Consider the following 141,882-nt stretch of genomic DNA (forward strand, 5'->3'; position numbering starts at 1 on the left):
GCAAACGATATGACAATCAATGTCAATGTGCTTAGTGCATTCATAAAAAATTGAATTGTTACTGATATGATAGCTGCTAGGTTATCGCAATGGAGAGGGATGGTGTTTGAACAGGAATGTTAAAATCTTGAAGGAGGAATGAAATCCATTTCAATTCACAAGAGGTACTCGCCATACTCATGTACTCTGCTTCAGCAGAGGAGCGACTAGCTGTAGCTTGCCTTTTAGCCTTCCAAGAGATAAGAGAGGGGCCAAGAAATATGCAGAACCCAGTAATGGACCGTCGACTAGTTGGACAGTCAGCCCAATCAGCATCACAGTATGCTTGCAGCTGAAAGGAAGATGATGTTGGAAAAAAAATGCCTTTGGAGGAACAACCACGTAAGTATTTCATGAGGTGTATGAGAGCGTGCCAATGGCAGACACGAGGCTGTTGTAAGTGTTGATTGAGCTGTTGGACAACAAAGGTGATATCAGATCTGGTCATATTCAGATAAATTAACTTGCCTACTGCTCAATGATATTACCTAGGATTGGGAAGCAAGTCACTCATGTTGTCATCAAGGCAAGCACTCTTATTTGTAGGAACAGTGGTAGGTTTTGCGGCAGAGAGGCCCGTGTCATGAAGCATATCTAAAATATATTTGTGTTGTCTGAGGAATAATCCATATGAGGAGAGAGCAATTTCAATACCAAAGAAATAACGTTCCGCCTGGATGATATTTGATACGTTAAACCCACTTAGATGCAATGGGTTTTCTTCCTGGAGGGAGGGTCGTTAATTGCCAAGTGCCATTCTGTTCAAGTGCAGTTAATTCCTTGTTCATAGCCTAAACCATCTGTCATCTAATTACGCTTGGTGATATGAGGTTGGCTCTTTTGCAGTGTATACATTAGCAAAACAAGATAGATAGAGGGAATTAAAAATTAGAGTAAAAATAAAATGATTGTAAGGAAAAAGTATACCTGTGAACCGTAATTCAGAGGAGACTATAGCTGATGGCAAAATATCATTACATGTAACAATGGCAACAAAATCTTGTAACCAAGTGGGCAAGAAGTGGTACGAGTATGTAACAATGGCAGTGACAGAGAGAAGATTATACTTGAATGATGGTATGTAAAGCACACTTGTGAGTATGATTTTGGGATGCAATATGATAGAACCAATTTTGATAACATTTTGCTTACTGCCATTGGCTAAGTAAACAACAGAATGTGTGGCAAGTATAAAAGTAAATGAAAATAGAGATTCATTAGAACAAATATGACTAGATGCTCAAGTGTCGACTACCCAAGAGCCGATATCCGCATTACTTTTGCTAAAAAAGACCCAGTTGGATTCGATACCTGCGAAATTTGAGTAGTTTGAGGTGTTGGGGTCAACTACCATTTTGGCCTTCATGTATCGAGATATTGCCTGCTGAATGATGTTTGATAGTTTTTGCTTCATTATCTGTCTCATGGTTTGTGTCATCAGCCACTGTGGTAGCAAAAGGTGTATTAGGCAGTGTTGTGTGAGCATAGAAGACTTGATTTAGCTGTGTTAGTCTAGTTGAGATTGTAGTTGGAAACTAGTTAGAAATATTTTGTATTTTTGTTAAGTTTTATCCTTTGGTTATTCACTCTGGTTCTGTTAAACCTGCTTTATCAGAAACTCTGTTTCTGAAATCAGAATCCCAGATTTGATGGGATTATGTTTTTTAATGTTAGAAAGGTTAGATGCTAAGATGGACACTTTTGACTTGTAAAAGCTTTCTATAAAAGCTTCCTTTTGTAACTTCTCAAGTAAGAGAATACCAGATCAATAGAGAAGTCTTCTTCCTCAATTTTTCATTTTCTTCCCTTGCTCTCCATTGCTGCAATTGTTAACAGTGGTATCAGAGCTTTTTATGGTCTTTGTGTGACCTGTAAAAGAGAAAAAACTAGCAAGGAAATCTTCCTACTTATTTACATTAGAAACCTGAATCCAGGTTGCGGTCAAAATCAAATTCTTGTGAGTGAAAATATGGCTTCAAGTAGCTATTCAGCTCCTCCACCACCTGTTTTCTCAGGAGAAAACTATCCCATCTGGTCAGTGAAGATGAAGGCTTATTTGAAGGCCTATGATCTATGGGAAGTTTTGGAAACGGGTAGAGACCCACCTCCTTTGAGAGACAATGCTACGGTTGCTCAAATGAAGCAACATAGTGAAGAGTGTGCAAAGAAGTTCAAGGCACTCTCTTGTCTTCATTCTGCTGTTTCTGATGTTATTTTCACAAGAATCATGGCTTGTGAATCAGCAAAAGAAGCTTGGGATAAGCTGAAGGAAGAGTTCCAAGGAAGTGACAAAACTAGAAGCATGCAGATTCTAAATTTGAGAAGAGAGTTTGAAGTCCTTAAAATGAAGGATTCTGAATCTGTCAAGGAGTATTCTGATAGATTACTCTCTGTTGTCAACAAAATTAGACTTTTAGGAGAGGAGCTTAGTGATAAAAGAGTTGTGGAGAAAGTTCTTGTAAGCCTACCCGAGAGATTTGAGCCAAAGATCTCTTCTTTGGAAGATTCTAAAAACTTGAGCACCATTTCTCTTTCAGAGTTGGTTAATGCTCTACAAGCTCTTGAGCAAAGGAGGACATTCAGAATGGAGGAGTCCTCAGAGGAAGCTTTTCTTGTGAAGCAAAAGGGCAAGCTAGTTGAAGAAGTAAAGAAAGCTGCAAGTAATTCTTTTAACAAGGGCAAGCAACATGCAAATAGAAGGAAGGGAGGTAGAAGAGCAAATTTCCCACCTTGTCCTGCTTGCAACAAAACCAACCATCTTGAGAAAGATTGCTGGCAAAAGAGTGGAGTTAAGCCACCACAATGTGGTTATTGCAAGAAGCTGGGTCATGTTGATAAAAATTGCAGACTCAAGCAATATAGGCAAAACCAGAATCATAACCAGCAACCTGCACAACAACTTAATTACCATGATGATCAAGCTCAATGTGATGATCATATTTTTGCTGTTACACACTCCTCAAATACCGGTTGCAGACACACTTGGCTTGTGGATAGTGGTTGCACTTGTCACATGGCAAGAGATGAAAGCTTGTTCTCTTCTATTGATAAATCAGTGAGGGTCAAAGTAAAGCTTGGAAATGGAGAAATTGTGGAGTCTCAAGGCAAGGGTTCAGTATATATTCAGACTAAGCAAGGTATCAAACTAGTTCCTAATGTTCTTTTCATTCCTAGTTTAGATCAAAACTTGCTTAGTGTTGCTCAAATGATGAAGAAGGGTTATTCCTTGTCATTCAAAGACAATGTGTGCTCCATTTTTGACTCTCATGGTGCTGAAATTGTTAAAGTAAATATGGTGGGTAATAGCTTTCCTTTAAATTGGAATTCAGTTCAACAACACACCTCATATATTGCTAGAAATGCTGAATCTGATTTGTGGCATAAAAGATTTGGCCACTACAACTTGAATTCTCTCAAATACATGCAAAATAAAGAAATGGTTAGAGATATGCCTGAAATTTTTCTTGATGGTAGTGTATGTGGAAATTGCCAACTTGGCAAGTCTCATAGACAATTTTTTCCCTATAATGCAACATGGAGAGCCAAGGAAAAGCTGGAATTGGTTCATACTGATGTTTGTGGGCCAATGAGGACAGCTTCCATGAGTAACAACTTGTATTTCATCCTCTTTATTGATGATTTGACAAGGATGACTTGGGTTTATTTTCTCACCAACAAATCTCAAGTTTTTTCAGTATTTAAAAAATTTAAAGCTCTTGTTGAAAGGCAAAGTAGCTGCAAATTAAAAACTTTGAGATCAGATAACGGTACTGAGTATACTTCTGGTGAGTTTAACAAATTCTGTGAAGATTTGGGAATCAAGCATCAATTTTCAGTTAGTTATTCTCCTGAACAAAATGGTGTCTCAGAGAGGAAGAATAGAACAGTAATGGAGATGGCTAGATGCATGATGATTGAGAAGAAATTACCAAAGAATTTCTGGGCAGAAGCTGTACATACAGCTGTATATCTTCTCAACAGGCTTCCTACAAGGTCAGTGCAAGGAATGACACCTGTGGAGGCTTGGTTTGGTTCAAAACCATCAGCAAAACACGTGAAAGTGTTTGGTTCCGCTTGTTACATCCATGTTCCTGCAGTAAAGAGAGGCAAGCTTGATGATAAGGCAGAAATTGGTATCTTTTTGGGTTATGCAGCTCAATCGAAGGGTTATAGAGTGTACAAAGTTGAAGCCAAGAAGGTGGTTGTGTGTAGGGATGTGAAGATTGATGAAGATGCTTATTGGAATTGGAAAACAAATCAAGTTGAGTATTGTTGTTCAGATCAGCAGCAAACTAGAACCGTTCCTGCAGTTCCAGAATCAGATTCTAATTTCGATACAGATTCTGATTTTGATTCACCTCCACTAAGAACCAAATCTCTTGCTGAGATTTATGAGAGTTGTAACCTGGCTATTTCAGAACCTTCAAACTATGTTGAAGCCTCAACCAATGATGCATGGATAGCTGCAATGCAGGAGGAGATTGGGATGATTAACAAGAATGAAACTTGGATTCTTACCCCTAGACCTCAGAATAGGAGGGTCATTGGAGTTAAATGGGTATACAGAGTTAAATTAAATCCTGATGGAAGTGTGTTCAAGTACAAAGCAAGGCTAGTTGTTAAGGGATATGCTCAAGTCCCTGGTATTGACTATGGAGACACATTTGCTCCTGTTGCAAGGCATGATACTGTGAGATTGCTGATTGCACTTGCTGCTCAAAACAAATGGAAGATTTTTCACTTGGATATCAAGTCTGCATTCCTCAATGGCAACTTGGAGGAAGAAATCTTTGTTGAACAGCCTGAAGGATTTGAAATTGCTGGTTGTAAAGATCATGTCTACAAGCTTAATAAAGCCTTGTATGGGTTAAAACAAGCTCCAAGAGCTTGGTACAGCAGAATGGATTCTCATTTACTTGATCAAGGCTTTCAAAGAAGTCCTAATGAGCCCACTTTATATGTGAAGCACACCAAAGGCAAGAGTTTGCTTATTGTTTCTTTGTATGTTGATGATTTATTGGTAACAGGAGACAACTTAGAGGAAATTCAAAGATTCAAAGAAAGGGTTATGCATGAATTTGAAATGTCAGATCTTGGTTTGATGAAGTATTTTCTTGGCATTGAAGTCGACCAATCTAAAAGTGGAATATTCATCTCTCAGCACAAATATGCTCTTGATATGTTGAAGAAATTCAATATGGAGAATTGCAAATCAGTTGCAACTCCATTGGTACTGAATGAGAAGCTTCATAAAGATGATGGGGAACCAAAAGTAGAAGGTTCTACTTTCAGAAGTCTAATTGGCAGCTTGTTGTATTTGACTGCTACAAGGCCTGATTTGATGTTTTCAGCTAGTCTTTTATCTAGATTCATGCAATCTCCAAGTCAGAAGCATTTTGGTGTTGCTAAAAGGGTCCTCAGGTATTTGAAAGGTACTGCAAACTATGGTATTTATTATACCAATGTTGAGGATGCTACTTTGATTGGCTATTCAGATAGTGATTGGGCTGGTTGCTTGGATGATTATAAAAGCACCTCTGGTTATGTTTTTTCCTTTGGGTCTGGAGCCTTCACTTGGAATTCAAGGAAACAAGATATTGTTGCTCAATCCACAGCAGAAGCAGAGTATGTTGCAGCTGCATCTACTGCCAATCAAGCCATTTGGTTAAGAAAAATTTTATTTGATTTGCAACAACCTGAAGAGGAACCTACAACTATTTTTGTGGACAACAAATCAGCTATTTCCATAGCTGAAAATCCAGTTCAGCATGGTAGGACCAAGCACATTAATGTGAAGTTTCATGCTTTGAGAGAAGCTGAGAAGAATGGAGAAATCAAGCTGGTCCATTGCACTTCAAATTTGCAGCAGGCTGATATTTTTACAAAAGCATTACCAAGAGCAAAACTTGAGTTCATGAAATCCTTGCTTGGTGTTTCCAAAAACAATCTCAAGGAGGAGTGTTAGTCTAGTTGAGATTGTAGTTGGAAACTAGTTAGAAATATTTTGTATTTTTGTTAAGTTTTATCCTTTGGTTATTGCACTCTGGTTCTGTTAAACCTGCTTTATCAGAAACTCTGTTTCTGAAATCAGAATCCCAGATTTGATGGGATTATGTTTTTTAATGTTAGAAAGGTTAGATGCTAAGATGGACACTTTTGACTTGTAAAAGCTTTCTATAAAAGCTTCCTTTTGTAACTTCTCAAGTAAGAGAATACCAGATCAATAGAGAAGTCTTCTTCCTCAATTTTTCATTTTCTTCCCTTGCTCTCCATTGCTGCAATTGTTAACAAGCTGCCTAAATATTTCTGGCGAAGTTCTTTGTACTAGTCAGGAATGTCGTGTAACTTGAAGCAAGTGTCCATTGTATGCAATAACGATCCTCTTTCTTTCTAGAGTCACTTTTTTACCACCATTCTGATTACGTTGATTTGTGAAATCTTTGTTTCCATTCATCTTATGTTACTTCTTTTGCCATCAAAGCACCAGTACGATCAGTAGGTTTAGTTATAGAGAGTAGTTCATGTTGTTTCTCGACTCTGCAAGCCATGGAGTATGCATTGTTCACGTACGTTTGGTAAAGGGTCTTGTAAAAGGCTTTGATTACGTACACCATCTTAACTATCGTTCAAGCCTATCAGGAATTGAAGTAGCTTATCTTTGCTTTCTATGTCAGCTACACCTTTTGCAGTACCACAAGTACAAACAAGAAAGTTTATTAGACATGAGAGTTCATCCCATAACTTCTTTAGCTTTGTGAAATATACCATCAATGGCAGGTTGCCTTGACTAAAAGAGCAGATTTCACACTTAAACTGATATAAGAGAGGACTATTAATTTCTCTGAATCGTTGCTCCAACTCACTCTATAGCTCATGTGCAATGGTAGCATATAAAAATGCTTCCACCAGATCCTTGGAGATAGAATTGAGGATCCATGAAAGGACCATACTATCAACTCATTGCCATTTTTTTTATAAAATAAATCATACTAAATGAAAAATAAAAAAACAATCACCAAATCTAAAGGCTTCTAGCAACTTGTATGAAGCACCAGAAGCCAAATGAACCAAGGAAGCACAAGCAATGGCGTTGTCTGAGGTGTGGAAGGGATAGAGAAGATCTAGCCGACAATCTCAGTGTCTTGAGGGTTGACCATCCACGCCTAAGCGGAAACAAATAAAGAATCCTAAGAACCTTAGCATTAGAGCATAAAAATCAATGTCCTTTACATAGCCAAAATAAATCTACAACCACATTTTATTATTTAATTTTTATAATTTTAAAAAATTTATTAATTAAATTTTTAAATTTTAAAAAATTTATTAATTAATCTTTTTATATTAAAAATATTTTAAATTTTTTCACAATTAAATACGGGATCGGTCTCATTGACCGGCCGAGCAGGATTCCGGGCTTGTTGGCATTGTTGCCAATTCTCTTTCGCAAGGTCTATCAGTATCTTATTAAAAATAAAATTTAAAACAAAATATATTTTCTTTAAGATTAAAAAATAATTTTTTTGAAAAAAAAAATTATTCGATGAGGAAAATTTTATATTTATTTAACATAATTTTTATTGTGAAATTATCTTCTTAACAAAATGGGTCCAGATAAGTTTTTTTTCCAAATTCTATCAACCGACACAGTTGAATGCAACCTTTTTTTCACCATGGAATTTTTACATTTTATTAGAAGGAGAAGAGAAAAAAAAAAAAAAAAAAAAGCCATCGAGAATTTGATACAATCAACTAAATTGGTCATATCTATATCTTCCTCCAGTGTTCAAATCAAACATAATGATACTGACCAAACCCATTAATCTTTCTGTCAACTATTTTCAATTGAAAAGACCCCACTTTCTCCTCAACAACCCCATTAAAAAGCCCTGCTGCTCCTTGCTCCTCACTGCACACTCTCTCTTGTATCCTCTTTCTCTCTTTCTCTGTGTGTTTTTGCTTCTTTTGAAGAAATATGGCTGAGGGAAGAGGCAGTGCAGTGGTGGGCATGGTGGTCCTCTGGTTGTTGCTGCTCCATTTTGAGATGGGTAGTGCAGCAACTTATACTGTTGGAGGTTCTAGTGGTTGGACCTTTAACGTTTCTGGCTGGCCTAAAGGAAAACGCTTTAGAGCTGGTGATATAATTGGTAAGTCTATATTAACTCATTCTAAGATTTTCAAAACCCTAATTATTGAGAGTGTTATATACTTTGAATGATGATGCAGTGTTCAACTATAGTCCTTCAGCACACAACGTAGTGGCAGTGGGGAGGCCTGGATACAGTTCATGCAAAGCTCCAAAAGGTGCAAAAGTTTATACATCAGGCAAGGATAGGATCAAGCTTGTGAAGGGCCAAAACTTCTTTCTCTGCAGCTTTGCTGGTCACTGTCAGGCTGGAATGAAAATAGCCATAACTGCTGTCTGATAAATCTAGCTACCTTGTTAAAAATTTAGAAATATGAGAAATTTTAATTTCTCTTTCACTTTTCTGTATGTTTAATTTTAGGTTTTTGTGTTAAAAATTGTCGCTCATGTATGGGTCTGACACAGACTCAATCTGAGTGCTGGTGTGTCTTGCTTTTGTGGGTGGGTCGGTGGCTAGCCTGCCATGTACACAGGCTAGCCTACCTATAATTTTATCAAGTAGAAAGTGGAAAGAAATAAAAGGGTTGGTAATATTTTGACTTTGTCATCTTTTATATTTATTTATATGGAAAATTTTTAAATCAATCTGATTTATTATAAATTTAAAGTATATAATAAACGTAAATCAATGAAATTACTGTTACCATCGAATAAGAAAGGTTGTATTAACTACGATTTTATTGTGAAAGTTTATATCGTTATTTTTTTAATTTTTTAGAAAGTAATGATACGTTGATAATTATTAAAATTTTAATTTTTCGTTTGTTATTTGTGATGGATTTTTTATCTTTTAATCGCTGCATTTTCATGAACTATTTGCAAATGGTTTAAATTTTTCAGTTTTAATATTTAGATATTTCTGAATTTGATTTGATTTTGAATGATTATAAATTTTTGTTAAACGTTAAAAATGATATTTCTATTAAATAAATTTATCGTCACGTCATTCTAACTTTTTATATTTTGATTAGAAAATCTATTAAATATGATCATCTTTTTAATGATATCTCTTTTTATTTGATAAAATTTTATTAATACAGTTAATAGTTTTACTTTTTTAAATACGAAAGGTTGTATAAAATTTTTTAAAAAATAATAATAATAATAATAATAATAAAAAGAAAATGAGATTCCTTAGAATTTGAAAATTACAAGTGGTTCAAATGGATAATTGGATTGTTAAGGTTGAGATTATCAAACCCAGCAAGTTATATTTTGGGTTCAATGGCTTAACAACTATTTTAATTGCAGAACCTAAAGGTTTAAACGACCTACCGTTTTATATTGAAGACCACCGAAATTGATTATAATCGGAAGATGATAAGGAGATAAGTAGTTCAAATTATCAAAATTTCAATGCTTCCTAGATAATTCACCATCTTAATAATTAAAATATAAAAAAAAATCTAAATTTACTTTTAAATTATATGGAATTAAAAAATATTAAATTTTATATCTTTCAATTTAAATTTATTTTTAAACTATTATTAACAAATCAAATAAATTTAAATATTTCATAATTAATAAATTTTATATATTTTTATTTATCAAATAATATTGTCTTTCAAAATATATATATTACATTATTATTCTATGTGCAAATGTATTGATTCTCAAATTATTACCTTGATTTATAATTATAATTTAAATATATATACTAGTAATTTGAGTAATTGCTTTTTAAGCATTATAATTTAACTATGAGAATTCAATTAATCCTTATAAAAATTATACACATTTTTTTTTCTTTCATTCAAATTTAAAAAAATTATTTAAAAATTCTTAAAAAAAATCAAATGTACATGCATCAAAACACACACATATATGATTGTGGTTCCAAGCATAAAGCTTAAAGGAATCCAAAGCCTAGCAATAATAAAGTGAGAATGTTACCGAAAGAAAGTGAAAATGTAATTACGAACTTTCTAGTTGATAATTTTTTGCGAAATTATAATTACGATCTTTCGTCGATAAATAGTTAATAATTTTATTGTTGATATTTTAAATAGCCGACGAGCGATCGATAATTTACTATAATCGTCATTGTTTTGATAATTTATTTAATTTATGGGAAAATAGTTGTAGAATAAAATAGAATCATGATGAAGAGGTGTATAAAACTTTAAAGATGCCAAGCCACCATCACCCCCACCTTATCATTTCTCACACAAAAGTAATTGTTTAAAAGATGTGCAAAAAGTGATACAATATATTCATGCAATTTATTTGCTTCCCCTTCTTGTTGGTTGACTTGACTTCCTTTCATATTTAGAAATCCCTCATTGTCTTCTATCTCTGCCAATTCTTCTCTCTTCATGTAAACTAAACACTTAAAAAAAAAAAACAAAGATTTTGTTATATCATGCGCATAATTTTAGGTACACATCGCCCCGTGATCTCATATAAAAGTGAAAATCAAATTTACGCCATTGACAGTAAAATTTATATTTAATTTACGGACAATACAGAAATAAAAATTTTAAAATATACATATCGGAGAGATAAAAGAGGCTATGCAATTTTAGGATTAACCAAAAATTATTTCCTAATCTTGCATATATATTATGACTTGGAAAATATGATCATGCTAGGGAATTAAAAGCTGAGCATAAATATACCAGGAGAAGGCTATAAAGCTGAGCTTGATGAGCATTAAGTTGCCTGAAAAACTGGAGATATAGTGAAGTTTTCAGCTAGGGATTCAAGAAAAGGAAAGAGAGAGATGATTATATATGTATCATTGTATCAGAATAATTTACATTACAGCTTCAGCAATCATTTTCTGACAAAAGGGTTTGAAATTTTGTAGTCTTTAAAGGTTTCTCATGGAGAAATTTACAGAGCCAGTTTGGCATGCTGGCCACCTCCAAGAATTATTATTAAACTCTTATATATGGAGGTGGACAGAATGCCAAAATGGCTCTGCAACAAGGCCCCTGAGAAACCCTCACAGAGAAAGACAGAAAGAGAATAAAGCTGAAGCTTGAAGAAGAGATAGGGCAGCTAGCTAGACTTGTGCTTGTGAGTAAAGAGGAGAAAGGCTGGGGGATTATGGAGATTCTTTGAGTAGCTTTTATAATAGCCGGATCACAAATACTAAATAGCTTCAATAAATCACCGTAGATCAAAAAATTATACAGAACTAATAGGTCCGAAACTAATGATGAAACGAGGCAAAATTATTTAAAATATTAACTAACTATAATTTTTAAGAGTGACGAAAACATTATAAAATTAAGAAATTGTGAATTTTATAATAGTTAGTTCAGAACTATTAAATAATTTAATTAATTGTTTTAAATTAAATAAATAATAGATGAAAAATTATTAAAATCAATTTTAGCCGAATTCTTACAGCTTTTTGAAACAAAAGAGCAAATTATGTAGAAAGAAGGTGCATGAGCGTGCATGGTGTTGTACGAAACACAAGATTATATTATAAGTTGGTGGGTGGGTGTCTCTTTCAACTTTCATCTGTAACCCAATTATGAATCACTGCTTTAAGGCTTTGTACTTTAAGGACGAGATTACCCTTTCATGGTGGAACATGAAGTTGAAGTTTGACAAAGTATAACCATAGAAAGCAAAGATTTTTGAGGTTAAATTTGGAGTTGAGTGTAGAGAATTTGAGCTTTTGTTGACCAAATGAAAATAAAATGGGATTGAATTGAACTTTGAGATTGCTTTTTGACTTGTTGTGAAAGTGGAATGCAAAATGGGTCGTTTTTGTCTCCCACTCCAAGCTTTAATCACTTTGTCAACCCAATTCTTGCAACAACACTTTCAAATTTGGAGTTTGGACTTTGGACTTTTGAGTCATTTCTTTGGATTATATAGCCGTTATTGGAATATTAACATAGTATTTGAATGTGATACATGAAGTCAAATTTAATGTTTTCGTTTTATTATGAGAGAAATTTATTATTTAATTTTTAGGTATTCCTACATCTTTAAAAATCTATTAAAATGTTTTTTTTTCAACTAAATAATTCTTTCATTCTTTTTTTCGTTAAAAATAGAGGAGGGATAAAAGAGAAAATTTTTAAAATTTAATTTTGCCCTCAAATAAAACTCCTTATTTAATCCATGAATATTGTCATTATTAACAAATCAGACCTTATATTTTCAGAAATCTATTAAAACGTTCTTATCTTTTTTTAGATTTCTTAAAACATTTTTATCTTTTCTCAGATCTATTAAAATGTTCTTATCATTTCTTATTCTTATCATTTTTTCTGGTCAATGAAAAAGTCTTTCCTCTTCTTTTTTAAAAAGGAAGGAGAAAAAATAAAAAAAAAAGAAGAAGAAAAAGAAAAAAGAAGAAAACTAAAAGGAGAAAAAGATGATGATAATGAAGAAGAAGAAAAATAAGAAGAATCACCTTTTTCTTCTTCTCAAAAAAGAAAAAAAGAAAAAAGAAAAATCAAAGAAGAAGAGGAAGAATCGAAGAAGAAGAAGAATGAGAAGGAGAAGGAAAAGAGGGAGGATAATTTAGTCTTTTGTTATAATTTTAACTGCAGAAATAAATGAAAAAACTATTTCATTGACGAAAAAAAAAGATAAAGACGTTATAATAAATTTTTAAAAATATAAAAACTGACTTGTTAATAATGGTAATGTAATACCCGGCTAGATTCCGGCATCGGAATCTCTACCTTCCGGTGGAATCTCCGTTGGAATCTAGAATTCTGAATATGCCAGAGGTTTCTAAAGGGGTAAAATGTGTTTTCTAAAAGGTTTTTACTGATTTCATGGTTTTAAATGAAAAAAGAATTGAGTTTTGAAAAGAAAAGACCAAGGAGGCGTTTGCCAGGTTCGGCCGCCGAAAGTGAAGTTCGGCCGCCGAACATGGAAAGGCTTCGGGAGCGCCTTTGGCCTCCGAAAGTCTTGTTTGAACGAGCCAAGGTTCGGCCGCCGAAAGTCAAGTTCGGCCGCCGAACATGCATGAGTTTAGGGGGCACGTTAGGCTGCCGAAGGTCTTTGACCAGGCCACCTATAAAAGGCCCTCAGATCGGAAATGGGCGAGTTTTCTCCCCATTCTCGAGCTCAGGTGAGTTTTTGTCCTCCCTTGGCCGTTTTCATGTTTTTCTTCATCTCCTTCATGTTTTCATGAGTTTTATGGTTATTTTGAAGAGTTTTAAAGCTTGGATCAAGGTTTGGAGAGCTTGGAGCTTTTGGAGCTTGGATTCTCCACACCTCAAGCTTTGGGTCGCACCAGCCCTCGATCTTTAAGAGGTAAGTGCGGATCTATGCTTTCTTTTATGTTTCATGAAGTTTTAAGTAAGTTTTAAGAGGTTTTAATGGTTGAGTATGGGTAGATATGCATGTTAGGAGTTATGTGGGTTTTATGCCCAATGTATGTTTATGTGATGTTATGAAGAAGTTTTAAGCTAGTTTATACTTGTGGGAGTGAGTATGCATGATGGGGAGAGAGTATGTGAGATTATAGGTTGTTTTGATGGTTTTGGCCTATGTGGGTCATAAGCTATCTATGTATGTTTTGATGTTGTTTTTGGAGTTTAATCTAGTTGTTAAGCTCCTTTGTGCATGGTTAAGGGTTTATGCATGTTTTGGTAAGGTTGGGTGTTTGTTTTGGGGTGTTGGAAGGTTTAGGAGGCTTGAATGCATGAGAAGCTGAGTTCTGCCCTTCTGGGAAGAACTCAGGTTCGGCCGCCGAAGGTGGTTTCGGCCGCCGAACCTGCCTTTGGATGCATGGATTGGCCTCCTAACCTTGCCCCCGAAAGTTGAGTTTTGGCTTGAAAGCAGACTTTCGGCCGCCGAAAGTGCCTGACTTTCGTCTCTGGAGTGGGACTTTTGGCCGCCGAAGGTGCCGCCGAAAGTGCCCGAGTTTCGTCTTTGGAGGGAGGGTTCGGCCGCCGAAGGTGCCGCCGAAAGTGCCCTGTCCAGCCTTTTCAAGGTTGTTTTCTATGCATGTTTAAGTGATGTTCTAGGGGGTTTTTGGGGAGTTGTTTATGAGTTGTTTAGAGTGTGTTGGCACCTCATTCGAGTCCACCTGTGTAGGATCGGACCCGAGGGACCGAGGAGGCCATCAGTGGTAGCTATTGCCGAGTCAGTCAGCGTCGGCTACAGAGGTGAGTAGAACTAAACTTAACCTTTTATATACAAAATCAAATGCTTAAAGCATGTTCATGCATCATGTTTATATGTAATAGGGTTGATTGCACTAGTTTCACGAATATGGCGCATTGCATTATTTGATGTTGATTCAGGAGGTTTGGACCAAGGCGACTTCAATAGCCCACTTCTGTCATTGAGTCTTGGGTAAGTCCTTTGAGAGCCGGACAAGTACATATAGGAAAGTCCCTGTGCACTCTCTGTGGACTAGGTACCCTGTCATGTATGTGAAAGTCCTGTGTGAGCTCCTTTGGGGGAGCCGGGCACCGACAGAGGGAATTTTGAGGTCATGTCCGATTCTTGAGAGGAAAGGATGCTAGCAAAAAAGAACTCTCAGAAACAGGTCCGTGGGGATTAGATAATTGCATGAGCCCCGAGACGGACAAGATACGGTTATGTGATTCCTTTGTGTTATGACGCATTTCATGAGAGCATGTAATTAATGAATTGTTTTCTTTGTTTCTACTCACTGGGCTTTTAGCTCACCCCTCTCCCCTAACCCCAGTTTTGCAGGTCAGACGTAGGCCAGGATGACGTCAAGAGTTAAGGTCTTGCTTATGTAATAGTATTAGATTAGTGTTTTTGTAACAGCCCGGCCCCTTTCGACCGGCCCTGTTACCGCTCACAGCCCGTGACCTTCCTCTGGGCCCAGCCACTGTGAGCAGCTCTTAACATCCCTTCACCCTCACGGGTTCCAGGCAGGATTTGTCCCCTTGGTTCGCGGGACTTGAACCCGTTCTTCCCAAGTGGATTTGGCCCAATTCCTTCCTCTGGGAATTAGGTCGCCTCCCCCACTGCTCGAACCCTTGACCTCCCACTTTAAGGGAATAGTCTGGTGAGAGTGAGTACCAATTGTTCCAATTGGAACAATTGGTACTCACTCTCACCAGACTATTCCCTTAAAGTGGGAGGTCAAGGGTTCGAGCAGTGGGGGAGGCGACCTAATTCCCAGAGGAAGGAATTGGGCCAAATCCACTCGGGCTAGGACGGGCCGTAATGGCTCCCCCGAGGGACAAATCCTGCCTGGAACCCGTGAGGGTGAAGGGATGTTAAGAGCTGCTCACGACGCCAGTGGAAAGCCCGAGGTGGCAAGAGGCCAGGCGAGGGATAGCCCTGGGCCGTGAGTGGTAACAGTGCCGTGCGAAAAGGGCCGGGCTGTTACAGTTTTAGTGTGGACATGTAATGTATATTGATATAATGATTTGTAAGAGATGTAATGTAAGGTTAAGGGGAGTTATGCTTATGGATTAGTATTGTGCTTGGCCCTAAGACTTGGTTAGTCCCTGTTCAATACATGATGTATGTTATGCTAGATGTTGAGTGGAGTTTGAACTAATCTTGTGGCATGTGTTGTTTACCACGTTATGTTATGGATGAGGACCCTAGTGGAGGTCTTATGTTTGTGGTTTGATGCATGCACAGGTTAGGTTCTAGTTCTTTGGATGTATCCCAGCTTGATGTATGTTATGTTGACCCGGCTAGAGTTTTGAGGGCTCTAGAAAAGGGGGTTTCTTTATGTTTCCAGTTATGTTGCATACAGGACAAGTTCGGTTTATACATCATATGTTTCAGTTTTTATGTTAAAGTTTTGTTCATGTATGGGATTTGACCAGGTGATAGGAGGTATGTTTGGCTTGCTACGGGTCCCGGCGGCCTTAAACCGATCTGGATCCTAGCGCCGGTGGCGGTTCGGGCCGTTACAAAGGGGTATCGGTTTCCGGGTCGTTACAGGTAATATCTGGATACTAAATTATAAATCTATCTTATTATTATTAATGAAATCATTTCTATGGATATATCGTGAATAGGAATTATTTATATTTATTTTTTATTGAAGTAAAAGTAATGTTATTGTAAAATTATTTATCTTAATTTTAATATATATTGCAGTGGTTTATAGTTTAGATCAATAATGGCATACTCCTATTTAATTTTAAATTAATAAATTTCTATTGAAATCAGAAACTTTTAAGAATCTTAGAAATAGTGTTTGTGACTTTTTTTTTCATGGTAATGTGCATTAAAAGTCTGTTAGACACTGAAATTGAAACTTACTTTTGAGGAAAATACATACTAAATATTAAAAAAAAAAGTTTTTTAAATAAGCTGTTAATAATTAAATAATAAAAAATCGAAAGTCCAATCTTCCCTCTGAAAGATTTCCTAACTCCTTTGATTCAGGCATAGTTATTGCATTAATAATCAAAGCATGAAACGCACGCTACACATTATAAACAAAGTGCTTATTTTTCAAAACAATAAAATTCAAATTTTAGTATTTGGGAAATTTTAGAAAATCGAGTATTTGACAATTAATTGTGACAAATTCATTGAATTATCTAATTATTTGACCGTTAAATCAAATAATTTTAATCATGTTTTCCTCACATTATTTATTTAGTCGTTGATGGGTAAAACAGATCAAAATATATTTATAGAATATAAATATTTTTTATTTTTTACACTATAATAACATATAAATTAATTATTATAATTTTATTTTATTTTATTTTATTTTTAAAAAATTTTTTAAAATATTTTTAAATATTTAATATTTTTAAGATAGATATACTTGAAAAATTAATAAAAAAATTATAAAAAAATAAAGTGAAAAAAATTATACAATGAAGAGAGTAATTTTTATTTGAATTGAATTGAAATAAATTAATTTTATTTAAAATAAAAAAATTTATTAATAATTAATTATTAATTTCTTTAAACATGAAGATGTAAGTAATGTAAAAAAGGAAATTGGGATATGTAAAAAAGAATACCTTTTCTAAAATAAAATTAAAATTGAGTTATTTTATTAAAACAAATTAAAATTTAATATGAAAATGAAACAGATCTGAAATTTAATGACTATAATTGAACTCTCCGTATCTTAAGCCAGGTCTGAGATCCAGCCCAGCTTGATTTTGAGAGAATTTGGTCGGTTTGCTTCAAAACCGAACCGAACAAATAAACCAAAAACCAAAATTTTAGTATTTATGAATATCAAACCGAATCGATTTTGGTCAGAAACCGAATCGAACCAAACTGATCTGATTCGATTTGATTCAGTTCGATTTGATCAGTTTCGATTTTTAATAATTTTTTTATTTTTTACATTTTATTTTAATATAGATGGTTCAAAATCATCTATATTATTAAAAATAACATATAGATGGTTCAAAACCATCTATATTATTAAAAATAACATATTATTATCAGTTCAATTTTTTTCGATTTTTTTTTCAAAATAACCAAAATTTTTAAAATTAAAAATCAAATCGAACTAAATTGAATAAAAAATCAAACCGAATTTTAAAATTAATTTGATTCGATCAATTTTTTCAATTTGAACCGAATACTGTTCGGCCATAATTTTTACTAATAAAAAGATGGTTTTGAAGATTAATATACCACAATAATAATAATAATAATAATAATAATAATAATAATAATAATAATAATAATAATAATAATAATATTTTGAGATTATAAAATTTAGCAACAATACCATTTCTGAATTCAATACGATTAGTTTAATGCATATAATATACTCTATTCATTGTATAATTTTTATTTATTTAATTATATTCATTTTAAATATATTAAATTTATTAAATATTAAAATATATTTTTTAAAAAATTTAAAATAAAAAATTAAATAAAATTATAATAATAAATTTATAAAAAAAGAATAATTTTAAACCATATAAAAATAAATAAATAAAAATTATAAAACGAAAAAAATACAGTATACCAAGTTATCATACTAAAATCTTTGGCTTTTATCGTATAAAAAACCCCCCTAAACCATAGGGCTCTCTATTTTTTTTTAAATTTTTCTAGCTAATGATATCTTACATTGATTTAATAATCTTACTATACAACATACACTATAACTGAATATCTGCAATCTACACCCTTGATACTATTTTGATCAACGGTGAGAATTCTCCTCCCTGAACTGAGTCTATGAATTGAAGATGGTCAACAGTGAACCTATAATCTCATGCATCTTCAACATCAAACTAGGATAAATACATTATGATGAGCTTTTTGCAAAACCATTTTGGGCTGAAGGACCATCTTCTTCAACTATGTTGTCAACTTGATTCTCCTTGGCCCACACGGCTGCGTCCATGTATCCTAACTCGAAGAGCCTGTCAAGAATGCCTTCTTCTGCTGGCTCTAATGCCCAGTTGAAGAGCTGGAATGAATTACAAGGCATGTTCATCAGATTATCTTCAAAGAAGTAGACATCAATGGTGAACATAGCTTAGCTTAGCTTACCTCTCTTGGGCTGGCTCTATTTTCAGGATTGCAGTCTGGACTAATCCCGATTCCTTGCAACCCCAATCTACTCGCCGGAAAAGCACAAACACGAACCTGCAAAATGACATGTCAGTAGGCACAGATAACAACCAAATAATCTCATGTGTCTGATAATTACTCACAATATTCAGACAATCATAAAGCCACTATAGATATCAGAAAGGGTGAGAAAAGAGAGGAGGAAGAAGGAAAAGGAGGGAGAGGGGGAGGGGGTTCTCTGGGATGGGCATAGAGTCTCACTACTCAAAATTTAAAAAAAAAAAGATGCAAATGTGAGAAGGCACCAACAACCCCCACAACAATGGGGCACCATGGAGAAGATGAGGAAGAAGGGGAATCTCAGAGCCACCAGAACAATAAAATAAAAATCAAGAAGGGCATATTTCAAAGTTTCCCATTACTCCTATTTGTAAAGGGAAAACTCTGCATCTCTCTACAAAGGAACTTGTAAATTTATCCAGACTAGGTTGCATCAAAGTTAGCATCAGGAAGAATAGCTTCACTTCTTCCTATTCTTTGAGAAATCTAATCTTTCACACGGAAAAGCATGGCTCATCAAAAACCAACCAATGACCAGTTCTCAATAACAAGTTCAAAGAAACTAAGAATGGATTAAACGCGAGAAAGCAAAAAAAAAAAAAAAGAAAGGCTTCAAGTGGGTTTATCTCTAATAGAGAGCATCAAGATTCAAAAGATGGACAGAACAAATATCTCAAGCACTTACCGTCTCAGCAGCAGATGTTGGTGGCATAAACAACGTCAGCCCCCCATCAATGCAAAGTCGATTCCGGAACATTGTGGCAGGTCTTGGGGCAAGATATCTTCAAATTTGAACATATCCAACTATATCATACTCTTAACAATATTGTGAAAAAAACTAATAGGAAGTTTTCTGAAGTAAAAGGTATATTGACTATCACCCTGGAATAAAGGAAGAAGTGAAAACTGCATTTATGAGATCTTCCTTGGAGTCAAATTGATCCACTAATAAGCCCCTGGGTCTCCACAAAATCTGAGTTACAGCAACTGTGGCAGGAGAATAATAGAGTAACTGAGTAAATAGAGTGCATATAAATGAATAAATAAATAATTAGCATCCAAGTGCATATCCATTATGAGCTCCACAATTTACGATAGGCATAACCGGCACAAGTACAAGTAATGTGTTAAGATTTTTTCAAGAGCCGATTTGCAAAAGTACCATCTACTCATCCACACAAGAATCACACTACAATATGTTCCAAATCAAACAGATACTCGAGAAAAAAATAAAATAATTAAAGAAACTATTAAAAAACATTGTGAAAGCAGAACAAATACAATCATCAGAAGAAAATATATATATATATATATATATATATAAGCAACATCAAAACAAAATTACACATTTAGAATCACTACAGTAAAATACTAGAAGTTGCGCATTTTGGAGATAATTTCCCATTATCTTCAAATTCATCTCAGTTTTTCCAGCATTGAGCATATGCACTTGTGCCATCATCTCTAGCTGACTACATAGTTCACATAATCAACATTATACGCACAGATATACATACATTGATGTGTATAATATCACACGTACACATGTCAACAATGAAATCATCCTTACCACGAACCCTCCCATTGGACCTAATATGAACATCATCTGGGAGAAACTTTTCAAGAACATCTCGAAGAACAGCCTGTGGAAAAGGAAGATCAAACTACTACTAAAACCTCTGTTATTTAAAATTGCAAACTTATACCAAGCCATTTCTCAGACCAAAAATACCTAAATTTTTTATTTTTTGTTTCCTTGATTTTCTCTTTTTAGATTAGATTAAAAAAATCGTTTCAAAAATATAGAGATCAGATATGCCATCAACTAAACATCATGCTCTCATTAGGATCTTAGTTGTTGGGAAGATGATAAAGGGTGTTACTTGCCCATAGAAATGAACATAAAAATTTTCAATTTAAAAAGAAATTACAGCAATAAACTACATATTAAACCTCTAAATTTTGCAATAGAAATTTACCCCAAGTCTAAATGCAGTCCCTCTTAGCCGGCAATCTGCAGCCAGTAATTTGGTAGCTTGTAGGGCCTCCTGCATACTAGCTCCAGAAGCAATAACTGCACAGACTATGGCACCAGCGGAGGAACCGGCCAAAGGTGTGGTTTCCTGTGTCAAAGTAACCAAGTATATATAAGAAACCAATAACTTCAAAATCAAAATTGTGGGTGAGATTTTTTTTTTTTTTTCATTTTTTTCTCAACAGGTCAAAAAAAGGATTAATTACATTATAAAAATGAGTAGCAGCAGCTCTAAACCAGGAGGAACAGAGAAAATGGATCTATATAGTGACCCAACTAGGCAACTACTTGGATTGAGGCTTAGTTAAATTGAGTAGGGTTTACACAGATAAAACAAAAAAATAGATCAAATTCATTTCCACAACAAATCCCAATTCAAAAGCCCTGAACTTTACAAATATAAAATAGAAATTGCTACTCAAAATAAGAATTGAATTATGATAAACCAAGAAACTGACCTTAATGTAGCCCTTCTCAATAAGCAATTGAGCAACACCAAGATGATAAGGAAACAACAATCCAGCAGCAGAAAAACTAAACCCAGGACTCGTAATAACACGCCGTTCCTTCTCAGCCTCAATATCCTTAACCCTTTGCTCCCAAATAACCTCCGGCTCTATCTCGTCCTCCATCACCGCTCCAATCCTCTCATCATAATCCACACTCCCGTTACCATTCCCATTCCCATTCGATTTCTCAAACAACGAAACCCCAGAAGAAGATAAGCTCCCATTTTTATTCCCTTTACCACTTTTCAAAAGCCTCGACGCAATACCCAAGAAGAGTTCACCAGTAGCAACAGCGAACGACTTTTTCTCCGGCGGCGAGGGTTGCGGAGGAGGTGGGTAAGTGATTTTATTGTTATCAGACGAAGAGGAACATCCGACGGAGAGATTGAGAGATTGAGGGCGAAGAGGAAGGAGAGAATAGCGGTGGGCGAGATATGGGTTGGGATTAAAAGAAAAGGAAGAGGAAGAGGAGGCAGATTGAGGATGAGGAAGGAGAGAGGAGAGGGATGGAGCCATGGAAATGGAAGAAGAAGCAGATGCTCTGTTAGCCTTCTTGGTGAAAAACATTGTTGATTGATTGTTACTATATTATTGTCGTGAAAAATTAAGGAAAGATTTTCAATGTCGTTATCTAAGTGATTTTTTTTGACTTCGTCTCTTGTTTTCGGTTTTGAAAGAAGAAAGATACAAAGAAAATGCTTCTCCTGCAATTTCTTTCTTTCTTTTTTACCAATGTTTTTATTTTTTTATTTTTTTTTAAAAAAATTTAATTTCATTTAAAAGAAACTCATAAATTATTAGAGAATATTATTATTATAGAAAAATTATTTAATTTTAAAAAATTTACTAATTAATTTTTCTACCGTTAGATTTAATCTAATTATTGTGATTCAGTAGTTCAGCAAACACGAATGACACCTTCATAATGTGCGGAGGTGATTATAGTGTGAATAAGTAGACCAAAAGAAAATTGTGAATAAATTATTAAAAAATGACTTTTATGGTTAATTTATTCAAAATAAAATAATAATTATTTTTTCATGTAAACTAATCTTACTTTACGTAAATTTTAAACGTTTTTATCAAGTGAATTGATTTTTTATAATTAATCATATTATATAAAATATTTAATATTAGCGGATACATAAATAATTTAAAGAATATATATATATATATATATATATATATATATATATATATATAAATAAATATAATTTAAAAAAATAATAATATTATGTATAATTTTATTTTATTTTTTATTTTTTATTTACAAATGAATCATGTCTAAACAGAGAGTAAATGGCTTACAAGGTAAAAATAATAATAATAATAAGGAGCTTTTTGCACTTTTACAATTTTGTTTCAAGAGTTATGCTCAATATGGATGAGCTTAGAGGGGGACTCTGTAAGATGGATCCACCATTTTCAAAATGAACAAATTTCCTCTATTACCTCTTGAGATTCTGCAATAAGGAACCATAATCCAATAATTAGTGGGTTATTGATTTTCTGGGAAGAAAAATTGTAAAGAAATGAATAATTTTCTCCAAACAGAATTTTGACACAAAAAGTTTTCATGAAAAACATTCTTTTTACATTTTCTAACTTTTGGAGTATTTAACAAATTTCTTGACTTTTTAGGAATCTTATTAGCACTCTTTATTTTTCACATTGCAATCAAATAAGAAAAGAAAAAAGTGAACAGAAAGAAAAGCCTTTACATTACTCACCGTAACTCCTCATCCAAGTATGTGATTTCCAACTGACCACGGCCACTTCCAGGTGATGCAATGGGTATCTGTAGAATATTAGGAACCAGATAAATAAGCTCCAATGAGGAACAGCTTAGAGAAGAAGGAGATCAAGAAAAGAATGATAGAAAAAAAAGGCTCGCAATGTTCTATCAGCATTTTCTGACGACGTTTGGAACTTGAGGTTGTTTATTAATGGCGTAATACTATGAACTACTATTTTAATACAAATTAAACTATAGATTCTGAAGAGGGGAAAGGGAATGTCTATAACCCACCAGACCAGCAATTCTAAAGAAGTCAAATTTAACAGCAACCCTTCTTGCATTTAGAGGTACCAAATTAGCAGTGGCCTGTAGATAAATGCATAACTTTTAGTTTCTGCAACATTTACAAATAAATAATGATAAAGGAAGAAAGAAGCAAGGCTTAATACTTGAATTACAAGTTGAAATTTATGCTTAGTCAAAATCTGCACTGAGAAGATGGTGTATGAGAAGAAGCACCTGATTAAAGAATGGCCAAGTTTCAATATTTTGAGCCCTTAGAGTGTCCACATTAATTGCTTGGTAGATTTTCCCATTTGGTCTTAAGAACTTTGGCCTCTGTTACAAGAATAACATTATCATATCATTACAAGCTATGCATAATGAGAGCGAGGAGAAAAAAATTACATAAGGAACATGAGAAAATAGCTAGATCTAATTCTTCAATCTGGATCATAGGTCAGTCACTAATCATTGTCAAAAGAAGCAGAAGCATCAGAAATAATACTGCAATGGCAGAAAAAGGATTTTAATAGATTCTGATGAAAGCTAATTCTAGCATTTCAAGTCAAGAATATCAAGACTTTGTTCTGAAAAGTCCATGCAGGACATGGCTAGATTTCTACTCGCTGAATGAAGCTTGGCATGAAGATTTGTGTCGTATGTTTCTATGAAGTTTTGTGCACTTTTCTCATAATCAGCTATATGAAGCAATTCCAAGCTAATTTGAGGAAATCTCTTCCTAAATACTTTGGTTTTAGGCAAATTCATTTTGCTAAGTAGATCCCATTATCTATCTTTAACCTGCCTGATATTTCTGTAGAATCTTATCCTGCACCATCGCAGAGTCATCACAGGAAATGTAGTGTCTCAGACTCTGCCTGCAGAAAAGTTATGCAGGCCAGGCATACCTCTCAATAACAAGCTATTTAGATGGTAAGAATTGGCAAAACGATAAGGTTATTCCATTATAATACAGAGCTAGAGCTCACAGGTTCATATCTAAAGTTTAATTCTGAACGAACTTACTCTAAAAGCCGTATGGGCTGAATTATGAGTGGTTCGGCCTTGAATAAGATTGAGGTTCAATCAGATGGAGCAAATACTTCTTGTAAGCATTTTAACGAACAGGATATGGTCCTTAATCCAGTGGGTATGGGCTGAATATAAATTTCAGCTGTTAAACAGCTGTGAGCACATGTTGACAAATCAAAAGTTGGGATATTTCAAACCTTTGTTTGGAGAATTGATTGAGATGTTGTATATATAAGCTCCCATTTTCCATTCAGCAGCTTGGACTTCAAAGGTTCCTTCACTTTATTTGCTGCCTCCAGTTTACGAGAAATCTGATCCAATGACACACTCCAAAAATATAATTCATGGACAGATTAAATACATACAAGAAATGCAATTTCAAATTGGAAGATCAAGCTCTGACCTCATCAACCCGTTCTTGAACCTCTTGTGAAGCCTCAGCCCCACGATCAAGGGGAGCTATGGCCTCAAGAAGTTCCTCTTTAAGTTTCTTAACGTCTTTCTCTTTTACCAAGAAGCCTTGAAAGAAGGAAACTTTGGTTCTCCATTTCCAAGAATCAGCAATGGCATAAAGCTTATTCTTGTTGCTATAGCTTATATCGATTTGGGTATTGTGTATTGGAGTAAAGGAGAGGGATTTTGATGAGAGATATGCTTGTGAAGGATGGGAAGTGCAGAGTTCATCTGAGGAACGAGGTGTTTTCAGGTGAGCAGATGAGGCCGTGATGGCCATGCTGGTGGTGGTATCAAGGCTGCCTTTTTTTCACCTGTCGTTTGAAACGTTGGTATCTTCAGCTTGTGGATAAAGTGCTCACCAGTCCAATGTCTTTAAGACATCTGTCTTTTCAATATGAAGAGCTTCTTTTATATAATAATGTATAATTCCAAGTCACCTGTCTTTTTGTCATGGGTAAATATTTTAATTTTGGCGTTAGTGATATTTAATATTCTTCCCTTTTATTCTTCGTTTTTTAGTGAAGTCTGTCTGATTTTAGTGCCTCTCTCTAATCCGTACGTACAAATACGTTCGAATTTTTCCTCGTATTATATGATCGTTTAATTTTTATAGTTATTTAATTTTTTCGGCGCGCATACGAATAGAATTGCAAGACGGCTAGACCTACTCTTCTATTTCTTCTCATGTCATCGGATTAAATTTTTCTTGTAAGAACTAATTCGCGTGACTTATCTGACCTGCTTCATATTACCAATCGAACTGTCCTGTTTCATATTATTAGACCGAAAATGTGACCTATTTGACCTACTTCATATTACCGAACTGTCATGTTTCATATTATTAAACTGAAATAACCAGTGTGAGACTGATTTGCTTGAATAAAGCTTTATGGACCTTAGACCAGCCTTTTTTTTAAGATCTTTTTTAAAGTCTGACTTTACCAAGATATAGAAAATCCGGTGATTATCAATATTCAACAACAAAAGTTTAGTCGTGGGTAAATTGTCGTATAATTTATACATACAGAAAAAATATTTAGCGACAAAGAATTTTGTAACTTCATTATGGTCCATATATATACAGGAAAACAGTCTGCAAATGTCTGTGTAAAAACTTGCAGGCCTGAGAAAAAATAGCTAACAAGCAAAACTGTTTTCTTATCATATTTATACAACAAATGCAGGCCAAGGAATGTCTGAGCAAAATCTGCGGTAAGCTTTTCATTCTTATCATTGACTAGCCACAACCTGACGAACGCATCAGACAGGTACACGATAAGAGGGATCGATCATCTTCAAGATGAAAAGATTTCCTTTGTCACCCCTGGAAATTCTGTTGAAATAAAATGTAACATATTTCAGTTGAAGAATACAAGGGAGTCTCCCTATATGTCAGTAACAGCTAGGACTCGAATGCACGAGTTTTGCAGAGATTTTGGTCCTGTTAATAACTTCAAAATCATGCATTACATAGTTCAATTTCTTAGCAAGCTAAGAGGAAAGTTACCCTCTCAACACTAAGTTGGGAATCAGGTGCCTAATCATTCAACAGTTAGCACCACAGGAAATAGAAAGCATGTGAAGAAGTTTAAAATTGGTTAGTTTCAATTCAATGTGAATAGTAACATCACACTCACCGAAGTTCTTCATCCAAATATGTAATTTCCAACTCACCACGAGCTCTTCCAGGTGCCTTAACCGGTATCTGAAACCATGATAAAGTCGATTACTTATAAAAATTCAGGTATCACCAGACACTCGCAATCAATTTAAAACTCTGGCTGTATTCAGTTTAGTCACGTATCATCAGTTTATTACCACTTTCATTTTTACAGTTTCAAGTGCCCTTGCACATAAAGAAAATTCACCCCAGGAGTTGATTTTCCTGATGGCAAAACTGCCTTGAACGGCCTCGATGAAGTTATGCAACAATAAAATGAAGCAGATATGGTGATGCTAGTTTTATCTGTTGTTTTTATGCAGAAGGTCCATGCAATTCAGTTTGTGCCGGTTGCACAAGTTCAAAAAGAATAAAAATACGAAACTAATGTCGAACAACATCCAGTGAACTTTGCTGGAAGATTTCTAATGAATAACATTCACAATTCTTAAAAGCTTAAAACTTTTGGTGTTATTGCTGATTTTCAGGATATTAAAGCAAGAGAATCTGCATTTTAGATCCCACTCTCTACACCTCCAAAATAAGTTAAAAATCCCCTGTCTTGAATCCATTCATGAGAAGGGTTAACAAATTAAGTAACTCATTACAGTATCTTTAAGGTTTCAGAACCGATAGTTGCCTGTCAAACTTTGGATCTATGCAGTAAAAAGTAGAAAGCATATGCCATAAATGTAAGTAACAAGGAAAAAAAAAAACACTTACCAGACCTGCAATCTTGAAAAAATCAAATTTTACAGCAACTTTTTTCGCATTCAAAGGTGTTAAATCTGCTGTTACCTGCAAAACAAGAATGTCAAGTTAGCTGGCAACAGCATGAAGAAGGAAAAAAAATTCATAACCAAGTACAATTCTTCCATCAGAAATCATAATTCAAAAAAGACATTGAAATGATGATGTTAATTAGAATATTACCTGGTTGAAGAATGGCCAAGACTCCATATTCTGTGCCCTAAGTGTATCCGCATTGATTGCTTGGTAGTTTGTTATGGATCTTAAGAATTTCGGCCTCTACATAACATTATTTTATGATCTTAAGAATAATAAACAATCTCAAAACAATACAAGATAACTCAAATAAATTAATCTTAGGCTACATTTGTTTCACAGAAAATATTTTCCTACATTTTTTTATGTTTGAAGCACTCGGTAAAATTAACCAACGGTAAATATTTTCCTAGTCAAAGAGAAAATGAAGCACTATTATATATAAATTTATGGATAATTTATTACGTTTCCGAGCTATTAAAAAATTTATTACTCATTCTTTCGTTAATTTTAGGCATTTAGTGTTCTATTATTTAATCTATATAGTATGAAAAAATTCATTAGTTGATCCATTAATTTTATAAAATGCCAACTAATTAAGCATTCTAATTGAGGGCATTTTAGACTTTTCTCAGCACTTTATGATTAAAATTAACAGAGAAACTAATGAGTAGAATTTTTAAAATCTAAGGTATGTTTTAATATATTCTTCGAAACTAAGGGACTAACTAGTGAATTTTTCTATACTACATGGACTAAATAGTAATTTTTCCAAAATTTATTAACACCTATTTTTTAAAATATAATCAAGCAAAGAAAAATAAGTAAGGATATTAACAAATTTATATACAATAATGTTACTAAGATTTTCAAAGTACAAAAAATAATTTAATTTCCACTTTTGATCAGGATTTTGTTATTGATGATTTTTTCTGAGTACCCAAACATCATAGACTATAAAAATATTTCCATGAACAAATGAATCCTTATACAAATTAGTCTATGCATTTTTCTATTTCCACCAATTTAGGATTGACAAATACAAAGCAAATACTAAGAACAAATAAAGTTTTCTATCCATTCCTCAGAAAAAGGGACAAAATACCCATGAAAGTAAAACAAGCTTGCAGGATGTTTCAGCTTACCTGGGTTTGCAGAATTGATTGTGAAGTAGTGTAAATAAGCTCCCATTTCCCATTTAGCAAATTAGATTTGAGTGGCTGCTTTGTCGGATTAACTGCTTCAAGTTTGCGAGCAATCTATCAAGAAATACATGTAAATATCAAAAATTGGTAAATTTTTAATTAAAGTTTAAGCTCACTGTTACTGAGAAAAATTAAGAAGCTTAACCAATTTAAAAGGATTCCAAGAAATCTGCTCTTGTTTCCTCTCATAAATTACAATCCTAAACCCAAATCAAAGCTAAGGGCTCAGACCAAATCCTAACTGAGTTTGGCTCAATTGTTACGATGAAACTGGAGGAAATTTCAAATGGGTTCCATGGAATTTTAAGAAAGAAATGAGAAAATAGACGAACCTCATCAACTGCCTGCTGATCTTCTGGAGTAGCCTGAGCCCCACGATCAAGAGGAGCAATAGCTTCAAGAAGCTCTTCTTTGAGGACCTTAGCATCCTTGCCCTTTTTCAAGAAGGCAGGAAAGAAAGAAACTTTAGCTCTCCACTTATCAATGCTTGAGTTATCATTGCCTGAAAGGTTCAAGAAATTGGTGGGTTTGGAAAAGGAGTACAAGGTGGCGGTGGCGGTGGCGGTGGAGGTGGAGGTGAGCTTGGGGATCGGTAAGTTAATGGAGAATTGGGAAGCAGTGACGATTGCAGGAGAATTAAGAGAAGATAAGGCCATGACTATAGTGAGCTTTGTAGGAGCTCAAGCTTCAAGGTGAGGTTCTCTCTCCCTTCACTCATAAATGCTCTTTTTTTTTTCTTAAATTGAAAATGAGAAAACATTGATGGATTTAATATAAACTATGAGAAAAAAAAACCTTAATAATAAATATTTAATTTTATTTAAATTAATTAATATTAAAATTAATTAAAATACATATGGGACGCACAAATTTAATCATAAATTTGTGATCTAAGTTTGGGCTAAAAGCTATAATTGATGAATTATAGGAAAAAAAAGGCTAATAATATGTAATTTATTTTTGAGATAGCAAATCATTTAATTAAAGAGAAAACTTTGACAATATTTATTTGTATTTTTTAATTTTAAAAAATATATTAATTAATTTATATTATTTAAATTTGTCAATATATTAATTATTATAACTAATTTATTTTGTTAGTAAAACATAGCTATTTTATTTGCAAATGTATTCACCTAATGGAAAAATTCATTAGAAAAAAAAAAAAAAAGGAGAACACCATGTAGCAATTGAGCAAGGCCTATACGGCTAAGAAGGAGAATCAAAAAAAAAAAATACCACTAAGTTAAATAGGCTGAAATCAATAAAAATACGATATGATGTAGCAGTAAAATCAGACTGTACAACACATTTATTTCTTTTCTTTTAGATATATTATAAAGTAAGAGTAGTCAGAGTCAATAATAAAGGGCTCTCTATGTAAGTTTTCTACCATATTTCAAAACTAGGAAAGTCTAAAGAATCATATTTATAACTATAAGGACCAATGAGCCAAAATGCACAAGTATGTGGGGACCAAAGAAAACATTGCAAAACACCTCGGTGAACCAAATTAACAGAGATTGGTAGTGTATTATGAAAAAGTCACCAAAGAAAAAATTGTAGCTTTAGAGAGACTTAAAGAGACCATATGAGTTTCCACGTACCTAGGTGTATACAAGAGAAAGAGGAGAAAGAGGAGGGTAATAAATATTATTTATGGAGTAGATGAGCCACACATGAGCCAGATGAGTTACATATGAGCCGTTTATAACCAAATCTTATATTATATTGCCCATTATGCATATAGTGCCAAACAAGAGAATATAACATACCAATAAGAGTTACCGGAATATAGAAAATAGTTATTGCAAGGCTAAGTAATCTAAACTTATTTAACCGAGGAACCTTGGATCTGACCAAATAGAATTACTTTGACCATCCTCTATATTCATTCTAGTACCCATTTGAAGAACATTTCGACCATAGATTTTTACCCATAAGTGGGATGGATTATAGAAAAGTCTCCAATATTATTTTGCTAAACAAACTAGGTTGAAATTTTCAAAATGTTTAAATCCTAAACCACCCTAAAACTTTGGTTGGCAGAATTTCTGCTAACTAACCTAATGCATTTTCCTAACTTCATCATCCCCACCCCACAAAAAATTTAACAACAGGCTATTAAGTTTTGCTAAAATTACTTAGGATATTGAAAAATAGCCATCGAATAAGTAGGGACAGGAGATAACACAGATCTAACCATTGTAGCTCAAGTTATCTATAACAAAAATTTCTGTTTTCAAACTTGAGTTTTCGAACAGATTCTATCCTCCATGACTGTTAAAATTTGTTATCAAGAGCGTCCTAAAAGTACCGGTAATTCCAAATAATGATATGAGAGTAATAATTCATGTATACAAAACTTATCAAAAAGCTCATGATTTCATATGAAAAAATAATTTTTTAAATTTAAAAAACATATTAAAATATTTTTAATATTTTAAAAATGATAAATTACATTCTAATTTTTAAATTTTAGCATAATTAACAGATCGGTTCCTTCTATCCATTTTTCAATAAATTCAAAAGATGATGATGGGCAAACCTATCAAAAGAAATTTATCTTCCTAAAATATTCTTCCTATATCTTACAATCTATTTAAAGAAAAAAAATTAACACCTCAAAATATAACTCTTCATTATTTCTTTTTCATTCCATTCTTTAAAGGATAGAGAAATGTCTGCTTCAAGTGGTTACAGTACATTTTATGATGTGAGATTATGAAATTAATAAGGAAAAAATAAATTTATTCATATCTTTACTTAAGAGATAAATTTCTTAAAGTAAATTCATATATTTCTATAATTATTAATTAATTTTTTATTTTTTAAAATTAAAATAAATCAAAATTAGTCACAATAAATATAATACATATATTTAAACAAAAATTTATAATTTTTTATATACTTACCTGATGAATCATTATATAACTTTTTCAACGAGTTGATCAATGAAATAAAATTTTTTAATTTCTGCAAATAAAATAATTAATGTTGAATATTTATTTTTATTTATTAAAATTATTAAAAAATATAAAATTAATTTAAATTATATATAAAAATATATAAAATTTATTAACATTATTTTTAATTGCAGTCCAGTCGAAACAACGAAATACAAGTAATTTTCTTCTAAAATATTTCGTAAAATTTTTTTTCTCTTATAAAAATCTCTCCCACTCTAAAAATACATAAAAGTTTCAATTATTAAGAAATAAGTAATTTACAAAGAAAGAGAAATCAATTCTGTGCAGTTTACAAAGAAGGAAGCAAACAATTTATAAAGGAGAGGGAGCAATTATGTGTAATCTAACGGTAGATGTTGGAGCCAGTTTGACACTTACAGTGTTAGTATTATATTCATTGAATGTGTTTGACACTTATATTACTTTTAATCCCCTAACGTAATTATATATTATGATCGATATTATCGTTATAATAATTCTCACCTCCCGAGTGAAGGCACAACTCAAGATCTCCGTAGGCTTACGGTAGTCAACTGGGTCCAACCTCTGCTGGTGGCCAACTAATCACTCCCCTAAAGAGTCTTAGGAATAACTTGACTTGTGACAGAAGGAGATATCAATATGTCTCAGATGACACACCCCCTAAATAAATAATCTAAAGGAAATTTCAAGTATCTGACACGGCTCTTAGCTAACTAATATTTTACACTAATTTATCTCAATATTATTTCTCCAAAACTCTACTGTTGGAAAATTATAGTTTTGGTCCATAAAATTCTAGGACTCTAACACACCGGGCTCGGAATGGGCCTCACCGAGTCCACCACGTCCGAGAATTTTTTTCGATGTTGAATCGAGAGGTAGAAGTAGTGGAAAGGGGGCTAACAAGCTTATTTGTAGACTATATCGATGATCACGTGTGATCTAGTGCATGTCTGGCCCCCAAGGGGTGTAGATATCTACTCCGCTATAATAAGCAAACTAGCTAATTCCAACATTTGATTCCACACAGTGTGAGCCCACTGCATATGGCACCAAACCAAATCACTAATTAAAGTGAAGCATTGAATTTCTCATCATCATCAAAACACACTCATTCAAGTATCTCACTTTCTCACAGCTGCTATCTTTCTCTCTCCTGTTTGTCTTCTTCTCTTAGTTTTCATCAACACATGCTTCTAATACCATGCCTGTAAATTCTTGTGAAGTTTCATCAACCTTCTCGCTTTCCATTCACCTCTTTGCTTTCTTTTTCTTCTTTCTCTCTCCTGTTCGTCCTTTGTCTAGCTTTACTCGTGTAATAATAAAACGACAACAACAGACCTAACATTTAGGAATATTTGGAAAACTTACTACTCAACCTTTTTATACTTTTTCTACATTTTGATTTTTCACACATTTAAAAATAGAATAAAAAGTTTAAATTTTAGTGTAATTGATAGATTAATTTTTATATTTTTAAAATTAAATCATTAGATCTCTGTATAATTATTCCGTTCAAATTGAAAATCTTTCTATTTATTATAGACATTAGTTTAAATCTAGTGAATAGTCAAATTTTTTTGAAAGTATAATTTATTTCTAAAATACTCTTTATTATAAAAATTTACAATTTATTTAAAAAATGATTGATACCACTTAAAAATAAGTGAAATTATAAATATTTTTTGAAAATTTTAAAATTTTAAGTATTGAAGTATTTTAATAAATGAATAAGGAGGAATAAAAAGTATTAAAAATTAGTTAAATGAGATATTATAGAAAAAAGTTAATTGGGACTTAAGTGTTCATTCAAATAAAAAATGAAAAATGAAAATATTTAATTGGAAAAATTACTTTGTAGTCCCTGAGATTTAACGTAATTAACACTTCTGTCCCTTTATTTTGGCGACCCAACACTTAAGTCTCTCACTTTCTCTTCTGTCCAAATTCGTAGTTCTTTAATCCAAAATAGTCATTTGGGATACGTGAATTAATAAAATTGACCCTCACTAAAAGTTCCGCTATTTCAAAATCACGAAACCCAAACTCAATATCTCTTCACTGTAGATTCTTTTTCTTCTTCACCGTAACTCCTACCCTTTCTGCAACTCTCAAATAATGTTTCAGGGAGAAGAAAGATGGAAAAGAGAAAAAAAAAAAAAAAAAATCAACAATGTCAAAAGAAAGTAGAGAAGATATGAGAGAAAACAAAGATGAAAAAGAGAGAAAACAAAGATGAAAAAGAGAGAAAAAAAAAGAAAAATCAACAATGTCAAAAAGAAATAAATAGAGAAAATACAAGGGAGAAAAAAAATGAAAAAGAGAAAAAGAAAAAGAAAAATCAACAATGTCAAAAGGAAATAGAGAAAATATGAGGAAGAAGAAAGATGAAAAAGAGAGCGAGAGAAAAAGAAAAAGAAAAATCAACAATGTCAAAAGGAAATAGAGAAAATATGAGGGAGAAAAAAGATGAAAAAGAGAGTGAGAGAAAAAGAAAGAGGAGAATTAACGATGGATAAAAGGAAATGAAGAAAATATGAAAAAGAAGAAAGATATGGATTTCATGTTGAGAGGAGAGTATTTTTGGAAAAAATTATCATCTCTCACCTTTGACTCTTTGACCAAAAGGCTTAAATGGACGGAAGGACTATGAATTTGGACGGAAGAGAAAGTGATGGACTTAAGTGTTGGGTCGCCAAAATAGAGGGACAGAAGTATTAATTACGTTAAACCTCAGGGACTAAAAAGTAATTTTCCATATTTAATTTATAATAGATGAGGACGAACTGATAATAGAGAAATTTACGTACACGATATTAAAAATATAGAGACCTATTTATTAATTATGCTAAAACTCAAAAATTCAAGTGTAGTTTATCCATTTAAAAAGGTGGTAAAAATGGATAGAAAGACCTCTAATCTAAACAGATTAATTATAAAAAAATTTAAATATTTGATTTTAAAAATATAGGGATCTTTCTGTTAATTATACTAAAATTTAATCAAAGTGTGATTTATCCTAAAAATATTTTTTTTATTAATTTATAATTAAACTCATATCAAAAACATTAAATTTTATTAAATATTAATAGATATTTTCAAATTTTTTTAAAAATAAAATAAAATTAAATAAATTATAACAGATAATTTATATATTATTATAGTGTAAAAGAAAAAAATAGATAATAATTTTAGAATAACTAAAAAAAGATGAACAAAAATTAGGAGAAAATATTTCGCATGAAAAAATGATAAATTATATTTTAATTTTTAAATTTTAGTATAATTAACAAATCATTTTTTTATTTATTTTTCAGTGAATTTAAAAGATTATGATGAGTTAAATCTATCAAAAAAATTTATTTTCTTAAAATATTCTTCCTATACTCTAGGATCTATTTAAAGAAAAAATTTATTTCTCAAAATATAACTCGTTGTTAAGATATAAAAATAAAAGAATTTAAGTATTTAAAATTAATTGAATTTTAATACTAAAAAATTAAAAAAAACAGTAAATTGGAGAAAATTTTAGATTTTATTTTTAAGAATTGATTTGTTTTAAAATATAAAAATATAAAAATTTAAATGTAAAGTAGGGAAGAGTATTTTAGAAAGAACGGAAGAAAGGAATGGAAGAAATATACAGAAATGAAATTAAAGTGTTTTAAATGTTTAATTTTAAAAATATAAAAATTAATATATTAATTATAATAAAATTTAAAAATTAAATTATAATTTATTTTTTTATAAAATTTATTATTAATTTCTCAGTTAAGTGTTTTCCATTTTATTTTTTATTTTTTATTTTTATATTTAAAAATTTATTAATTAATTTATTTTATTTATAAAAAGTTTACTAATATTTTAAACTGGGTAAATTTTTTAAATCTAAAAAATAACTTTCCTTTTATTTAAAAAAATAATTTATATTTGAATGAAAAAATTTTTTTATGAAAATGATTTTTTAAGTAATATCATTTATTTTTTATTATTTAATTTTAATTTAAAAAATAAAATTTATATATAAAATATTTAATAAAATATTAAATTATGAAAAATAATTTTTTTCTTAAAAATGACTTATTAGAAAATTTTTTCGTTAATGTCAGAAAATATAAAAAAATATTTAAAAAAAAATAATTTCAGACTAAGTTTATTAATTCTATATGGACTAACTAGAAATTTGCCTAACTATGTGCTCTCGGCCCTCGTGTATCAAAGGAATCCAGCCGTAGAAACAAAGCTGGCGAGATAATTATAATCAGCACATGGCCCAATTCACTTCCATTTTCTCTCGTCTCGCTTGTCGCTACTCTAAGGATCCTACTCGTTCTTCCAACCTGAACCATCAAGCTTCTCTTGGAGTCATGAACTCGAAGCTTGAATCTTGAATCTGAATATCCCAAAACCAAAAAGAGGAATATACAAGGATGCATTCAAAATTCCCAGTTACCCACTTGAAAACATCAGTAGCAGTTGCACCCAGTTCTTTGATTTTGTTTAAAAGTGACTTCTGCAAGTTTATTTGCTGCCAATTCAATTCATCTGAGCGCAGGTTGAGGTTTAAGCTTGTGGGTCAGTCTCTTGGGGACAGATGGAAGCTCAAAGACATAGATGCTAGTAAGACTCTTACCCCTTTCTCTTTTGTTTACTTATGGAAGCTAGGATCTAGATGCAAATTTCTCTACAATTGTTTACTTGTGGAAGCTATAAAATAGATGCAAAAGATGAAAATTTAAGTGATAGTGTCTTCTGGGTCTTGCTGAGTCAGGGGCGAGGATAGTGAATATTCTTTGAGAAAAGAGATTGAATGGATATGAAATCTTCAATTGCATATAAAAAAATTCCTATTAGTTCCCCATGGTGAATACTGATAATTTCCGAAGTACATTTACTCTGCAATCTAGAACAAGGACTTCAAACTCACATAGCATTCTGGTCATGCTCTGGTGATTCAAGGACTTTTGATTGCTCATGTAAATAAAGACTTTGTAACTTCATAACATATAATTCAAGAACACTGAGCAGTGTAAAGAGCCTCGGCTTATTTGTTTATTCTATTATGTGGATATTAAAGCTGGTTACTTGTGTGCATCATGTAAGTTGTTTATTCTGAATATGCAAAGGAATTTGTAATATTTTCAAGAAAAATCGTGTCATTCTTCTGTTTGTTTGATCTTCCTGTTCAATTTAATCTCTTGACAGAGGCAGTCCAAGAAAGAGTTAATTCATGGCTATCTAAGACCCAAAATCTTTTAAATGAGGTGAGTTTGCCGCTGGTAAAATCTGGTCACAGTGGAAAGCCTGATCCTGGAAAGGCACTTGATGCGCCAGAGCTGGAGGAAATTTTTGTGACAGAACAGACAATTCATAGTAGCACACCAAATGGAATTCTCTCATTGGCTGCTATAGTATCTATAGAGCAATTTAGCAGGTGAAACTCTCTTCAATTTTGATTGTATTCATTTAAAGTTCCATTTATTGGTCTATTTTAAGCAATTAATTCTTATACAAATTGCAAAAATTTGGTCTGTAAGGATAACTGGGTGGCTTGAAGTCAAAATTATAATATGCTTATGAAAGACATAATTTGGTGAGAAAAGAAAAAGAAAATTTAGAACGGAGGAAAACATTTTGTCAGCCGAATGGATATAAGGATCCATCTTGACCCTTATCAGTCTGAGACTGGGTGAACTAACTTATGAATTTCCTTGGCTAATGCCAAAACTAAAATTATTTAATTGAAGGCAAGTAATCTTCTCCTAAGCTTGTACTATATTGGTTCCCCTCTTAGTCTCAACCAAATATCTCACCTCAATTTTGCCAAGTTGGCAAGCCACTTGGAGAAATTTAGCATATTGTACAAATGTTTAGGTTGTTGAAAATTTCTTTATGCCTTGTATTATTTCAGATAGCAGGATCAATATGGCTGTGCCATTAAATGTTTTTCTTTGAGTCTGCTGCTTAATTTTCTAGCTAAAAGGCTGATCAAAGAATTTTGATTGACTCTTGGGACAAGATTTGCAGGATGAATGGATTGACTGGCTATAAAATGCAGAAGATATTTAAAGCACTTGTTGCTGAATCTATTTATAATGATGCCCGTAATTTGGTGGAGTATTGCTGCTTTAGATTCTTGTCAAGGGATAACTCTGCCATCCATCCCTGTCTTAAGGTCTGTCAAATTAGCATTAGTTATTTTCTTTTGGATTGTAAAAGAATATCTTCTTAAAAATATTTTTTTTTTTCAGCCTTCTAATCTTTTTATCTGCCTAGTGTTTTTTATCTAGCAATTTATGTTTAGTTATGTCATTTGAAATGTTGTTGGTATTACAAAACTATGTTATATGTTTACAGGAACCAGCTTTCCAGCAACTAATTTTCATAACAATGCTTGCATGGGAGAATCCTTACCACAAAGAAGATTCTGAAAAGCCTTCTCTTCGGGTTCATCTTTTAAGCCTCAATTTTTTCTTTAATAACACTTGTAGCATCATAAATTTTAACTCCAATTTATATCATAGCACCTTTTTCTTTTTTCCCTAAAAATTTGATTAAAATTCAATAAAATAGTCCATTTGTAAAAGGATATGGCAAACATCATCTGAATGGCTTTAGAGGCATCAATATGGTTTTGTTGATGACCACTAAGAATTTTATTGCATTAATATTCTTTATGCATGACTAAATCTTGCTCTATGATAATACTGAGATCGCACAGGAGTTGCATAGTTATATCTTTACATTAAACTTAACTATATTGTGGCTCTTGTACCCTGAAATTGCATAATAAATTGTATTTGTTCACATTTACTCTTTGTTAGGAATTTTAAGGGTGTTGAAGTAACAACTGACAAGTAATTTGAAGAGCTAGGTGTCGTCACTGAATTTGGCAAAGAGACAGGAAATAAGCTTGCTTAGGCTTCAAGCATTAGTTGTTAACTTATCAAACCAGCTCACTGCTAAACAGTCTGATATGCAGTGGGTTACATTTGGATTACATATTTAGGCAATTCTTGAAATTTCTATAGATCTTATTCATGGACTTGTGATTAAGGACCAAAGCAAGGTGTGGTATAGTTAAGGTTATGCATGCTCAACCGTAGCTGGAAAATATAGCAGCCTAATAATTTCAAAAATGTTACTGTAAAATCCACTGGTGGAACTGCTCTAAATTAATGCTGGAAGGTTCACTATTCTCTAATTAGGTTTGACAATTCCTTATTTTCATTTAATTGGGTTCATCAGCTACCTGAAACCATCTTTGCATGAGAGAAAGAAAGCATGAATAATGAGCTGTGTATGCCAGTCTCTCTATCCTAATTGACTTTTTCATCATTTGTTTGGTTCTTGACAATCATTACAATTACAATGAATTATTAGAAATACTGGCAGGTTCACTATTCTCTTCCAATCTCTTCAAAAAGAGTTAGTGAAGGTGGTAAAAAACTAATGCATTTCTTCTGATGTTGAAGGGTAAGCTTGTAGGAGAAGAGGCTTTCGTACGCATTGCTCCTGCTATTTCAGGCATGGCCGATCACTCCACAGCACATAACCTTTTCAGGGCCCTTGCTGGGAATGAACAAGGCATCACTTTGGGCTTGTGGTTAACTTATGTTGATGAACTTCTCAAGTAAGCTTCATGATATTCTTCATAATGATATCTAATCCATGGTTTATGGTCTAAACATCATTTAGCTTTAGTGTTTCTCTTTGCTTAATGTAATATGATAGTTGAGTAAATAGGGATTAGTTTCAAAGGAGCATTCAGATCTATCTCACCTTTTCCTGCTCTTTTCCTTTTCCTTCCCTTTCCTGATATGATAGGCATATTTATTGAATGCGTGATTTACTTATTCTCATATATTCTTGAGATCTCAGTTCCCACTTGTTTTAGTGCAGAGTTCATGAAGGGCGGAAATCTTACCAGATTCGGGAATTTCCTAAGCTTTCAGAGGAGAAAATTTTATGTATTGGTTCCAGTAGGAAACGTCCTGTTCTAAAATGGGAGAATAACATGGCATGGCCAGGAAAAGTTATTTTAACTGATAAAGCACTTTATTTTGAGGTACTTATTCCTTCTGTTGTAGACACTAATTTTAGGTTGAGTTCATGCATTCTTTTGATAAGAATCCCCGATATAATTGGTGAATGACATAGTATAATCATTTTCTAAGGTGCATTCTTATGCATAACCTTTTTGTGAGTTATCATATTTGATTCATATCAACTCTCTCTAATGTTGAAGCTGTACATATGGCGCATTCTTATGCTTACCCTATTTGTGAGTTATCATATTGGATTCATATTAACTCTCTCTAATGCTGAAGCTTGGATCTGAGTTGGAATTTAATACTTGGACACAATTTTATTGTTGGCCCCTCTTGCTCCTTTCTTCAGTGAATCATTGTGCATATGAATGGAATGTGGGAATTTTTATTCTCTATGCTCTTGTAATTAATTTGATTCTGTACTCTAGGGAATATGATGCTATCTTCTCATTGCTAAAGCAACCTAACAACCTAAACCAAAACCTAACAACCTAAACCAAAATGCTAAAATTTTTAAGTTTTATATGATGCCTTTTATTTATTTCATTGCCTGTGCATTATCTCTCTCCATGTTTTCCTTTAATTCATGCATGTCCTACGTTGTTACTAAGAAATGTTGAAATATTTGAGACATTTTGGCATTTCAGTTTAGCATATAGCAACAAAGTTCTTTAAATGCTTAGCACTTGTTTGGCTACTGTGAACTTGGCAAGATAATTTTGAACCTGGAAAAAACAATTTCTTACCTGATTGTAGATTTTTGTACAAGTTGTTTTGGTTAGTGTAAAATTACTAATACGACTGATACAATAGCTTTAAGTATACAAACATGAATCATGTATACCTATTAGATTTTTTTTCTATACTTGTTTTCTTGGTGTTATTCTGCCCCTAATCATTTAACTATCTTGCAGGCTGTTGGTTTGGCTGGGCAGAAAGATCCTATAAGGTTTGATCTTACTAGAAAAGGAGTACGGGTGGAGAAAACAAAGGTTGGACCTTTGGGTTATGTGCTTTTTGATTCTGCAGTTTCTATTTCATCTGGTCCCAAGTGAGTAAGCTTCAATCTGCAGTAACCTCTCCTACTTATTAGGTCCATTTTGTATATCAATTATGAACTTTTTTGTTCAGATCAGAGACATGGGTGCTAGAATTTGTGGACTTGGGAGGGGATTCCAGGAGAGATGTTTGGCATGCATTTATAAATGAAGTTATTTCCTTGCACAAGTTCATCTGTGAGTTTGGACCAGAAGATAATGATCAGTCAACATTCCAAGTGTATGGTGCACAAAAAGGGAAGGAAAGGGCTATCATCAGTGCCATTAATAGCATTGCTAGACTTCAGGCCCTTCAATTCATGCGGAAGTTGCTGGATGATCCCATTAAACTTGTTCAGTTCTCATTTTTGCAAAAGGCACCCTATGGAGACATTGTTTACCAAACTCTAGCTGTAAATTACTGGGGTGGACCTTTAGTTAAAAAAGTTACCATGGCAGAGTATCAACCAGCACAAGGAGGAAGGCCATCTGATGAGTTATTGGAAAACAGAAATCATGTATTTGACATAGATGGAAGTGTTTACTTACAGAAGTGGATGAGGTCTCCATCTTGGATTTCCACTGCTTCCGTTAATTTCTGGAAGAACTCTTCAACCAAGCAAGGTGTTGTATTAAGTAAAGATCTTGTTGTTGCTGATATCACTCTTGTAGAGAGGGCAGCAATAACATGCAAAGAAAAATGCCAGGTGGTTGAAAAAACTCAAGCAACAATTGATGCTGCAATGCTTCAAGGGATACCAAGTAACATCGATCTCTTCAAGGTTTGAGTATTTCTTTTGCATTGTTTCTTCTTCTGGATGGTTTCCTCTTGCTTATGGAGCCAACATCTTTGGTTTAACTTGGTGAACCCTTGTTTTTGAGAAGGCATTGTTTCATATTCCCTGAATGGCTTCCTCTTATAGATTGCCAGTAGCTGTATGTGGAGTGAAAAGTTAAAATCCCATTCATTCAATAATTTTCTTCTAAAGTACCGCATATATGTATTAGAAGTTCGTATCTGTGAGTAAGAGTTGAAGCCTATGAAATTCTGAAGGGACTAATTCATGGATAGGACATTATCATTTTTGTTTCTGTTATTGCTCCTGTAAGCTTGGTAACTCTGCTTTGAGTTGATCTATTTCTCTTTTCCTCTGGATGAAAGAAAGCAGTGAATGCCAGTGAAATCAGGGCAGTATCAAGCAATTCAAGATGTAATTGGACAATCTTACAAACTTGAACTTTTGGTCAACTTTCTATTCTATTCTTTGTTGAGACATGTCAATCTTTTGAAAGAATTTATTTTGGACAACAGGAATTTTAGATTGCCAGTTCTCGCTGCTTCTCTTGCAGGAAGTTATTGTCTCAACCCACTAGCTATTGACTTGTTTTGATTGCGTTCTGTGTCTGTGCTTGTGTTGTAATGCACAAAAAAGAACGTTTAGAGATGACAAGCATTAGGAGATATACTTGTGTGTATAGTAAACTGCATAACCAATATTGCAAGAAGATATTATCCAGATTCTAAGGCAATTCATTGGACCTCAGCAGCAGCAACACTAGTAATTCTCATTAAGAATTATTAGTTTAGTTGGTTTTATTTCATTTTATCGTGGAAGTCCATGAAATATTAGTTTTTAACAAAATATGCCTTTATCTTGATGTAGGAACTGATACTTCCCCTGACCATGGCTGCCAAGAATTTTGGGAAACTGAGACGCTGGGAGGAACCACATCTGACCATCTCTTTTCTAGCATTTGCGTATTCAGTTATTTTCAGGTTCATTCACTGCTTGAGCAAATTTTTATGGGAACAACTTTTGGTTTTAAATCCATGCCAACAGCTCTCACATCAAGCAAGACCTGGTGCATAATATTGCTAAGATGATTTATAATTTTAATACGTGATTTAACTTGTAACACACATACTATGTCATTTCCGTGTCTCACAAAGTTTCATGTGTAGGTTGGATTTCTTAGCTTTTTGATTGTTCATCTGCTCATTTTTGGATTTTGCTGGAATAGTTGATCAAGTTATTGAACCTAATAATATGTAGAAGTTATTCTATATGATGTACTAGTTTATGTAATGGAACAATTTGCATTGCACACTAGGAATTCAGTTATATAAATGGTGGTGTCACTTCAAATTTGTAGTCGCATAGAATTTTCCTGTCTTCAGCCACTATTACATCTAATCTTTCTCGGGAAATTTTTTTTTAATTTAGGATTTTCTATTTATTCCTTTGCTGTGGTAGCTCTCTCTTAACTGCATCAATATTTAGTTTGCTTCTGCTTATTTGAATTTGTTGTGCCTGTGATAGATTCTTATTCAGAACCAAAGTTGATAAGGGTGCACTTTCATTTTTATTCTTTTTTATAATTTATTTTCCCATGATATCATTATGATCTAAGCTTGAACATTGACATTCTTTTTCAGAAATTTGCTGCCATATGTATTTCCGATGACGTTGATGGTTTTGGCAGCTGGGATGCTAACACTGAAGGGGCTTAAGGAGCAAGGTCGCCTGGGAAGATCATTTGGAAAAGTTACAATTCGTGATCAACCACCTTCAAATACCATTCAAAAGATTATAGCAGTAAAAGATGCCATGCGTGATGTAGAAAATTATCTCCAGAATCTGAATGTCACACTTCTAAAATTTCGTACAATTATTCTTTCAGGTCATCCTCAGGTATGTTGTCCTGTTACTTGAAAACTATTGAAATATAAATATGCAAATTCTATGCACCATTTACTTTCATGATGTTCTTTAGTTGAATACTGAAGAAGGATCAATGTTCTTTATGCAAAATATTGTCCCCTTTCCACAAAACGGATGTGCATTGATACCTGCAATATTATTTTTCCGATTAAGTGCTTAGAGATGATTGAGAATAGGTAGAATAGAAGTCTTCTAAATATATCATGGGATTGCCATATATTCATGAGTATTTTCTTTCTCCTTCAGATCAGGAACAGGTATTCTAATATGGTTATAATATTGTTTTATTTTTGGTTTTTAGGGGCTATTCAGAGAACTCGTTTTCATTTCTGCCCCTCAAAGTTGATTAGTTTACTTTCTTTTTTCTTTTTCTTTACTGTAACAATCTGATTTTAAAATTTGCACCTTTGTTAGATAACAACTGAGGTTGCACTGGTGTTGTTAGCTTCTGCTACCATTCTTCTCATTGTCCCTTTCAAGTATGTTGCTGCCTTTCTTCTTTTTGATCTTTTTACTCGGGAGCTTGAGTTCCGGAGGGAGATGGTTAAGAGGTTCATAACCTTTCTGAAGGATCGCTGGGACACGGTGCCTGCAGCCCCTGTGGTTGTGTTACCCTTTGAATACAATGAGTCAACACCAACAAATCAGAAGGAGAAAGATAATGATAAACAATCAAAAGAATAGTTATGGTAGATGCAAAAAGCCTTAGATACACACACATAGGGATCGTCATCGTGGGTAATTTTCTTTGGCCATTTTTATATATGAGCAGAAGCACATTAGGGGATTCTTGGATGTCTCGATGAGCGAGAAAAATAGAGGGAGGGGTTTGGGAAATTTTCATATTTACTGCTAATCAAGTGCAACAAAGTAATCCAATGGTTCTTCTTGAATGCCCTGAATGTCAACTGATCACAAGCTGTGTGATTAGGAATCAAGGTAAATCTTGTGAATTTTTTTTTTTTTAACTGCTGATTTCTTCTTGATGAACATGTAATTGACTTAATACTTCCTTTTAAAATTTTGCAGTTTGATGCTGTACATGTTATTTCCATCTGCTTGTACCACTTGTAAGCTGCTGCCACCCATAACTTGTTAAACATATTTAGAGACTTGGAAGGATGCATTTATTTTTAATAGGGGCAATTCACAACTCTTTGTACCTTCTAATAACATGATTCCTCCGAAAATTGGACTGAATAAGCAAGCCCTTCAAAATGATTATATATATATATATGGCAATTTCAGTGAATCTTCTGCGGAAACATGTTACCATAAGTCTTGAGGTGGTGTTTTCCTTTTTTTTTTTCAATTGAGTTTCTCTTACCATATTCAGCTGTGATGATCAAAGGAAATTTTCTTAGAAATTCTTATCTCTGATTCCTAGTTATGAAGTTATACAGGATATCACTTCACAGTTCCAAGCCATATGTGAGAGAACCAAGCAATAACCAAATACAAAATATGGGGAAATTCAAATCTTTCATTTCAAAAATGAATCACACTATACAGAATTGCAGATACTGCTAAATTTTGGTTTGCAAGATAAATGCCAAAGGCAATGTCACCATCAGATTCCACCATCCTTGAGGTAGCAGTGCTTTTGAGCCACTTCTTGTATCATTGCATATGACCTTATTGTCGTGGTAACTGCAGAAAGTTTGATTCCTGAAAAGTCCATCAACAAATTAGTAAATTACAAATCGGAAAAAGGAAAAAAGAGCCTGCAAAAGATTGCAGTGTATGAGCTGACCTTGATGCACAAAAAGTGACAATGTAGTCTGATGCAGAGCATGTTATGATACTTGTTGCATCCCCATCAAATGCATAGCTAGATGATGCAGGGCATATTTGCTTAAACCCCCTGGAATAATTAGAGGGTACACATGCTACAGGATCACTGTATGCTCCTCTACAGCAATACTCATCAGTGTCAAACACGTTGCATGCGCTCCGGCAAGCAATAACCTTCCCATCAGACCTAACGGAGAGCTCCGACGGGCAACTATTCCGAACATCTCCATCACAACCAGCAATGCTACAATTCCCTTTACCATTAAGAGGTTGAACTACTATGGGCAAGTTAAACCCATCAACAAGGCTAACATCGTAAAAATCGATATCTCCAAGGGTGAATTCGGCAATTGTGTTGGGTGGGCTACTTGGGCGTGAGCAATTCAGAGAGGTGCCACAGCTGCCTGTTTGACATGATCCAGTGCCATTTTTGTCAAAATTGCAGTTTGTTCGAGCCCATATCCGGCCGCTCCAGCCAGTTGGAGCAGTGTAGAATGCAGTTTGGCCTGGGTTTAAAGTGAAACCATTTCCACGGCCGCTGTCACCTTTTGTTATAATTCCAGGCCATATCGTTGCTTTGCAGTGGTTATACAACGTGAATGTTTTCGTAGTTGTGGAAGTATTTTGCATTGTGGAAGCATTTTGCCCTGTTAAGAACATTAAACATATTTGCTCATACTATATAAACACATCATGAAGCAGAAGATGGCAGAGTAGAGAATGTTACCTGAAGCAAAAGCAAAGAAGATGAAAAAGAAAGCTAGTGAGGAGCTGAGGTTTGGAGTCATCTCAAATACACTTCGAAAAGCTGTGTTTACATGGAGAACTGAGATATTACAGGTGAAGTTCTTATATGAGTGCATGGCGATAAAGGGAATGGAATGGAAGAATACGTGTGGAAGAGAGTGAATCTATAAACAGAGACGCCTATAGAAAGGCTTCCTTGCTTAATTACATGTCCAACCAATTGATTCCTTGCTCCTAATATTTTATTCTTAACATCTTACTTACTAACCTTTTCACTTTCCACTTCACTTGCTCTTTATTAGTAATGGCCACAATCCGGTTCTGAAACAGACCGGTCTAACTTAAAATCAAAACCAGTTAAATTCAGAGTGATAGAAACGGACTTGAGTGGATTATGAATATATGAAATCAATGGATTAAGCAGACCTTCTCAAATACCGCTGATTCTTACATTCCCTAATCTAAAAGTTCATCAGCCAGACAATGATAATGCCTTTTGAGTATAATGGATTCGATCTCGCTTTCCTTGCACTGGAAGGAAACTCGTATGAAGCATCCAGACTCTACTCTCCTTGAGAGTCCACTTCACATCCCTCTGGTAGGACAAGGCCTTCCACTCATGGGTTTTGCCCTAGGGCCCTGCACCAGTAAATGTGATTCGTATGTCAGCTAGGGGCCATGATTTGTTGGACTGCTTATGCTAATATGGTTTCCTAGAAGACAGCGAATTGGTCCTTTGTTGCAAAGAGACGACCACATATTGGATCTTTCTCATATTGGCATATGAAACATTGGTCTCATCTTTTGTGCCCTCCGGTTAGATTTCTTTTTAATTACATTTATTTTCCATGTGGAGGCTCAATGGACTGTAAAGCGATAAAAGCTACCAGTAAAAGCTAATCTTTGAGGTGGATTTTAACCCTCATTTTCAAACATTTGGCAAAGGAAGAATTTGATCACTTAACCATACCAAAACAGCATGTCTATTTAGACACATTCAACTACAGCACGTCTGTTCTGAGAATCACTTGCAAAGCTTCTAACTTCTAACTATGGCAGCGCATATATCCTAAGCTAATAAAATTAATGAAATTAAGGCTAAATCAGTATGGAAGGAAGCTAAAATTTCATTAATGAAAAGCACATGCAAGAAGCTGTAATGGATAACCTAAAATTAATCTTATTCCTATCTGAATTTCAGAAATCTAAGTAATGGAGAGGAGATGCAATAGGAAGTTGAAAGGACACCTACTTGCATTACTGCCCTTCCATTAGTTGCAATACTCCAATCACTACAATCTTCAAGACATAATATAATGAATTCTTTATGCTGCATTTTTGCTCGTAAAGGAGACTCCACAGCACGAGCTTGGCTCTGCAATGATGAATTTCAAGGCAACAACCATCACATATAACAAGATAACAAGAAAAAGAAAAGCTACAATTGGGTAATTTTTTCAAATTGTAATGCTTAAATCTTTCGACCTGGTGCAGGAGCAATAAGCCCATTGGGACAGTCCTAGCTGAAAATTGGCACAATTCTCCCTCCAGCCTCAAATTTTCAAATTCAGTGAATGCCTAAAAGAAAAACGAGAAATTAGATGAAAGAAATTAAAGCAATTATAAGAGAATTTCATGAAGGGACCTCACATTGATGATCATACTTTATCTGGAGGATAATCGGGCGACGGTCTTCCTACCGCGCCAATCCACTAAAGCGCTTTTCCCGTCCGTCTGATGGCCCACCGCTAGAACAGCCGGTTCTTCTAATGGGATCTCTAGCTCTAGGGCCAAGCCGTGGAGCTCGTTGTACGCTTCGTAGAGGCTCCAGTGCTCCTGCATTGCGTCTCTCGCCATTATCGCGCAGAAGTGAGAGGCTGCAGCCTACACAAGAAAGCTCTACGCGATTGTAGTTGAAACAATTGCCGGGAATTAATGGTATGAAACGGCACCGTTGCATGTTATTAATCTTTCAAATTCAAAACGTGGGCCATGTTTCATGGATGTGGCCTTGTCATCTGAGCTTGACAGCCCAACTGGCCTACGTTTCCCACTACGCCATCCACTCACCAATTTAAAAAGTAAAATTATGTATGATTTTATAAAAATTTGTATTAAATAAAAAATAAATTAATTTAAACTTTTAGGAGATATAATTTTTTAAATGAACATATTAATAATTTATTTAATTAAAAATTAACTTAGATAAAAAAAATTTTGTAATTAATAATTTTTTAAAATATAATATAAATAGAAAACTCAGTTATAAAAAAATAAAAACATTTTTTGAAATAAAAAAGTAACAACATTTGTTATTATTAAAAAAAACTATAAAGTTTAATTTAGAATATATTTCTATTTTGTATTTTTCATTTGTTATTATTAAAAAAATGTTAAATATTTTCCATTTTACATCTTTAATAAAAAAATTTTAAAAAAATAAAATAAAATAAGAAACTTGAAAACATGAGTTCCTCTTTTCATTTCTCATCTACCATTATATATTATCATTCATAGCATATTTCACGATCTCATCCTTCTAGGCTAATGGATCCGGGTCACCCGTTTTCTCTAATTTAGATTTTTTTATGGGCTCAAAGCCTGCTCCATATTAATTTTGATTCAAATTTAATATGATATCAGAATTTTTCGTTAATATTGAATCTCGCTTAAATATCTTACGGTCCTATACGTGAGGGTATATTAAATCTCATATCAATTTAGATAGAGATAACGTACTCTTATAAAGGCCTTAAACACTGTTATTCTTTAATTTTTAGAATGAATTAAGTCTCTTTTAAATTTAACAATTAAAAAATATATAATGTATAAAAAACTCAAAACATCACTATAATAATTTTTTGTATAAATATTTTTAAAAAGATATGGTAAAAGATATCAAAGTTTTAGTAACATTTTATAATAAAAAAGAAACTAAACTCCCATAATATAATTATTTTATATGTGATATGAAATAATTTTTTTAATTTTAATTATAATTATTTTTAATGTAGTTTTTTTAGGAGTATATGGACTCGAATCTGAATCTATTATATGAGTGATATGTAGGGGTGAGCAGCATTCAGTTCAAATCGAAAAAATCGATCGAATCGAATCGATTTGAAAATTTGATTAGGTTTTTTATACATTTCGGTTTGATTCGGTTCGGTTCAGTTTTTGATTTCAAAAATTTCAGTTATTTCGGTTCGGTTCGGTTTTGATCAGAAAAAACCGAAAAAATGAATCGAACCGATTAGTGATAATAATATATTTTTTTCAATAATAAATCATATTAAGATTAAAATATTTTAATTAAATTTTAAAATATTAAAAATAAAGTGTAAAAAATAAAAAAATTATTAAAAATTAAAACCGATCAAACCGAACCAAATCGAACCGAATCAGACCGGTTCGGTTCGATTCGATTTCTGACCAAAATCGATTCGGTTTTCATAAACACTAAAATTTTAATTTTTAGTTTATTCAATTCGATTCGATTTCTGACTAAAATCGTTTCGATTTTTATAAACACTAAAATTTTAATTTTTAGTTTATTCGATTCGATTCAATTTTGAACCGAACCGACCGAATGCTCATTCCTAATGATATGTTTTTATCCACTGAATTAAATTATATAAAAAAATTTAAAATTTAAAAAAAAAATAAAATATTAAATAGAGAAAGCTTTGGCAAAACCTTTTTATACGGTGAAAGAAATACATAGATATAGATACAGCAATTAATAATAACACGAATATGATAGATACAACTACTTTCTAAATTTGTACGATGTTCTCTTCATAATTCTATCCATTCAATTTTTTTTTTTTAATAATTTAATCACATGTATACACAGATCAAATATTCGCTGCAGATGAGTTAAAGCTTGATATTCTCTATTTAATTTAAATATAAATAAATAATTAAAAATTTTAATTAATAACGGTTGGTCAATATATAAATATCCTACTTCATTTCATGACTCAATTGATAAAATTTTTTATAACTCTCAATCTCCCTGGGCTCCATCTCCGATAGATCTGGTTCTCCATCGCCCCCTATTATATGGATCTGATTCCTTTTTGGGCTCTCTGATGGATCTGTCAAATGGGTCTCTCCATGTTTTCTTTGAGAAAAAAACCTGCAAAATAAGAAAAAACGATCAGGGGTCTATCGGGGATACCCCGGCGAAGACCCTCCGACGTTCAAGTCAGGTTTCCCGAATAAGAGTCGTGTCCCTAGACAAGAGTTACAGATAAAATAAAAATAGAGTCCAGGTAGGAGGAGAGAAAGAAGAAGATACCCCCTTGCAAGAGAAGACCTCCCAGTATATAGTGCTTCCTGTCCTTATCACTCAGGCCTGTACGTACGGGCGTGTCAGACACCTGCTCCATGCGTAACGGCCATTTAATGCTCTCCAGAGCGCATGCGGGTAGGACTGGTGAGTGATTGGGCCTACTCCCTTATGAAACTTGTGCTCATATCTGATCCGGATCATCCCGGGTTGCCGGTCCAGACTCGTGAAGTCGAGCCGCCTCTCAAGTATATGATTTGATGAGTTTTGGACTTATGACTTTCTTTTGGACCCGACCTTATTCCTGAGTTAGGAAAGATCTGGAGGTTATCAATTTCTATTTCAATTGAAAACATCTTTTGCATGCCATCTCAATTTAGACACATTTCTCCGATCCTTCAACTCCCAACAACTTCATGTATCATGGTAAATGAATTCTTTGTAATAAATGGGGCATTTATCATACAGTATTCAATCTTATAATTCAATTATTTTGATAGAGATTTGTTCTATTCAATTCGTTAATTAGTTAATAATTTTTAAAAAATTTATTTTTTCGATTATTATTTCAAATCAAATAATTTATTTTTTACTACTTGATATATTTGATTATAATTTTATTAATTATATTTTTATTGATATTGATCAATTGAATATTTTGGTTTCAATTAGCTTTGATTTTCTTTAATTTCAGTTTGTTTTAATTAATATTTTAAGAGTTAATAAAATTTTGGTATGGATCCTTATATTAACTCGTACGTGAAAACTTTTCTTTTTTTGAAAAAAAATAAATAAAAAAAAGAAGGAAGCAACACCCAACTGCACATAGAGCATTCACTGAACCATTACTTAATTTAAACCAAACTGCTGCTTAGAAAGAGACAAGAATCATCACATTAACGGATTTTAATTTATTAATATTCATATTCTGATATTCAGAATTTAAATTCATCGTCTGGATTTAGATGGCTTTTATTCTTATTTTTTTGTCGTTAATGATATTTAATCGCTTATCTGCTACCGTATTATCAATTTTTGTTAGGCGAATTTATCTGTACGGATGTATTAAAGTCACTTTTTATACTAGACAACCATATAATTTTCTCTGACGTGCATGTGAGTACGACTATAAAGTGACTGAGTCAACTATTCTCTATCACGTCACATCACTGATCTGAATTACTTCACATTTGAGTTTACGATGAACCAACCTACTCTGTGCGTTCAGATCAGGATTTGAAATACTGGATCAATTTACTTAAAGAGATATTGATGAATTTTGAGTCGGCCTTTCTCTCTTGGCCCGGACTCATTCCAAATCGAGAAAGTTGACACTCATCGAATATTAAAATCATTTTTAAAATATTTTAATTTTAACTTTAATTTTGAATTCTTAATTTTAATGGGTTGTATTTAATGATGAAATTGTAATGTTTATTATTAAAATTATAAATTTAATAAATTATTATTTATTAAATCAAATCAAACTAGATGATAATTAAGCAGAATAGAAGAGTAAGAAGTAGGAGAGTGGTCCCGCAGTGAACAATAAAATTAGCTATTACTGCTATTATTTATTCCTAGCAGCAAACTATATTGGTAGGTATACACCATTTAAGTCCTGCATGTATAATGCAAACACATCAACCATCTTTATCAAAATATTTTAATAATTTAATTATGTTCAAAAATTCAAACCCTACCGACAAATATTAGATGCAGTCTATTATTATTATTATTATTATAAAATTCAAATATTATTATTTAATCATGTGATTTGAAAATTTTTATTATTTAATTTTTTAATTTTATAAAAAGTCTAATAATAGTCTAGACATTTTAAATTTTTTTAAAATATTTAATAATTTAAATTAATAGAGAGATTTTTAAAATATTAAAAATATTTTAAATATATTTTGTAAATTAAAAATTAATTAATAAGTTTATTTATATTGGACTAAGTAGTAATTTTTTTATTTTTTTCTAACAAAATCAATCCTAAGCTTTCACTGTTTACATGCATGAATGAAATTGAATTCGAGTCAGAGCCAAATCAACTAATAAAAGCACTGTGCATACTTTTCTGATGATTGGTTGAGCCTAATTGAAGTCCTGAACTGTAAATATATATACTCATTTAATATTCTTTGCGATAATACGTACGAGATCTATTATTTTTAATACTCAACGTAGACATAATTTTTATTTTTTTATATATATTAAAAATAATTTTTTTATTAATTTTTTAATTATATTAATATTAAAAATATTAAATTTTATTAATATTAAAAAATATTTTAAATACTTAATTAAAAAATTAATAATTTTTATAAAATAAAATTAAATAGAATTATAATAATAAATTTATAATTAACTATATGTAAAAAAGGTAAAAAAATTTAGGATTTAGGATTTAGAGATAGCAGTAACTTTAAAATAATAAAAAAAATAAATAAAAATTATAGGAAAAAAATATAATTTTTTACATTTATTATTTTAATGTAATTTTTAAAGTGAATAATTTAATTAAATACTGTTTCTGTTTCATAAATTTTTTATATTTTTAGTTTTAAAATTATTATTCATTTTCAATTTTTTATACTATAATAATATATAAATTAACTATTATTTTTTTAATATAATAAAATAATTATTTTTTTAATTCACGTAAAAAAATTAAATAAAAATTATGGACGAAGAAAATATTTTATTTATTTAAATTAAGCTTTGATAATTTTTAAGTCAATTAATTATATTTTTTTTAGATTCATGGACTATTTTGTGGGCAGACTAACTAATTGTTTTTGCATTAAACTTTGATGTACAAATATATAATAACTAAAAAAATCCAATTAATATAATATATTGGAGAAAAAATATTTAGGAAAAAATTATGATTTATGAACAATTTTAGTTTGAATTAATTATAATTAAAAATATATTCAGAGACTATACTATGATTAGCCTAGCTGAAACTATTTTGAGTATAATTAAAAAGTAAAAAATTTACCTAAATTCGGTTTATATTATATTTAATTTCTATAATATGAAAAAATTTGATATTTTGATTTTGAAAAATATATTAAAATATTTTTAAAATTTTAGAAAATTTATTTATTTTGCATTGTATATTAATTCTTAAAAAAATCTATTAATTATGATATTTAAAAATTTTACTAATTTTTAAAAAATCTATTTAAATGTTCTTGACGTATTAAAATATTTTTCAATTTTAAAAAGTATATTAAAATATGTTTATATTTTGAAAAATATATTAAAATATTATTAGCCATTAAATATTTTACTGTTTAATTTTTATAATTTTAAAAAATTTATTAATTATTTTCTTAAAATTTTAAAATATCTATTAATTAATTTCTCCGTATAAAGGTATTTAAAATTTTTTTATAATATTTGACGGTTAAAATTATAAAATAATTAATTAGTAAATTTTAAAAATATTAAAAATATTTTAATATATTTTTTAAAATATAAAAGTCAATTAATAAATTTTATCATATTTAAAGGCTAAATAATTAATTTTTATTTTTTAATTTGACTGCCCCACTAAAAATTCCTTAAATTTAATTTCGGTTCAGTTTTGATTTTAACTTTTTAATTTAACTGCGCCACCAAAAATTTCTTGAATTTAATTTCGGTTCAGTTTTGATTTTAATGACTGAAAATTTATTTTTGAATCAAAACAAAAATAAAATTGTTTGGTATGAATTTCATTCGGTTAATTTTGATCAATGTTATGATACAAGTTAATTTTTTGAAGGGATAATTATTATGAGATTCTTAAATTTTTTGAAAATTACTAATTTATCTCTATTTTAAAATCACTTAATTAAACTATTTTTATAATTTATAAAATCGGATTATTTAATTTTTATTTTAAATAAATTATTAAATTTATTTTAGCATTAGTTAAAGAGATTATATAATATGAATATTTGAAAATATATATATTAAATAATATATAAAATTAAACTTTATAAATCGCGATTAATAAATAAATGATAAATTAATTAAAATATAATAAATTTTATAATTAATAGTATTTTATAAATAATTTAAAAACAGCATAGAACAATTGGCACAGCGTCCATGTTTCACGGACACAAAATAATAGCACATTGGGCACCGCCCATGCATGAAAGGTCCTATTCTTCATATCAAGGCGTCGATTTCATAGGGGTACAGACAAGGCTTTAATCTCAAACAACGGTACCAGTGGAGATGTAGGTGGTGGTGGTTGGCTAGCGTTAACACCGAGTCCACGGCCGCTATTTATGGCGGAGAGAGAAAGACGTATAATAAACTTCAATTTGGCTGCAACGATTTGCCACCAAAATGAACTTGGACATGAGAATGCTTGTGAGTATTCAGCTGATTGAATTCAACTGAAATTTTAATTAATGAAATTTAATATAGGTATAAGATTGATGGTCAATCCGTTTTATATGGTAATTTACGTTCATAGTCCCTTAACTTTATATTTTATTACACTTAAGTCCTTTTTAATTGAAGGATAATAGAGTCTTTTTCTTTCCTTTTTATTATTAAAATAAATTTTTATATCTTACCTCAACCTATTTGTTTTCATATATCATTCCATTTCTATTTTCGTAATTTTTTTATTATGGGATTTTATTTTATTTTACTGAAATTAACTAAAAAAAATTATAAATAGAAAAAAAAAAAATCGTTGACTTTATAATCTCCACTAATGATGTGACCTTTTTTACTGGTCAACTATGCATATTTTATCCGTTACTATTGGAAATATAATGCTTCATTTCTTATAATGTTCCTATCTCTATTTAAAATAAAAAAATTATTATTTAATTTTTATACGAAAATTGAAAGAATAAAATTTAATCTCTCATATTTATTTAAATACATTTTCCACCAGATTAAATTTGTGAGTGTTCATTCATTTTTTTTTTTACTAATTTATCGATTTATATTAAGAAATTTATTAGTAAATTTTTTATAAATTAAAAAAAATATTTTATATATCAGTAATTATTTATAGTTGTAAAATAAATTAAATAGTAATATTTTAAAAATAAATTAAAATTTTAGTATTTTTAACCGTTATATAATTGAAAAATAAATTTAATCCTTTTATCCTTAAATGAAATTAGAGTGGAAACAGTGGCAGAGTACGAAGTTAGTCAAATTGACAATAGATAGAGCTTTATGCAGTCTGACTATATATATGAGTTGGTGGTCCTTCGTCTTTATCATCAATACAATAATTATTGTCTTTCTACTCTCAACTAGTTTGCTAGGTTCAATTTTGTGTTAATTAATGTTATGATGGATTAGATTCAGTTTGATTCGATTTTAATTTAAAATTTTTAGTATTTATAAAAATTAAATTAAATTAAATTTAAATAAATATTAATTTATATTAAATTAATTTAATTTTATTTAATTTGATTCAATTCGATTAGTTGAAATTTTTAATAAAATTTTTATATTTTATTTTTAGTATTATAAAATTTAATTAAAGTATTTTAATTTTAATTATAATTTAATCTCTATATTATTAAAATAGTATATTATTATCACTAATTGATTCAATTTAATTTAATTTTATTTTTTTTATCAAAATAGATCTAAAATAATCAAAATTTTTGAATTAAAAACTGAACTAAATTAAAAAATAAAAAAATTAAAATTAAAATTTTAAAATAATTCAGTTTGATTAATTTTTTTAATTTGAATCGAATACTAATTCATTAGGATGAGCAATAAATGTAAATTTTGTTAAGAGAAACTAAACAAAGTACAATCTGATGAGCACAAACTTTTTGATCATTGATTAATTATAATAAGTGAATTTTTTTATTAAATACATTTATGTATAATTAATAGCTATAAAGTTAATATTTTTATATAAACATGAATTTTTTATACTTTCTCTTAGCCACAAAATAAATTATAAATTTTAAAATAAAAAATTGATAAATTCACATGATATTTTTTTATATATTTTTTCGTCATAAAATAAATAATAAATTTTAAAATAAAAAATCGATAAAATCACATGATATTTTTTTTTATATTTTCTCTTAATTTTTATTGCAGTGTAGGAGCAAATAGGGCTGTGCAATCGGTCGGTTCGGTTTCAAATCGAATCGAATCGAAAAAACCAAAAACCGAATTATAAGAATATTAAAAACCGAAAAAATCGATTATAAAAATATAATCGAACAGAATCGATAAAAATCAATTCGGTTCGGTTCGATTCAAATCGAAATCTATAACTTTTTTTAATTTTCTGCTTTTAATTTCAGTAAAATAATTTAATAAATATTTCACATAAATTTATCAATAAATATTGTTTGAATAAATAATAATAATACTTAAAAAATTCATAAAAATTCATATAAAATTTAAAAATATATATAAAATCAGTATTTTTATGTATAAAATCGGTTTTTCGGTTATTTAACACATTTAAACTGAACTAAACCGAAAACCGAATAAATTAAAAAATACTAATCGAACCGAATCGAACCTTTCGATTAACCGAACCATTAAACCGAAATTAATCGGTTCGGTTCGATTTTTCAGTTCAGACCCCCCTAAGGGCAAATATCTAATTGCGAAATTAATGAGAATAGATAGAAAAGTTGATAGAGAAAGAAGATGATATAATATAGTAAGAATCTATTTAAGGGCTAAAATCAATTGTCCCATTATGAAGATACTACAGAATTGAAAGCAGTCCAATTTTATTTTCTTTTTAAGTAACATAATTTTATTTTTTTAAAGAATATCCAATTTTGGACCAATTTTCATACGTATTAAATTAGCTAAATGCCTTTATCAAAATTTGCCAACCCACCTAATAAGATATATATCTTAAAAAGTAGTCTTATAACATTTTTTCCCTTTTTCTATTTTAATATTTAAAAATTAAATTATTTATTAAAATAATAATTTTACATCAATTACCGTTGCTTCAGTCTAAAATGTAGTAGTGTATTTAATTAATTAAGTAAAATTAATATTATCTAATTAAATAAGGATAAAATTTCAAATCTGGTTTAGGGTTACCTCCCATCTTATAGCATTTGTGGCTGCATTCGGTCGGTTCAGTTCAAAATCGAATCGAACCGAATAAACTGAAAATCAAAATTTTAGTGTTTATAAAAACCGAACCGAACCGATTTTGGTCATAAACCGAACCGAACCGGTCTGATTCGGTCGATTCGATTTGGTTTGATCGGTTTCGATTTTTAATAATTTTTTTATTTTTTACCCTTTATTTTTAATATTTTAAAATTTAATTAAAATATTTTAATTTTAATATGATTTAATTTCTCTATATTATTAAAAAAATATATTATTATCACTAATCGATTTGGTTCGGTTTTTTCAGTTTTTTTCTGATTAAAATCGAACTGAACCAAAATAACTGAAATTTCTGAAATTTAACACTGAATCGAATCAAAATTATAAAAAACTGAACTAAATTTTTAAATCAATTCAGTTCAATCAATTTTTTTGATTTGAACAAAATACTGCTTACTCCTATTTGCGTGACTATCCGATTCATTAATTCTCCATTAAATTAAAAAGAAAATTAATAAACATTAATATTGAAATCTTTGACGGGTGAGATGAAATGACGGATACTTTAAATTTCTTCAAACTCTCGATATGAAGTATTTTTTAAAATTTAAGAGAAGTGCATTCCTCTATTAATGGATCTGATCGGTACGAGTTCGGATTAATCAAATAAATGAATTTTGTACCCGAATGGTTTATATAAAAAAAAAATTAAATGAATGTAAAAAGTCGTAAATGCATAGTTTTTCCTTTTTAGACATAAAAGTTTTTTTTAATAAAAAATATCCAAAAATTTAATTTACTTAATTTTTTATTTAAAATAAAAAATTTTAATTTTTTTAATTCAAAATATTTTCAAATATGTATAATCTAATAATAATTTATTTATAAAATAAATTATTCTAAATAAAATTTTATTCCCATTGAATTGACTCGTTCGACTCATTAAAAAATAAAGTAGTTTTAACAAATATTTAATCTTTTCATGTAAATAAACTTTTAACTTTATAGATTTTTTGTAATTTTTTATATTTTGATAGTTGTTTCTTAGTCAGTAAATAAGGATTGGAAGGGAATTTTTCGTTAATGTGAAAGAGTCATGTGTTTATTTATGGGGTTAGCTTTTTTTCAAATTTTATTGATTCGGTTGTTTTAAAAGGTAATACTCAATAGAGATTTACTGGTTATTATGGATTTTCAAAATCGCAACGACGACGTCAGTTTTGAAATCTTATTCTAGTTTTATCTCGTACAAATTCTCTTTCGTGACTTTATTCGGAAGATTTAATGATTTATACTCGAGAGATAATAAAGAAGGAGAGCATATTTGCCAAATTATTTTATATAAAGTTTTAGACAGGCACTTGAGGAGCATTTTGCCAAATTATCTTATGTAGAAATTTGATTTTAAATAATTGTAAATTTTTGTTAGACTCTGATATATTTCTGTTAGATGGATTCGTCGCAATACTACTCTAATTGCTCATATGTTGGTTAAAAAATCTATTAGGTATAATCGTCTTTCTATTTGTGATGATATTTCTCTTTGTTTTATTTGGAATGATATTCATCTTTGTTTGATGAAATTTTATTAATACAAAGAAAAATATAAAACTCCTCATTTCAATACTAATTCAATTTTAATTAACAAGACAACTTTTTTTTTTTCAGAATTACCTGAAGCAAAAGAAAAATCAAAGGACAAATAATCTTGTTTAGCTCCAATTTTTAATAGATCTAAATCACAAAAACATGTTATCTATTTTTGTATGATTCTACCATACCATACTATTGAGTGTTAGATCCATATAGACTGGATCTAAACAAATATTTTTCTACTACAAGTTTGAGTTTTACTCAGACCGAAACCACTAGACCATTGCCTATGAGTGCAATGATCATCCAACGCTAATTTAACAATGATTTTAATTTGTATCTCGGGAACATGCATGCAAAATCGAAACCCTAGAAATAAATTGAGACTAAAAACAAGAAAAAGAGGAAAAACAAGGACGATCATGTCCATATATCACCATTGTAGACATTAATTATAGATATTGGTAGTTAATTTCCCTTGGTCTTCTGCTTAGAGTAGTTCTTAGAATGGAAGTCAAGGAACAGAACTAAAAGAGAAGTGATGAAAACGGCGTCGAAGCACCAACCCAAGATCCCCGAGCAACCTGCTCCTGTAAAATGGTAGTAGAAGATCCAAGCTATGATGGCAAAGCTTGAAAAGAACTGCAAAATCTGGCAATCTGTGACTAATTTTTTCCACTTTGGACGAATCCCTACAGCACAAAGGAAGTAGTAGAAGTACATTATCACATGCACAGTAGCATTTGTGACGAGTACACAAGGGAACATAGATTGCGACGAGTGCAAAGATATGTAGCACATCACCACCACCGTTGCATGGTGGTACACATGGAGGAAAGTTAACCTTCTGACGGAGTTGCTCAAGATGATCAAAAGGGTATCCATGAATTCAAAAATCTTGGAGAGATAAAATATGTAAGCCCAGAAAAAGAGAGGTCCTGTTGGTGGGGTTTTTTTAGGAAAGCAAACGAGGTAGTCGACGTTGGGAGCAAAGAGGATGATGGAGAGAGAGCAGCCAAGTGCCATGACAAAGGAGAGAGAGAGGAGGACAATGTTATGAATGGCTGTGAGGTTTTTGAGAAAACGAGGGCTACATGAAACTAGGGTTGAGCGAGAGAGGAGATAAGTGAGAGAGAGATACGAGACAACAATGGAAGAAAGGAAAAAAATAGAAGAACCTGGAGTTTCACCTTGTTTCCATGAAAAATTCAGAATATTTGGATGCTTCACTAGCCAATATTCAAGGATTGGGTAAACTGGGTTCTTGCTAAGATGGTTCGCTACACAATACTTGATAGTTTGGAAAAAGAAGTCCATGGCGGCACTCCGGCAGTGGTGGTGGTGAAGGAAGAGTAGAGAGAGCTAGGGGAGAGATGCTGGAGGCTTAAGGGTTATGTAGAAGTAATCAAGTGTTGGAGTTTTAATGTGAGAGATGATAGTGTAGCTGGCCCTAACTCATCAGCTGTTCTCAGTATCTGTCCCTTCCCCATTTATTTCCATTTATTATCCTAACCCAATAAATAAATAAAAAAATAACTCTGTGCAAATCTGTAGAAATGGAAAAAAAAAAAAATTCCAAAATTTATTTGTAGCTTAATTTTGCTCTACAGTTCAATGATTAGCATGGTCACATTTGCCCAATGCCTACAAAGGCATATTCAATGCTACTAAGAACATTTTTTCTTTATAAATATTATAATATTAATTTTTATTTTCTATATATCGCTACTAATATATAAAATAAAACATTAACATTTAAGTGGTATTTTAAATAAATTATTATATTTTTTTAAAATTAAAATAATTAATTATTTTATTAATTTAGATAAATAAACTATAAACAATAAATAATGGAGGTAGTAAGAAACCCTAGTCATATCTTAAATTTGAGAAATTCTTAAATATTTTTAAGGGTATTCTGTTAGAAATAATTTTACATTATTTTATAAATATTATTTTTTTTTAAAAAACTCAAAAGTTATATATTAAAACAAAAATTTATTTCATTTATTTTATTTTTAAATAATAAAATACTAAATATATTTTATAATTTGAAAAAAAAAACCTTAATTTTCAAAAAATTAAATGCAATAATTTTATTGATTTTTGTAATTTAAATGGGTTTGAGAATTTGCAAATAACATCTTTTTTGTTAAAAAAAAATTATTTTTGAATGTATTTTTTAATTGCAAATATAGTAGTTGGAAATAATAAAAGAATTTAAATACAAACCATAAATGTCATAAATATAATTTTTTAACTTATTATTGTTAATTTTAGAAAAAAAAAAAGAAATAATTTGTCTCCTAGTCCTAATTCATGACAAGACAACACAACCTCTATTAATATTTAAAAAAAAATTCTATAAATTAATATCATTAAATGGTACGTAAAAAAAAAATCCAAACATGAATTGTTCATACCATTATTATCGCATGTATCACGATGGTCGGATTTAGTATGGGACAATCTACTACCTATAAAATTCTTTGAATATAATTAAAATATTTTATTATTTTTTAAGTTTTTTTATTTATTATATGTAAATTAAATATAATTTATTATTTTATTATTATAATACCTAATATCCAAAATTTTACTAGTGCGTGACATATTTATGAAAAATTTAATATCGGATGAAAAAATTATTATATCATGTTCAATTTGAGTCATGTCTAATTCACTCAAAAACTAGTTTAACGTGAAAGAGTGTCTGTGGTCCATGTAAGAGACATATTACCCCTTTCCACAACCGATTTTCACAACCGATGTCAGATTCAATATCAGTGTTGATAACCGTTTGGCTTTTCTTACAAGGGGGCGAGACTTGGCCTTGGAGAAGGAGATGGATCCAAAGCCCATCAAGTTACATACTGGTAGGTCGGCCCAACATTGCGTGGCCCAACCCTGTAGCGAGAAGTGGACTGGATTGACTACGCACGCGGACCTATCCATGAAAAGTCTAGTCCGGTGATGTGATAGAAGGTAAGGGAAGTGAGTCAAGTCACTTTGCAGCCCTGCCAGTATGCACGCCGGAGGGAATTAAATGGTCGTCTAGTGTGAAGAGATACTATGACCCATTCATACGTACGATCTGAGTGATAGAGACAGGTGACATTGTAGTAAGAAGGCAGTTATACGTTACTAGAGAATAAAAGAAATAAGAGATAAAGACAGTTATACGTTACTAGAGAATAAAAGAAATAAAGGATAAAGGGGGAGAAGCCTTATTTTTTCTGACTAAATTCACACACGTTGTAAAAGTATATTTTTTGAATTTCAGAATATCAAACCGTAATACATTCATTCTCGTTTAGTCTATTAAATAAAAAGAGAAATTTTTAGACAGATTCGGTCTATCATATATTGAAGTAGATATTTTCTTTTATAAAGAACCCACTTACTTGTGTTTCAGAATTGTATTGATTCATGATGAATCAGAATTTCGACTAGCAGGGAACTTAAATGAATTATTAAATGGAAGAAATAAAAGGGGAATTCAGAGATGGTTGGGGAGTGAAGTTGAACAATCAATAGACCTTTCAGACAATAGTGGATTGATGTACTGGCCATGTGAATCAAGAAACAATACCTTATGGTTGGAAAAGCCATGAGAGCTTCTGAATTTAAAGCAGACTTTAATGGTGGATGACTCATCAACTCTATTCAAATGTTTCTCTTTGGTGTGATTAATGGAGATATAATATATACCAACTGTCCCTCAACTTTTTAAATTATTACATTTTAGTCCTTATTAAAAAACTAATCAAATCTTACTCATCCTAAAAATTAATTTTATATATACTTTATAAGTATCCAAAATCAATGTAGAAGTTTATATTTACTAGTATTATTAAACTCACTCTGAAATTGATTATTTGAATTAAATTTAAATTAAGTTTGTTGTCCCTTGAAGCAACCCAAGAGAGGTGAATTGGGTTTATAAAACATTTAAGGCAAAAAGACAAATTAGAAGGCAATAAAGAAGAAGATAATCAACACAATGATTTATAGAGGTTCAACTATATCAAGCCTACGTCTTTTCCTCAAAACCCTCCTTGAGAGTTCAACTCCACTATCAAATCTTCTTTGGGTGAAGATTAAAACCCCTTACAATCTTAGAGCAAAACTTTGCTCTTAACAATTCTCTTTTTTATTCATGAGCAATCATTTACTCAATAGCACACCCATTATAATAAAAACAATCAACAACCTTCACTCACTCTTAAAAACCAACTAGTTACAACTCAAGAAAGGCTTTCAAGAAATTAATGCTTTGGCTCAAGGTTTTGAGAGAGAGAGAGTGAAAAATGCTTTAATCTCAATAAATGTTTACTTAGATAGTTGTTGTAACATTTTCATATCAAAAACACATTATATTTATAGTTCAGTCATAAATATGGCCGTTGGGGATGCATTAAATGCAAATAGAACCGTTTGTGTACAGAAATAACCGTTTTATCATGCTAAAAAAAACTCAGGTTCGGCGGCCTAAACTTAAAATTCGGCAGTCGAACCATTTGAGGTGAAGAACATTCTCCTTATAAAAATACTTTCGGCGGCCGAAAGTCAATGTTCGGCGGCCGAACATATAGAACTTTCGTCTCTGTCCCTCACTTTCGGAAGCCGAAGTTTTGACTTAGAAAATATTGAAAACTCACTTTCGGCGGGCAAAAGTCAATGTTCGGCGGCCGAACATATGAGACTTTCGTCTCTGGCTCTCACTTTCGGAAGCCAAACATTTAGCTTAAGGGGCATCTCATCTTTGGAGACCGAAAGTCAATGTTCGGCTGCTGAACATATGAAATTTTTGTCTTTGTCCCTTACTTTCGGAAGCCGAAAGTTACACTTTAAGGAGCAAGTTGAAAACAGACTTTCGGCTGCCTAAAGTAAATGTTCGGCGGCTGAACATATGAGACTTTCGTCTCTGTCCCTCACTTTCGGAAGCCGAAGGTTACACTTTAGGGAGCAAGTTGAAAACAGACTTTCGGCAGCCTAAAGTAAATGTTCGGCGGCCGAACATGTGGAACTTTTGTCTCTATCCTTCACTTTTGGAAGCCGGAAGTTTAACTTTAGGGGCACAAAAATAATTCTTTAAATATTTAAAAAATCATAATTTAGGCTATAAAACTCCATTTTTCAATCCGTTTGAATTTTTGTAATCTATATTTTTAGATCTTTAATTTTGATAAAGAATAATCTTAAAATAACTCCTTTTAAAAAATTTCATTTTGGTCCCTCAAAGTTAATTAATTAAAAACTCAGCTATATAAAACTTTTAGAAATGAAAGAACTCTTGAACCATCACAATTAATTAATTGAAATTCACAATATATAAATTGACAATGCATAATAATAAAAAGAAATACTTTATGATCATTTTTTTATAATATGCTTCCAAAATTAGCACTTTTCACTTTTGATACTGAAACGATTTCATTTATTTCAATAAGGGACCTACAAGCCCAATACAAACACTTTTGAAGACAATTAGTAGTACACTAATTGTTTATTAATCATCAAAACAAGAATTAGAACATTTAGGTCGAACAAAGTTTTTAATAAAATATAAGTGATTTTTAATTAAATACATAATCAATAATCAATAATAATATGGTTAATTAATTAAATTTTTAATAAAATTGAATATGGTTAATTTTTCCCACTCAAAATACATAATCTTTAATCAATAATAATAATAATTCTTATCAATGAATTTTTTTTCCAAAATTTTAAAGAGATTATAATACCAATCAAATATAATTAAAAAAAATTGAGACGACACTTAAAAATTCATTGAGTAAATAATTATGAACTGCTTTTATTTTGTTTACATAAACTACTTATTTCATATATTTTCGTAACATAAAATAATTAAAATATTTATATATTTTATAAAATTAAATTCTTATATATATATATTTTTAAAAAATTAGTCAATTTATTAACTTTTATCCATGTCGGCTCTAGTTTTTTTTTATTGTTTTTTATGTTGAAACAATTTTTAATTTCTATGACCAAAATTAAAATAAGTTATTAACATTTTATTTGATAAAAGTACTAAAAATTTTGATTTTATAAAAAATACAAAAGAAAAATAATTGAGTTTAGAAATAATAAAGACTGAATTATTAATTTTAATAAAATACACAAATTGGATGGTAATTTTCCCAAATAGATTTTTTTTAAAAAAATCACTTTGAATAGGGATATTAAAGCCAACAAGGCAGTAGGGAGACATGCCAACATCAACTGCCCTTTCCCAAGGGTTGGAGTCCTCAAGTGAAGAGTTGATGAGTTTGATGGACATGGGTTGAGGCCTTCAAGCTAGAAAAATTGCCCAATCCATGTTTGGTTGGCCATTCATAGAGAGAAGCCTAGCCCTACCAATTCACACCTTCACATTCCCATGAAAGCAATGGGACATTTCCTCCCCATGAACTTGCCAACTATTATGGAGGCTGCATAATTGATTAATTAATTATATTTCCTTGGCATTTTGAAATACTGCATGGTCAAAAGAAATCATACTGAAAATTGAAAAAAAAGAAAAGAAAAGGAATTATTCTTATTTAGGATTTGAAGCTTATTAGAGCAATGCTCTCTAGTTGATTTATCAAATTTGCCTTCAATAGCATATTAAAACTTAATTTTACTTAAAATAATAATCTTTTAACCACTTTTATTTATAAAAAATCGTAAAAATTAATAAATAAAAGAACTTGGTAGATTTTGCATTTAACCAAGTAAGAAGAGTTCAGACTTCAAACTACAAGATGTAAGAGAAATTATTTCACTAATGCAGAAAAAGAACAGGTGTTAGCTCAAAGCTAAACTACTACAGTCAATATCAATGTTGAGAATTCAACTAAAGATTCTGTTATTACAACTAAAAACAAAACCAGTGAATGCAAATATTAAAACATATTTTCCTCCCAAAGAAATTATATATATAAAAAAAAAATCTTCTGGTGATGGTTGCTTTGGTTTCATCTGCAGATGTACATAAGAATCATGATGAATTTTCCGAGCCGATTTTTAATTCTCAAATCGATGCATGGTTTCGTTTCATATCATTTACCAGGTGCCAAAATTGGATGATGGTGATTACATCAAATGAACTATGCTGAACTTGCAGACACCTTCTTCCGGACGACCCTCTTTCTTCGTGTCTTCGGAGCCGATGATGCTTCCCCGTCAACAGACTCGACGTTCCCTTGTTTGATGCCGAGAAGCCCTAGCCCGGAAACAAGGGTTTGCTTTGATATAAACCATTTTGAAGATGATGCTGTAGCAACTTCCTCAGAAGGTCTATTGTAAGCCTTCAAAAGGTTATCCGAATGAACCAGAGGATCTGCCTCTGCACCTATCCAGGCCAGCCTTGATGTCTCTCCAACTTGCACATTCAAAATCCTGCATCGGATTCCAGAGCAAAATGGTATTAATGGGACAAACACCAATAGTACAATATAAGCGGCCAGAGAGTTTCAAACAACTAAATTGATATTAAGTCTTGTCAGAGGTTTAGAAATGGATAGCTTTATCAGAAGTTGGAAGATCACCACATGTGCTGTATGCCATAATGCATAAAAAATGGAGACTGAAGCCATTGAGGGTTTCATAGCAAATAAAACTTTGGCTGGGTTCATTCAGAAAGATGCATAAACGCCAAGGAAACAGTGATAACAGGATATTGACAACAGAAGAAAAGCAACTATAGTGAAGGTCCAGACTTTTTGTTACAAAACAAAAATTTCCTGTGTCCTCTACCAAGCTGTGGGAGACAGACCATAAACAAAATAAGTGTTTAGAAATAAGTATATGATTTTGACCCCAAAACCCCAATCGCATATTGAAGTTCATCTGAGCTCTTGCCAAAAAGTCATTCATGATGCGAGTCAATTTTATCATTAAGTCCTACTATAAGAGTATGTTTAGAACATTAAGAAATTTTAAAAACATAATAGTAAGCATACCTTAAAGCTGTGCTAAAAAATAGTGCCACTCCGATAACATCAAAATGGTTGACCATTGCTCTATCAAATCCACATAATAGCTGGTATCTCAAGTTTGCATATAGTCCAAGGAAAGCACCATAGCCACGTGCATAGTTACTCACAGGTGGGACCATCACAGATAACCTGCCAAACAAGTGAAGAAATTCCTCAAGTTAGCGTTTTCTTTAGTCTTTCACTGTAGAAAAAATACCAAGTAGATAAAGTTGAAGGAAGAAACTGTTTCTTTGAAACATTTCTTACCTATCTTTTCTTTTACTGGCCAAAAAATTTGACAATTGACCTTGTATTGCCCCTGCACCTAAACCAACCACACATAGCTCGGCAGCCTTGTAGAAGAATGAGTGGACTCTTTTTTGCAACTCAAATTCTCTAAGTGGATAACTCTTTTCAAATATGTTGTTCGGAAGCTTCTGTAATGTATTTTGCAAATCAAACCGGAATGTGTTTCCATATGAACGGCAAGGAGCAAGTGTCCAAACAACAATGGCATTGCAAGCTGTTGCTGTGAGCACATTTACAAGTGCCAAATCCCATTCCTGTTTTATCCTATAAAAGCAGTAGAACAACTATCAGTTCAGAATCACGACACAAATTGAGAATGTAAATTGTATTTCTACTGTCATAAGAGAGAACAATTACCTATCCTTGCGATTTTTCACCTCCCACCAAACAGAGCAGCCAAATGTAGCAGCCTGCTCCAAAAGAAGCCTATATAAAAATGCAGGATCTGCTAGCATCCTGTGAAACAGAATATCACATCATCAGAAATCTGAAGTTATATTATTCTATTGGTGTTGATGGATAATATTCAAAAAGGTGCACCATGGCCGTGGACATAGAGGCTCAAGCTCACAAACCAGACAATGTCCCAAACTCCCACGTGAGAAAAGTTAGAATAAATAAACAGAGATAGACTCGATCAAATTTGAATGGTATCTTGTTCAACCAGATGCTCACAGTAAACAGAATAATGCTATATTTTTAACCCTCAATTACCAATTTCTAACAGATCTGAATTCAATTAACTCATAACTCAGGAAAGTAGTCACTAGAGGGCCAAATTTCAGTCAAGCAGCAAATTTGCCATGTGGCAGGTAAAATTCCTCCTACAAATTCCTCTTTTCTACTCTGTCGTGAGGACCGAAATTTTGGCACACAAATCACGGCCGAATCGACTATCAATAGTAGAGCATCACCACCTGAGCCACCAGTCATGCCTCATATCAAAGTAGAGCAAAGCCTACACATTTCCACAATCTATTTAATGGTTCTCTCAAACTCAATATAACTGTTCAATGTCCTCTTCCCTTTTTTTTTTCTCTATCTTCCTCTCAAGAAAAACAATCACAAAATACTTATCTCCAATTCATGCAATCTTCAACCACCACAAATTAATGCATCTTTCTTTGTTTCAAGCTGCGGCAATGTATTTGCAGGATGAAATGCGATCCATAAAAGAGCCACATCAATAACAATTAGCCCTGCTATCTGGTTCTGCTAGAAGTTGTGTCCATCCTCTCAAACAAGATCTAGAACTTCTCAAGGTATCTTCAATTGGCCCTAAAAGATTGTCTTCCTTTTTCTCAAGATATCATATGGTGAAAGGGAATTCCAGGTGGGGAACTGGGTTTATTTGAGATTACAGTCTTACAGGCAAACTTCTGTAGCTCTCAGGCACAAGTTAAAGCTCAGTGCAAAGTTTTATGGCCCTTTCCAGATTGTGAGAAGAGTGGGTTCAGTAGCTTATAAGTTGCAGCTACCAGCAGGATCCTCAATGCATCCTGTCTTCCATGTTTCCATGTTAAAAAAGAAGTTGGGAAATAGAGTTACACCTATACTTGACCTTCCAGCAACTCAGGAAGAAGAGATGTTGATTGCATCTGAGCAAGTTTTAGCTACAAGAAACAATTAGTCAGGGGGCAGGAGCAGGTAGTGCAAGGGCTTATTAAATGGCTCAACATGACTACTGAGGATGCCACATGGGAAGACAAGAGCTTTATCTCAGCTCAGTTTCCAGGGTTTTCACATTCTTGGGGACAAGTATGTGCTAATGGAGGTGGTATTGTCACATATAGGAGGAAGAAGTATAAGGATAAGAGTAGCAAAGATGTTGGAGGGAAAAGCAGCTGTTAGCCTGTTCTGTTAGTTAGAGCTGTTGTGGAGAGTTTAGTAGTTGTAGCTAACCAGCTCAGTCTATAAATAGAGAAGAGAGAATCTATTGTAATCATCCAAGAGATCAATAATGAAATACTCTCCCTATTCTCTCCCTCTCATTCTCCTTTCTTCCTAATTATCTTCCTCTCTTCTTCTTCTTTTTCTCTTCTCATCTCTCTCTCTCTTTCTCTCTTCTTTTCTCTTCTCTGCCCCTATTCTCATCCTTTCTCATTCAGTTGAGGTGCATAACCTTAACACCTTCCTTGAGGGAATCTTTGCCAAGATAATTTCTATCTTCCTTCATAACTTGTGCAAGAGAGAGCGAGAGCTAATTGCCCCCCCCCCTCCTTTTTTCTGGGCCCGTGGGGGGGAGGGGGGTGGGGAGAGACCAAATCGATACAGTTCGGGTATAATAACAAGCTCAGAGGAAAATCAATAGAAATTTGCTAAGAAAAGGTTTAAGTTACAGAAAATTCTTTGTTTAATACCTATTTCACAAATTCAAAACTCAACTATCCACTAAGAGATCGTACATGTTCTTATACCTAAAAGGACACAAATTTCCTTGTTATACATGTTCTTATTCCTACAAGAATGCAAATTTCATTTAGGCAAATTTTGCTCTTGGAAACACCACCCATGCTGAATGTTCATCCTAATGGGATAAGAATTTAATATATTTACATTTACAATAGCCAAAGGCATTAGGAAGTCTCCTAGCTAAAAATGAATGTGAAGTTATGATTTTACAAAAGACATCAAATATGGCATGCTTACAAAGAAACACTAAATTGCCAATGTAGTGAAAGTACCTTCCAATAAATGCCCTAGAAATTGCTTGAGGAAGTGCTCTGGAGATCATTCTGGTGGTGGTTGGCCTGGCATTTATTGCTAGGAACTTCACCATTTGAGCTGAGCTGACCAGACCCTGGAGGCATTGTTTCACTCAGACTCGGTATTTACTCAAGGATACAAGGTACAAGGATAATAATGCAATATTATAAGCATGATAATTCACCATCTCATAAGCTTGCCGGAATCCAGAGGGCAAATCCATCATTGTTTTCTGCCACTCATTCAGAACAGCATCTACAAATTTTCGATCAAAAAGCTGCCACTCATTCAAAACAGCAATAACATAAGCATGATATTTCACCAACTCAACATTATAATGACTTTATTTGATCATATATGAGTATTCCAACCTCTTCAAGAAATTTCCTTCTCCTGAATAGCCCACCCTCATCTCCCTCATCACCATCATCAAAGTCATCGAAATAATCATCGTCATCACCATCATCATCACCTCCATCACCACCACCATGATTGATTTTCTTCCCAATATCTCCTCCACCTCCCCCAAGGGCAACCTGCAATTTAAAAAGAATTAGAAAGTTTGCCATAAAATCTTCCATCTTCACGGTGACCAAGGAAAAAATCTAGGTTAGTTATGAGCAATTCTAGTGGACTTGTTCAATAAAAGCGGGCCCTTAGCATAAACAATTGAGGTCAGAAAACTGTTGCTTAGGCATTATTAAATGTCGGATGCTGGTGAATTGCTCATAAACTGTGTGCTAAGATAATAGCACGTGTAATTGTGTGTGTACAAGAAAAAAAGGGAGAATATTGGTCTTAATGGAATATAATAGCCAACTTAAAGGCATCAAACATAACATCCAAATTGCTTAACTGATTATCATGGCTCCTGAATATGCTGGAAGAACCAAAACCTAGCACTTCTTTTCTCCACATTCTAGTATCATTTACTGAATTAATACAGCAGAAACTAGAAAGTCCAGAGGAGTTTTTTAACTTATGCATTGATATTTAGTCAGCTTAACATTTTGCTAGCAAATTTAGTTTGAAACCCCATTTGGACATGGTATAACATTAGGCATATGTGCTATTACTTGCCCCATTCCAAATAATCAGCAGAGGTTGACAAAGAATGCTAATCTGTAATTTCAGCTTAAGTTATCTGCTCCAGTGGATAATGTTTCAACAAATACATAGATATATCTGTCTGCACACAATTTACTTCACAAATACATAGATATACTAAGCACTCAAGAACAAAGCACATTACTTCACAAAAGAAACTCAACAATTGCCTGCTGATCATAAGTGAGAAGTTAATCCGATGATAAAATGAAAAAACAAAAATGGTCTATCGTGAGCTTCCAAATGATCAAAATGTTTATAATTTCTCAGTCCGGAAGAAATTCATGCAGTGGACAGCCCCCAAGTTATTTGCGCTAGTTGAGTTCAAAGTTCTGTTTTTTAAACTTAGAATTACACAAGAAATGCTCAATTTCAGGTTTCGCCTACAAATTAATTAACTACTGACCTCAGGGCTAACTTTCGACTCCTTCTGCGACAAATCGAGTTTCCCTTTCTCCAAAGTAACCGCACCAAATGCACCGTATTTCCCCTTCATAACCGGTCCAAACTCTCCTCTCGAACTCGACGCCGAGCCTAAATCCACTGGTGCAGCATCCGGCGCCAGAAAACACCTCTCCAAAGCTGCAACGAAATCGCCACTTTCGATTATAGAAGGAGACGAGCATTTAATGACAAGAGTCCTCCGTAGCTTACAGGTCACCTGCTGGGCAGCCGGGAGCTGCTGGCGTGGGCACAGTTGAAGAATCGGAGGAAGATTAGGCTTTAACGGTAAGTTCTTGGCAGCGCTTGTGGTAGTAGTGGTGGGGATTTGAGCTGTGTGGAACACGAAATGAGACATGGCCTAAGGAGGAAAACAATTTTCTGTTTGGATACCGAGAAAAACTCAACCCCTTTTTTTCCTTCTGGTTATTTTCTCGGATTTTGCTTCATTTCACGGGAAATTGCCTCTCTCTCTCTCTCTAGAAATTAGGGGCTAAGTTATAGAGAGAGAGAGTGAAAGAGAGAAAGAGGAGAAGGCGATGGGTGGGGTTTTGATGGATGGATAGCCGCCTACTAGGGGACCAACCCAATCCGAACGAGTTTGGTGAGTTAACTCCGGTGGTTTTGGATGAGTCGACTCGGTCCGCATTGGTGGGTTTGGGCTGGTCAACTAGAGACGCCCGGCGAAGTGGTGATGTCAATAAATTCATACGTATTATATTTTATTTTTTTAGCTTAATAAGTAAAATAGTTTTTTTTTTTTTTTTTTATAATTCATTTTCAATTTTTATTTTTTAAGAATAACTGGGAAACAAATGCAAAACGCAATAACTTGATGAATAAGTTCATGTTCACGAGTTAGCTATTATGCAATCAAAAGCCATTTCGCAATCATCCTTAGCTTTGTGAAGAAGAAGAAGGAACACAAAACTGTTCAAGCAAAGAAACTAGCAAACCCATCAACCACATTTTCTACACAGAGAAAACAAAAGAAAATATAAAGAAACTCATATATAAAAATCCCTCCTCCATCCATGTCCTTCTTCCTCAACAAACACAAACCCTAATCTCCATTTCTACATTAACCATGTCCTTGAGTCCCCACCACCCTCGAGTTACACTCAATGGCAACCCAAGAACGCCAACGTTTGATTACTTATGGTGCCAAACTTGCAGACGACCCTTAAGGTTCACGTTCACCTCCATGAACCCACATGAAAACTTCTGTCCTCGTTGCTTTAATGTGCTGAGCCATGTGCCTGAAATATCAAGGCCTCTGCGGCTAGACCTGACCCATTTTGAACCCCCTCCGGCTTCACGGTTGGTGGACTCGTTAGCACTAATGATTCCTCCTTCAATAAGGAGGAGATATCCTGAATTTGATAGAAGAATTCGTCGGGAATCTGATCCTCCTCTTCGACAAAGACTACCCATGAGTGCACCACCACATGCGGTGGTTCCCGGCCATATTGATATGGCTGATAATGACAGACCAGTGCCTCCTGCGCCAGCTTCAGCCATTGAGACGCTGCCAATGGTGAAGATAACACAGGAACATTTGATGAAGGACACGAATTGTCCTGTGTGTAAGGATGAATTTGAGGTTGATGTGGAGGTGAGGGAGCTTCCATGCAAGCATTTTTATCATTCTGATTGTATTGTTCCTTGGTTGAACATACACAATTCTTGCCCAGTTTGCCGGAAGGCGGTGGTTGATGGTTTTGAGGATCATCTCCGGCTAGAAAATGTTCAGTCTTTTGGCTTTGAAGATGTGGCAAATAGCATGAATTGGCTGAGGAACCAGTTCCTTTCTCTGTGGCCTGTACGTGCATTTTCAGATTGGACTCAGAGATCTCTTGATTTCTTGGACAACAGGGTTTCATCTTCTAGTGGAGGTTTGGAATAATTTCCTTTCAAATCTTATGTTTTCTGGGTATTAATTATTTAATATTTACTTCTTAATTGTTTAAATAAAATCAAATTTTTTAATTATTCTGTCAAATAAAACGTTTTGATGTTTTCCTGCAGCTAATTCATGGTGGCGTTCTTTGTTTATTTTATGACTTTGCATATCAATCACTCTTCATAATGGAAGCTGTACAATGCCTTATAATTGAATCATTTCTTAAGTAGCCAGGCAGGTATATCTAATTTATGCTAAAATTTCCAAAATTGCAAAGCTGAAAAAAGTATTGAAGCTTAAACAGGTATGCTTTCTTATTCTTTTTTGGAAAATTCTTGCCCAACTCCGGTGTATTATGAATTCAAAATATAAAGGGAGATTTACAATTTAGTATCTAAATATTATCATTATTAACAAATCAGTCATTGTATTTTTAGAAACTTATTAAAATGTCATTATCTTTTCTTTCCGTCAACGAAATAGTCTTTCCGTCTATTTTTACCATTAAAAATATAGTAAAAATCAAATTGCCCTTTTTTTTTCCTCCTCCTTCTCCTCCTCCTTCTTCTTCTTCTTCTTCTTTTTTGAGGAGGAGGAGGAGAGACTATTTCATTGACGGAAAAAAACGATAAGGACGTTTTAATAGATGTGAGAAAAGATAGGGACTATTTTGTTGACAGAAAGAAACGATAAGGACGTTTTAATAGATGCGAAAAAGATATGGACTATTTCGTTGACGAAAAGAAATAATAAGAACGTTTTAATAGATGTGAGAAAAAATAGGGACTATTTCGTTGACGGAAAGAAACGATAAGGACATTTTAACAGATGTGAAAAAGATAGGGACTATTTCGTTGACAAAAAGAAAAACGATAAGAACGTTTTAATAGATATGAGTAAAGATAATGATGTTTTAATAGATTTCTGAAAATATAGGGAGAGACTATTTCGTTAATGGAAAAAAACAATGAAGAGAGAATATTTCGTTGACGGAAAGAAACGATAAGGACGTTTTAATAGATATGAAAGAAGATAATAACGTTTTAATAGATTTCTGAAAATGTAGGGACTGACTTGTTAATAATAACAATATCCAAAAACTAAATAAGGGGTTTTATTTGAGGGTAAAATTGGATTTTAAAAGTTTTATCTCTCATATTTTATTCAATTTTAATGAAAAAGAGGATAGAAAAACTATTTCGTTGACGAAAAGAAAAAATAAAGATGTTTTAATAGGTTTTTAAAAATACAGAAACTGACTTGTTAATAATGTCAATACTCAGAGACTAAATTATAAATCTTCCAAATATAAATGAATAAATCTCATCCAATTTTGGAGAAACTCACTTATTTCTATCTTATGTCCATTTCCCTACCTTCTCTAGCATGATGTCCTTTAAATGCATTAGCTTTAAGCTTGGTCCAACTTCTGTTGTTTGTTACTTAGCTCAGGTGCTGAAATGGACAGCAAAATAAAATGTTCAGTATTGGTCTCTGCAGTTTCAAGGATTCACTTCTATGCTGGGATGTACATTGATGGATGAAACATGGTAATAATTTACTAAGGATAACTTACCTTTCTCTTGTTACCACCTGAACAGCAAAGCACAGATGGGCTCAAATGTTATATAACATTATTTTCATTCTGCAATTCCTTTTCACAGATTTTTCTTGATGGAGAAGGAAGCATTGTACTGTTACAGTCTTCACATAATGAAGGCTACTTCAGATTTCAGAAAATGCAATCTGAGTTGGAAAGGGGGATTGAATTAGTACATATATATATTGTAATTTCCTTCTATAATTGGATTGATTAATTAAGTTGAGAGATTATGATTACAGTTATAGCATATGGATTGATGATTTCATGTTTGTTTTTTCAATTAATTAATAGTATGATTCAAATTTAAAAGTTAGAATTAGATGATAAGAATGCGTTAATTAAAAAATAAAAATAAAAATAATTAAATTAAGGTAAAACGATACGTAGGTTCATCGGTATTCGGTTCAAATTGAAAAACTGACCGAATCAAATTGATTTAAAAATTCAGTTCGATTTAATTTTTAATTTCAAAAGTTTTAATTATTTTAATTCGATTCGGTTTTGATTATAAAAAATAAAAAAAATCGAATCAAACCAATTAGTAATAATAGTATATTATTCTCAATAATATAAAGAGATTAGATTATATTAAAATTAAAATATTTTAATTAAATTTTAAAATATTAAAAATAAAGTGTAAAAAATAAAAAATTTATTAAAAATTTTTAGAAATACTAAAAATTCAGTTTTTGATTTATTCAGTTCTGTTTGATTTTAAATCGAACCGATCGAATTCTCACCCTAAAAACAAGAAAAAAAAAGAAAAAGATCAATTTGATTCTTTCTGATTAAAATTGATTTAATTCAATTTTCAGAAATATTAAAATTTTAATTTTTGATTTATTCGGTTCGGTTTAATTTTAAATCGAACCGACCGAATGCTCACGTAAGTTAAAAAAAAAAAGAAAAAGAAAAAGAATAGCGTGAACAGCAGGATTCGAACCTGCGCGGGCAGAGCCCACATGATTTCTAGTCATGCCCGATAACCACTCCGGCATGTCCACGTTTTTGCTTTCTTTTCCCACGCTCAACCAGTCGTTAAAGCAAATCATTTACAACCCACTATTTCCTTCATTTGGATTCACAGTATTCCACTTGTGTTCTTGATCATGGCAAGTAATTTCTGTCAACTTCTTCTGACCATGCAATACACTGTTTCCATTTCTCGTGGTGCTAAGGTATTGAACACGGTTGAGTTGTGGCAGCCCTGAAGGTCCAAAAATTCAATGTATTAAAAAAAAAGCAGGAAGCTTTTCTAATTTTATTATTAATAATTTTTCTGTGTAATTTTGAAAAACATAAAAAATAAATATTAATTATATTATTAATATAAATTAATAAATAATCTATTAACTACGGATTATTAATTTTCAAATTTCAAAATTTCACATTTACAGGTTAACAAGTCTTATGAGTAATATATAATATCTTAATTTTAAATTATTAAATAATTGAAATTAATTATTTTAAATTTAATTAATCGAAAAATTCTTGTCTAAGCAGTAAATTTATATAAATCTATAAAATAAATAAATATAATTTTTAAATGTGAGGAGTATTCGGTTTAAATTAAAAAAATAGATCAAATCAAATTAATTTAAAATTTTAGTTCGATTTTTTTATTTATTTCGATTCTTTTCGATTTTTAATTTTAAAAATTTTTATTATTTTAATTTGATTTAATTTTAGTATAAAAAAATAAAAAAAAATAAAATCAAACCGATTAACGATAATAATATATTATTTTTAATAATTTAAAGAAATTAAATATAATAATATTAAAATATTTCAATTAAATTTTAAAATAATAAAAATAAAGTGTAAAAAATAAAAAAATTATTAAAAATTTAAAATTTAATTGAATGATTAATTGGATTCGATTTGTGATAAAAATAAATTTAATTTAATTTTTATAAATATTAAAATTTTGATTTTTAATATATTGTTTTTAATGATTTTATGCATATTTATTTATTTATTATTATAATTTTAGGTTATGGGCCTACATAAATCTGGTCCAAGTCTTTCCCACTTCACCCGCAACATATAAAAGGACATTGTTTTTCCATTCGCGAGAGAGGAGAACGGCAGCCGTAAAGTGGAGAGCACAACTCAAGAGGCAAGTGGGAAAGACGAAGCAATGATATTCGAGATTTGCACATCTAGTTTTCTTCCTCCTCATCCTTTTCTTTTGTTACGCCCATTATTATGCTTCAATTAAGATTTTTAGGGTTTTTTTTTGTTATAAATATGATTGGCTACATCTCTTTGATTAGAGCAATGAGAGCAACCTCATTATGAAAAGTAATTTGTTTAATTTTAATTTATTCTGGTCTTATTATTTTCTGTTGCCTAGTTATCATTGTGCTTAATGCTTTTGATTATCTGTTCAATATATTTAGATCGAAAGAAGATTTATGAAATTTGCTTCTTGTGATAATTAACATGAACTGAATGCGTAAAGAGATTTGGTGCGTGATTCATGCAATTGCATATGCGAATTGAATGGAAATAAAATTGATCAGTATTGGTGAGGTCAAATCAGAAGCTGGTGTGATCATTGCTTTTTTATCACTGTGTTTTTTGAATTTTACTCGGATAATTAGTTTAGTTAATTGGTAATTGAGAATTGAATTAATATTTGTCTAGATAAAGTGAGTAATTAAATTAACTCTTGGGTAGTTAAGCTACAATCTCTATGAACAATTTGATACTTGTGAACAGCATATCAAGTTTTACGTCAAAATAGCTAATAAAAGCTTTAATTTAAACACTACAAATTTTTTTGTTTGAAGGCTCTTCCTTTCTTTTTCTTTTAATTTTAGGAGTTTTTTTTTTCTACTTGATATAATAGTTAGCACTACCACTCAATAATTGTTCTTGTTTCAGAACTAATATTTTGTTTTTATTCTCTAACAGGGGCGCATTGAGTTGCATGGTCTTGACTCATTCTCATTCATAAGGTGAGTTGCAATACACTTCTGAACCCAAAAGAATCACCAGACGTGGGAAGAAGTAGAAGGATCAAAAAGAGAAAATGGAACAGAATCAAGAAGAAAGCAAGTGCACCATTGGGCAGATGTCTTTAAATACGTTGGTTAAAGCATCTTCATCTGCCATTGTAGCACCTACAATTGATGCTGAAAGCTTCCAGATAGACCCTGGATTCATCCACTTAGTGATGCAAAACCAATTTTCTGGTTTACCTTCTGAGGATCCGAACCAGCATATTGCAACCTTCTTGGAAATATGCGATGTTGTGGCGGTTAATGGAGCTTTTAGTGATGCAATTAGGCTTAGGCTTTTTCCATTTTCTATAAGGGATAAAGCCAAGGACTGGTTGCGAGGGTTGCCAGGAGGATCAATTACGACATGGTATAAATTGGTTTATGTATTTTTCAAGAGATTCTTTCCTCGAAGCAGGATTTCAGCATCGTGGAAACAGATTACAAGCTTCAAGAAATATGACAATGAGACTTTGTGTGAAGCTTGGGATCGGTACAACTTAATGCTGCGAAAGTGCCCTTGTGAGCAACCACCTGATATGATTGTTTATACATTCTACAATTGTTTGGAGCCAAATCTGCGAACTTCGGTTGATGTAGCAAGCGGTTTTTCATTTTTGATGAAAACTCTAACGCAAGCTAGAGACTTATTGGAGACCATAGCAACTACTGAGTCACAATGGCACAGTGAGAGTATTATTCAAAAGGAAGCTGAAGCAATTTATGATACAGAATCTGCCCTTGCTGCTCTAGAAGCAAAAGTAGATTCTCTTGCAGAACAATTGAGCAGATCAAGCATCAATATGGTGCAAACAAAGGCTTTGGCCTGTGATTTTTCTGCAGGACAACATAGAAACATAGATTGCAAAACTGGCAATGAGGACGAACAAGCAAACAAGCCTTCTGTGGTTGATAGGATTGATAAATTGGAAGATGCCATCACCAAGTTCATGAATGAGACGACGAAAATTTTTTGGAAGCAGTCTAATTTAATCAATGACCTGGAAACTCAGGTGGGACAGTTTGCAAATATGATGGCTGAAGGAAATTGATTGGGATCCATGAGGTGATTTCAGGAGCTCTTATTTTTAATTTCTTAATGCTTAATATAACAAGTTTAAACAAAGTCAATATAGATCAATATTTTTGAATTGGCTAATTGGTCTTTTTCTAAATGTTTGTGCAGTTTGAAAATTTAATTCTAATATTTTAATTTTGGCAAATTAGTCCAAAATTAAAATTTTTGCAAATATTAGTGTATCATTGCTGATTGGCTTGCCAGGTGTCATTTTTAATTGTTAAAATAGGTTCTATTTTGACATATAAGCAATTATGGTTACTTCTAAATGATAGGATATATTTGTAACCATTTGCCATTGTTCGAAATCCCTAAATTGGAATATCTTTTCTAATTTGAGATCCACGATTGGAGAATTAATTTTGAGCTCAATGATTTCACAACAATTAAACTTACTGAGAAGCATTAACAAAGTGGTGTTCACTGAAATGAAAGTGAAAAATCAAAACAAAAAGGCAATAAATTAAAAAAAAAAAAAGAAAAGAGAAAGATTCAATTATATATAACTAAATAGTAGTCAATTTGAGATGAAGATCAGTCCCTACATTCTCATCAGATAGCAGTTTACTAGGAAATTCAAAAAATGATGGCATTGCAACACTGAGGCAAAACTGTTGTGCAACATATATAACTTCAGGATGGAAGCCGCAGGCCGGGCCTTGTTGATGATGGATAATAAGTCGTTGCTGCTTGTGGTCTAAATTTAGCAGTAACGCCAATCCCAATAAATCCTTCAACAGAACCAGAAGATGCTTTCACAACTTGTGACCTCGAAGCTGAAGCAGCAGCCAATAAGCGACAATCACAACGGTATTGGGCACGCCTGGCTGTTTGCCTTTCTCTCTTATGCGCATTTTGATGGCCTCTCAGCGCTCTCGTAAGGAGGTTTTTTTTTTATAAATCATGCATTATTAATAAAATATTTTTCAAATCATACAATCTAAAAAATATTTTCAGATTCTGTGTGTCAAAGGTAAAGGTTAACAATGAGCTCCTTTATCACGGGAGCTTTCTCCTATGCCACGAGAGCATGTCTTATTTTCACCTGCTCTCGTAGCACCCGCGAGACTAGCCATACATGACATAAGTGTCGAACATGTCATCCATCATTTTGTCCAACACTCACAGTGCTGGACACAGGCAACGACTAGCACAACGGCTATTTCGGCATTATAAGTGCCGAACTAGTCTCAACTCTCTCTATAAATTGCTTCCTTCCTTCAATTCTCTTGCTTGCTTCCTATGCTGTTTTCTCCTTTACAAATTTGCAATTGCTTGTTTTATTTGTCATTCTCTACTCTATAAATTTGCTTGATTTCTTTGCTTCATCATCTATAAAAATTGATTCTATTTCCTCTACAAATTTCACAAAATTACTCTCTTCCTCCGTAAATTATGTGCTTCTTAACAATTGAAGATTTTTTTATATTTTAGAGTGGGAGAGATTTTTAAGAGAAAAGTACTTGTATATAATTGTTTCAACTCGACTACAATAAAAAGGAACGCCGGTAAATTTTATACATTTTTAACTTATAATTTAAATTAATTTTATATTTTTAGTAAGTTTAGTAAATAAAAATAAATTTTTAACGTTAATTATTTTATTTAGCAGGAATTGAAAGATTTAATTTCACTGATCGGCTCGTTGAAAACGTGATATAGTAATTTATATCTAAAAGGTAAGTACATAGAAAATTACAAATTTTTGTTTAAATAAATGTATCATATTTATTGTATCTAATTTTAATTTATTGTAATTTTAACAAGTAAAAATGTTTTAATTAAGAATATACAAATATTGAGTTTACATGTTTTAATTTTAATAAGTAGTTTTCATGAATACAATTATGATGGAGGTTTTCAAAGGTTGTTCCAATAGGTGAAATGATAAATTTTAATCAACTAGTCAGAAAAATTGCTCGTGCAATTGAATTAGCTAAGAAGAATGAATATATGGAGATAATTAATTTTAGAAAACCTACAATTTTGGATGAATCATTAAAATTTGAGTGCATGGAGATATAGGGTGAAGATGATGTATTAGTATGTTTAATTACATATGTCAAATTGGTGGTATGACTGGTATAGAAATATATGTTAAGATATTTCGTTGTATTAATGCGACAAATGAGGATGCTGATATTGGTTCCTCTGGAACTGCTATTGAATCAAATGTTGAATAATGTGAAGAGCAGAATCAATGGATGATTATAATTTATCTAATAGTCTTAGAGGGCGGTCAAATAATTTATCTGATAAAATAAAGAATGAGAATGATGATGACGATGATTCATGGATGTCTACTGGTGATGATGATGATGGCGAGGAGGATAGTTTGAGTATATATCAATACTACAACATTCAATTTTCTAATTCTATTGCACCTGTTGTTCATCCTCCCCCATACTCAGAAATAGATTTCGATTTACTGAGGGTGGATCCTTATGATAAGCCAGAAAATCGTTCCTTTTGGGATCCATCTAAAAAGTTTTAAGTTGGGATGATATTTTTTTCGAGAGATATAGTGGTTGCAGCTGCAAAAGAATATCACCTAAAATGTCATCATCAATTTTGGTAATATGAAACTAGAGAGAAGATATATTCTATAAAGTGTAAAGACAAAGATAGTGGTTGTGCATGGAGATTTCGAGCATCCAAAAAGAAGGAGAGGATATATAAAAAATTACGAGATATAATGAGCCTCACACATGTATAAATCCTCAATTGTCGAAATAGCCAATTAGATGAAAACTTCATTTGTTCATTCATCTTTACATTGATTGAACATCAGTCTAATATAAAAATTGTAGCTCTACAAGTAGAAGTGTGAGATAAATTTGGATATGAGCCATCTTATCAAAATACGTGGAAAGCAAAGCAGAAGGCAATTGTAAAGTTTTATGGGGTTGGGATGAATTATATAGTCGATTGTGTAGATTCATGACAACTCTTCATAATTTCAATTCTGAAACAATATGCATGATTGGAGACAATCCATATTAGATAAATGAACGATTAAATCCAATGTGTCGTGTATTTGATCGAATATTTTGGACTTTTAAGCAATCGATTAAGAAATTTAAACGTTGTTGACTTGTAATATCAATCGATGGAGCATTCTTTTATAGAAAATACACTAGGCGTATATTATGTGCAACTGCACTTGGTTAGCCAGTGTCAGTGATACTGCTGTAATTCGGTCTCATACTCATATTTGAAGTATGAACAATGGACCAGCCATCTGGATAATATCAGGATTTGTCGCCTTAAATAATTGTATATACAACCATGCCAAACATGCTCTACCCCAGCTATAATTGCCGGTTTCTTCCAAATCAGCCAGTAATGGTAAAAATATGAGATTCACAAGAGAAGCAAATGTACCACAAAAAAAAGATTCAATAACCCTCATAATATACGCTCGTGCGAACCTCTGTACAACTTCCTCATCAGCATTATCCGGAAGTTGACTGAACTCCTCAACTAGCCGGATCATCTTGAAATAGCACCCTCTGATGGCATTATTAAGTGGAATGACACCTAATAATGCCTCACACACTATCGGCCAATGGTGATGTGATCGGCCTGTAATAGCTGCACCATTAACCGGTAACCCAGTAATCAATCCCACATCCTAAAGGGTAATAGTCATTTCCCCTTTTGAAAACATAAATATGTGTATCTCTAGTCGTCACCGCTTAATAAGGACAGTAATTAAGTGCCAATCTAGAGCAAAAAAACCTAGATGTATAATAACATAAAAACTCATACGCCATAGGTGAGGTATAATTTGCTTTGGAATATCATCAATATGCAAAATCGTACCCGTTATTCTGCAGCCTATCACTCCAATTTCTATAATTTGTTACTATATAATCTCAAATCGATATTCTGATTGTGCATATAGCAAAAATTAGTCATTAGGACCCAGTAAAATATAATCACGACAGTCACGTCTTCCCTCCATATCTACTTATACAGAATAATATTTTACCACATCACAATTAAATACTATACTAATACACATTTACTAAATCTATTCTATCCAAAATTACAATAAACATTCAATAACCATATTAAATTATCATTTATAAATTTCTAGGATACTTAATCACAATTAATTTTTTTACTATACTAAATACAATTTATGTAATACCCGGCTAGACTCCGGTATCGGAATTCCTACCGTCCGGTGGAATCTCGGATGTCGGAAGCCTCTAGTAGGGTAGAAACATGTTTTCATAAAATGTTTTAAGGTATTTCATGGTTTTAAGTAAATTGGAAATGAGTTTTTGCATAAAAACAACCTTGAAGGAAAACTCAGGTTCGGCCGCCGAACATACATGATTTCGGGAGCGCCTTTAGGCCCCCGAAAGCATAAGTGAGGAAAGTCCAGGTTCGGCCACCGAACCTCAAGTTCGGCCGCCGAACATGGCATGCATGCGGAGGCACGTTCGGCCTCCGAACGTGGCTTGGCCAGCCACTATAAAAGGGTCCCTTAGCCGAAAACGGGCGAGCTTTTTCCCCATTTCCGGCCAAGGTGAGCTCTCCGCCGTCCCTCACCGATCTTGAGTTCTTTCCTTCCAATCCTACTCGATTTTCATGAGTTTTTACTTTGTTTTGAAGATTTTCAAGCTTTGAGCAAAGTTTTGGAGCTTTGAGGTTCAAGGGAACTCAACCCCTCCCATCTCCGAGTTGGGTCGTCTCTCTCTCGATCTCCACGAGGTAAGAGCCGATCTTAAGCTCATTGCATGTTTTAAGAAAGTTTTAAGTGGATCTACGGGGTAGAATGCATGTTTAGCTCATGGTTAGGTTTATGGGTTTTATATGTGTTTATGAACAATGTGTGTTGCTTGAGGTGTTGTAGTTGGGGTTTTTGATGGTTTGATGCCCCTAAGAACTTGTATGCTTGTTTGTGTATGTTTGGGAATGTTGTAGAATAGGTTTATGCTTGATTGGGTAGTTTTGGAGGCAAATGTGCATAGAAGAGCTGAGTTTCTGCCACTAAGGGAGAAACCAGGTTCGGCAGCCGAAGGAACTTTCGGCCGCCGAACATGCTTGTAGAGGCAGCCTTCGGCTGCCTAAGCTTGCCCCCGAAAGGAGACTTTCGTCTCTGTCTGGGAGTTTCGGCCGCCGAAAGTGCCGCCGAACATGCATGAGTTTCACCTCTGTCTGGGAGTTTCGGCCGCCGAAGGTGCCGCCGAACCTGCCTGACTTTCGGCTCTGGAGGGACTTTCGGCCGCCGAACCTGCCGCCGAAAGTGCCCTGTCCAGCCCTCTCTTGCATGTTTTTCTATGATTGTTTCATGATGTTTTAGGGGGTTTTTGGGGAGTAGTTTAGAGTTATGTTCATGTTTGTTCGGTCCCTCATTTGAGTCCACCTGTGTAGGTTCGGACCCGAGGAACCGAGGACCCCAGCAGTGAGTCAGCTGCTCCAGTGTCTGGTCAGAGCTACCCGGAGGTGAGTGGAATAACTCATTATGTTTTAAAGCAAATAATGGACTTTTTAGCATGTTTCACGCATCATGAATGCCATGAGATGTACTAGGTTGTTTGCATTAGAATTCACGAATATGTTGCATTGCATACTTTATTGTTGATTGATGTGGATGAACGTTGGATGATCCAAAGCCCTCGATCTATGATATGACGATGTGATATGTACAGTACGGAATGTAAGACCAGTGGGACCCATTCTACGTTCGCTGGCACCATGTAAGGGAAAGACCAGGACCCATTCTACGTTCTGGCACAGTTGGACTGTTATGTTATGCTATGTTATGTAAGAGAAAGACCAGGACCCATTCTACGTTCTGGCACAGTTGGACTATGTAGAGGGCTGTTGGTGACAAGTTCATCCTTGATGTGATTAGCTGTGATGTGATTAGCTGTGATGTGATGCATGCCATGATGCCATATGATTTAAATGTTTTTATTATTCTGCTCACTGGGCTCTAGTAGCTCACCCCTCTCCCATTTTCCCCAGGATTGCAGGTACAGGGCAGACCAGGAGATCCGTAAGAGTAATGAAGTCATGTGTATGTAATAGATAGTGTGGACATGATAAATGTATTAATGTTGTGTAAAAGTACAGTTTTAGTCATGTAATGACTTTGAGGATTAGAGGTTGTGCTTGACTATATGTATAAGATATCCCTTTTAATACATGATCTCGGATATTTTATGATGATTATGCAACCAACTCAATTTATGATGTATCGCCCATTGGGGCATTGATGAGATCCCACAGAGGGGTCATGTTTATGATTATGCTTTTGTATAGTGCATGCACAGGTTGAGTTTGGTGTTTGAACGAAAGAAAAGTTTTAAATTTTTATGTATGTTGTTGATCATGTATGGGATTAATCAGGTTCACAGGATGTATGTTAGGCTTGCTACGGGTCCCGGCGGCCTTAAGCCGACCTGGATCCTAGCGCCGGTAGCGGTCCGATTTTTGGGTCATTACATAATGGTATTAGAGCCCTAGGTTCATAGGATCGGACCTAGAGTGTCGGGCTCATAGATGTTCTAGAAAGTCAAGCACAATAGGAAGATCATGTCCACTAGGATAGGATGTGGAGTCCTGTCTTGTATGATGATGTGAAATGCCATGATTATATACATGTGCATTGATGCTATGATATGAATGATGTATATGTGATGAGGGTTCATGTGTGCCCACATGAACCATATGATGCTAATGTTTGTGTGGTGTGTACTGTTTTTCAGAAAACAGGATGAGAGGAACCCGTCGATCTGCAAGATTGACTGGAGTACCACCTGAGGATGAGGGCACGAGCGCCCGTCCTCCTACATTGCCTAGGGCAATGTCATGTAGAGCAAACAGAGAAAGAGTGTCAAGGGACCCTAAAAGGTCTTTTGATGCTAGCAGAAGGGGGACAGATAGAGGAGAAAGTTCTTCAGATGTGAGGGAGGTTATGGAAGAGGATCAGAGGAGGGATGGGAATCTGGATGTTAGCATGGAGGAAGAGGGGACAGGGGAGTCTCAGGGAGGCGTTCAGGCCTCGGGGTATGGTTTTCCACCCCATTATCCACCCTTTCCACAGGGTTCAGGGTATCCGATGGGAGGTACGTCGGATTATTCCAGCTTTAACCCCTATCCTACCTACATGCCTTATCCACCTTTCTATCCACCTTATACACAGTACCCAGCTTATCCACCCTCACCCTTCTATCCAAACCCGGCAAATCCCACCTCGGGGAATGCTGCACCCCCACCTCCACCACCTATAGAACCAGCAGCCCCAGTTACTCAACCTCCCAGACCTAGCTCAGCCGGTGGGAGCAAGATAAAGATGACAGATTACCTTAAGCTGGATGCTCCCAAATACAAGTCAGGGGATGACCCCTTTGAGTATCTGAGAGTAGTGAAGATAATAACTGATGAGCTAGGGGCGAATGATAGCAGGGCCATTCAGATGGCAGGGTTCACCTTAAAGTGCAAGAAGGCACGGGAATGGTTCAAGTGTTATGTGGACCCGAGACTAGACGGCATGACATGGGAGGAATTTGTGAATGAGTTTGCGGGATGGGCTTTTCCAGACAGTTCCAGAGAACTGAAGATGATTGAGTTTGAACAGCTGAGGCAGACAGAACACATGAGTGTGGAGGAGTTCACGGATAAATTCTTAGAGCTATTGCCTTTTTCAGGGCAAGCCCTAGATTCAGATACGAAGAAAGCCAAGAGGTATGTTATGAAGCTGCATTCTAGGTACTCCTCGTTGATTCAGTCAGTTGAGAGGGAAAGTTTCCACACTGTGGTGAATATGGCTCGAAGGATGGAGGCAAGTGCTATAGTTGAGGGGTCAGTGAAGCAGTCAGTGACCCAGTCTTCAGGGGTTAAGACCCCAGGCAGAGGAGGGCCAGGTCTCTCTTCTCAGAGCTCAGGTAAGAAGAGGTGGGATAACACCACCAAGAAGCCGAAGAAGAATAAATTTTGGAATAAGTTGAAATCCGGTCTGGGATTTGGCGGTGGCTCGAGCTCAGGCTCAGATGGTGCAGAATGCCAGAGATGTGGAAGACCGCACAAGGGAGTGTGTCGAGCTGGGACTAATGCATGTTTCAGATGTGGACAGGAGGGACACATGGCTCGGGAGTGTCCTAGAGCACCTTTTATGGGCCAGCCCCAGCAGACAGCTTCTGGTAGTGTGGCTCAGCCAGCAGCTCCAGCCACAACTCAGGGCAGTGGCAGAGGTAGAGGGAGAGGGGCAGCCTCTTCTTCTGGTTCCCGAGGTGAAGGCTCATCAGCTCCAGCCAGGATCTTCACCATGACTCAGCAGGAGGCTAACACATCTAACACCGTGGTGTCAGGTAATCTCGTCATTGGGTGTTTTGATGTGTATGCATTAATGGACCCGGGTGCATCTCATTCTTTTATTGCTCCGAGAGCCGTTGAGAGGTTGGGTCTGATAGTCTCTGGGTTAGAGTGTCTCCTATGGGTCAGTGGACCCAAGTGTGACCCGTCAGTGGCAGAGTCAGTCTGCCAGTACAGTCCAGTTTTTGTAGAGGGAAGATGCCTCTCCGCCGACCTTGTGGTTCTAGATTTGACAGACTTTGACATCATTCTAGGGATGGATTGGCTATCTACCCATGGTGCTACCTTGGACTGCAGGGACAAGGTAGTCAGATTCAGAGATCAAAACGGGTCAGAGGTCGTCTTCAGAGGAGACAAGAGGGGCACACCTAGAGGTCTGATATCAGCTCTTCAGGCTCGTAGGTTGCTTAGGAAGGGATGTCAGGGGTATTTGGCTCATGTGAGAGAGCTTAGTAGTCAGGTTAGGGAGCCAGCCTCGGTGCCAGTTGTCAGAGAGTTTCAGAATGTCTTTCTAGACGAGCTTCCAGGTTTACCACCTGCTAGGGAGATAGAGTTCGAGATAGAGTTGGTGCCTGGAACTAGACCGATCTCTATCCCTCCCTACAGGATGGCCCCAGCCGAGTTGAAGGAGTTGAAAGAGCAATTGCAAGAGTTGGTAGAAAGGGGCTTCATCCGACAGAGTACCTCACCTTGGGGTGCTCCGGTCTTGTTTGTGAGAAAGAAGGATGGGTCCCTCAGACTTTGTATCGACTACAGGCAGTTGAACAAAGTCCCTACCAAAAATAGGTACCCTCTGCCAAGGATCGATGATCTATTCGACCAGCTAGCAGGAGCGGGTTATTTCTCCAAAATAGATCTAAGATCGGGGTACCATCAACTAAGGATAAGGGATGAAGATGTGCCAAAGACAGCTTTCAGGACCAGATATGGGCATTTTGAGTTCCTTGTAATGCCGTTCGGGTTAACCAAAGCCCCTGCAGCATTCATGGATCTCATGAACAGAGTGTTTAGTCAATACCTGGATCACTTCGTTATTGTCTTCATAGATGATATCTTAGTGTATTCCAGGAATGCAGAGGAGCATGCCCATCATCTGAGGTTGGTTCTACAGACCTTGAGGGAACATGGCTTGTATGCCAAGTTCTCCAAGTGTGAGTTCTGGCTGAGGAGCATTTCGTTTTTGGGGCATGTGGTGTCAGAAAATGGTATAGAGGTAGACCCCAAGAAGACAGAAACTGTGGCTAACTGGCCTAGACCCACTTCAGTGACGGAGATCAGGAGTTTCTTGGGTTTGGCAGGTTACTACAGGAGGTTCGTTCAGGACTTCTCAAAGATAGCAGCTCCTCTGACCAGACTAACCAGGAAGAATCAGAAGTTTATGTGGACCGACCAGTGCGAAGAGAGTTTCGAAGAGCTTAAGAAGAGGTTGACTTCAGCACCAGTGTTAGCTCTGCCATCTAGTGATGAGGACTTTACAGTCTTTTATGATGCGTCCCGTGTGGGACTGGGTTGTGTACTAATGCAGAATGAGAGGGTGATTGCTTATGCTTCTAGGCAGCTGAAGAAGCATGAGTTGAATTACCCCACACATGACCTGGAGATGGCAGCAGTAATCTTTGCACTCAAGATGTGGAGGCACTACCTCTATGGGGTTAAATGTGAGATCTTCACAGATCATAAAAGCCTGCAATACATCCTGAGTCAAAGAGATTTGAATTTGAGACAGAGAAGATGGGTGGAGCTGCTGAGTGACTATGATTGCAAGATTCAGTACCATCCGAGTAAGGCGAATGTTGTGGCAGATGCCTTAAGCCGGAAATCACTCGGCAGTTTATCCCACATATCGGCAGAGAGGAGGCCAGTGGTGAAGGAGTTTTACAAGCTCATTGAGGAAGGTCTACAGTTGGAGTTGTCTGGTACAGGTGCTTTAGTGGCCCAGATGAGAGTGGCACCTGTGTTCATGGAGCAGGTGGCTCAGAAACAGCATGAGGACCCAGAGTTAGTAAAGATTGCCAGGACTGTTCAGTCAGGCAAGGACAGTGAGTTCAGATTTGACAGTAAGGGGATCCTCCGCTATGGGAGCAGACTTTGTGTACTAGATGACATAGGGCTAAAAGGAGACATTATGAGGGAGGCTCATAATGCAAGATACAGCATTCACCCCGGAGCCACCAAGATGTATCAAGATCTGAAGAAGATTTATTGGTGGCCAGCTATGAAGAAAGAAGTGGTACAGTTTGTGTCAGCCTGCGAAGTGTGTCAGAGGGTGAAGCTGGAACATCAGAAGCCGGCTGAAATGCTTAACCCGTTACCTATTCCAGAGTGGAAATGGGAGAATATAGCTATGGACTTCGCAGTGGGGTTACCGGCGGCGTCCAACAGATTGGACTCCATATGGGTGATTGTGGACAGACTTACCAAATCTGCTCACTTCATCCCTGTCAGGAGTGGCTATTCTGTGGACAAGTTGGCGCAGGTGTATGTCGATGAGATCGTCAGACTGCATAGGGTTCCTGTTTCGATAGTGTCAGATAGAGGGCCCCAGTTCACCTCCAGATTTTGGCGGAGTCTGCAGAATGCCATGGGTACTAGGTTGGATTTCAGTACTGCCTTCCACCCCCAGACTGATGGACAGTCAGAAAAGACCATCCAGACTATCGAGGATATGCTCAGAATGTGTGTGCAGGACTTTGGCGGTTCTTGGAGGCAGCATCTACCTTTGGTGGAGTTTGCCTACAATAACAACCATCATGCTAGCATCGGGATGGCTCCATATGAAGCTTTGTATGGGAGGAAGTGCAGATCACCTGTTTGCTGGGAAGAAGTTGGAGAAAAGGCCTTGGCAGGGCCTGAGCTAGTAGAGATTACCAGCAGGGTAGTACCCATAATCAGAGAAAGGATCAAGACTGCTGCAAGCAGACAGAAGAGTTATGCAGACATCTGCAGAAGGCAGGTCGAGTTTCAGGAGGGGGATTTTGTATTGCTCAAGGTGTCTCCTATGAAAGGAGTGGTTCACTTCGGGAAGAAAGGTAAACTAGCCCCACGATACATCGGACCCTTTGAAATCTTGCAAAAGATCAGGAATGTGTCGTACAAGCTGGATTTACCTGCTTCAATGGAAAGAATCCATCCGGTTTTCCATGTTTCAATGTTGAGGAAATTTGTGTCAGATCCGAGCAAGGTTCTTAGTGAGCCTGATGTGGAGGTTCAAGAGGATCTCACCTATGTTGAACAGCCAGTACGGATCATAGACACCCAGATCAGAAAGCTAAGAAACAAGGAAATCCCGATGGTGAAAGTCCTGTGGAACCACCACAATTTGGAGGAATGCACTTGGGAAACACGGGAGTCTATGCTCCAGCAGTACCCTCATCTCTTTTAAGGTTAGATCTCTATGTGTTTATGTGCTATGTATGTATATCATGTCTTATGCCATGCTATGTGCTAGTTGAGGAACATTCGGGGACGAATGTTCTTAAGGGGGGGAGAATGTAATACCCGGCTAGACTCCGGTATCGGAATTCCTACCGTCCGGTGGAATCTCGGATGTCGGAAGCCTCTAGTAGGGTAGAAACATGTTTTCATAAAATGTTTTAAGGTATTTCATGGTTTTAAGTAAATTGGAAATGATTTTTTGCATAAAAACAACCTTGAAGGAAAACTCAGGTTCGGCCGCCGAACCTTAAGTTCGGCCTCCGAACATGCATGATTTTGGGAGCGCCTTTAGGCCCCCGAAAGCATAAGTGAGGAAAGTCCAGGTTCGGCCGCCGAACCTCAAGTTCGGCCGCCGAACATGGCATGCATGCGGAGGCATGTTCGGCCCCCGAACGTGGCCTGGCCAGCCACTATAAAAGGGTCCCTTAGCCGAAAATGGGCGAGCTTTTTCCCCATTTCCGGCCAAGGTGAGCTCTCCGCCGTCCCTCACTGATCTTGAGTTCTTTCCTTCCAATCCTACTCGATTTTCATGAGTTTTTACTTTGTTTTGAAGATTTTCAAGCTTTGAGCAAAGTTTTGGAGCTTTGAGGTTCAAGGGAACTCAACCCCTCCCATCTCCGAGTTGGGTCGTCTCTCTCTCGATCTCCACGAGGTAAGAGTCGATCTTAAGCTCATTGCATGTTTTAAGAAAGTTTTAAGTGGATCTACGGGGTAGAATGCATGTTTAGCTCATGGTTAGGTTTATGGGTTTTATATGTGTTTATAAACAATGTGTGTTGCTTAAGGTGTTGTAGTTGGGGTTTTGATGGTTTGATGCCCCTAGGAACTTGTATGCTTGTTTGTGTATGTTTGGGAATGTTGTAGAATAGGTTTATGCTTGATTGGGTAGTTTTGGAGGCAAATGTGCATAGAAGAGCTGAGTTTCTGCCACTAAGGGAGAAACCAGGTTCGGCAGCCGAAGGAACTTTCGGCCGCCGAACATGCTTGTAGAGGCAGCCTTCGGCTGCCTAAGCTTGCCCCCGAAAGGAGACTTTCGTCTCTGTCTGGGAGTTTCGGCCGCCGAAAGTGCCGCCGAACATGCATGAGTTTCACCTCTGTCTGGGAGTTTCGGCCGCCGAAGGTGCCGCCGAACCTGCCTGACTTTCGGCTCTGGAGGGACTTTCGGCCGCCGAACCTGCCGTCGAAAGTGCCCTGTCCAGCCCTCTCTTGCATGTTTTTCTATGATTGTTTCATGATGTTTTAGGGGGTTTTTGGGGAGTAGTTTAGAGTTATGTTCATGTTTGTTCGGTCCCTCATTTGAGTCCACCTGTGTAGGTTCGGACCCGAGGAACCGAGGACCCCAGCAGTGAGTCAGCTGCTCCAGTGTCTGGTCAGAGCTACCCGGAGGTGAGTGGAATAACTCATTATGTTTTAAAGCAAATAATGGACTTTTTAGCATGTTTCACGCATCATGAATGCCATGAGATGTACTAGGTTGTTTGCATTAGAATTCACGAATATGTTGCATTGCATACTTTATTGTTGATTGATGTGGATGAACGTTGGATGATCCAAAGCCCTCGATCTATGATATGACGATGTGATATGTACAGTACGGAATGTAAGACCAGTGGGACCCATTCTACGTTCGCTGGCACCATGTAAGGGAAAGACCAGGACCCATTCTACGTTCTGGCACAGTTGGACTATTATGTTATGCTATGTTATGTAAGAGAAAGACCAGGACCCATTCTACGTTCTGGCACAGTTGGACTATGTAGAGGGCTGTTGGTGACAAGTTCATCCTTGATGTGATTAGCTGTGATGTGATTAGCTGTGATGTGATGCATGCCATGATGCCATATGATTTAAATGTTTTTATTATTCTGCTCACTGGGCTCTAGTAGCTCACCCCTCTCCCATTTTCCCCAGGATTGCAGGTACAGGGTAGACCAGGAGATCCGTAAGAGTAATGAAGTCATGTGTATGTAATAGATAGTGTGGACATGATAAATGTATTAATGTTGTGTAAAAGTACAGTTTTAGTCATGTAATGACTTTGAGGATTAGAGGTTGTGCTTGACTATATGTATAAGATATCCCTTTTAATACATGATCTCGGATATTTTATGATGATTATGCAACCAACTCAATTTATGATGTATCGCCCATTGGGGCATTGATGAGATCCCACAGAGGGGTCATGTTTATGATTATGCTTTTGTATAGTGCATGCACAGGTTGAGTTTGGTGTTTGAACGAAAGAAAAGTTTTAAATTTTTATGTATGTTGTTGATCATGTATGGGATTAATCAGATTCACAGGATGTATGTTAGGCTTGCTACGAGTCCCGACGGCCTTAAGCCGACCTGGATCCTAGCGCCGGTAGCGGTCCGATTTTCGGGTCGTTACAATTTATTAATTCATTCTACTTAAATAACAATAGTAAAACTAAATTAATAATCAATATTTAATTTTTTTACTAAATCACAATAAAAAATTTATCACTATAATGCTCTAAATTTATTCTATCCAAAACCACAATAAATATTCAATCACCATATTACATTATCAATTATAAATTTCTATTACACTTAATCACACTTAATTTTTTTTATTACACTAAATATAAATTATTAATTCATTCTACCTAAATCACATTATATATTTTATATCTAAATTAAATAATTAATATTATTTTTTCCCACGAAATCATGATAAAAGAATTCTCACTACACTAATATACATTTATTAAATTTATTCTATTCACAAACACAATAGGGATGGCTCCTTATGAAGCTTTGTATGGGCGGAAGTGCCGAACACCTGTTTGCTGGGAAGAAGTAGGAGAGAAAACTCTTGCAGGGCCAGAGTTAGTTGAGATAACCAGCAAGTTAGTGCCTATCATCAGAGAGAGGATCAGAACAGCTGTAAGCAGACAGAAAAGCTATGCAGACATCCGTAGGAAGCAGATAGAGTTCCAGGAGGGGGATATGGTATTGCTTAAGGTGTCTCCGATGAAGGGAGTGGTTCGGTTTGGAAAGAAGGGTAAACTGGCCCCACGGTACATTGGTCCCTTTGAGATCTTGCAGAAGATCGGGCCTGTGTCGTATAAGCTAGATTTACCGGCTTCTATGGAAAGAATTCACCCGGTATTCCATGTTTCTATGTTGAGAAAGTTTGTGTCAGATCCAGCGAAGGTTCTTAGTGAACCTGAGGTGGAAATCTTAAGTGATCTCACCTATGTAGAGCAGCCAGTGCGGATCCTTGACACCCGATCAGAAAGCTGAGAAACAAGGAGATACCAATGGTGAAAGTTCTGTGGAACCACCACAACCTAGACGAGTGCACTTGGGAGACTCGGGAGTCCATGCTCCCGCAATACCCATATCTGTTTTAAGGTTAGTTTTTCCCCTTTTCTATGTGGTTATGTTGTGTTAGGGACATTCGGGGACGAATGTTCTTAAGGGGGGGAGAATGTAATACCCGGCTCGAGTCCGGCATCGGAATTCCTGTAATCCGGTGGAATCTCGGGTGTCGGAACCCTCGAGAAGGGTAATGCATATGTTTACTTCTTTTCATGTTTTGAAGTGTTAAACGACTTGAGTTTTGAAAGAAAAGCAACAAGGGAGAAATGCAAAGGTTCGGCCGCCGAAGGTCACTTTCGGCCGCCGAAGGTCACTTTCGGCCGCCGAACATTGCATGGTTGCGGCTTCACGTTCGGCTGCCGAAGGTGGTCTGGCCAGCCACCTATAAAAGGGCCAAGGGTCGGTGGAAGGAGGTTATTTCTCCTCCACTTGCAGCCAGAGGTGAGTTCCAGCCTCTCCTACGTTGACTTTCATGTTTTCCATGATTTTCATCAAATCTTTCAAGAGTTTTAAGAGTTTTGGTGATTTATGAAGGTTTTGAGCAAAAGAACCAAGTTTTGAAGCTTGGAGCGTTGGAAGATTTTTTCTTCATATCTCCACGTTAGGATCCTTCAGCCTCACGTTGTGTAAGAGGTAAGTGAAGATCCTGAGCTTCTTTGATGATTTTGAAAGGTTTTATGAAGTTTGTAGGGGGTAGTATGCATGTTTAGGTTTAGGTGAGGTTTTTGGTGATTTGTGGTGTTCCAGCATGTTTATGTGTTATGTGCTATGTTTGTTTGGGGTGTTAGGATAGTTTTAGACCCCTTTGTGCATATATATGGGTATATGCTAGTTGGGAGTAGTTGATATGCATGTTTGTAGGTTTTTGGGCAAAGTTTGCATGAAACAGAGCAGGGTTCTGTCCTTCGGGCAAAACCAGGTTCGGCCGCCGAAGGAAGGTTCGGCCGCCGAACCCTTTGTGGAGGCAGTTCGGCTGCCAAAGGTTGCCCCCGAAAGCTAGGCTTTCGGTTTAGCAAGGGACTTTCGGTCGCCGAAAGAGGGAGTTCGGCCGCCGAAAGTGTGTGAGTTTCGTCTCTGGACGAGACCTTCGGCCGCCGAAGGTGCCGCCGAAAATGCATGAGGTTCGTCTCTGGAGTGGGGTTTCGGCCGCCGATCCTGCCGCCGAAAGTGCCCTGTCCAGCTTTCTTTTGCATGTTTTATGTGATGGTTTTAGGATTGTTTAGAGGGGTTTTGGGGAGTTTCTTAGAGATGTTCTTGAGTGAGTTTAGTCCCTCATTTGAGTCCACCTGTGTAGGTACGGACCAGAGGAATCAGGGAGGACAGCATTGAGTCCAGTGTCAGAACCTGCAGAGTCAGTTCAGAGAGCACTAAAGGTGAGTGGAATTAACTTAATGTTTTAATATGAGAACTGAATATTTTATCATGCTTCATGCATCATGAATATGCTATAGGGTGAGTGCATTAGTGTACACAAAGATGCTGCATTGCATTGATCCTTGTACTTGGCACTGCTCCTTGTACATTGCTTATGTGAGACGGCACGGACTTCGTGAGGATTCATTAGCCCTCAGAGGAAAGACCTGGAACAGCCCTACGGGGACCAGGCACAGCAGAAAGACCTGGAACAGCCCTACGGGGACCAGGCACATGGTACTTAGGTACCCCAGATGAGATAGAGGGAGTTTTGATCCGTCCGGCCGAGGTGATGTGCTTATGTGTTGCATTCCATGAGAGCATGTTTTATCACCTGTTATTTTATTCCTATTCTACTCACTGGGCTATAGTAGCTCATCCCTCTCCCCTAATTCCAGTTGTGCAGGTTCAGAGGTCAGAGAGAACTCAGCAGGATACAGGAAAAGTACAGAGTGGTGTACTAGCTAGTGTGGACATGTAAATGTAAATGTAAATGTAAATGTATAGAGATAGTGTATATGTACAGTGTATAGAATAGTGCTTGACTTATAAGACTTGTAATCCCTTTGTGGAGTCACATGATCAGTTTATATATGTTTCTTTATTGTTGTATGTTTATGAGCAAAACCAGGCTTAACATTATGAGATTGATCCGCCTAGAGCCATGAGAAGCTCTAGTAGGGATTGGTAAAGCACAGAGAGAGTGCATGCACAGGTTAAGCCTTGGAATGAAGAAAAGTTTTATGTTTTTACAGCAAATGTATGATCATGTATGGGATTTCACAGGTATACAGATAGGATAGCAGGCTTACTACGGGTCCCGGCGACCTTAAATCGATCTGGATCCTAGTGCCGGTGGCAGTTCGGTTTCCGGGCTGTTACAATTATCTTGGGAGTTGGGGTGCTAAAGACTTGAACTTTCTCTTATCCTTGATGAATTCAACTAATTTATGGATAGTGGAAATCGATAGAAACAGATTTGGAGGAGTTTTACCTGAATCCATCAGCAATTTCTCGATAAATCTTTCAAAATTCTCAATAGATGAAAATGGCATATCAGGAAGAATTCCCTCTGGAATTGTCAATCTTGTCAACTTGGAGAAGCTCTCCATGACAAATAATCAGCTTTCAGGTAATATTCCCAATGACATTGGCAAACTTCAGAACTTGAAGGTTTTGATTTTAGATGGAAACAGACTTTCTGGAATCATTCCATCTTCTCTTGGAAATTTAACTCTGCTGTTTGAATTGCGCTTGTACAACAATCAGCTTGAAGGCAACCTACCCCAAAGTTTAGGTGGATGCCAAAACTTGATGTTGTTAGATGTTGCTAAAAATAATCTAAGTGGTAAAATTCCCGCACAAGTGATTGGTCTCTCATCACTATCGATCTTTGCTGACTTCTCTGCAAATTATTTCACTGGTGTCATTCCTAAAGAAATAGGGAATTTGAAAGATGTAGGCGAGTTGGGTATTTCAGATAACATGTTATCTGGAAGAATTCCTGATAGTCTTGGAAGTTGCATAAAGCTTGAAGTACTTGCTCTGCAGGGGAATTTCTTTCATGGATCCATTCCTTCATCATTGGGTTCATTGAGAGGCCTTCAAGAATTGGATCTTTCTCGTAACAATTTGTCAGGAAAAATTCCAGAATTTTTTCAGAGTTTTGTCTTGCTGCAAACATTAAATTTGTCTGACAACAACTTTGAAGGAGCTGTACCAGTAGAAGGAATCTTCAGGAATGCAAGTGCAATATTACTCAAAGGAAATGCTAAGCTTTGTGGAGGCATATCTGAATTTCGGCTGCCAAAGTGCAACATCAAAAATCATAAGAAACGAATGAGTCTTCTCTTGAAGATTGTCATCTCTGCAGTCTGTTCACTTTCAGGACTAGCATCTTTATTCACTTGTGCACTTCTTTACTGGCTAAAAAACAAGAGGAAAGAGCCTGCATTGGACCCTTACAAGAATTTGCTTTTGAATCTTTCTTACCAAGATCTTGTAAAGGCTACTGATGGGTTCGTCGCGGCTAATCTTATAGGTGCAGGTAGCTTTGGACGTGTGTATAAAGGAATTCTTGCCGAGATCGGGCCAACAGTTGCTATTAAGGTGCTCAACCTCGTAGATTCTCGAGCTTCGAAAAGCTTCATAGCTGAATGTGAGGCCTTAAAGAATATAAGACATCGGAATCTTGTTAAGGTACTCACTGCATGCTCTGGTGTTGATTACCAAGGTAATGATTTCAAGGCTTTAGTTTATGAGTACATGGTTAATGGGAGCTTGGAGGAATGGTTGCATCCAATTCCTAGAACAGAAGAAGGAGATCATGGGCCACCTAAGAGGTTAAATCTTCTCCAGAGGCTAAATATTGCCATTGATGTGGCTTCAGCTTTAGACTATCTTCATCATCAATGCCAAATATCTATCATTCATTGCGACTTAAAGCCGAGCAATGTTCTTCTTGACGATGACATGAATGGACATGTAAGTGACTTTGGCTTAGCCAAAATTCTTTCAGAATGCACCAACAATTATTCTACCAGTCAGTCAAGCTCAATCGGAGTACGAGGGACTTTAGGGTATGCTCCTCCAGGTAAAATAAACTTTTACTTGCCCTTTTTACCTCTCTATATTGGGGAAATGTTAATCCGCATCCAGATATATATGTTCAATCAATTCAAAAATGTCATATATGTTTGGTTGATATGCAGAGTATGGCGTAGGAAGCCAAGTTTCAATATACGGAGATGTGTATAGCTATGGTATCATGTTATTAGAAATGTTCACAGGAAGAAGGCCTACCGATGAAATGTTTAAAGAGGATTTGACTCTTCACAACTTTGCTAAGGCAGCATCTCCTGACCAAGCGGCTGAAATTGTGGATTCTTTTCTTCTTGAGGGAACAATTGACATGGATAGGAGAATGTATTCCACAAGTCAAAGATTTCAGGATTGTTTGTTTTCCATAATTAGGGTTGGGGTGAATTGCTCGGCGGAGATACCACAAGAACGAATGAAAATCAATGATGTGGTAGCTGAATTGCATTCTATTAAAAACAAACTTATCGGAGCTACCATCAGATAGAAATTTGTATAAATAATGTTATTAGAGGTATATTTCTATTGTTATTTTTTAGAAGATAATTTTTCAAAAATAAAAATATAAAATATAATATGAAAAATAATGATATTTTAAAATTCAGAAAATAGAGTTTACAGTTTGTGTATAAGCTTCGCTGGGGCAAGGGAAGTGAGAATTCTTATAACCATTGCGTTGATGATAATGTATAATTACTATTTTACCCCTGAAATAAAATAAGTAGTATGTTCATAAATTTTCATGTTCAGTTCTTATCTTTTGTGCCTACTGTGAGGCTTCTGATGGAATGCTGCATGTTGACTTCGTTGTCCATTTATATAATCTTGACTAATCAGGGTATCGGGTGATTTTCAAGGCTGACTTGGCTTGAATGTGTTCAAGTCAAGTGCCACACGGTTCCAGGCAATTGCTAAAATCCGAAACCGTGACAATTGCTATCACATCCCTTCTCTTTTATTCCTTTTCCTTTTGTCTGCTAGTGACGTCTAACCGCCTCTTTGCTATAGTCTCTATCACTCAAACCCGTACGTACGGACGCGTCAGAGTACCCTTCATGCCAGGCGGCCATTTAATTTCTCCTAGCGCACGTACTGGTAGGGCTGCGAAGTGACTGGGCCGACTATTCTCCCTCACGTCATATCACGAGGCTAGGCTATCTCCTGTTGGATCTACGCTCATGACTGATCCAGCCTGCCCCACGTATCCGAGTTAGGGCCTGTGATATTGGGTCGGTCTTCTTGAGGATGGCTTGATGGGCTTTGGACCTGTTTTCTTCTTTAGAGCCCGACCTCACCTCAGGTGAAGGAAGCCCGATGGTCATCAAGTGCCCCTTTATCTCCTCAGCAGTTATTTCATGAGTGATGAGGGGTAAATCCCTAGGCCCCATTATGACCGTGCGGCCCGAGGGTGGCTTTTGTTAAAAACGTCCTTTCCTCGTCTTTATTCTTTTCAAATTCAAAATCCACATTCCTCTCCAAACTCTTCTTCTCACTTTTCTCTCTTTGTGCTTCATCCCTTTCACCCTCTGCAAAATTTTCTCTGAGGTACATCTTCTGCTCTCTCTAATGGCCGCTCCCAGACTTTCCAATGTTGTGAATCTGAATGTAACGATCCGGAAATCGGACCGCTACCGGCGCTAGGATCCAGATCGACTTAAGGTCGCTGGGACCCGTAGCAAGCCTAACATACATCCTGTATACATGTTTAATCCCATACATGATCATACATAAACATAAAACTATAAACTTTTTCTTTTCTTTTACCAAGCTTAACCTGTGCATGCACAACCATAATCATAAAACCCCACACTGGAGCCCTCATCAAATGCTCCAATGGGGTAACATATCATACATTAAGCTTGGTTTACATAAACATCATTAACACATTACATAGATCATATATACGCAAAGGGATTAACCGTACATACTAGGGTCAAGCACAACTCTAAACCTCAATAAACATCATTACATTACATGACTATTCAATACTATTCATTACATCATATTCTTTCTCATGTCCACTTACTAGCTATTACATGCATAAAACTTTCTACTCTAGCTAACTTCCCGGACTGTCTCGTACCTGCAAACCTAGGGGATTAAGGGAATGGGATGAGCTATTAGAGCCCAGTGAGCAGAATAGTAAAACAATGTATTAAAATTCATGCTTTCATGGCATGCATCACATCACAAACAAATCACATTAAGGATGGACTTGTCACCAATAGCCCTCTACATAATCCAATCATGCCAGGGGCGTAGTGCAGGCCACACCTGGTCTTTCTCTTACACATATCATATCATACATATCCAATCGTGCCGGGGGCGTAGTGCAGGCCACACCTGGACTTCCATATCATATCATATCATATCTCATCATATCGAGGACTAATGGGTCATCCAACATCCATCCACATCAACATCATAATATGCAATGCAACATATTCGTGGATTCTAATGCAAACAACCTAATATATCTCATGGCATTCGTGATGCATGAACATGCTAAAAATTTACTTATTTACTTTGCAACATAAGGAGTCATTCTACTCACCTCAGGCTAGCTCTGAAAGACACTGAAGCAGCTAACTCACTGCTGGGGTCCTCGGTTCCTCTGGTCCGAACCTACACAGGTGGACTCAAATGAGAGACCAAACATACAAGAACATGACTCTAAACTACTCCCCAAAAACCCCCTAAAACACCTTAAAATAATCATAGAAAACATGCAAATAAAGACTGAACAGGGCACTTTCGGCGGCAGGTTCGGCGGCCGAAAGTCCCTCTAGAGCCGAAAGTCATGCACCTTCGGTGGCACTTTCGGCGGCCGAAAGTTCCTTCCAGGTCCGAAACTCGTGCATGTTCGGCAGCACCTTCGGCGGCCGAAAATCCCTTCCAGAGCCGAAAGTCCAACTTTTGGGGGCAGGGTTCGGCAGCCAAAAGCTTGCCTCCACAGGCAGGTTTGGCGGCCGAAAGTACCTTCGGCTGCCGAACCTGAGTTCTTCCAGAAGTGGCAGAACTCAGCCCTCATGCACATTTGCCTCCCAAAACCTTCCAACTCAAAATCCAACACTTCCAAAACATGCATACACACATACATAAGCTTATAGGGGTCTCAAAACTAGCCTAACCCCAACCAAAACACATCAAACATACAAATACAACATACATTAACCATAAAAGCACATAAGTCTTAACATTAAACAACTAACCTAATCATGTATTTCTACCCCATGAACCTTCATGAAACTTAATCAAAACATGAAAAGAGGTGAGGATCTATTCTTACCTCTTGAAGATCGAGAGGAGAGGCAATCCAACTCGGAGATGGGAGAGATCTAGCTCCTTGGGTCACCAAACTCCAAAAACTTGTTCTAAGCTCACAAATCTTCAAAAACCGAGTAAACACTTGTTAACACTTGAAAGATTTGAGGAAAATCATCAAAATCAACCACGGGAGGGCATGGACTCATCTTTGGCCGGAAATGGGGAAGAAACTCGCCCATTTTTGGCCATGGGGCTTCTTATAGGGGCTGGCCAGGCCACCTTCGGAAGCCTAAAGTGCCTTCAAAACTCATGCAAGTTCGGCGGCCGAACATGAGGTTCGGCGGCCGAACCTAGATTTCCCTCCATGGTCTTTTTCATTCAAAACTCAATTTCTTTCTTACTTAAAACCATAAAATACATGAAAACATTTTATAAAAACATGGTTTTACCCTCCTAGAGGTTTTCGACATCCGAGATTCCACCGGACGGTAGGAATTCCGATACTAGAGTCTAGCCAGGTATTACACTGAAGTCTAGCATCACTCCTGCATCTCTTTCTAATTTCTTTCCTCGGGAATACCTAGATATCCCCCACTTCCATATTAAGGCTGCTCATCGTAATGAGAGGATTGTTCTTCTTGTTCCTCCACCGCCTAGTCTGGTTGACCCCCAGAGGGATTGTAGCTTGGTTTTCTTTGCCAAACAACGCGAATTTGGCTTGACCTTCCTCTTTTCCCCATTTTTCATAGAGGTTTTGCGCTATTTAACCCCTTGTATGCTTGGGCCCAACTCCATCCTCTTTATGTGTTCTTTTAAGTCCATCAGCATGTGTTGGGGTTTCACCCCGTCTACTGCCCTGTTCTCCACCTTTTTTCGCTTGGTTAGGGCTAGCCAAGGATTTTATTATTTTGCTTGCCGAGGAGGATTATCTATCTTCTCGAATCATAAAGACTACATTAAGGGTTGGCGGGAAAGTTTCACCGTGGTGGAGCTGAAGGAAGACTCGGGACTATCTTGGGAGGTGGACCTCTCTTGGAGGGATGTCCCCCCAGGGTGTAACGACCTTCCTCGGCTGTCCCTGTTAGACCAAATTTGCCTTCTCAGACTGACTTTTATCTCTCGAAAGTATGATGTCGAGAAGTGCATGTTCGTGTCCAGTCTTCAAGACTGCTGGAAAGTTGGTATTTGCTTGTTGATGTTCTATCTTTCTCCTGTTTTTACCCTTTCTTGCATTTGTTTCTAACTGTTTGGCTATTTTTGCCTTTCACAGCCTCTTCTTTTCTAATGGAACAAATCAAGCCGCCAAAGAACTTCACAATCTCCAGGGAGAACATGACGGGCACCTTGGAGGCCTTCCGGGCTGGTCGATCTGTGGTCGATGTGACCTGGGAGGTCTTTCATGCCATTTCTCCTCCTGTAGCTGCCCAGACTACTCCCCCTACCTCGGCTTCATCTCGTGCTCTCATTTCGGTCTCCAAGGGCTCCTGTTTTGGGGCCTCTAAGGCTTCCACCTGTGGCAAGACTCCGAGCTCCTCCAGATCTCCTATGACTCCTAAACCCAAGTTGACCTCCACTCCAGTCTCCCAAGAGTCCATTACCATCGAAGAATCTACGGAGGGTAGCTCCAAGGGAGGGCCTGAGGTCGTCCCTTCTGCACCTCATCCCAAACAGGCCGCTGCCAGTGGTGGTATCGTGAGCAAGGAAGCTACTGGCAAGCAAGATCCATCTATTGAGGTCCCTCCTAAGGGCCAGGCCTTCAAGAGGACTCGCGTGTCTAAGTCGCCCGAGGCCATTCTCCCTCCTCCTGCTGAGAAGAGGAAACAAGCTATGGGGTTATTGTCTTCTGCCCCTAACAACAAGCTCCTCAACACTGCCGAAATAACTCCTGGGTTCGCGGCGACCTCTATGGCCGAGCTGTTGTGGGAGAAGATGTTTGGCGAGATATCTGATGTCTTTGATCTGCACTTCCTAGCTCTGGCCAGCCATCTGGCCTGCTCCACTAGGCAACAGGTGGCCTTTCGCTCGCAGTCCCGGGAGGAGCTGGGAGATAGCCTCCGAGAGATGCTCCTCATGGTAAGTCACTTTGTCATTTTTTAGTTTGCTTTGTTTCTGTTGTTTTCTAACTTTGCTTGTTGTCTCCTTCTACTAGGCGCTGGGCATATATATGGAAATCAATACTCAGGATCAGTCCCCCCAGAGCTCGATGGACCTGCAGATTGATGAGGACCGTCGTGTGGAGAATCTCGTGGCGACTGGTGATACTCGCGGGCACATAGTGGTACTCAAAAGCCAGCTCGACGACCTCACCCTTCTCTTGGCAGGAATGCGGGATGAGGCCGACAGGGCTTTCGAGCAGGCTTTTGTGGTAAAGTCTAGATGGGACGAGGCTTTGGCGCAGTTGTCTTCTCTGGAGGAGTTCTGTCATGAACGAGATGAGGCTAGAGCCCAATATGATGAGGCCTGGCTCAATGTGAGGCAGTTAAGCTTCAACGGGACGAAGCCCAGGCTTGGTGTGAGGAGGCAATGGCTCAAAGGGAGGAAGCTTTAGCCCGGGTTACTGTCCTTTAGCAGGAACTCAACAAGAACATCGAGGACCTGAAAGAGATGGCTTTGGTAGTGGAGGAGTCATGGTTTCAGCAACAGCAACTCCACCAAGAGGTCACTGTTCTGGAGGAGAGGTGTTTTGCCCTGTTGAGGGACGCCAGACTTGCATAGTGTAATACCCGGCTAGACTCCGGTATCGGAATTCCTACCGTCCGGTGGAATCTCGGATGTCGGAGACCTCTAGAAGGGTAGAATCATGTTTTTATGAAATGTTTTCATGTTTTTAATGGTTTTGAGTATGAAATTGAATGAGTTTTTGCATGAAAAGTCCTTGGAGGAAAACCCAGGTTCGGCCGCCGAAAGTCAAGTTCGGCCGCCGAACATGCATGCGTTTTGGAGGCACGTTAGGCCCCCGAAAGCATGAGTTAGGGAAGTTCAGGTTCGGCCGCCGAAAGTCAAGTTCGGCCGCCGAAAGTCAAGTTCGGCCGCCGAACATTGCATGGATGCGGAGGCACATTCGGCCCCCGAACGTGGCCTGGCCAGCCACCTATAAAAGGGGCACTTAGCCGAAATGGGCGAGTTTTCTCCCATTTTCGGCCACAGCAAGCTTCCGACCTTCCCTTTGCAACTCTAGTGTTCTTCCTCCAAATCTCTTCCATTTTTCTTGAGTTTTAAACTCACATTGCAAGTTTTGAGCGTTTAAAGCAAGTTTTGGAGCTTTGGGAACTCAGGAGCTCATTTTTGTGGATCTCCAAGTTTAGGTCGTCTCCCTCTCGATCTTCAAGAGGTAAGAGCCGATCTTAAGCTCCTTATGTGTTTTAAATAAGTTTTATGCAAGATCTATGAGTAGAAATGCATGTTAGGGTATATGTTGAGTTTATGGGTTAATATTGATGTTTTGAACAATGTGGCTTGTTTGAGTATGTTTGAAGTGTTGTAGTTGGGGTATTTGATGTTTTGAGGCCCCTAGGAACTTGTATGCATGATTTGGTTGAGATATATGCTTGATTTGAGGTTTTGGGAGGCAAGGGATTCATGTGAACCAAGTTTCTGCCCTTCTGGCAGAAACCAGGTTCGGCCGCCGAAGGGAGTTTCGGCCGCCGAACCCCCTTTGTAGAGGCAGCATTCGGCTGCCGAAGTTGCCCCCGAAAAGATACTTTCGTCTCTGTCTGGGACTTTCGGCCGCCGAAGGTGCCGCCGAAAGTGCCTGACTTTCGGATCTGTCTAGGACTTTCGGCCGCCGAAAGTGCCCTGTTCAACCATTTCATGCATATCTCGATGTGATATTTTCAGGATGTTTTAGGGGGTTTTTGGGGAGTATATTAGAGTTGTAATTACGTATGTTTGGTCCCTCATTTGAGTCCACCTGTGTAGGTTCGGACCCGAGGAACCGAGGACCCCAGCAGTGAGTTCAGCTGCTTCGGTATTGTCAGAGTCAGCCAGAGGTGAGTGGAACTAAAACTTAATCTTTTAAATTAAATGATTTATCATGTTTCATGCATCATGATTATGCAATAGGATGATTGCATTAGTTTTCACGAATATGCCGCATTGCATAAGTTGTTGTTGTTGTGGGTGAATGTCGGATGACCCAGTTAGTCAATGACAGGAAGACCAGGCCCCATGCTACAGGCCTGGCACAGAGTAAGAAAGACCAGGCCCCAGTCTACAGGCCTGGCACAGAGTAAGGAAAGACCAGGATCCCATCCTATGGTCTAGCACGGTTATGGGACTTGAAGACCAGGAGCCAGAGGAGGCCCTGGGAAAATGGTAAGTAATATATGTTCTGACAGGAAAGACCAGGACCCCATTCTACAGGCCTGGCACAGAGTTAATTTGGACTAATTGGTGACGAGTTCACCCAACCCTTATGTGAATTGTTTGTGTTATGATGCATTTCATAGAGCATAGTGTTAACGTGTTTTACTAGCTCTACTCACTGGGCTTTTAGCTCACCCCTCCCTTTACCCCAGGCTTGCAGGTACAGTATAGTGCGGGAGTCCGGATAGAGTAAAGAAGTCATGCTTATGTAATAGCTAGCAATGGACATGATCAAATTGTAATGTAAAAGTACAGTATAGTTATGTAATGAGTTTTATGGATGTTAGTGTGTGCTTGACCATAGATTGTTGTATCCCTTTTAATACATGATCTTAGAAATTTTTATGATGTTTATGTAAACCAACTCAACAGATGTTATGTTACCCAGTGGGGGCACAGATGAGATCCCACAGAGGGATCAATGTTATGTTAAAGTTTATGCATAGGTTGAGTTTGGTTGATGTTCATGGAAAGAAAAGTTTTTAATTTTTTTATGTATGTTGTTGATCATGTATGGGATTATACAGGTTTACAGGTTTTATGTCAGGCTTGCTACGGGTCCCGGCGGCCTTAAGCCGATCTGGATCCTAGCGCCGGTAGCGGTCCGATTTTTGGGTCGTTACAGAATGGTATCAGAGCCCTAGGTTCATATGGTCGGACCTAGAGTGTCGGGCTCATAGAGGTTATAGAAGGTCAAGCACAATAGGAAAAGATCATGTCCACTAGGATAGGATGTGGAGTCCTGTCTCACATGATGATGTGAAATGCCATGACTTTATGCATGTGCATTAATGATATGCTATGATATGTGATGTATGTGATGCGGGTTCATGTGTGCCCACATGAACCATATGATGCTAATGTTCCTTGTGATGTGTACTGTTTTTCAGAAAACAGGATGAGAGGAACTCGTCGATCAGCAAGATTGATTGGAGTACCACCTGAGGATGAGGGCATGAGCGCCCGTCCTCCAGCATTGCCTAGGGCAATGTCTAGCAGGTCCAACAGGGACAGAGTAGCAAGAGACCCTAGAAGGTCTCTGGATCTGAGTAGGAGCAGATCAGTCAGAGGGACAGTTCAGGGAGGAGCGTCAGAGGATATGGGGGATGATATGGACGTAGAACAGAGGAGGGATGGCAGTTTGGGAGTCAATATGTCAGAGGAAGGAATGGGAGAGTCCCAAGGAGGCACTCAGGCCTCGGGATTTGTACAGCCACCTCACTACCCACATTTCTCACAACATCCCGGGTATTCGATGGGAAGTACATCGGATTACCCTAGTTTCACCCCTTATCCCACGCAGATGCCATACCCACCATACTACCCACCGTACTCTCAGTACCCAATGTATCCACCTCCACCCTACTATCCAAATCCAACAAACCCTACCTCATAAAATGTTGCACCACCTCCACCACCTGCAGAACCAGCAGCCCCAGTTGCTCAACCTCCTAGATCTAACTCAGCCAGTGGGAGCAAGGTCAAGATGACCGACTATATGAAGCTGGGTGCTCCCCAGTTTGAAACCGGTGATGATCCGTTCGTGCACTTGGAGCGGGTCAAGGCAATTACAGATGAGATAGGGGCTGATGACAGTAGAGCCATTCAGATGGCCGGGTTCACGCTTAAGTGCAAAAAGGCACGGGAGTGGTTCAAGAATTATGTGAACCCGAGAGTGGACAGCATGACTTGGGAAGAGTTTGCAAACGAGTTTGCAGGATGGGCTTTCCCTGATAGTTCAAGGGAATTGAAGATGATAGAATTCGAGCAGTTGAGGCAAACTGATGACATGAGTGTAGACGAATATACTGACAGGTTTATGGAGTTGCTGCCATTTGCTGGACAGGACCTTAGCACAGACCAGAAGAAGTCGAGGAGGTATATCATGAAGCTCCATTCCAGGTATTCCTCCTTGATACAGTCAGCAGATAGAGATAGTTTTCATGCCATAGTAGACATGGCTAGGAGAATGGAGGCTAGTGCCATCATTCAGGGGACAGTTAAGCAGACAGTGGCACAAGCTTCTGGTTCTAAAACTCCGGATGGGGGAAGGTTAGATCCCTCTGCCTTGAGTGCAACAACTTCAGGCAGTAAGAGATGGGGTAAACCCAAGGGTAAGAAGAATAAGTTCTGGAACAAGGTCAAGTCGAGTCTGGGGTTTGGGAGTGGCTCAAGCTCTGGTGCGGATAATGCAGTTTGTGCAAGGTGTGGTAGGCCACACAAGGGAGTATGTCGATTAGGGACTACAGCCTGTTTTAGATGTGGTCAGGAGGGGCATATAGCTAGAGATTGTCCAAGAGCGGCCCCGATGGCTCAGTCCCAGCAGACAGCTTCAGGCAGTGTAGCGCAGCCAGCAGCTCCAGCCATGACTCAGGCCAGTGGCAGAGGCAGAGGGAGAGGAGCAGCCTCTTCTTCAGCGGGTTTCAGAGGTGAAGGTCCATCAGCCCCAGCACGGATCTTCACAATGACACAGCAGGAGGCAGACGCATCCAACACCGTGGTGGCAGGTAATCTCGTCATTGGATGTTCGGATGTATATGCATTGATGGACCCTGGTGCATCTCATTCTTTTATTGCTCCGAGGACCGTAGAGAGGGTGGGATTGATGATCTCTGAGTTAGAGTGTCCTCTCTGGGTCAGTGGACCCAAGTGTGATCCATTAGTGGCAGAGTCAGTCTGTCAGTGTAGTCCAGTTTTTGTTGAGGGGAGATGCATGTCCGCCGACCTTGTGGTTCTAGATTTGACAGACTTTGACGTCATTCTAGGGATGGACTGGTTATCTACCCATGGTGCTACCTTGGACTGCAGGGACAAGGTAGTCAGGTTCAGAGGTCAGGATGGATCAGAGGTTGTCTTCAGAGGAGACAGGAGGGGTACACCTAGAGGTATGATCTCAGCTCTTCAGGCTCGTAGGTTGCTTAGGAGGGGATGTCAGGGGTATTTGGCTCATGTGAGAGAGCTAAATAGTCAGGTTAGAGAGCCCGCCTCGGTGCCAGTGGTTAGAGAGTTCTTAGATGTGTTCCCAGACGAACTGCCAGGTTTACCACCTGCTAGGGAGATAGAGTTCGAGATAGAACTGATGCCTGGAACCCGACCGATCTCTATCCCTCCCTACAGGATGGCGCCAGCAGAATTGAAAGAGTTGAAGGAGCAGTTACAGGAGCTGGTAGACAAGGGCTTCATCCGACCGAGTACCTCACCTTGGGGTGCTCCAGTTTTGTTTGTGAGAAAGAAGGATGGATCCCTTAGACTTTGAATCGACTACAGGCAGTTGAACAAAGTCACTACCAAGAACAAGTATCCATTGCCAAGGATCGACGATCTATTCGACCAGCTAGCAGGAGCGGGTTGTTTCTCCAAAATAGATCTGAGGTCCGGGTATCATCAGTTGAGGATCAGGGAAGAGGACGTGCCAAAGACAGCTTTCAGGACCAGATATGGGCATTTTGAGTTCCTTGTGATGCCGTTCGGGTTAACTAACGCCCCTGCAGCATTCATGGACCTCATGAATAGAGTGTTTAGCCAGTACCTGGATCACTTCGTTATTGTCTTCATAGATGATATCTTAGTGTATTCCAGGAATGCAGAGGAGCATGCCCATCATCTGCGGTTGGTTCTACAGACCTTGAGGGAACATGGCTTGTATGCCAAGTTCTCCAAGTGCGAGTTCTGGCTAAGGAGCATTTCATTCTTGGGGCATGTAGTGTCAGAGAATGGGATAGAGGTGGACCCCAAGAAGACAGAAACTGTGGCTAACTGGCCTAGACCCACTTCAGTGACAGAGATTAGGAGTTTCTTGGGTTTGGCAGGTTACTACAGGAGGTTCGTTCAGGACTTCTCGAAAATTGCAGCTCCTCTGACCAGACTAACCAGGAAGAATCAGAAGTTTCTGTGGACCGACCAGTGCGAGGAGAGTTTTGAAGAGCTCAAGAAGAGGTTGACTTCAGCACCAGTTTTAGCTCGGCCATCTAGTGGAGAGGACTTTACAGTCTTTTGTGATGCGTCCCGTGTGGGACTGGGTTGTGTGCTTATGCAGAATGAGAGGGTGATTGCTTATGCTTCTAGGCAGCTAAAGAAGCATGAGTTGAATTACCCCACACATGACCTTGAGATGGCAGCAGTAATCTTTGCACTCAAGATGTGGAGGCATTACCTCTATGGGGTAAAATGTGAGATCTTCACAGATCATAAAAGCTTGCAGTACATCTTGAGTCAGAGGGATTTGAACTTGAGATAGAGGAGATGGGTAGAGTTGCTGAGTGACTATGATTGCAAGATCCAGTATCATCCGGGTAAGGCGAATGTCGTGGCAGACGCCCTAAGCCGGAAGTCACTAGGCAGTCTATCCCACATCACGGCAGAGAGGAGACCAGTGGTGAAGGAGTTTTACAAGCTCATTGAGGAAGGTCTACAGTTGGAGTTGTCTGGTACAGGTGCCTTGGTTGCTCAGATGAAAGTGACACCCGTGTTTCTGGAGCAGGTGGCTCAGAAACAGCATGAGGACCCAGAGTTAGTGAAGATTGCCAGGACTGTTCAGTCAGGCAAGGACAGTGAGTTCAGATTCGACAATAAGGGGATCCTCCGCTATGGGAGTCGATTGTGTGTACCAGATGACATAGGGCTAAAAGGGGATATTATGAGAGAGGCTCATAATGCAAGATACAGCATTCACCCCGGGGCCACCAAGATGTATCAAGATCTGAAGAAAGTTTATTGGTGGCCAGCTATGAAGAGAGAAGTGGCACAGTTTGTGTCAGCCTGCGAAGTATGTCAGAGGGTGAAGCTGGAACATCAGAAACCGGCTGGAATGCTTAACCCGCTACCTATTCCAGAGTAGAAATGGGAGAATATAGCTATGGACTTCGTAGTGGGGTTACCGGCAACGTCCAACAGATTGGACTCCATATGGGTGATTGTGGATAGACTCACCAAATCTGCTCACTTCATCCCTGTAAGGAGTGGCTATTCTGTGGACAAGTTGGCGCAGGTGTACGTTGATGAGATAGTCAGACTGCATGGGGTTCCTGTTTCCATCGTGTCAGATAGAGGGCCCCAGTTCACCTCCAGGTTTTGGCGGAGTCTGCAGAATGCCATGGGTACTAGATTGGATTTTAGCACTGCCTTCCATCCACAGACAGACGGACAGTCAGAGAGGACCATCCAGACCATAGAAGATATGCTGAGAATGTGTGTGCTGGACTTTGGCGGTTCTTGGAGGCAGCATCTACCTTTGGTGGAGTTTGCCTACAATAACAGCCATCATGCTAGCATCGGGATGTCTCCATATGAAGCTTTATATGGAAGGAAGTGCAGGTCACCTGTTTGCTGGGAGGAAGTTGGAGAAAAGGCCTTGGCAGGGCCTGAGCTAGTAGAGATCACCAGCAGGGTGGTACCCTTAATCAGAGAGAGAATCAAGACAGCTGCAAGCAGACAGAAGAGTTATACAGACATCCGCAGAAGGCTAGTAGAGTTTCAGGAGGGGGATCTGGTATTGCTTAAGGTGTCTCCAATGAAAGGAGTGGTTCGGTTCGGGAAGAAAGGTAAGTTGGCTCCGCGGTACATCGGACCCTTTGAAGTCTTGCAAAAGATTGGGAATGTATCGTACAAGCTGGATTTACCTGCTTCAATGGAGAGAATCCATCCGGTTTTCCATGTTTCTATGTTGAGAAAGTTCGTGTCAGATCCGGGCAAGGTTCTTAGTGAGCCTGATGTGGAGATCCAAGAGGATCTCACCTATGTTGAGCAGCCAGTACGAATCCTAGACACCCAGATCAGGAAGCTGAGAAACAAGGAAATCCCGATGGTGAAAGTCCTGTGGAACCACCACAATATGGAAGAATGCACTTGGGAGACACGGGAGTCCATGCTCCGGCAATATCCCCATCTCTTTTGAGGTTAGTCTCTATGTGTTTTATGTGTAGGTTGTGTTGTTTGCTATGCATGTCATAGTTGAGGAACATTCGGGGACGAATGTTCTTAAGGGGGGGAGAATGTAATACCCGGCTAGACTCCGGTATCGGAATTCCTACCGTCCGGTGGAATCTCGGATGTCGGAGACCTCTAGAAGGGTAGAATCATGTTTTTATGAAATGTTTTCATGTTTTTAATGGTTTTGAGTATGAAATTGAATGAGTTTTTGCATGAAAAGTCCTTGGAGGAAAACCCAGGTTCGGCCGCCGAAAGTCAAGTTCGGCAGCCGAACATGCATGCGTTTTGGAGGCACGTTAGGCCCCTGAAAGCATGAGTTAGGGAAGTTCAGGTTCGGCCGCCGAAAGTCAAGTTCGGCCGCCGAACATTGCATGGATGCGGAGGCACATTCGGCCCCCGAACGTGGCCTGGCCAGCCACCTATAAAAGGGGCACTTAGCCGAAATGGGCGAGTTTTCTCCCATTTTCGGCCACAGCAAGCTTCCGACCTTCCCTTTGCAACTCTAGTGTTCTTCCTCCAAATCTCTTCCATTTTTCTTGAGTTTTAAACTCACATTGCAAGTTTTGAGCGTTTAAAGCAAGTTTTGGAGCTTTGGGAACTCAGGAGCTCATTTTTGTGGATCTCCAAGTTTAGGTCGTCTCCCTCTCGATCTTCAAGAGGTAAGAGCCGATCTTAAGCTCCTTATGTGTTTTAAATAAGTTTTATGCAAGATCTATGAGTAGAAATGCATGTTAGGGTATATGTTGAGTTTATGGGTTAATATTGATGTTTTGAACAATGTGGCTTGTTTGAGTATGTTTGAAGTGTTGTAGTTGGGGTATTTGATGTTTTGAGGCCCCTAGGAACTTGTATGCATGATTTGGTTGAGATATATGCTTGATTTGAGGTTTTGGGAGGCAAGGGATTCATGTGAACCAAGTTTCTGCCCTTCTGGCAGAAACCAGGTTCGGCCGCCGAAGGGAGTTTCGGCCGCCGAACCCCCTTTGTAGAGGCAGCATTCGGCTGCCGAAGTTGCCCCCGAAAAGAGACTTTCGTCTCTGTCTGGGACTTTCGGCCGCCGAAGGTGCCGCCAAAAGTGCCTGACTTTCGGATCTGTCCAGGACTTTCGGCCGCCGAAAGTGCCCTGTTCAACCATTTCATGCATATCTCGATGTGATATTTTCAGGATGTTTTAGGGGGTTTTTGGGGAGTATATTAGAGTTGTAATTACGTATGTTTGGTCCCTCATTTGAGTCCACCTGTGTAGGTTCGGACCCGAGGAACCGAGGACCCCAGCAGTGAGTTCAGCTGCTTCGGTATTGTCAGAGTCAGCCAGAGGTGAGTGGAACTAAAACTTAATCTTTTAAATTAAATGATTTATCATGTTTCATGCATCATGATTATGCAATAGGATGATTGCATTAGTTTTCACGAATATGCCGCATTGCATAAGTTGTTGTTGTTGTGGGTGAATGTCGGATGACCCAGTTAGTCCATGACAGGAAGACCAGGCCCCATGCTACAGGCCTGGCACAGAGTAAGAAAGACCAGGCCCCAGTCTACAGGCCTGGCACAGAGTAAGGAAAGACCAGGATCCCATCCTATGGTCTAGCACGGTTATGGGACTTGAAGACCAGGAGCCAGAGGAGGCCCTGGGAAAATGGTAAGTAATATATGTTCTGACAGGAAAGACCAGGACCCCATTCTACAGGCCTGGCACAGAGTTAATTTGGACTAATTGGTGACGAGTTCACCCAACCCTTATGTGAATTGTTTGTGTTATGATGCATTTCATAGAGCATAGTGTTAACGTGTTTTACTAGCTCTACTCACTGGGCTTTTAGCTCACCCCTCCCTTTACCCCAGGCTTGCAGGTACAGTATAGTGCGGGAGTCCGGATAGAGTAAAGAAGTCATGCTTATGTAATAGCTAGCAATGGACATGATCAAATTGTAATGTAAAAGTACAGTATAGTTATGTAATGAGTTTTATGGATGTTAGTGTGTGCTTGACCATAGATTATTGTATCCCTTTTAATACATGATCTTAGAGATTTTTATGATGTTTATGTAAACCAACTCAACAGATGTTATGTTACCCAGTGGGGGCACAGATGAGATCCCACAGAGGGATCAATGTTATGTTAAAGTTTATGCACAGGTTGAGTTTGGTTGATGTTCATGGAAAGAAAAGTTTTTAATTTTTTTATGTATGTTGTTGATCATGTATGGGATTATACAGGTTTACAGGTTTTATGTCAGGCTTGCTATGGGTCCCGGCGGCCTTAAGCCGATCTGGATCCTAGCGCCGGTAGCGGTCCGATTTTCGGGTCGTTACATATAGGATAGGGTCCAGTTGGCCTGTGAGGAGCGCCTACAGGAGTACAAGGACTCTATTGAGCTGAAGGCCAAGATTGAGCAAGCCTGCAAAGTGCGACTTGCAGAGTACAAGGCTTCTGATGCGATGAAAGAAGGTTTATACAACTCAGCTTTCCACATGTTTGCCTCTGGATTCAATTAAGGCCTGAAGGCAGTCAGGGATGTCCCTTTCACTCCATTGGTGAACCTTCGAGCTCCCGAAGTCGATTCTGATAGCGAGGAGGTGCACTACGGAGAAGATGACAACCCGTTACCTAAAGGAGCTCCTCCCCCGCCAGCTGGAGAAGATAGTGTAAATAAGCCCTTGAACGATCTTGTCAGTTTGGGCTCCTCCTCTGTATCTTTGAACAAATAAATAAATAAAGATGTTGTGTTTTCCTTTGTATTTTATTCTTTGCCTTTTTATTTCTTGTCTCTTTACTTTGACATTTGAATGAATGGCGATTTGGGAGCGCGACTTTGATAATGAATGATATTCCACCTCAGCACACGTTTCATTCATACTTAGACTATTTTCTGCCCAAATTGCTATTTTGGCTTTGCCAATTTGCTCAAACCTTTTAAGACTTAGCTTATTCTCTTCTTCTGACTTGGAAATTTCTTCTAACTTAACTTAATCATGAGAAACCTTAAGCCAGACGCTTACTTAGTAAATTCCAACTTACTTAACTTTACTTGATTAATGGACCAGGCTGTCTCTTCTTCTGATAGTGGGAATGTCTCCATCTCTCCAACGGGCTCTGTCCTGGTCTCCTTCTTTTCATCATGGACTTCCATGACCTCTAGGTTTATCCCCTCAGCTGCTATACTTGGTTCTGCCACCGTGGCTAAATACACTGCTCTAGCTTCCTCCTGTCGTCCTCGGACTACTCCCACCCCTGCCTCTATTGGAAATTTCATGGTCAAGTATCTGATTCTAGTCACTGCTTCGAAGTCATATAGCACAGGCCTTTCCAAGATTGTATTGTAGCTTAATAGGAGCTTCACCACCAGGAAGACTATGTAGTGAGTCTGAGACAAGGGTGGTTCTCCTAATGTTAGGGCCACCTTCACCTTCCTTTCTACAGCCACTGGAGTTCCCCCTATTCCCTTGACCGAGGCCCTTACCAGCTGCTCTTCTGATATTCTCATCTGCTGAAAAACCCTGTAGGGCAGTAGGTTCACCTTGCTTCCGTCGTTGACTAGGATCTTGCAGACGCTGTAGTTGTGAATGATGACCTCAATGACAAGAGCATCATTGTGGGGCATCTAAATCCTGTGAGCGTCCTCGAGGGAGAAGGAGATGGTCACTAGGGAGTGTTCTACTATTTGCAAGACCTCGCTGCTAGTCCCTTCCCCACTTCGGCTTCTCTTCCTCCCTCTTCTACTCATCCGGCCTCCAATCCCTCCTATGATCATATTGATGGTTTCGCTGGAGCCGTCATTCACGGGCCCTGTTCCTTGTCTATAGGGCCTCTCTGCTGTGGCATTCTGCTTGGGCCTCTCTCCTTCTAGTTTCTTCACGAAGTTTCGGAGATGCCCCTTCTTTATCTCGTCGATCAATTGGTAGCAGGTGTTATTATCATGGCCATGGGTCCATGGTATTGGCAGTACTTGTCTTGATCCCTCCGGCTATCGTCGACCTTTATAGGCTTAGGCCACTAGACGAAGTCCTTATCCTGTACTGCAATGAGCACTTCGGCTCTGGATGCATTTGGAAAAGTAATTGCCTCAAGGACTCGGGGCTGGTATCCCCTTTGATCTCTCCTATCCCAGAGCTATCTATGCACCTCAGGCCGTTTATTTTGTCGCCTCTCTTGTCTCTCTAGCCTCCTTTCTTCCACTGCTTTTCTCCTGTCCTCGGCCTCCCTGGTAAACCTACTGGTGGTTGAGGCGTTATCTTGCCTTACGTACTTCTCTGCTCTCTTCATTAGTTCTGCTAGGGTAGTGGGTGACTTTCTGCACAGCGACCCAAAAAACTCAGAGGATGTGGTCCCCTTCTGCATGGCTTCCACAACTTAGCTCTCATCCAACTCAGGGATCTGCAAAGCCTCAGTGTTGAAACGGGCCACATACTCCCTTAATGATTCATTCTTCCTTCACCGAACTGTTTATAAGTAGCTGATCTTCCTCTCAGCCTGGACATTTGCTATGAACTGGCTGATGAATATGTTAGCGAGGTCCCTAAAGCTTTTAATGCTTTCCGCCTCTAGAATGTTGAACCAAGCCCTCGCTGGTCCTGTGAGAGTCGTGGGGAAGACCTTACACATCAAAGCGTCCGACAACATCTGGAGCTCCATGAACGTTTTGTAGTTCAGGATATACTTAATCAAGCCAAAATTAGTCCCATTTTTCATGTTGTTATTAATGTTAAAGTACACATTTTCTATCTAATTTTGTGATCTTACTTTTATTTTGCAGAAAATGATGTAAAAGGATGACTTGGTGAAATATGGCCTTTAAACCGTCTAAAAGAGAATGAAAGAGAACAAGCCTAGTTTGCCCAAGTCGGTTTGCCCAAACCAAGTTGAAGCTGAGATGGGAGAAGGATGAGAAAAGCGCAGATTGGTTGTTCGACCAGATTGTTAGCCCAAGCGAACTGGACAAATAGACCCCGCAAAACAGAAGCAGAGAGGCAGATAGCACCCAAAACAGATTGTTTGACCAAGTTGTTTGCTCACACAGACTGGGCAAACAGATTGCGCGACAGGAGAATAGCAGAAACGTGAAAAACTTGGAATTCAAACCTTCAAGAAGTCTTTCCCTCCCTAAATACATGAAGACAGCTCAGCAAATGTTCAAGACACCTTAGCACTCTATCCCACATATCTAGGAAGCCAAATCTCAAGAAGATATAATTGTCTTCAAAGAATCCAACTCCAAATAGGAAAATGACTCCATCTAAACAAGGAAACAAAGGGCTGCATAAATCAGATATAAAAGGACAACAAACCAGCAAGAAAACAGAGCTTGATCTTCGGAATCAACACCAGCAGCCGCACACACTAGTAGCCGCCCGCCTGGCCCTTCCTCTTCCTCTTCTTGTTTTCTTTCTTTTATTTTTTTGTTAGTTTCAGCCATGAGTGGTTGAAACCCCTTTTTCTAGTTGAAGATTAGGTGAAACTTCAAGTTGTTTATGGATTGAGAGATATGAACTTATTATGTTCTTCTTTTATTTATCAATATTTGTGCAATTTCATGCTTAATTCTATTGTTGCTTTGTTATTTAGATCAATAGGGCCCATTGATTCTTGATTGCAAAGTGATAATTTGTTAGTTTGAGTAGTTTAAGTCCGTAATTGCTTGAATTATTCAAACACAAGTAACTCTTGGTGTAAAAACCAAGGAGATTGCATAATCTAGCAAGATCACCATACGTTTGGGTAGCTAGAATTAGGTCTCTCTATTTCTTAATGCAATTGACAATTGAATGAATCTAAAACCCCCAAGGACGTTTCTTGGCAACTTGTTGATTAGTGATTAATTAGAGAACGTTTCCTAGTTAATCTATATTTAAGGAGGGATATGGTGGTGAGAAGCGTCTTCCACTCCCATAATTAATTTATTGAGTCAAATAAAAGAACCTAAGTGTCAATGATCAATCTCAACAATTGGAGTGGATCCAATTCTTCAACTAGGCCTTTCTCATTATTGAATTATCTTTACTTTATTATTTACTTTATGTTATAGCTTTTAATTCTAGTCTAGTTCATCAACCACAAAATCCCCTTTTATTTTATTTTCAATTTATTTACTTGGTCTTGATAAGAAAAATAGGTGAGTATCGATTCCCTGTGGATTCGATCCTTTTACCATTATCTACGGTTGTAAAATTGTGGATAACCAAAAATGTTATTTTTGACCGGCTTCGACAACCACACAGTCAATACTCCCAAGGGTCCCCTGCTCTATCATATTCGGCCATCGACGATATCATAAACTTTTTAGGGATGGTCTCCTGCTGGATCCACCTCGAAAATAGTGAGGATGTTGGTAAGAGGGTCTGGCTATTGTCTTTTGCCCCCAGCTCAGCTAGGAGCTTTTCCTTCATTCTCCGTAACTTCTGGTCTACGTCTGTCTCTTCCTACCTCGGCCTTTTCTCCAGGCTATATCCCTCTCCCCATTCCTCGCTCTCCATCCTTCCCACTGTCCCCGCAGAGTAGCTCTCTGCCTCATCATTTTCAATGAGCTCTCTCACTCTCCTTCCTCGGGCTCTGACTGCCGGCTCCTCCACTCCCTTCTCTAGTCCTCCGGCTACTTTGTTGGGGGATCTGGTAGTTAAAGGTGGGTTGGGGTTCAGTGATATTGATTCCTTCAGCTACAAGGGGTATTTTTAGTGGGGTATTGAGACTCCTCCGCTACAGCATCTGCCCCAGCCAGTGGGCAGTGTTTCTTAGCTGAAGAGCCATGGCTTGAAGTTCTTGGTTGGACAGAGTGGCTCTAGGTATATTCCCTACCGAGCTCGGCGAGGGATTAAACAGCACTGGTGGTTGGTTGGAGGGGGTTGTAAAACTAGAGAAAAAGAACTGGTGACCTTTTTTAGCAGAGCTCAGGTCATTTGGGGTGTTATTGGTATGGTTTTCATTGTGATTTGCCATGTGGATCTTAGTGGTTATTATCAAAACAGAACTTTGGTGACGAGAAGATCTCCTTCATTCCTACAAACGGCGCCAATTGATATTTTGAGATTCATAAAATAGGGTTTATAGTGTGTTAGTGTGTGTGTAAACTTGGCTAGGGAAGATCACGTCCCTTACCTTTTATCCCTTTTCCTTTTGTCTGCTACTAACGTCTAATCGCCTCTCTGTTATAGTGTCACCTGTCTCTATCACTCGGACTCGTACGTACGGACGCGTCACAACACTCTTCCATGCTAGGCGGCTATTTAATTCCTTCCGGTGCACGTGTTGTTAGGGCTGCAAAGTGATTGGACCGACTATTCTCTCTTACGTCATATCACCGGGTTAGATTATCTCCTGTTGGATTTGTGCTCATAACTGATCCGACCTGCTCCATGTATCCGGACTAGGGCCTTCGATATTAGGTTCATCTTCTTGAAGATGACTTGATGGATTTTAGGTTTATATTTTTTTTAGGGTTTAATCTCATTCCTGGTGAAAGAAGGCCGACAGTTATCAAATGATATGAAAAAAACTTTTATCATTTGATGGAAGTAATATCTAACGTAAATAGATCACTTGTATAAATTTGTTCATTGGATAAAATTGAGTTATTTGGGCTTTGGAGTATTAAAAATAAATTTCTTAAAAAAAAACTGAAATCCTAATTTTTTTTTTCTTATAAAATAATTATTTTGGAGAAAGAATAAAAAGGGAACGGAAAACATATTATCCATTTAAAATTAAAAGGAATAAAAAAATGTGGTGGATCCCATTGAGCAGAAGACAACTTGCATACTAGTCAGGAACTGCCGGCTCATGATAAGTTCTACCATGTGATCACTCACAACTCTTTCAATCACCTTACAACTCTCACCACTCCACATGATCAAGCCAACAGATAATCACATCACGTGATCTGTAATTCTAAATACATAAAAGAGATGCACGTGTCCGTGCTTGGTAAACGCGTCCATGAGATAATCATGGTCGAGACACAGAGAATCTCTACCTTTTAAAAATTTTTGAAATAATAAAACGGTAAAAATTCAAAATTTTGAAAAGGAAGCGGCAAGCGGGCATCGAGAATGTAAGTAGGTTGGTTTATACCGTTTCTAATAGTTTTTCAAAATTCGAAAGAGAGAGAAGCACGAGCGCGCCGCTCTCTGCAATCTCTTACTTTTGTGTCTCTTATATAATACATGGAAGAGCCCAGAGTCTCTTCTGTTTGAAACTATAAACTCAAAGACCCAGAAGCTCAGATCTAATCTCGCTTCTCCTAAATTCTCAGATTCAAATTATTGATTGTAAGCTCCCTATTGCCTTTCCTATCTCTCTTTCTTATGCCATCCATGTATTTTTGTGTGAGTGATGGATGTTTGTCCAATTCATTTTGATTAATTTCGTGGAAATTGAAGCTTCAAGGAATTATTCTTGTTGGGTTCATGGATGTTACCTTCAATTTGATTTAGAATAGTACTAATTGTTGAAATTTCCGGCCTTAAATTGTTGACTTCTTAAATTGGAGGCGGGTGGGTTAGTTGGGTATTTGGGTGCTTTTCTGACATATGAAGAATTCATTGCAAACATTTTCCAGAAGGGGTAGCAAGTTGATTGTTTTGTGTGTGTGTGTGTGAGGGGGGGGGGTGATTTACTTGGATTTTGATACTACAGGCGCCCGCAGAATTGATTCAGGAAAGTGTTGTTTCTTGTTTTTTGACATGATCTTTAGAAATTCCATGTGTAAGTGGCATAAAATTTAATGATACATTCACAATGCTGACGGGGAAAAATTTTCCCCTATTTGGATCCTAAATATTAACAATTTAAATTAAATAAGAAAGGGAAATTTTTGTTCCTTCTCTTGCTTTCTTGGCTACCCAAGATGATTATTTTTTGCCCCTCGGAATTTTGAGGTTGTTATGAACTGATAATGAGAATAGAGCTTAGATTGGTAAATTTGGATTTCAGATTTGATGCCCTCTAATACATAGTAAATGAATGTCTATAATTTTTGTATATTTAATTCTTCATTGGTAACCAGATTCAGCTTTATTTTCTGTGTTTTTACATAGTTGACTTTCATTTGAAGTAAATGAAATCTTTTTTATTTTTGTCCTCATAGAATGGATTCTCTTCCGGATGCAATTGTGCAATACATATTGTCACATATGAGGAATGCCAAGGATGTGGCAGTTTGCAACTGTGTATCAAAGCGGTGGAAGGACTCACTGCCTTATATCAAAAGCCTGTACTTTCCTCGTAACTCTTTTGATAACCATACAGGCTATAATCATCCTGACAGCATTGTGTGGAAGATGGTATCTTCAATTGTCCAATTAGAGGAGCTTGTTGTGTATAGCCCTTTCTCAAGCACAGGGCTTGCCTCATGGCTACTACATGCAGGTTCATCCCTCAAACATCTTGAGCTTAGAATGGATAATCTTGCTGAATACCAGACTTGCGTTGATAGCCCCTCAAAATTGGATTGCATCAGTGCTGCAAAGAATTTGGAGTCCTTGAAGCTTTGGGGAGTCCTAATGATAAAATCACCCATGTGGAATGCCTTTCCTAAACTTCAAAGCCTTGAGATTGTAGGTGCTAGATTGGAAGACCCTGCATTATGTGCTGCTCTTCAGGCATGTCCTAATTTGAAAAACTTGTTGCTGCTTGGTTGTGAAGGGATAAGATCTGTTTCAATTGAGCTGCCACATTTGGAGCAGTGTAAGCTCGATTTTTACGGTTTGGGAAACTGCTCACTTACAATAACTTGCCCAAAAATTGAAATCCTGGAGATACAAGGTTGTAGTTGGATCAGGGTTCGAGAGACAAACTGCCTAAGGAAACTTTCAATTTCTAATAATGCTGGTAAGCTCCTGATTCTCAAGACCAGTTAGCTTTAAAACCTTTGAGAATGTCACTTCAATTTTACTTGCCTTTTTCATTAATGAGAAACTGCCGAATAATTTGAATTGACTGTACTCTACTCAATTTTTTGTAAATGCTTTTAGGGAGAGTCTACATGGTAGATTTTGGGAAACTTGCAGCATTAGAGTTCTTGTCCGTTAGAGGAGTCCAGTGGTGTTGGGATGCAATAAGCAAGATGCTTCAGTGGGCAAGTGAGGTGAAGCATCTATACATGAAGATTGAGTTTACGGGGGACTTTGATGCCCTTCAGCCTTTTCCAGAGATAGATTTCGTTGAATTTTTTAATAGTCATCCCAAGCTGCAAAAGTTTGATATCCATGGGGCCATGTTTGCTGCTCTCTGCCAAAGGAACAGCCTGAAAAATGTGAGTTGCAAAAACCACACCAGTATTAGCAAAAACTTCAATGCTTCTAAGTGCACCCTGCTTGTTGTGAATCCTCAACATAGCATATGTTAATGGAGATGCAATTTGTCTTTCTGCAGGTGGAATCTGGCTTCGTAATCCCTTGTCTGGAAGAGGTAGTTGTCACAGTCAGATCACCATTAAATGCTGAACAGAAAATGAGCACCCTTGAGTCATTGTTGAAATATGGGAAGAGCATGAAGTCAATGGTAATAAGGATACTTCAGATGAAGAGCAACCATAACAGTGCAGATGATTTCTTTGATGATATTTGCAGGTTTCAATGCATGAACCGCAAGATCGTTCGAATAGAATAAAGTTTGCATTGTCACCCGCAGGCCACTCCCTTATTTATGTAGGGTCAATACACATTCTGTAACTGATGACTGATCAACAGTTTTGACCACTGATTTGATTTAAAACTTGGTCATTCTTAAATGATTGGATGGTTAACAATGAATTCAAAATTTAACCTTCATAATCAAGGTAGCACACTGGTTTTGCTTATTTTTCTTGGTCATTTCAGTTAGTATCTATTTTTCTACTGGAATCCCAGTAAAAAAATAACTGATATGCTTAATTTATGAAACATCTTGGAGCTTAATTTATGAAACATCTTGGAACTTAATTATGGATATTTGCATTCCAATTACAGTAGGATGGTGAGACAACTATCAATCTAAATGGTGGCATGCAGGCTGCGGATCTATGCTTGCCATTATCTTTGAGGCAAGAAATATCTTATTCTCTTTGTTTTACACCTTGAATGGACGTGGATGATATTAGGCATTGCTGCATTTTCATTCTGCATGAAGAAGTTTGATCAAACTTTGTGTATGCTTTAGCTTCTCTTGATCCTGTTTGTTCATCAATACCCGGTGCTTGTTCAATAAATGATACTTGGATTCCCTTTATGAGACTAAAATGTTATTATTCACGGAAAAGAAGATCATGTGAATTTCTTGACCTCTCTACTCTGCACTAAGAACAATAGGTCCCATTATCATTCATTCATCATTTCTTTTGCACATGTAAAAAAAAAAGGTTACTTGGTTACTTTCTGCATTTTATAGAGCAAGTCATGTAACTCTTTCTGGTATGGTATCTGTAGTCTAATATAGCCAATCCAAATTTGGTCACCAGGGTTTTAAAAGGCAACAGCTCTGCTGTAAATGCTGCCATGAACTTTCAGAGCCCAGAGCTTCATGAAAGGTAACAGTAGGAAATAGGGCTTTTTGCAAAATAAAGTTAAAAAAAAATATATATTTCTTAAATCCTGGTCCGCGAGAAAATATTTCCCGAATCAGGGTGAATCGGTCCTCTACCGCATTTTATAAGTGCAGTAGAGTCTACCGCACTTATAAAATGCGGTAGAGAGTCATGAATTTAAAAATAAAATTTTTTTAAATAAAAAAAATTATACCACACTTTTAAAATGCGGTAGAATTTTTAATAAATTTTTTTAAAAAAATCTACCGCACTTCAAAAGTGCGGTAGAAATGGTCTCTGCCATCATGCAGGAATCCCTGCACCTAGCAGAGAGGGCAGAGACGGTCTCGTCTTTGCCCTGTAAGCAGTTAATATAAAAAATAATTTAAAAAAAAAAAAAATTCTACCGCACTTCAAAAGTGCAGTAGAATTTTTTAATAATTCTTTTTACAAAAATCTACCGCACTTCACAAGTGCGGTAAGAGGGTTTCTCCGTCAGGTGCAGGAATCCTGCACCTGGCAGAGAGGGTAGAGACGGGTCTCGTCTCTGCCCCGTCAGCAGTTAATACAAAAAATAATTTTTTTTTAAAAAAAAAATTCTACCGCACTTTTGAAGTGCTGTAGAATTTTTAATAATTCTTTTTACAAAAATCTACCGTGCGGTAGGAGGGTTTCTCTGCCAGGTGCAGGAATCCTGCACCTGGCAGAGAGGGCAGAGACGGGTCTCGTCTCTGCCCCATCAACAGTTGATACAAAAACTAAGGTTTTTTAATAAAAAATATTCTATCTAATAATTTTTTTAAAAAAAATCTATAAGTGCGGAATTACCTCTACTGCACTTTTGAAGTGCGGTAAAGGAGATTTATATCCCAGAAAACCCCAGCGTGTCCCTACTCCACCTCCACGCTGCTCCCCCCACACTGCAATTTCTTTCCGTGTCCATCTCCACGCTGCTCACTATAAAACCCCCACAGTGTCCCTGCTCCATCTCCACGATGCTCCATCTCCCCTGCTCCATCTCCACGGCTCCATCTCCACGTTGCTGCTCCATCTCCACGCTGCTGCTCCACACTGCTGCTCCATCTCCACCCCCACCGTGTCCCTGCTCCATCTCCACCCCCACCGTGTCCCTGCTCCATCTCCACGTTGCTCCATCTCCACGCTGCAATTTTTTTTTTCTCTCAACACTTCACTGCTTCTATTTTCTCTTAGATTTCTCTCAACCCATCTCAAAAAAAATATTTCTCAATATTTCCTCTCTCAGCCACAATGCATCCGAACAAATTTTTAATAAAAAAGGTACATTTTATATTAAATTTTTGTATGGAATTTAGATAAATAAAAATTTATTAATTTAAAAAAAAATTATATTTTGCAGTTTTTTGTATTTCCGATATAGTATCCGTGGACGTGTGAAATTTGTGATCGATTTTCATACAAATAAGCAATTTCATATTATTTATAAAAATATGGTATATTTTATTCTTTTAAGCAATTAGTAAGATATTTATATTATTGAAAAAATTATAGTTTGTATGTAATTAATAGTAAAAAATGCATAGTTGTGTTTATTTAAAATTATAAAAAGTAATATAAGAAAATGAGAAAAAAAAATATGATTTATAATAATGTGATAAATAAAAAAGAAATGTATGAAAAAATAGCGTGCTTTGTGGGAAAATAAATTTATGTAAATTTAGTTTTTAAAAATTAATTTAATATACGTAAGTTATTGTGACCAAAATTGGATTACAATTCATGCACGTTAGATTGCCATTTGGGAAGATAGATGGCAACGGTTGGTTGAAGCACCACTATTACATGGGCCACTACATTATCATTCAAAGTACCTAGAATGGTATAGACGAGTTTCTCGTCGATAGATCATCGTGGTGCAGCTATTGGCACTGTGGTAATATTTTATTATTCATTACATTTTCATGTGTTTTTTTTTAAAATATCAATGTTTAATTATTGTTTTGCTAACAGGAGGATAGTATTGAAAATATACATTTAATTAATCGACAGTTTCCTAATCTGGGCACAGATCTTATTGAAAGACAAACAACAACAATGTTCTATGCTATGGAGGAAGAGAAACGAATAACAGAGATACCTCCACTCCAGCCGGCACCTCGGGCGCAACCTATGCCAAATGACCCTGAAGAGCCTGTTTACCCGCCGAGGAGGCCTAGGCGTAGACGTACCTCTCGCCAAGAAGCTGATGCTGATGTACATACCACTGTCCCGGTAAATGTCTATCATTCCGGCACCCGTTTTATTCCACACTCATCGATCATTTAGTGATGTTGGACAGTCTTCAGCAGGACCTAGAGTTACACAAGAAGGCGGATCACAATATACTACATGGACACATGGTAGTTATATGCCACCACCTCATATAACCCTGACACAGAGGTCCTTCCAGCATGTTGGTATTCAAGATAATCCATTTCAGATGCAGACCCCGGTAGGTAGTACTTTTGATGCTTTTGCATGACATGCTAGCTCCATTAATGCATTTTCGGCTAGACATTCTGTGGATATTCCTTCATCTAGCCTATGCACACAACCATTCTCTGGTAATTTTGTACAGTACACACCGGAACAGCAGTACTCCGGAACAGCAGTACTCCGCTTTTGCATTTGATGATATCCATTTACCATCGCATTATACTGCAACATAAGATCCGAGCTCGATGGCTCCTGATCTAAATATTAATCCTGCTGCTCCTGAAGATAAAGGTACAAGTGGTGACCGCAGGCCATATAGAACTCGACATCGACATGAAAGAAGGGAATGTTCATGTGGCACGGGAGGATATTTGGGACATCATTAACATTATTTTTCTATTTTATCACTTGTAATTATATTGTTTTACTTTTATTACATTCCGTAATTTTAATTATTTATATATATATATATATTTTAATTTTTATGATTCATAAATATTTTTTTTATTTATTTATAAATATAATTTTAATAAAAATAATAAATTCTATAAATAAATATAAAATATATGATATTATTTTTAAAATAAATATAATTACAATGTTATATATAAATAATTTTAATTATTAAAATAAATTTATATATGATTATTATTATTATATTAAATTTTAATTATATTAAATGATTAATATTAATAGTATTTTTATAATTATATATATATTTATATATAAATAAATAAATAAAATTAATATAATATATATATTAAACCAAGCTTTGAATTACCGCACTTTAGAAGTGCGGTAATTTAAAAATTGAAAATTTTTTATATATAAATAAATAAATAAAATTAATATAATATATATATTAAACAAACGTTTGGATTACCGCACTTTAGACGTGCGGGAAATTGATTCAGATGTTTGCAATATATTCTATCGCATTTTTACTTTGCGGTAGAATTTTTATTTTAAAAAAATTTTAAATCACACTTTAAAAGTGCGGTGGTATTTTTTTATTTAAAAAAATAAAATTTTTTGAATTAATAACTCTCTGCCGCATTTATATTTATAAGTGCGGTAAGCTCTACCGCACTCGTAAAATGCGATAGAGGACCGATTCACCCTGGTCCAGGAAATATTTTCTCGCGGATCAGGGTTTAAGAAATATATATATTTTTTAACTTTATTTTGCAAAAAGCCCTAGGAAATAAGCCACTCACGTTCTATTGACAAATTTGTTTAACATTTTTTGCAAGGCCAAGATGCAAAATGGAATCAAACACCTCAAATGCAAATACTGTGAAGAAAAGGATAGCCTGCTCTAGCCTATATCGTTAAAGATGAAAAACAAAAGCTTCACTTTCCATGAGAACAAAACATTCTCTATTCATGATATCAAAAATTTTCTTCTGAAACATACAAAGAAAAAGAAAATACAAGGAACATAAACGATTTTGGAATCTTCCTATTTGATTGGAAATATCTAGATAAGCTTCTTTTTTTGGAAGAAACGCTTTAAATGCCACAACTGCAAAATTGAGACCACAATGCACAGACCCAAGGACATGATACTAAACCATGCTACTCTTGCATTTGTTGTCTCACTTACAGCCCTCAACTCTGCTTCTCTGCAAGTATAACCAATAGGAGGAGAAAAATATTAATTAAAAGAAAGTGTTTTGGAGTTTGGTGCAATCAGACATACCCATTAATAAATAAGAACATACCTGCTTTTGAGATAGAGTAGATTCTCATGGATGGCCTCCACAGCTCCTTCAAGTTTTCTCAGCTCAAGTTCAACACCCTGCATAAGGATATATGGAGGCATAAATATGTATGATGAAGTTCCACACATGGAAACAAAAATATACGCATACAAAACAAAAATATACACATACAAACACCAAGACACTTAAATTTAAGAAACTTTTGCCCAGGCAAATACATTACTTCGGAAAATTTGTTCCTGTCTCCTGGTTCCCACCTTCTGAGATTACAAGTCTTTTTCCAACAAGCTAACTTCAAAGATCAACCAGAACAAAAATTGTAGCTTCACATCTGGAGTAATGTTTTTCTCACCCTCCTATTTGTTCAAATAAAGGTTAAGGACCACTAAAACTCATCTTGTTCCTCCCTTGTTAAAAATTCATGCACATATGTTTGGTTAACAGCCCTCTGCCACATCAATACCAGGGTAGCATCAGTCTACATTTTATTTGTAATGGGAAAAATTACTTTTTAATCCCTAAGGTTTGTCATAATTAACGAAAGCCAATAGTTTCATCCCTGAGTTTTAACTAATTCAACACTCAAGTCCCTGCATACAAATTTCTGTCAACTACCCATTATCTAACTAGTAAATGACCATAATACCCTTAATCATATTGTTTTAATCAAATTACAAATCTTCTTACTTATTTTCTTGTAAACAAACATAATTCTTTAACCAAATAAAAAATCCTCATCTCTTTATAACCAAACAGGAAAATACAAAAAAAAAAAAAAAGAAGCTAATTGAAACTCAAGACAGTTAAAAAAGTATTGATAATCTCGTTCTGCAACATGCAACCTCAAGTAGAAATCATTATATCAGTTTTAATTGTTGCAATCTTATCTTTGCAACTTGCAACCTCATGGTGTAATCAGAGACAATATCAGATCAATCTCTTTCCGCAATCCAGGGCTCCGAACTCAAAGTTGGAAACTCCAAATTCATCAATTCTCCAATAACAAGTAGATTCCTAGAGACCTCTTAAAAATGCAACAAGAACACCCACTATATTTTCCTTCAATTCCCTGCCGCTTCAAGCCCTAACCCTCTTTCCTTTTCTTTTCTTTTTTTTTCTGGTACTCAATTCTTTGATAACAAACAGGCAACCTTCAGAAAAATTAAAACCATTCAATCAAAACACACAAAAGAACACAAAGAAGGGAGAAAAAAGAATTTAAAGAGAAGAAAGTCGATTGAGTGGGTTTTTGAATGGGTCAATGAGTTGCAGGAGGTGTGGCTTAGACATCATGGCATTCTCAATTGACTTTCTAGGCTCTGTTGGACAGGTTCCCAATTCTGTCTATTATTATATCTGCCTCGAGATCTTAGATCTCTTTGGCAATTGAACCTTCCCCAGATATGTATATCTCTTAGGTTTGTATCAACCTTTGTCTTTGTCTCGACCCATTCTCCACTATCACACTATAGTAGACTTAACTTCCCTCAAAAGCAGCTCGACCATCTCCAATGCCATCAATTTTCTAGCTCAACATATCGCCTCCCAGGAAGTCAGTTGACTGAGTGGGTCAATGATTAAGTTCTTTAAGGGAAGGAATCAAATGGAAAAGTCAGAGACTTCATAGATAAGAGAGTGGGGTTTTTATTTTGTGAGGGAGAAAGATAATTTGTTGAGGTAATGTGTTTTAGACATTTGTTATATTTCTCTCTGATTTGGCCCCCTGACCTAACAAAAGTATAGAAAGAAGAATCCTAATTTGGACAGATTCAAAACTCGGGGACAAAACTATTGGTTTTTGAAAATAGAGGAACATATATGTTGGTTATCACAAAACTTGTGGGCAAGAGAGTAATTTTCCCCTTGAAATGCAAGCTCCCCATAGCTAAGAACTACATTGACATGAGAAAAGGGCATTCTAATTCACAGGTCAATAACAGTTTTGCGCATGCTTTTGACTCATATTTTGCCACTAGCATTTTAGAATTCACTCTCAATGTCTACCCTAGGACAAGTATTACCATATTTTCCTCTCCTTTTTAACCTCTCCTTTTCTTGTATTTGTACGTGAGTCCAATTAAAGAGAAGATAATGAATCTTACAGAACTTACCTCAATCTTTTCTTTTCTTGCAACTGATTCCCAATCCCTAGCTGCAATTCCAGTTTTCCAATCAAGGTTGACACTTACAACTCCACCTCCTTCATTCTGGTCATTCACCCAGAAACATGCCAGATGGTTGCCAGCCTCTTCAGTGGTGAATGCAAACTGACCATGCGTCGCATTTTCCTTCTGATGAAGAGTGTTCCCATATGGTGAGGAGACCTATAGAAAAAAAATGATATGAGAGAAGTTGATTTCCATAAAATGTAACAGAATCAGTTTATAATTCGTCATACAAGTTCAAACGAAAGAGAACTGTTGCCTATAAAAACCAATGCCAATCCTATCTATGAACATTTGCCAAAGGTTCAACAAGAACTTGCTTTATTCCAACTACCAATCCGCCAGCCACAGAGCAACCAGGCAATAGTGCATGCATGAACAAATATATCCTTAACATTTCAGATACATTCATACATCTAATCCCATCAAATTCAATGTCGCAAAATCATTTCTAAAAAAGGGTTTCTTTTTCTAGCGATTTAGAATAAACCCAACTCATAGAAACCAAAACACAATCCTCTGACTCTTCAGAAATCCATTAGATATGCAGGCATTTTCAAAATTTAACTCAAATAAAAAAAGGTGAAATGATTGCACCTTGATAGAGATGGTGGGAAGGTGAGAGTTGTCCTCGGAGACGACAACATAATCGGCTAATACGACAACATTGGTGTGGATATCCTCGGAAACGCACTTTGTCCCCGATTCCGGCAGAGTTAACCATATGCCCTCACTCACTCGAACATTTCCCCAAATGCACAGCGTTAACAGCAATTGCAGTACCACCTCCCTGCGCGCATTAGCACCCATCCCCATTTCTACAGTTTCTCTCTCTTCAAAATGTCAAGGTGCGAAGAAATTGAAATTCTATTGGAATTTGAAGTTTTTTTTTTTCCGTCGAAGTTTGGAATTTGAAGTTAAGAGGAAGAAAGGATCCAGTTCACTTAGTAAGGAAATTTTCTTTTCTGGAAATTTATTATTTAGTACACTTGTCATAGGAAAAACTTCGTAATTGGTTTTCTAATTTTAAAACTACTGATTAATTATTTCATTAATTTTAATGGTGCAGTCATTTCATTGTGTTTTTGTTTTTATTATTTATTAAAAAATATTTTTAACATTAAAAAATTAAAAACCGATAACTATAGAATATATTCAGTAAAGTCGCAGGATTTCTATTTTTTATTTTTTTTTAAATTAAATTAAATTTTTTTATTTTTATTATGTACTTTTTAAAAACTGCTTTCAAAAAATTATTATATAAAAATAAAGTTTATAAATTTTCGTATAAAATAAGTAATAATTTTTTTTAAATATGATATTTAGTAATAAAATAAAAATATAAATAATTTTATAAAATAGTTACACAAAAATAAATAAATAATTTTTACAAAATATATGATTTTATAAAAAAAATATAATAATACTTTTAGTCTTTATAGTATTGATGTGCTCAAAGCGAAACTGTACCATAATTAGTTACTTTATAAAAAAGAGAACGTGAGTGTGAAGTGGATGATGTATATTACAGTAAACCGAAGAAAATGACAAATATAAGAAATTGCTTAGAATTTAAGTGTAATTGTGTAAGAATTGTGTATTTTTATTTCTGTGAGAATTATGTATTTTTATTTCTGTAATTATTAGTTTTTATACTGTAAGAAGGTAGAGTTATTTACATCATTTCCTAGAAATCTAGTAGTACTGGCTAATTGATAAGGAATTCCACCAGTTAATTAATTAGGGATCCCGTAATTATAGGCGTAATAGAGATTTGCTGGATTGTATCTGCTAACTGTAATTTTATATGAAGGCTCGATCTTTTTAGGGGAGGGTGAGTTTTGATGAAAAACTAGATGCTACGATGTCCGGGTCTTCTTTTTCACGGATAGGACCACGTATCGGTTCATCAGACTCTTGCCGTGTGATCCTGTTTTATAGTGACAGTTATGATTTCTTTTAAGCGATTGTTGTATTACATTAGAGTTTCTCGGCTAGTTTTCGATTTTTCATATTCGAAGGTGACAGTTGTCCTCGCAATTTGGGACACATGGCCTATTTAGATTGGCCTTCCATGCTCGCATCATTTCACCTGTTCCTATCCATAAATGATGATTGTCTTATTTCTCGAGTCGTATTTAAAACTTGTCGGCAAAGCTATCGTATAAAAACTCTTCTTCTCCACTTTTGTTCACAACTAATATTTGCACTTTAGAAAAGACTCGGCCACTCTTCTTTTCCATCCACACTCCCTCGCTTCAAGGTAACTCTTATTTGCTTTCCCTTTTATATAAATGAATAGGAATACTTCCTTTTATTCTTTTTCCTATGGTGGAAGTTCTGCCCCGAACTCTTTCTTCGATGGCCCATTCGCGCTCCCGCTTCCATCGTTCTACTAAGGGCGGTCCATGAAAGCGAAAACATTTTGGTCAATGACATCCCTTCTGTACTAATTGGGAAGGACATAGAATGCCTTCATGACCAATATCCCATCTCTCGAGAAATCTTCCGTGTCTACGCTTCATCTTCGAGCGTTCGCGTGGATGAACAGATCCATGCAAAGAATATCATTATGGTCTACGAGGATTTCTCATGCAATCGAAAAATATGTTGTCTCTGTCTGTGTATTGGCTGAGGACTATAATCAGCTTAACTATATTAAACTTATGAATGGACTTTGTGTTGGCCTCTTTAATGGTTTCCAGTGCCAGAACTCTTGGGGAGTGGGTTGGATTGTACAAGATTGATTATAAGGACAAGGCCGGAAAGGTAGTTGGAGAAGCGGTTCCCTTCTAAAAATTTTACCTGGATAGATGATATCTTCCCAGAGGAGAAGGAGCGCGAGGACAAGCAAGAGGAGGAGAGGATTAAAGACATCGATCAAGTCTCTGCAGAACCAAATGATGTAAAGAATGTAAATGTAACAGAGATTCGGGAGGAAGAAACTGAAGATATCCCTCCTCCTATGTAATCTTTTGCAATGTAATAAAAGTATCTTCTCTCATGTCTTGTAATTATTTTTACTAAGTGCTTGTATGATAGGTACTCATTTGTAACTCTCTTCTAATTATTGCCAAACAAGACTTCAATAATTTCTAAAAAATTGTTAAGGGGTCAACATCTAACTATAACACCCAGTTACTAGTCTAACTAGTGGTCAAAAAATAAATAACTTAAAAAATTTACAAAATGGGACCAATACTGAACATATGGCCTGGTGAGTATCCGACTTGTAGCCTGACATAAAATGCCTTAGAAAATTATAAGTGGGGCAAACACCTGGTCATTGGGCCTAGCGGATATTCGCCCTGTGGCCTGGGCATAAAAAGCCTTAGAATTTTTTTTATAAATATGGGACTAATACCCAGTCGTTGAGTCTGGTGGATACCCATCTTGTTGCTTGGGCATAAAATACCTTAGAAAATTTTTGTAATACCCGGCTAAATTCTAGCGCTGAAATTTCCACTTTCTGACGGAATCTCCATCGAAGTCCGGAATCTCGAAGTTGAAATCTTTAGAAGGGTAAAATAGAGCTTTTATAAAATGAATTTGAAGCATTTTTAAATGTGCTTAAAAAAAAAAAGAGAAAGTTTTGTAAAGGTTTTAAGGTTCGACAACTGAATCTACAAGTTAGGCCGCCGAAGGTGGTTTCTCCAACCACCTATAAAGGGGGCTCTACCCGAAATGGAGAGAACTTTCTCTCCATTTCGAGCAGAGGTGAGCTTTCATGGCCCTTTCCTTCATAATGTTTCTTTTAAATAGTTTTTTCATGAGTTTTTACTTTTGTTTTGAAGATTTGAATTGTGATTCAAAGTTCTAGCTCTTGGGACCCTCGGAGCTCATCTCTCCATCTCCTAAATCCTCCCCTTGCTGTAATTTTCATGTTCTTCAAGAGGTAAGTTCAATCCTTACTTTTCTTCTATTTTCTAAAAACTTTCAGCAAGTTTTATAGTTATTTAAGGGGTTATTGATGCATGAAAGTTTGCTATTTTAAGTTGTAAGGTTTGAGTTTAGTTTTGATGATGGATGTTTTCTCTTGGGTTCTTGATTAATGCATGTTGAGTTTAGGTCAATTTTAGGTGTTCCTTATGCGTGTTAAGTGAGTATGGCTGTTTTAAGCTTCTGCATATATGTTTGGAAACCGTTTTGGGGCTGTGAGCGTAGGGCAAAATCGGGTTCTGCCTTGCTAGAAAATCTAGGTTCGGTCGCCGAACCTGCCTGTGGAGGCAGCCATTTGGCCGTCTAACCTGCCCTCGAAGGTTTTGACCTTCAAATCTATGAGACTTTAAGCCACTGAACCTGCCGCTGAAAGTCCCCTGTGCAGCCTTTTTTTTTTCTTATTTCCTACGAGTGTTCTTGTGTGTTCTTAGAGATTTCTTGGAGGGATGTTTTAAGTGTTGTAAAAGTTATGTTTAGTCCCTCATTTAAGTCCATCTGTGCAGGATCGGACTTAGATAACTGATCAAACATAATTTAGCCACATTTTTATTGTCTTTATTACTGTCTAATTACACATTTTTTCAGTTTAATTTATGTTTTTGTTATGTTTTTGTAGAAAATGAAGAAAATGGAAAGTTGGAGAAAAAGTGCAGAAAAAGCTGGAAAAATGATTGGGTCAAAGTGATTTGGCCAAATCACTGCCCAAATCAAGCTGAAGCAGAAAACTAAGACTAACTCACAGAAGGTGATTGGGGCAAGCGATTTGGGCAAATCACTGTCCAAATCAAAATGACACAGAGGCGGACAACAGAGCGAGAAAAAGGCAGAATTCAAAATTCAAAAGTATTGAAATCCTACCCTACTTCAAACACTTCAAGATCAATCCTAGGACATTTCCAAGAGTCACTCCAAGAAAGACTTTCTCAAGAAGAAGAGTTTATTCATAATTAAATACAAAAGCAAAGAAGGAATAAAAGACCACAAAAAGACCAATTCAAATTAGAATTCCAAATCCTAATTGGATTAGGACTCTTCACCTATAAAAGGAGGCAACCCCAAATCAGCAAAATCATCATCTCTCCACAATCGGCACCACTGCAGAAATTTGGCAGCCACTTTCCATCTTGCTTTCTTTTTTCTTTTTGTGATTTTGTCCACCATGAGTGGCTAAACACCTTCTTTTCTAGTTGAAGTTGGGAATTTTTAGTTTTGTGATGAATTGGGAGATTTAAATCTCCATTATTAAACTCTTATTTATTTTCAATATTTATGCAATTTGGTCTTTCTATTATTATTACTTTGCTTTTAGAATCAATTAAGGCTTGTTGCTTTTAATTGCATGAGTGATATATTGTTTGAATGATTTAGGTCTGTAATTGCTTAGATTGTTTAAACACAAGTATAATCGATTGCATAATCTAAACTTGACCACGCAGTTGGCAAGGTTAGAGTTGGGTTTCTCTAAGTCTTAATGCAGTTAGCAGTTGAAAAGTAAAAAATCCCAAGGACGTTCCTTGGCAACTTGTTAACTAGAGTTTGATTAGTGAACGTTTCCTAATCAAACTAAAACTAAGGAGGAATTTGGATTGTGAGAAGCATCCTCCACATCCTAAACTAACTTATTGAAATAAATAGGAGAATCAAATAGTCGATGATCAATTCTAAACAAGCTGAAAGAGTTCCACACTTCAACTAGAATCCTTCTCCCATTGATTTACTCATCTTTTTAAATATTATTTTCTCTTACTCTTTAGTTTTAATTCTTCAAAACAAAACCCCCTCTTTTTATTATTTACTTGTCCAAGTCATAATTAGGAAAATTCGTAGTGTCAAATCTCTGTGGTTCGACCCTATTGCCACTATCTACAAAATAATTTGTTGGTTGATAATAGGTTTATTTTTTACGGCTTCGACAACCGCTATCAATAACCGAAGAGGTTTGCAGTGAGATAACTGCTTCAGTATTAGGCGTGCGTCAGCCAGAAATGAGTAGAACTAAACTGAATCATTATTTAAAAAAATCAAGCTTTTTAAGCATGTTCATGCATCACGAATGCCATGTATATATAATTACGTTGTTTTGCATTAGAATTCACGAATATGATGCATTGCATAATTTATTATTATTATTATTATTGTGGATAGATGTTGGATGACCCACTAGCCCTTGAGTATGTTATAATGGATACGAAAGTCTAAGTCGAGACCCATTCTACGCCCCTGATAATATGTAAGAGAAAGTCTAGGTCGAGACTCATTCTACGCCCTTGACACTATAGATATGTTAAGTTATGTTATGTTTAAGAGGAAGTCCTGAGGAGCACCCGTCACGGGCTGGGCACTATTAGAATCTGTAGGGGGTTACTAGTGACAAGTCTATCTTAATGTAAATTGTTTGTGTTGTGACGCATTCATACGATCATATATTTTATTGAACTGTTTTTTTTATGTTCTACTCACTAGGCTCTTGTAGCTTATCCCCTTTCCCTAATCCCAGGTTTGTAGGATCAGAGTTAGTTCGAAAAGTCAGCTGAGTTGCTGGTATAGCATGTTGAAATAGTATAGCTGTGGACATTTATTAATTTATGGATTAGAATTATGCTTTGCCTTGATTCTTCCTTGTAATCTCTGCTTCATGATCCTTTTATGTAAAAGTTTTTAAGTATAAGTGTAATACCCGGCTAGACTCCGGCATCAGAATTTCCACTTTCCGGCGGAATCTCGGATGTTGGAACCCTCTAGAAGGGTAAAATCATATTTTTATAAAATGTTTTTACATGTTTTATGGTTTGAATGAAGAAAGAAATTGAGTTTTTGAAAGTACCTTGGAAGGAAATCCAGGTTCGGCCGCTGAACCTCATGTTCGGCCGCCGAACATGGTGCAGTTTAGGGAGCACCTTTGGCCTCTGAAGGTGGTCTGGCCAGCCACCTATAAAAGGCCCCATGTCCAAAAATGGGAGAGTTTTCTTCCCCATTTTCGGGCAGAGGTGAGTCCATGCCCTTTCATGGTTAGTTTGGAGGTTTTTCCTTCAATCTCTTCAAGTTTTAACGAGTTTTAACTTGGTTTTGAAGATTTTGAGCTAAAGATCAAGTTTTTGGAAGCTTAGAGACCGGAGCACGATTTCTCCCCATCTCTGAGTTTGGATCGCCTCTCCTCTCGATTTTCAAGAGGTAAGAGTAGATCCTACCCTTCTTTTATGCTTTATGTAAGTTTTGAGGGGTTTTAGGGAGTTTAATGCATGTTTGAGGATAGATTTGAATGTTAGGGTTTATGTGAGTTAAATGGTGAAATGTATGTTTAAATGCATGTTTAATGTTGATGTTGTTGGGGTATAGGTTAGTTTGAGACCCCTATATGCTTGTGTACATGTATATGCATGTTTGGGAGAGTTGTGTATGAGTTTGGAGTGTTTGGGAGGCAAAATATGCATGAGAGACTGAGTTCTGCCATTCTAGAAGAACTCAGGTTCGGTAGCCGAAGGCATGTTCGGCTGCCGAACCTTCCTGTGGTGGCATATTTGGCTGCCTAAGATCGCCTCCGAAAGTTTGGACTTTTGGCTCTGGAGGGGAGTTTCAGCCGCCGAAGGTGTCGCCGAACATGCATGAGTTTCGGATCTGGAAGGGCCTTCGGCCGCTGAAGGTGCCGCCGAAGGTGCATGACTTTCGACTCTGGAGGGACTTTCGGCCGCCGAACCTGCCGCTGAAATTGCCCTGTTCAGCCTTCCTTTGCATGTTTTCTATGATTGTTTTATAGTGTTTTGGGGGGTTTTTGGGGAGATGTTTAGAGTCATGATAGTGTATGTTTGGTCCCTCATTTGAGTCCACCTGTGTAGTTTCGAACCCGAGGAACCGAAGAGCCCAGCAGTGAGATAGCTGCTTCAGAGTCTGTTCAGAGTCAGCCTGAGGTGAGTAGAATGGATCTTTATGTTTCAAAGTAAATAAATTTTGAGCATGTTCATGCATCACAAATACCATGATGTAGACTAGGTAGTTTGCATTAGAAACCATGAATATGTTGCATTGCATACTATGATATTGATGTGAATGGATGTTGGATGACCCATTAGCCCTCGATATGATATGATGACGATGATACAGTATGGAAGTCCAGTGAGGCCCATTCTACGCCCCTGGCACATTGGAATGTTTATGTTATGTTATGTTAAGAAAAAGACTAGTGAGGCCCATTCTACGCCCCTGGCACCATTGGAATGTGTAGAGGGCTATTGGTGACAAGTCCATCCTTGATGTGAATTGTTTGTGATGTGATGCATTCCATGAAAGCATATGTTTTAATATATTGTTTTACTATTCTGCTCACTGGGCTCTAGTAGCTCACCCCTCTCCCTTAACCCCCAGGCTTGCAGGTTTAGGATAGACCGGGGAGTCTTCAAGGTTGAAGTATGTTATGTATGTAATAGTTAGTAGTGGACATGTAATGTATAATGAAGTTATGTAATGTAAAGAATGGTATTGAGGTTAGAATTGTGCTTAGCCCTAATGTATGGTTGTCCCTTTTAGTACATGATCTTTTTAATGATGTTTATATGAGATATGAATCCAGCTTGACATATGTTATGTTGACCCACTAGAGCATTTGATGAGGGCTCTAGTAGGGGCTTTATGTATGTGGATTTAGTGCATGCACAGGTCAAGCTTGGTGAATGAAAAGTTTTAAATTTTTTTATGTAAATGTATGATCATGTATGGGATTTACCAGGGATGACAGGTTGTATGTTAGGCTTGCTACGGGTCCCGGCGACCTTAAGTCGATCTGGATCCTAGTGCCGGTAGCGGTCCAATTTCGGGTCGTTACAATAAGTTTATGTTTAAATCGAGCTTGAGGTATGTGATGTTGACCATACTGGAGCATTTGATGAGGGCTCCAGTATGGGTTTTATGTTTTCAGTTATGATGCATGCACAGGTCGAGTCTTAATTCATGTAATGATTATATTTTTATTATTCGTGTGATTATGTATGGGATTATATCTGGTATTACAGGATGTATAGTAGGCTTGCTACGAGTTCCGGCGACCTTAAGTCAATCTAAAACCCTAGTGCCGGTAGCAGTCGGATTCCTAGGTCATTATAATTTTTATAAATATGGGACTAACATCCGGTCGTTGAGCTTGATAATTTTCTAAATATAGGACTAATACCCGGTCGTTGAGCCTGGCAGATAATCCCTTTGTGGCTTAGGCATAAAATGCCTTATTTGTGAAGCGGGACTAACACCTGGTCATGTGGCATGGCGGACACCCACTTTGTGGTCTGAGCATAAAATGCCTCAGAAACTTTTTTGTGAAGCAGAACTAACACCCGGTCAAGAGGCCTAATGAACACCTGCCTTGTGGCTTAACATAAGATACCTTGTTTAGCGGGACCACAACCTGAATTAAGTGGCCTGGCAGAACGCGTCTTGTAGCCTAGCATAAGATGCCTTGTTTAGCGAGACTAATTTCTAGATTAGGTGGCCTGGCGGAACTCGTCTTGTGGCCTAGCATAAGATGCTTTGTTTAGATGGACTAACACCTGGATTAAGTGGCTTGGCATAAGACGCCTTGTTTAGCAGGACTAACATCCGGATTAGGTGACCTGGCGGAACCCGCCTTACGGCTTTCTTGTTGTCTCTGCGCTTTCATCCATCTATCGTTCCTGACTTAAATATCAAAAGAGATTAAATAATACATCATAGTTTTATGGGCAACATTTTCATAAATTATAAATATTCTTTCAAGAATAGTTAAAGATTCGATCATCTAACTCGATCAATTTAAAAACTCAGGGTTTGGATCAGGAGCTGAATATCTGTGACATTCTACTTCTATAGACCCTTGTTGCCACTTAGACTTCCTGTAATTACATGAATAACCCCCTACAGGTTCACTATCAGAGGTGGTTTCGGGAGTTGTTACCTCAAGCTCAGGCCTCCTAAATTCTCTACTCTTTTTGGTGAACTTTCAAAGTGTGTCGTCTCTCATTAACCTTTCAATCTCGTTTTTCAGCTGTCGGCACTCCTCCATTGTATGTCTATAGTCTTCGTAAAAATGACAGTACTTAGTCCTGTCTCGCCTTTTGGATCTCTTAGGGTTGAGCTTGGAAGGCCACCTGACCTGCTTGTCATTTTTCCTAATCCACATTCGAATACTATCCGTGAGTTATTCAATGGAGTATAATTCTTATACTTACTTTGATCATCCCTTCCTCGAGAGACTAGGTAACTTTTGTGGTTTTCTTCATATCCTTGCCTTTCTAACTTTTGGTTTTACTTTTGCCTCATCCTTTTGTCCTCTCTCAATGCTTGGACTTCGTCATCTAGCCTGATGTACTTCTGGACTTTGTCCATTAGTTGTTGGTACGCAGTGACTAGGTTCTTGATTAGGGAATCCATAAACTTGACGTTGCGTGTTTCTTTCTTTAATGCTTCACATGCTATCTCATGATTTAATTTTTTCACCCGTATTGCTTCTGCATTTAATCATAAGATAAAGCTCCTTAAAGACTCACCCTCTCTTTAGTGGATCTTTCACAGGTCAGAGGAGAGCTTTTTAGGAAGTATATAAGTAATAAATCTGGATTTAAATAATATAGCAAATTGTATAAAGTTTTGAATTAAACCGGGACTCAGATGTTGGTACAATTTCTAAGCAAAATCTGTGAGTGTTGATGGAAACACTTGGCACAATACAAAGTCATTGACATCCTGAAGCTGTATGGTCGTCCTAAAGATCGCCAGGTGACTTCTAGGATCTGTTGTACTATCATATTTATACAAACTTGGCAGCTTGAACTTAGTTAAAAAAGTTTTTGTTAAGATCTCTTATGATAGGGGCGAGACATTGTCCATGCCATAGTCCTTCTTCTGTTCCTTTTGGTACCTTTGCACGGCCCAAACCAACTTCTAGTCGACTTTTTTTGGAGCCTCATCTGACAACTCTTCATGCTCTAGTTTGGCCTTTCCTTTGGACTGTGCTTGGATCGCTTCTATCGAAGTCCTTAGGGTATCAATGGATGACTCCTCCCTTACTTTGGGAGCCATAAATCATGCCTCCCATTGAGTTTTGTATTGCTCGAGAGTAGCCTGTAACCTTTTAATATATTGGAGCATTTGTTCGTTTTTCAGATTATTGAGATTTACTTCATTGACCATAGAGGGTGTGTTTTTTCTACTGCCAGGAGTGAAAGAAATGATAGTGCTCTTATTAGTAGCAACCTTAGAAGCAACTCGTGAATTATCAATCATTTCGAAAGAGAGAAAACAAAGATTTATTTTCAAGAGAAAGATGATAAGAGATTGATTTTAATCCAAATGAACAGAGAAAATTCAATAGATTTTCCAGCTACGAAACTAAATGATGTGGCTAAAATGAAACTATACGTGATTGGTTACTCTGTAAGAAAGAGAACGTGAGGTGGATGGCGTCTATGACAGCCACTTCGATACTCAAGTCAGTAAACTGAAAAAAAGGGCGAATGTAAGAAATTGATTAGAATTTAGGAGTAGTTGTGTAGTTATTGTGTATTTTTATCTCTGTATCACTAATTTTTATATTGTAAGAAAAAGAAGTTAATTACATTATTTCTTAAAAATTCAGCGAGTGCTGACTAATTGATAAGGAATTTCACTGACTAATTAATCGGAAATTTTGTAATTACAAGTGTAATAGGAATTTGCTAAATTGTGTCTGTCAATGGTAACTTTATATGAAGACTCGACCTCTTTAAGGAATGGTGAATTTTGATGAAAAAACCGGGTGTTGCGGTATTCGAATCTTCTTTTCTATGGATGAAATCACATATCGACTTATTAAACTCTTACCATATAGTTTTGTTTTATAGTAACCATTCATGACTTACTTCAATGAACCCATTTATAAATTTTAAAAGCTTATTGGAAGTTTTCCTGCATATTTGCCTCTTCTTGTTTCAGTTGTCAAAAGTGAAGAAAACTTGTTAATAAATAGGAAAGTGATGTGATCCCATAAAAATTAGTGAATTTATTGAGTGGAACTTTTATTTTTTTTTGCTATTATGTCTTTTTTTCCCATTTTCCTATTGTGATTGTGTGATTGACTAAATTTATGTTCCTATTACAACATGTATAATATTTTTCCTAAAATTTGATTAAAGTTGTATTGAAATTTTATTTTTTTTAAAAAATAGAATCGATTTAATCTCTTTAATATTTTTGTGTTGACAAAATTTTTTTTGTTACCATTCACTATTTTATAATAATTTAGTCCATTACATTTATTTTTTGTACTATTTAATATTTATAAAAAAATTTTATCTACTCTTTAATTTATAGTTGATAAATGAACAATTTAATAAGAATAGATGTTGCATTGTTGAAAAATAACATAAAGTTTTATGTTAATATATATTTTGATGTACATTGCTTGTTTTCTATTGACATGTATTTTATGTATAATTTATGTCAAATATTTGATTAATTTTTAATTTAAATATCAATTTGATGATTTTTTTTTTTGAAAAAGATCAATTTGATGATTATAAGTCAGTTTATTATTGTTGATGGAGTTCCTATTGAATTTATTTTTTAAAATATATTAATTAAAAAAATATATTTGAAAATTAATTTAAAT

The 141,882-nt window shown here is 36.1% G+C and overlaps 12 protein-coding genes and 1 non-coding gene across 18 annotated transcripts; 5 read left to right on the top strand and 8 right to left on the bottom strand.

The window, feature by feature from the left end:
• The first annotated feature begins 7,935 nt into the window (after window positions 1-7,935).
• LOC110619620 (basic blue protein) lies at window positions 7,936-8,721 on the top strand. Its single transcript, XM_021763133.2, has 2 exons — window positions 7,936-8,183; window positions 8,263-8,721. The coding sequence occupies exons 1-2, from the start codon at window positions 8,012-8,014 to the stop codon at window positions 8,460-8,462; spliced, it is 372 nt and encodes a 123-aa protein (XP_021618825.1). The 5' UTR covers window positions 7,936-8,011; the 3' UTR covers window positions 8,463-8,721.
• A 9,285-nt stretch (window positions 8,722-18,006) lies between these two features.
• LOC110619682 (patatin-like phospholipase domain-containing protein 2) lies at window positions 18,007-21,920 on the bottom strand. Its single transcript, XM_021763221.2, has 7 exons — window positions 21,173-21,920; window positions 20,659-20,802; window positions 20,250-20,322; window positions 19,561-19,666; window positions 19,365-19,461; window positions 18,599-18,694; window positions 18,007-18,515 (listed from the first exon to the last, which is right to left on the bottom strand). Exons 1-7 carry the CDS (start codon window positions 21,788-21,790, stop codon window positions 18,351-18,353), a joined length of 1,299 nt encoding a protein of 432 aa, XP_021618913.1. The 5' UTR covers window positions 21,791-21,920; the 3' UTR covers window positions 18,007-18,350.
• Window positions 21,921-22,534: 614 nt separating this feature from the next.
• On the bottom strand, window positions 22,535-25,081 carry LOC110618876 (probable plastid-lipid-associated protein 4, chloroplastic). Its single transcript, XM_021762151.2, has 6 exons — window positions 24,679-25,081; window positions 24,473-24,586; window positions 23,481-23,579; window positions 23,253-23,327; window positions 22,954-23,021; window positions 22,535-22,686 (listed from the first exon to the last, which is right to left on the bottom strand). The coding sequence occupies exons 1-6, from the start codon at window positions 25,006-25,008 to the stop codon at window positions 22,614-22,616; spliced, it is 759 nt and encodes a 252-aa protein (XP_021617843.1). The 5' UTR covers window positions 25,009-25,081; the 3' UTR covers window positions 22,535-22,613.
• Window positions 25,082-25,766: 685 nt separating this feature from the next.
• LOC110618651 (probable plastid-lipid-associated protein 4, chloroplastic) lies at window positions 25,767-29,117 on the bottom strand. Its single transcript, XM_021761835.2, has 6 exons — window positions 28,715-29,117; window positions 28,323-28,436; window positions 27,325-27,420; window positions 27,115-27,189; window positions 26,369-26,436; window positions 25,767-26,064 (listed from the first exon to the last, which is right to left on the bottom strand). The coding sequence occupies exons 1-6, from the start codon at window positions 29,036-29,038 to the stop codon at window positions 25,992-25,994; spliced, it is 750 nt and encodes a 249-aa protein (XP_021617527.1). The 5' UTR covers window positions 29,039-29,117; the 3' UTR covers window positions 25,767-25,991.
• A 6,456-nt stretch (window positions 29,118-35,573) lies between these two features.
• Window positions 35,574-44,454, top strand: LOC110619196. Of its 2 annotated transcripts, XM_021762470.2 has the most exons (12): window positions 35,574-35,953; window positions 36,539-36,767; window positions 37,361-37,508; window positions 37,691-37,780; window positions 38,809-38,966; window positions 39,236-39,401; window positions 40,299-40,435; window positions 40,516-41,203; window positions 42,086-42,198; window positions 42,859-43,114; window positions 43,559-44,083; window positions 44,174-44,454. In XM_021762470.2, exons 1-11 carry the CDS (start codon window positions 35,764-35,766, stop codon window positions 43,826-43,828), a joined length of 2,445 nt encoding a protein of 814 aa, XP_021618162.1. In that variant the 5' UTR covers window positions 35,574-35,763; the 3' UTR covers window positions 43,829-44,083; window positions 44,174-44,454. The 2 variants fall into 2 exon arrangements, with proteins under 2 accessions (XP_021618162.1, XP_021618163.1); XM_021762471.2 differs by lacking the exon at window positions 35,574-35,953 and having other exon boundaries at window positions 36,629-36,767; window positions 37,353-37,508.
• Window positions 44,455-44,609: 155 nt separating this feature from the next.
• On the bottom strand, window positions 44,610-47,668 carry LOC110619197 (pathogenesis-related thaumatin-like protein 3.5). Of its 3 annotated transcripts, none has more exons than XM_021762472.2 (6): window positions 47,350-47,668; window positions 47,171-47,263; window positions 46,938-47,060; window positions 45,666-46,324; window positions 44,898-45,585; window positions 44,610-44,812 (listed from the first exon to the last, which is right to left on the bottom strand). In XM_021762472.2, exons 4-6 carry the CDS (start codon window positions 45,799-45,801, stop codon window positions 44,671-44,673), a joined length of 966 nt encoding a protein of 321 aa, XP_021618164.1. In that variant the 5' UTR covers window positions 45,802-46,324; window positions 46,938-47,060; window positions 47,171-47,263; window positions 47,350-47,668; the 3' UTR covers window positions 44,610-44,670. The 3 variants fall into 3 exon arrangements, with proteins under 3 accessions (XP_021618164.1, XP_021618166.1, XP_043814214.1); XM_021762474.2 differs by having other exon boundaries at window positions 47,336-47,668; XM_043958279.1 differs by having other exon boundaries at window positions 45,666-47,060.
• Window positions 47,669-58,771: 11,103 nt separating this feature from the next.
• On the bottom strand, window positions 58,772-60,101 carry LOC110618737 (putative elongation of fatty acids protein DDB_G0272012). The gene has a single exon (XM_021761972.2). It carries the CDS (start codon window positions 59,982-59,984, stop codon window positions 59,136-59,138), a length of 849 nt encoding a protein of 282 aa, XP_021617664.1. The 5' UTR covers window positions 59,985-60,101; the 3' UTR covers window positions 58,772-59,135.
• Window positions 60,102-65,446: 5,345 nt separating this feature from the next.
• LOC110619332 (protein RETICULATA-RELATED 1, chloroplastic) lies at window positions 65,447-71,755 on the bottom strand. Of its 2 annotated transcripts, XM_021762695.2 has the most exons (9): window positions 71,435-71,755; window positions 71,187-71,362; window positions 70,045-70,209; window positions 69,858-69,950; window positions 69,652-69,767; window positions 67,325-67,423; window positions 66,926-67,231; window positions 66,644-66,808; window positions 65,447-66,080 (listed from the first exon to the last, which is right to left on the bottom strand). In XM_021762695.2, the coding sequence occupies exons 1-9, from the start codon at window positions 71,577-71,579 to the stop codon at window positions 65,789-65,791; spliced, it is 1,557 nt and encodes a 518-aa protein (XP_021618387.1). In that variant the 5' UTR covers window positions 71,580-71,755; the 3' UTR covers window positions 65,447-65,788. The 2 variants fall into 2 exon arrangements, with proteins under 2 accessions (XP_021618387.1, XP_021618386.1); XM_021762694.2 differs by having other exon boundaries at window positions 71,187-71,754.
• A 389-nt stretch (window positions 71,756-72,144) lies between these two features.
• Window positions 72,145-74,971, top strand: LOC110619788 (E3 ubiquitin-protein ligase AIRP1). Of its 2 annotated transcripts, XR_002488714.2 has the most exons (4): window positions 72,145-73,116; window positions 73,250-73,428; window positions 74,577-74,674; window positions 74,789-74,971. XR_002488714.2 is itself a non-coding variant. In XM_021763344.2 (2 exons), the coding sequence occupies exons 1-2, from the start codon at window positions 72,309-72,311 to the stop codon at window positions 73,282-73,284; spliced, it is 843 nt and encodes a 280-aa protein (XP_021619036.1). In that variant the 5' UTR covers window positions 72,145-72,308; the 3' UTR covers window positions 73,285-73,549. The 2 variants fall into 2 exon arrangements, 1 of the variants encoding a protein (XP_021619036.1); XM_021763344.2 differs by lacking the exons at window positions 74,577-74,674; window positions 74,789-74,971 and having other exon boundaries at window positions 73,250-73,549.
• Window positions 74,972-75,649: 678 nt separating this feature from the next.
• TRNAS-AGA lies at window positions 75,650-75,731 on the bottom strand. Its single transcript has one exon. It is a non-coding gene; the product is annotated as a tRNA-Ser (tRNA).
• A 20,472-nt stretch (window positions 75,732-96,203) lies between these two features.
• Window positions 96,204-98,584, top strand: LOC110619562 (probable LRR receptor-like serine/threonine-protein kinase At3g47570; the record flags this gene model as incomplete). The annotated part of the gene is made up of 2 exons (XM_021763074.2): window positions 96,204-97,932; window positions 98,051-98,584. Coding segments are annotated over 2 exons (2,103 nt in total), but the record flags the coding sequence as incomplete, so codon positions are not given.
• Window positions 98,585-119,546: 20,962 nt separating this feature from the next.
• On the top strand, window positions 119,547-122,261 carry LOC110618897 (F-box protein At1g10780). Its single transcript, XM_021762172.2, has 4 exons — window positions 119,547-119,759; window positions 120,578-121,320; window positions 121,464-121,744; window positions 121,864-122,261. Exons 2-4 carry the CDS (start codon window positions 120,579-120,581, stop codon window positions 122,098-122,100), a joined length of 1,260 nt encoding a protein of 419 aa, XP_021617864.1. The 5' UTR covers window positions 119,547-119,759; window position 120,578; the 3' UTR covers window positions 122,101-122,261.
• Window positions 122,262-126,777: 4,516 nt separating this feature from the next.
• Window positions 126,778-130,315, bottom strand: LOC110618726 (transmembrane emp24 domain-containing protein p24delta3). Its single transcript, XM_021761960.2, has 4 exons — window positions 129,933-130,315; window positions 129,282-129,494; window positions 127,171-127,247; window positions 126,778-127,071 (listed from the first exon to the last, which is right to left on the bottom strand). The coding sequence occupies exons 1-4, from the start codon at window positions 130,149-130,151 to the stop codon at window positions 126,927-126,929; spliced, it is 654 nt and encodes a 217-aa protein (XP_021617652.1). The 5' UTR covers window positions 130,152-130,315; the 3' UTR covers window positions 126,778-126,926.
• Between the last annotated feature and the right edge of the window lie 11,567 nt (window positions 130,316-141,882).

Source organism: Manihot esculenta, chromosome 7 (genome assembly GCF_001659605.2).
Source record: "Manihot esculenta cultivar AM560-2 chromosome 7, M.esculenta_v8, whole genome shotgun sequence".
Classification (NCBI taxonomy): domain Eukaryota; kingdom Viridiplantae; phylum Streptophyta; class Magnoliopsida; order Malpighiales; family Euphorbiaceae; genus Manihot; species Manihot esculenta.

Excerpts from the sequence above, each read along its gene's own strand:
- LOC110619620 (XM_021763133.2), top strand. The coding sequence starts at position 8,012 with ATGGCTGAGGGAAGAGGCAGTGCAGTGGTGGGCATGGTGGTCCTCTGG. Across the intron at positions 8,184-8,262 it reads TAGAGCTGGTGATATAATTG|TGTTCAACTATAGTCCTTCA; the intron begins GTAAGTCTATAT and ends ATGATGATGCAG.
- LOC110618651 (XM_021761835.2), bottom strand. The coding sequence starts at position 29,038 with ATGGCCTTATCTTCTCTTAATTCTCCTGCAATCGTCACTGCTTCCCAA. Across the intron at positions 26,437-27,114 it reads TTTTCAAGATTGCAGGTCTG|ATACCGGTTAAGGCACCTGG; the intron begins GTAAGTGTTTTT and ends TCATGGTTTCAG. Across the intron at positions 26,065-26,368 it reads TATTTGGATGAAGAACTTCG|AATTTCCAGGGGTGACAAAG; the intron begins GTGAGTGTGATG and ends TTATTTCAACAG.
- LOC110618737 (XM_021761972.2), bottom strand. The coding sequence starts at position 59,984 with ATGGACTTCTTTTTCCAAACTATCAAGTATTGTGTAGCGAACCATCTT.
- LOC110618876 (XM_021762151.2), bottom strand. The coding sequence starts at position 25,008 with ATGGCCATCACGGCCTCATCTGCTCACCTGAAAACACCTCGTTCCTCA. Across the intron at positions 23,580-24,472 it reads AATCAATTCTCCAAACAAAG|AGGCCAAAGTTCTTAAGACC; the intron begins GTTTGAAATATC and ends TTCTTGTAACAG. Across the intron at positions 23,328-23,480 it reads CTTGGCCATTCTTTAATCAG|GCCACTGCTAATTTGGTACC; the intron begins GTGCTTCTTCTC and ends ATTTATCTACAG.
- LOC110618897 (XM_021762172.2), top strand. The coding sequence starts at position 120,579 with ATGGATTCTCTTCCGGATGCAATTGTGCAATACATATTGTCACATATG. Across the intron at positions 121,321-121,463 it reads TTCAATTTCTAATAATGCTG|GGAGAGTCTACATGGTAGAT; the intron begins GTAAGCTCCTGA and ends AAATGCTTTTAG. Across the intron at positions 121,745-121,863 it reads AAAGGAACAGCCTGAAAAAT|GTGGAATCTGGCTTCGTAAT; the intron begins GTGAGTTGCAAA and ends GTCTTTCTGCAG.
- LOC110618726 (XM_021761960.2), bottom strand. The coding sequence starts at position 130,151 with ATGGGGATGGGTGCTAATGCGCGCAGGGAGGTGGTACTGCAATTGCTG. Across the intron at positions 129,495-129,932 it reads TTCCCACCATCTCTATCAAG|GTCTCCTCACCATATGGGAA; the intron begins GTGCAATCATTT and ends TTTTTTCTATAG. Across the intron at positions 127,072-127,170 it reads CTACTCTATCTCAAAAGCAG|AGAAGCAGAGTTGAGGGCTG; the intron begins GTATGTTCTTAT and ends TTATACTTGCAG.
- LOC110619332 (XM_021762694.2), bottom strand. The coding sequence starts at position 71,579 with ATGTCTCATTTCGTGTTCCACACAGCTCAAATCCCCACCACTACTACC. Across the intron at positions 67,424-69,651 it reads TCTAGGGCATTTATTGGAAG|GATGCTAGCAGATCCTGCAT; the intron begins GTACTTTCACTA and ends TCTGTTTCACAG. Across the intron at positions 66,809-66,925 it reads GCCAGTAAAAGAAAAGATAG|GTTATCTGTGATGGTCCCAC; the intron begins GTAAGAAATGTT and ends CTTGTTTGGCAG.
- LOC110619197 (XM_021762472.2), bottom strand. The coding sequence starts at position 45,801 with ATGCACTCATATAAGAACTTCACCTGTAATATCTCAGTTCTCCATGTA. Across the intron at positions 45,586-45,665 it reads CTTCTTTGCTTTTGCTTCAG|GGCAAAATGCTTCCACAATG; the intron begins GTAACATTCTCT and ends TGTTCTTAACAG. Across the intron at positions 44,813-44,897 it reads GTCACTTTTTGTGCATCAAG|GAATCAAACTTTCTGCAGTT; the intron begins GTCAGCTCATAC and ends TGGACTTTTCAG.
- LOC110619788 (XM_021763344.2), top strand. The coding sequence starts at position 72,309 with ATGTCCTTGAGTCCCCACCACCCTCGAGTTACACTCAATGGCAACCCA. Across the intron at positions 73,117-73,249 it reads GGTTTCATCTTCTAGTGGAG|CTAATTCATGGTGGCGTTCT; the intron begins GTTTGGAATAAT and ends GTTTTCCTGCAG.
- LOC110619682 (XM_021763221.2), bottom strand. The coding sequence starts at position 21,790 with ATGTTTTTCACCAAGAAGGCTAACAGAGCATCTGCTTCTTCTTCCATT. Across the intron at positions 18,695-19,364 it reads CAACATCTGCTGCTGAGACG|GTTCGTGTTTGTGCTTTTCC; the intron begins GTAAGTGCTTGA and ends GTCATTTTGCAG. Across the intron at positions 18,516-18,598 it reads ATAGAGCCAGCCCAAGAGAG|CTCTTCAACTGGGCATTAGA; the intron begins GTAAGCTAAGCT and ends AATTCATTCCAG.
- LOC110619196 (XM_021762470.2), top strand. The coding sequence starts at position 35,764 with ATGCATTCAAAATTCCCAGTTACCCACTTGAAAACATCAGTAGCAGTT. Across the intron at positions 37,509-37,690 it reads CCATCCATCCCTGTCTTAAG|GAACCAGCTTTCCAGCAACT; the intron begins GTCTGTCAAATT and ends ATATGTTTACAG. Across the intron at positions 37,781-38,808 it reads CTGAAAAGCCTTCTCTTCGG|GGTAAGCTTGTAGGAGAAGA; the intron begins GTTCATCTTTTA and ends CTGATGTTGAAG.